Source organism: Lagopus muta, chromosome 4 (genome assembly GCF_023343835.1).
Source record: "Lagopus muta isolate bLagMut1 chromosome 4, bLagMut1 primary, whole genome shotgun sequence".
In the NCBI taxonomy this organism is placed as follows: Eukaryota; Metazoa; Chordata; class Aves; order Galliformes; family Phasianidae; genus Lagopus; species Lagopus muta.
The window spans coordinates 57,634,434-57,778,612 of NC_064436.1; the positions used below are offsets into that span (position 1 = coordinate 57,634,434).

Consider the following 144,179-nt stretch of genomic DNA (forward strand, 5'->3'; position numbering starts at 1 on the left):
TAGCTAACACGCTTTCCTTCAACAGTGAGAAAAAAATGTTTACCACACTGCAAATGTGGTGTGGCTTTACTAGCAAATTCGGCTAATGGAAAGACCAGAGAACTTGTTTGTGAATTCACACAACCAGAGAGCAAATTTCCAATGTGGGTTTTTCATGTTAGCTGTGGCCAGAATTTCTGTTAGTGTCTTAAATACTGTCTGGGTGATATTTAGCTATTTTCCTTTTCACAATGTAGGGAAAATTTAGCACCTTACACAAATAAAAGAAAAAAAAAGAAAAAAAAAAAAAAGCTACTATTTACTTCACTCCTTTCCTTGGCACAGACAGGGCAGAAGAAGATGTGTTATTTAGTACCAAACGCCTTTGCCACTTTTGTGGGAGGGTGGATGAGGTTAGCCATCTCTTAAACATTTAGCTTGGCCTCCATAGTCCCATGCTTGGTGAACCTCACTGGTCCCATTTTAGTGGGTAGTTTGTGGAGAACAGCTGGCTAGTGGTTATTCCCCTTTTTATTATGCAATGTAGTTCATAAAAGTGGCGGCCTTCAGTTTAACCATATTCCTCTGTGGAAAGTCTTGTTCACTGCAGAGTCTGGGCCAGAGACATTTACATCACTGTAATCACCAAGCACTTAAGACAGTTATTCCTTAAATGACCTTGGGTTAGCAAGAAGCAAAATGGAAGAATGCTCTTCCAAAAGCAAGTATTTCTAACTTGAGTAGGAACTGTTTTTCACGTGTATTAAAAACAAATGATTATTTACCATTTCCATTCAGTTGCCAGTCTAGTCATCTGCAATAATCATTCAGTCTGACTCAAGGCACAGTAATCAAACAGCACATAAGAAAGATGACCTGGCAAAGATGTTAGAGATGATACCAATGAAGAAGAAACTTAATAAAAAATATTTTTAAATCTCTACTACATTGAAAAGTAATAGCTATTTTCTATTCTGCTCCACAGCATAGTAGCAAGATCAACATAACAGATTTGCTATTGTTATTTTTTACTGATGCACCTTCTACCTTTTGCTGCAACACTTTTTCTTTTCAAGGACGTCCTCCTCATTCAATTAGCAATTATAGCAATTTCCATCTTGAAGATTAGGAGAGTCCATGGATCTCAACTGCAAGGATTTGAAACAGAAAACCTGACATGAATGAAATACAGTAAGAAATCTGTGTGTATGTGCGTAAGCACAAGAAGAAATAGCAGAACAAAAAGGAATATCTTGTATTGGTAACAGAGGACATGGCCCCCAGACAATCAAACAGAGAAATGTGTTGTTCCCTCAAGTGCTGAAGACACAGTGCAGATGAGAATAGCAGAAAGGTTGCAGGATCTCACACATGCTGTTCCTTTTTCCATCAGTCCATATTTCCACCTCATTCAGGTTGACCCACCCCTAGTGCCAGTATTTAGGAGGAGTAAACCCAGCTCTGACGCAGGGAAGGATTACACAATTTATTAATTTTTGCTATAACTATTTACCAAGGATGTAGTGATTTTAGCTTATTTTGCAGTGAAAAATAAATAACCAGATTAAATGAAGATTTTTTTCTTTTTTTAAATTCACTCTGTGCTGATAAAGGCGGGAGATGAAGTAGCAATCTCCAGCAGCTGCAGTAGCAATAATCAGACTTCACTTACAGACACCTGAAAGTCTCAGCTGAAAGTGAAATCCCACTTTGACTACACGTAAACCTTCTGACATCTGGCTTGTTTTTCTCAGTAACCTCTCAGGGAATCCTGAAAGGTGTTTCACATACCCAAGAGTCCACTGACTGAGATCTATCAGGTAAGGGAATTGAAATTCTCTCCTTTTATTTGAAGTATAAAGATAGGAAACTCTCCATACAGTTTGGTTTCATATACAGAAGTGAATTTAATTCAATAGAAAATGCTCAGCCTGAGTAATACACCAAAATGTGACTGAGAATGGGATTACAATCAGCTTCATATTTAGAAATTAAATTTAATTTGGAGATTTTCAAATTACTTCCACTTTATCACTGAAAGTATGATCAGGACTATTAGTGATGTTTCTTCATAATGGAATAAGATATAATATGCAGAGAGTATAATTAATATCAAAAGAGAAAGTATCTAAATAGTGATTATTTACTGAATATCATACATTTAATTTCCACATTGTTGGATGACTAAGGTACTCTTACAAGAAAGAGTATTCCAAAGCAATGCTCAAACATTCTTAGCATCCAAACAAATGCTGAAGAAAAAATTCAAATTATGAACATACTTCTATCCTGAATAAAAGGGTCTGCAGTGTGTTCAGTCTGTTAATCCCAAGACTTCTCAACCATTGCTCATATGTTTCCTTAGGTTTAGAGCATCAGGTAGCCCAAGACCAGCTTTTTTTCAGCTATAAAGATCTGTTGAGGCTTAGAAAATAATTAGTTAAGAATGCAATTTCAGAAATATATAATTCAGTCTCATACACAGATTTTTAACATAGTGAAAAAGGAGTTTAGTTGACCACTTAACACTTGCAATACAAGTAACTCATACACTTAACAAATGCAAAAAGGCTTCTGGGCTGAGGTGTCTGATTGTGTGTTTTTACCTGTGTCATTTTTTCATTTTTATTTACAAAATTATTCTTTAATTTCTAAGCACTCATTTAAATAGATAAGCAATGCAGCCTCAGGACAAACAAGGTCATGAATGCTACAACAGAGATGGAATAGCTCCTCCTATACTGTTCACTCATTTAAGTTGACAAAGCTAAAAAAAAAAAAAAAAGGAGTTTTTCTAGAGGAAAAATGAATGTGTACTGGGATGAACTTAACTCTGGGGACACGTATTACAACACAGACATTTCTTTGTCATATTGCAAAGGAGAATACACTGGGCATGGAACACATTCCTCTGACTGTCCCACTTTTGCACACTCAGCCCCGAACCCCTCTAAAACTCTCTCACACACAAAAGCACTGGGCAAATCTTATTTCTCTTGTATTTAAGGGTGACACCAGCTCCCTCCTGCCTTGCCCTCAGTCACAGCCTTCCATCGTGAGGTGAACTGCACCTGCCCAAAATGGCCGTAACACCCTCGTGCCTCCTGACACACGCCTTAAAGGTGCTGTGTGCTCTGTCAGTGCAGGGCGACCATTTTGGTACGCAGCCCAGCTCTCCCCTCTGGGCTGGAGCCTTGGCTTACCCAGCAAAAGTTCTGTAAGGGCTGAGGCAGCAGCAAGGCTGTGGCACCTGCATGCAAAGGTGTTCCATGACTGAACTGTGGTCCTCAATGTGGGAAAACATAAAGCTGAGCTCCTGGTGGAAAAACCGTAATAAAAATGAGGAGCCTGGCTTGTGTTTTACTTGCTAACCTGTGCTATGAGAGCATGGGTATTAACATCTCTTCTGGAGAAAGGAGAGAAAAAAGTCCTTTTTCTTCATGAGTTGTAGGTAGCTTAATTGAAAATCCTTAAATTCATATTTTTCTATTCACTTTCAAGGAGACTGCAGCAGAATCAGCTGGAGTGGGGATCGTTCCACCAGTATTCCCGTTGGCTTATAAGTGGTCGGTCCTGATAAAAGTATAGAGCTTTTAAAAGCCTTGTGGTAAGTGCACAACAGCCCTGTATGTGATGAGTCTTCAAGGAAAATTCCACATTCATCCCCAGTGCCCTTCCTCCTGATAAATGCCACTTGGCTGTACCCTGATGCTGATCCTATGACATTCCTACTTAGGACAACTTGCAGTAAAATTACGCTCAAAATGATTCAAAGTGGAAAATACTTGATGAGTAACATGCTTAATTTGTTTTTTTAAGCATGAGAAAGTGACATAGACGTGTGTCTGTCTGGTTTTCCATTAGAAATTTGGGCCTTTTCTCCACTTTTTTAAACAATGTCACTGGGAAAGCTTTTGGCCTCAATTCTGCATACAGATGAACACATGAGTAATTTTCTTTGCATAAGGAATCATGATCCCACTGAGGAGTCAGTAAGACTGTGTACTTGTAAGATTGGAAACTTCTCACAAACATTCCAAGCAGAAAACCCGAGACAGACTGAAAGAGGAATGATTTTCATCCAGGTGTTATACACTGTTGTTTTAAATACTCTTAGTTTGGAATTGCATCAGGTAAATATAATTTACATGGTTTATGTTATCACATTTGTTCAAGTTGTTTAAAGCATACACAAAGAATTGTTACTGGCATATTGGAAGCATGTGAGTGTCACATATGGGTGTGCAGTGATCTGGCATTATTGCATGCATGAAGAGTCTGGAATAAAGAACATGATTCTTAAGGTAGCAGATATAATGGGATAGCATGCATTTTGGAGGACAAGTTTATGAATAAAGTTATAATGACAAATTGCTTGAGCAGCCTGAAAAATATAGGATGATATTACATGGGGACATGTAGAATTTAAATATTTATTTATTTAAAATAAATAATTTTAATTTTTTTTATTAACTATATTTAAATACTTCAATAATTCAAACCTTAAAGTGAATGACATTTTTATAACAGAAGGGGATTCAGAACTTTTTTTTTTTTTTTTTTTTTTTTTTTTTAGTAAATCAGAAACAGTATGAGTCAGTAATGTCATACTGTGAAGAAAGCAAACCTCATACTGGGATATGTAAACAGGAGTCTGGTATACAAGACACATGAAGTAACACTTCCACTCAGCACTCATAGGGACTCAACCAAAGTACTGTATCCAGGTTTTGGCACAACGCTTCAAGTAAGTGGAGAGGGGCCAAAGGAAAGCAACTTGAATAATCAGAAGTCCAGTAAAGACAACCCAGGGAACGATGGGAAGAGGGGGAGTTGTTTAGTCTACAAAAAACAAGGCTGAAGACAATTTTCAAATACTGCTGCTGTCAGGTAGAGGTTATAAACTGCTGGTCATCATGCATAACAACATAGTGGTTTAAAATTTGATTAGGGCTAAAGTTTTATTACTGTTTACCTATATGGATAGCAAAGTTTTGAGTAGATAGAGACATCACAGTTTTTGATGACTATCTGGAGGCTCTTGGAAGTTAGACAAACAGCTGTAAAAGATGGCTGAACTGCAGCTTGGAGAAAATAGGCCAGACAAGGTGTGATGCTTGCTGTCGTACTTGTTTTTTATGCCAGGACAATATTTCTTTATAAATATTACATATCTTATTAATCTGTGAAAACCCAACCAAACAACTTAATGGGCCTTAGCCACGCAAGTAGATTCAGCTAGTTCTATTAAGACTTGCTAAATTTCCTAGACCTGTTAAAATGGGTCACAGATCACAGCTTTAATGTATGCAAAGGCAATCTCCCAAGGACTTGCTTATTTCATAGAATCATAGAATTATAGAATCACAAGGTTGGAAATGACCTATAAGGTCATCTAATCCAACCGTCTCCTCATCACCATTGCCACTACTAGCACTAAACCATATCACGCAGATTTGTAATCATCCTTTCCTAGTTCTCAAGGTGGCTGGTTCAGAGCTGCCCTTTGCTGGAGGTTAATGGTTAATGGAAGGCTGCAGGATGAAGGGTGGGCACCCCCTCAGCACAAGGAGCCTGGGCTAACATGGTCAGTGATGGCATACTGGTGGAGCTTCTGTCTGCAGTGTTTCAAGCTGCAAAGGGAGAGCAAAGCTCTGAGTTAGCCTTAGTGCAGTGGTTTTCACGTAACTTTCTTGGAAGTCTGTTGCTCCTTACAAATAAAAAAGGAAGCTAGCAATAATTTTTCAAGGCTGTGCCTGAAACTGGGCAGAATTAAGGCTGTGAGAAAGGAGCACAGTGCTATTAACTCAGAGCTCTGTGACACCTGATGCACCGCCGGACCGAGATCTCTCGGGCCGGGCGCCGGCAGCTCTGACCGCCAGCAGACCCGCGGCATAACACGCCACGTCCCTCAGCACGGGGACAGCTCAGCGCCGGGGGAGCAGCCGGGAGCCGGAGCCAACCCCAGCCCCACGCAGCCCCCCTCGCCGGTTCCGTCCCGCCGCCCCCGACCCCGCACCAATCCCGCAGGCGGGGCCGCCAGGGCCCCCATCCCCGTCCTCCGAGGCAGCCCTGGCTCCGCCCTGCGCCCTCTGACCCGTGCTCCTTAGTTACCGCGCGGGGCGTCACTCCGGGCCCAACCACTGCCGTTCTGAGCGCGGCGCCGGGCTGTGCCACTGGCCCTCCTGCTGGGGGGGGGGGGGGGTGAAAGTGAAGGCATCGCGGCTGCCCCCTGCGTGTGCACGCAGCGGCTGCCGGTCTCTTATCCACTCCCCCTTCCCTCCTGTCTCTCGTTGGTTTCGTCCGGTGCAGCCCATAGCGACGGCGGCCGCGCTGGGGGAAGATGGCGGCTCCAGTCTGGGCGCCGCGGGCGGCTCCGTGATCGTCCCACGCTCCTTCTTCTTCCCGCGGCGAGCATGTCTGACTCGGAGGAGGAGGAGAGTCCAGACCGCCAGCTCAAGCTCGTGGTGCTGGGGGACGGCACCGCAGGGAAGGTCAGTGCCACGCCCGCCTCCCCGCCTTCCTCCCCCCGGCTACCCTCCGGTCGCCCCCTGCTCGCCCCCTGCTCAGGCCGCTCTCCGGGTGCAGCTCCGCGTCCGCTCTGCGCTCGGCGGCGGCGAAACGCGCCGTGAGGTTTCGGTACCGTCGGCTCTCCTGGCGAGGCTCGCCAACGAGCGGGCGTGCGCGGCTGTAATCTTCTTCTCTTGAGCTTTAATAAACACAGCGGCTCAGAGCTGCTTTCCCGTTTGCCGGGGAACTGCGCGTTCGGAGCTCTCGGTTCGGCCCGGAGCTCTGTGCCGAGCTCCGTTCTAAGCTCCGTGCCTACGGGGCACCCGCAGCGCTTTGCGTCGCTCTGAAACGCAGCTCCAGGGCTCTTTCCGAGCCGCCTGCAGATTTCGGTTCTTTTTTTTTTTTTTTTTTTTTTTTTTTCTCCTTTCTGTAGCCGTCATAAGCGTTGTTTAGGAGCAGTCTGTGAATGAAAGCTGTATGCCAGTGTTTATGCGACAACGTGATCAGTTGTGATTGCAACTATTGTAATAGGGAGACTGAGGCCTCTTGTGAGATGCGCCCATAAGTACTTGTTTGATTGTGTATTTTAAGAACACAGGTTTACCTTTGCTGTTGATTTTTGATAAGGAAGGGATGTGGGGAGTTTGCCTTGTGCAGTTTAGATGGAAAGCAGGATTACTTGAGGTGATTTAAATGAGCTGCACGTCCTTAACAGAAATAAGCTGTGAGAGTGTGATTGTCTTACTTCACCAGAGCTTTATGAAGCAATAACAGCTTTTTTTTTTTTTTTTTCTTTAGTCATTTGAAATGCAGTTTGAGGTAGTGTTGTGTTTGTATGATGCAGTAGGTGGAATGTGTGATGAGAGAATAATAAATGCATGGGAGTGATGGCTGGAGTGTTGTTTCATGAATGGCTTTCCGCAGGAGTTTTCCATTCAAATGGAAGAATCCTTTCACTGCTCCCACTCAGCATACTGTGGCATGACCTCTTGCCAAACAGGGATTTTCCAGCATTCTTGAGTTTTGATGCTGATTTGCGCTGGTTCCTACCCTTCAGTTTGGAGCTGCCACTCACTGAATCTCTGCTGGCTCCAGGAATCCTGCACATCAAGTGCAACTTATTTTCCATGAGCAGCAGCTGTGTTGTGGTGGGCTGCTTTTCCTCCTGTTCCCCCTAGATGATGCTGTAATAGAGGCTTCTTCTAGTCATCTTTATGGCCTAGCAGCAAACATGCAATAATGGATTCATTGTAAGATCTTGTAAAATAAAGAAGTGATTGGGTTTTGAAGTGGAAGGATAAAACATGCCTAGTAGTATTTCAGGCACCTTGGAAGACTAAATTGTTGAGGTTCCTTTCCTTTGTTGGCTACTCATTTGGCTGAAATATTGAAACATGCATATTTCTATATGTTTTCGACTAGCCTGTTTCTCACATCTGTTTTACAGCTGGTCTTTGCACACATACATACCTAGCCTCTCATTTGCTATGCAAGACATTGCTTTTTCTCTTCTGTCATTGGGATCATTGGAGAAGAGAGGTGTAGGAAATAATGGAATACATCTTTGAGATATCACATATTGTGTGTTTAGTGTGAGATTTTTCAGATTTGACTTCTTTCCGTTGCTTGCTTCCCCTCTGCCTCTTTTAAAAAATATTTTATTTCTTCCCTTTTGGCCATCTGGGGCTGTCTGGGCTTCAGTTCTCCAGGGAAAAAAATAGAAAGACGTCTTTGTGCATCAGCAAGCTGAAGGTGAAAAACTTTTCTTCTTCACATCAATTAGAAGCAGTATGATTAAAGTTCTGCAGAAGTGTTGGTGGCAGTTTTAAAACAAATCAGAATCAGTCCTGAGCTAAGGGTAATATTTATGTTTGCTCTAGCTAGGAATTTCTCCCTCCACAAGGTGAGGGATGGATGTTGTTATTTGTTAATTTTGTGGTGGCTTGAATAATTATAGAATGCTTAAAGTTTTAAAACAAGGAGTAAGCACTGCTGGAACAAGCTTGAAGGAGGCAAGGTTGTAAGGAGAGGAAGAAATGAAAGAAGTGCGAGACGGTAAAACCTGAAAAAGCATTAGAATAAAATGAAGATAAGAAGAAAATGTTGAGTTGTCAAAAGGAAAAACAGAGGAAGGTAATGATTGGTTAGTGAGATATTAATAAGAGAACACTTTTTGGTGTGTGTATGAAACAGACAAACTAGGAAAGCAAAAGAAATCTGTAATCAGAAGCAGTGATAGCGCCAAAGAATCCAAGAATTATCAATAGCAATTAGTTCCTTGCTTCTGATGGTGGGAAGGATCATAGATTACTAAAGCTGTGTATAGAAGCCCTTAGTTCACTCTCTCCAAGCCAAAATGATTTTTCCATTAAAATAAACCAGTTCAAGTATGGATTGGAGGAGAAAAAGAGGACATTATCACACACATGTTCCTACTCTCGCTATGCACAGGCTGGCTTTTATTGGAATAGGTAACAGTTCTGGTTACTACTGCTGAAAAAAGTTTTGGGCCTCTGGAATGAAATCTGGGAGCTATTCATGGGCAGAGAGGGTCCTGAAACCAGGGCTGTGGGAGGAGGGGAGAGGCTGAGGTTCCATCTGTTTACCATCCTTTGGAAATGGAGGCTGAAACACCTTATGTCTTCCATTAGTGGATGGTGAAAATGAAGGAGATAACACTCAACCTGTTGTAGGTATTCACATGTAGTGAAACGTAGGCTGGGATATGGAATGATGTCCCTAATCGCTTTTGGATTTGTTAGGATACCTTCTCGAAGTGTTGTGCTAATTCTGGATCTTGTCATCTTGTCATGCTCAAAATATTGGTAAATGTTGACTAAAAATTTTCACTGTACCATTTTGAAAATGGAAAACTTCATCAAGTGTCCTTTGTGGATGGAGCTGTCTTAATAGATAAATGCCTGACCTTAGAAGTCCTGGTAGTCTCTATGTCAGTGAACAAAGGTTCATCAGTAGTTAGCAGTGACTTTACCTTCAGATGACAGGACTGCTTCCTTTGCTTGTAAAAGGCTTCTTGTGCCCCAACCCACAGAGCTAGGCCGATCTCAGTCAGAAATTCTGTGTGGGACAATTACTTGCTTTTGAATTAGTTTAAACATTTTTCTATTTAGACTAAGATTTTCATTTTGCCTATCTTAAGATTCTTAAGATTCTACATGAATATTGCTGTGCTTGGAGATCAACAGCTTGGTCTTTGAGAAGGGAGGATGGAAAGGGATGGATAAATGTTGCTTTTTGGTTCTCAACTGGTTGGTGAAGTTGTTATGTGAATGGAGATTTGTGGCTCCAGCACTACGTGCTTGCATCCCATTCAATTTTGGCTTTGGTTTTAATTACTTATGACAGTGATGCAATCCTTTGGTTTCACTTCCTGAAAGCATTCCTCTATGGGATTTCATTCAAAGGATTGCCTTTGTCAGGCTGATAGTAAGTGTCAGAACTGCCTATCACTGCTTGTTGTCTTCTACTGCTCTGCTGCTATTTTGTTAATACTTCTCTTTTCTATTCCTATTTCTGAGTCAGTAGGTGTTTAGGAATGGCATGTCAGCACAGTTCCTAGAGTCTGTTGATGACATGGAAAAATATAAACAAGAAATTCTTATCTCGCCTGTACCTTCCTTGTATCTTCATTTCCCAAACTCCTCAAATATCCTGTTGTATTTACCCTCAGAATGGTGTAATTTTTTGTGTGTATATATTTACTGTTGTCTTGGTTACTGCATGTCAGAAGTCAAAGAAGTTTAGTTGTCGATGGGGGGATGGTGGTTGTAAGACCAGGTTCAATGCTGCATTGCTATTCAGAACAGCATATGAAGGTGGTTTTTTTTTTTTTTTTTTTTTTTTTTCTTCCATACTTCAGGCAAATGTGTGAACATATCAAACTGGGCTAAAGTCACATTGACTTGGAGAGGTGATGTCTTGCTTGGCTTAGTAGTGATGTGGTGGACCAAGGCCTTCTTGGTATCATGTTATCTTCTGATCTCTGGATTAATGGCTGAGAGTTCCTGTATTGAACCTAATCTTATTTAAAAAGTTTTCTCACCATCTCATTTGTTTTTAAAGCTGCAGTTCTGCTGAACCATTCTTTAATTTGTTTTACACAGATGATAACAATCACATCTTTACAGGCAAAACTGTTATGTAGTCTTTCATGAGAAGCATGGTAAAGAACAGTTTTAGGATGATGGGATTACTTGCATTGCATTACATATTAATTGTACCTGAATGTGCCGTGAGATGATTTGCTGTTTGCTGTTGTGAAGGAGTTGGAGCTGTTGCCTGCAGTGTTGATAACTTGCTGCTCTTATTGGTTGACTGTTAATTGAATGTATGTTGTTTATTTTTACTAAGACCCTTAGAAGCTCACAGGGGATATTGAGTGTCACAGAGTGATAAAGCTAATATTTACTGAGCCCTTAAAACAAGAAGGGAGTGGCTGCTTATTAAATGGGGATCCAAATTAGCATCTTGGAGAAAATGGAACACTGATACAGCCAGATGATATTTTAATCTGCACTCTGGATACTGATATTCTTTTATGGGAAGGAAGAATGTGCTCTGGATATGGTGTATTTATTTTTCTGTGGTGTTCTTATTCTTATATTTAAGGTCATGACAGATAAGAATAATGTCTTTATAATACTGCAGTGCTAATTGTTGACATTAAGAAAAATCTAAGAAATAAACACTACTGATTTTATTGAATATTACAGAATAAATTTGTCTTGAATTTTTTTTTTTTTTTTTTTGTCTGTAATGTCAGTATTACTGTCACATAGCTGTAGGCAGAACGATCTTCTCATGATTCATCCTCTGTGGTCGTCTTCCTTTCCAGAGTGATATAAATATACAACCATAGCCATACAAGTTCATGTTTACTTCTCCCCACTCCCATTTACTTATTTTTAATTCTCTTTAGGCTTGAATTCAATGAAGTAAATAAAATGCTGACATAATCTTTAATTTATTTTTATTTTTTTAATTACTTCCTAAACGTATCTTCTCATCTCAAAATACCACTTATTGTATGTGGACAGTGCTAGGAATGTGAATGTGATTGAAAACAGCGTATCTCCTGTTATTTACTTCTCAGGTAATTGTGTAGTTGAATACATGTTTGCCTGTTAATACTTGAGCTTTAATGCCCTAGCTCTTCTGGTCATGTTTTCATGCCAAAAAGAGTCAGTTATCTTTTCTCCCTGTGTGTGTTTGACACATTAATAGCGTAATTCCGATCTTTGTTACAAGAGGTCCATTAACAGAACTCGCCTATTCTCGCTATTTTAGAACTGTTGGTGCTATTTTACTATTGCATTCTTAGCTAAATGTACTCTAACAGCAATCTCTAATAACAGCTGACGTGACTCCCATCTTCAGGTCTTGATGGACTGAAATCTGGCAGGAGTTCCTTTTTGTCCATCTAGAGGTTTGTTTGTTTGTTTTGTTTTTTTTTCAGGTAGCATAAGGATTTTGTGAAGCTCTCAAGCTTCTCTGTATGTGCAAATACATAAAATATCTTCTATTTTTCTGCAGTTGCTTTGTTTCTTATATTTTGAATGTCATGTCAAGGAGAAATTTCAAAGTATGTGTCTTTAACTGGATGTTGGTTATGTTACCTACCTGATGTTCATATTTAATGTATTTTTCCAAGTATGAACTTTTCATTTTCTCAGTAATTGCGTTTTCTATTTTCTTAACTCTGGATTGTGTTGCTTTTATTTTTTTACACGGAGATCTTAAATTGCCAGTGGAAGAATGGAAATGCTGTGCTTTGTTAATTCATGAAATTGTGTATCCTTTTAGCAGTATGTAGTAAAAACAGATTCTTTACTATGCCTTCAGGGCATTGGTCTACTTTTGTAAATCCACATAATATAAATTGAAGGCATAAGTTTCCAAAGTTCTGTCTAGAGGAATGATTCTGCAAATGTGCATTTTAAACGTGGGTTTAGTCTTCTCTTTGTTGAAGTGTTTGCAGTTTCTTCTGTCTTAGCCATCAGTAGTAGCTGATCCTGAGTCCTCAGTGTGCAGTGGCAGGTATCCAGCCCTGCTTTGGAGCCCCTGTGGGGCTCTCCGTTGTGCAGATATCTCCTTTTCCCACAGCCTCCCCTCCAGAAAATAACTGGTCAGGGTTTGGGGTGTTCTGCATCAGAATGGACCCTTGTTTGAGAAATGGCCATTTATCAAAAGCCAGCTGTTTAAGTATAGGTAGTGAAGTAGTGTCACTTAGATTTGTGTCAAGTTGAGTGTACTGATGGCACCTCATTCGAATCTGTGTAATATTTTATGATATGGAAATTGCAGTGTATTTAAATGCCAAGGAAATATGTGTCTGCTGATTTCTGTATAATTTGGTGGCTACTGCTGCCTCCTCTTGTTGTGTTGAATCTATCTATGTAACAATACAAATCCTTGAACACTGTCAGCATGCATTGATTTAGCAAGTGCTTAACTGTATTTCATGCTTCTTGGTTTAACTTCAAACTTTATACTGTTTGAAATTTATCAAATAATTTGATATTGTTCTGTTTTAGACGTCCTTAGCCATGCGTTTTGCCCAAGAAACATTTGGAAAACAATACAAACAAACCATAGGACTGGATTTCTACTTGAAAAGGATTACACTGCCAGGTAAGAGAATGAAGATTCTATCACTGAAAGATTGGGACACAGTAAAACCTGTAGAAACAGTCTTCCAAGTAATGTATACTGAATAAGCTCAGTGCAGTGCTTTTTGTTGTAAAATAATAATAAAGAAAGGTTACTAAGTAAATTTTCTCAAAATATATTCTTGCCAGGTGGCAAAGCGTTCAGTATTTGCAACATATCTTACAGATTTGAAGTTAAACGCTGCTTGCAAGTAGGAGGAATGCTATGCTACCTGTACTCACGATTTTTCCTATCTCTACTAGAGCATACTCTCAAGCATAAGACAATGAAGTAGAAATTTAAGTATAGTCATTGGAAAAAGTATCTGTGTTTTGAAAGAAATAGTTTTAGTTTTTTTAAATGAAGTGCACAGCGTATTTGGGTTGTGTGTGAGAGGCATAATGCAGCTATGGAATCGCGGTGCTCTAATATGTGAATGCTGTTTTATGCAAGGCAGCATGAAATTGCTGGCATTTAATAGACCACTAAAATTTAGGGTCCCTCGGCACTCATAAAAATACAGTTTGAGCATTCAAGATGTTTCACTTCACGACGGCAAAGAAACTATTTAGATGCCAATTGCAGCATGCAGCATGGAAAATGCAAAGAAATAATTCAAAAAGAATAGTTACTACTAGAAGGTTGTTTCTGAACAATTGGGGTATAAAATAAGCCTTTTCATTGACTGGTGGTTGCTCAGTTTCCAAGCCTGAAAGTTTTTCATTAAAAGCAATTTCTTCTGTTTTCAGAAATCAAAGTTAGAAAAACATTAAATGATGAAAGTTGTAGTGAGAGTTGATAAATTTGATGCAAGTTATGTGTTTTTTCCTTGAGAGGTGGAGGGAGAAGCCAACTCAGAAAGTTAATATTCTACCTGTAACTTAAAGTTGTAAGAAAATACAAGATTCCTGAACTTAGTTTCTTAAAAGTTACATCTCCAATAATGTATCTTGATTATGTTTATATATTTCTTTAAAGTGAAGCAGAATGATCTTTTCAGACATTCTTATGATCACTGATTTGCTTTGGTGATTTCGCTGCTTATAGTGATACATGCAAATGGAATATGTCCACAAATCATGCTGTTTGCATGCTGAGAACTTGTATTTTGCAAGTTTTTTTTTTTTCTTCTTCCATTTGTTAAGCATGCACAAGCTATTAATACGCTACTGGGATTCTAAATGTTCTTTTTTAAGCAGAAAAACATAGAAAATTATCATCTATTGACCCATTCATATTTTACTTCTAGTTTATTTTTTAATAAAATAAGAAAGTAGGTAAAAATAGCACCAAAACAACAGCAGAGTCTTTGCATCTATTTCACTTGTTTATTGTTAACAAAATACTACAGACATAGAATGTATTCATACTTGGAAAAGGCATTTTTTCAATAGGTTGTCTTTCAGTTTTTGCCCATGCCTATATATGTATTTAGGGAGATGTAAATCTGTATGTTTTTTAAGAGCTAAGGTGGGCTGGTGGGGGGAGTGAAAGAGAGTGGGGGGTAAAATTCTAAATACCAGTGTGGAAAGCATTACTTAAGTAAATGGATTTTTCTGATTTCTTGATTAGTTCTGGGTTTGCAGAGCCGTTCTATTTACATGAAACATTAATTCATGTCGCTGCACAAGAATTATAATGTGTGTATCAGTAGGAAAAAGAGCCGTGATTTCTCGGTGGGAGAGCTGGCAGTTGACTATTTTTACAGCGTTTGAAATTTGCTCTTCTCCTTTAAGCAACGTTTCAGAAGTTGAAATTGATGATTACTGCAATTTCACAGAAGTTTATATCGTGGTGTATTCAAAATTCATTTTAACTTCTTTAATAAAATATTGGTATTATTATTTTTAATGAGAACTATTTTTTTTTACCATTTCTTTTAGTAACTAATGCAATCTTAAAGGCAAATATTTAACTTGCTAAAACAGCATGGCTTGATGCAAATACTAATCTCTTGACTATTTATTTGTTTGCCGTTTATTTCATTAGTGACTTAAATTAATCTTTGATTAGTTGTGAACAATGTCTTCTATTATTCATCTGCTGAAAAAGTTGTGCAGTTTGTTTGAATTTTATTTTTTTCAAATGCAAATCAATTTCAGTGTATTTTGTGATGCAGTGCGTTGTACCGTTTGCATTCAGCCGCTGCGTAGGTTTTACTGCTTAAATAGCTTTTATGTCAGTCAGGGGTTGTGCTGATAGAAATTCTGAAGTGCCACAGTCAAATACCTTTTAGGAAGGTTGTGGGTGCAGTCGGGTAAACAAGATTCTTCTGTGAAAAGGATTTTTTAAGTCTTCAGTGCAAGAAGTGGGCAGACTCGTGTTTTTAGTTCCATCCTGACTGCGCAGCACTTTAAGTAAGGTTAACCAGTGCACCAAGTGTACCTCTGCAGGGTCAGTGTGCAATCAGCCCAGTGGCTTCAGTTCATACCAGAAATGGCCTGGATACCTGCACTGTGCTGCTTTAGCTATTTTAGTTTTGTACTTGCATGCTTTTTCTACAAACTTAAGAAGTGCTAGCATTTTCCTGTTCTGGGATTCTTCAGTTACTTTTATTGTATGTTAACTTTGTTTCTAAGAACTGTCTTGTTTTATACACAGGTTTTTCTTGTTTTGTTTCCATTCTTCAGTGTGTTCCTATTTAGTATATTAAAAGACAAAACAACAAACAGATTTCAAACTTCTCTGCAGAAAACTCTTCTGTTGCTCTCATAGTCACTTATTTGCTAGGCAAATGGTCTGGCATTCTTTCTTCTGTCAGAATAAGCTTAACACTTTTTTTTAATTTTTTTTCTTCCCCTAGAATCAGTCTGAACATAAAACAAATATTACAAGACCTACATATACATATTTAATATTATTATTATATAACATATAATATATGTATATAAAATACATAATATATATATAATGATATTTATGTATATATTATCTTTTTTTAAGAGGAAAATAAAACATTGCATTAGGATTGATCAACATGAATTTCAGTGAGGCCTTAATTGAGAACCATTCCAACTTAAATGAACATTCCAACTTTTTTTTCTTTTTAACTCTTCAGTTTCTTTCTTTTGCTGTTGGTAAAGAGAATTTAACAATTCACAATGAGTTTTTTTAAGGTGAGGAGTAGAATGCATACAACCAATACAATACTTCAGCATGGTGGACTTTGGAGAATGTTTGTTGATTTACCTACTGAGACTGAACAGTCATTTCAGACTGCCTGTTCACCAGTTCATCCCATCCAGGTGATGGAAGACTTACCTGTATTGCTTGGAGTAAGTTCTGTTATATTATTTAAAAAGAATCAATTAATAAATGGTGGATGCACATTCAAAACAGATAAGCTTCTTGTTTTATGAAAGGTTGCCTTTGCTCAACTGAAGTTTTGTAATGTAATTACCAAGCTCCATTGGAGTTTCTGTGTCTTACTGTTGATAGAACTGTATGTACCTTAGAAGTAGTCTGAATAGATAGTTTCATGTGCATCTTTGCATATTTGACCATAGTAGCAGTTTAGAAATCTGTGCTTTTAACCAGATTAAAGCAAAATGCATTATAAAAGTGTAATGTGAAGTACTTATTAGCACAAGTAGCATATATTCAGCTATGTAGTTCTAATTTATTGTTTGTAGTCGTGGAATACTGGGATATATTTCCGTGGAGCATACTTGCACAACTAACATGTAAGGCAGTTTGGTTTAAATTGAAGGCTGAACAGCTCACGTGTGAAATAAGGTTGTTATTAACTTGAAGTAGCTGAACTCAAAGTATGTGTTAGCAGCCCAAAATACTGTATTTTTCACTCAACTCAAATGTTGTGATGGGGAATTTGTCACAATGTGTGTACTTCTTGGAATAAAGCTCATAGGTGGTTATGATTGTGAGCATGTAGAATTATTATTAATGTGTAATTATGTGGAGATGGAAAACTTTTTAGTTATAAGGGCTTAGTTATTACTTTAGTGCTGCTTAGAACTGCTTAGTACAGTTCTTACTGCAAAACAAGCCAAATTGTATTATAATAACTGTAAGCATGTTGTAACACAGGCTGCTGTGTGCACATGCATAGACTGTGGATTTGAGTTTTTGGCCTTCAGAATATGTATGACTTGTAGGGAATTAAATATGCTGCTTTTTTTTTTTTTTTTTTTTTTTTGTAACCATGTTTTGAAAGCCTGTTAACAGTTTCAACAGTCTTCAGAACTGATATTAAAACTGTTTAGAGTAGAAAGGCAGATCTGTTCTTGGTGCAGATTCTTGGAAGATGAAATTATGTAAATCATATTTAACTTGGTTGTCTGCTTTGGGGTGGTGGATAGAGGAAATTTAGTTGGCGTTGGCAGTGTAGACTTGTATCTGCATCTCTGAGTTAATGTCAACCACATAATTCTTTACAGTAATACGAAGAGCATCACTACCAAAATACATTTACTCTGCATGTTTTCCATTGTGAATTTTCCTTACAGATGTGGAGGTGGAAGGCAAAGGGGGCACAGAACATGAAACAATATGGTTAGGTTGACGTTACCTTCCACTTCCAAGTGCTTCACTGTAGAACTTTCCCTGTGAAGTTTTATGCATTCCTTGAGTAAAGTATGTTGTATAACTTCTAGTCAGGAATGATATACTTTGTGTACAATTTTGTGAAATAACTATGTTGGAATGTGAATATTTAACTATGGTTTTATGACATTGTAGTGAGTTACCTGGACACAAGTGACTTTTTTTTTTTTCCTCCAAATGATGGTTGTCTTTGTCTTTAAATTTGCGTTATGCTTGTAAAAAGCTATTGCTGTTGATATGCTAAGAGATATTACCTGCCATAATAGTGTAAATTAATTGTATCTAAGCTTTCTAGGTTACATAGTAATCTGTATAATTTTTGTTTCCAGGAAATTTGAATGTTACTCTTCAAGTGTGGGATGTAGGAGGACAAACAATAGGAGGCAAGATGCTGGATAAATATATTTATGGAGCTCAGGTACAGTATTGATTGTGATAATTGATTCTATAGTAATTACATAAAATTAATTGAAACTGTGTTTGCAATTATAAATATTTTGCAGTGTGTTGTTTTGTAGATCTTGAGTCTCTGCTGAATCTAAAAATAACTGATATTAACATGCTATTGTAGGCGATTTTTTTTTTTTAAGCTGATTTAAAAAGCAAAGGAAGAGTGTGCATTTGTAGATCTGAATAGCTCAAGAACAGATGTATGTTTCTATGCTTTTTGTCTTAAGAAAAGCAATCATAGTAAATTGTAAAGGCGATTTGGATATCCACATGGTTGATACAGGGACTGCTTTTAGAGCAGATGCCTCCTGGGGAGAAGAAGTAGAAGGAGGAAATTAAGAGCAATCCTACACCATTAAACTCATACATACAACTGAGGTTATAAGAGGGCAAACAAAAGGAGACAACCAGGTAGCTAAGTGTTTTCACAGAACTCCAATCCATGAATATTTGTTTTATTTTTATTTTATTTTTAAATCAAGTAAGCAATATAAAGTGAGTGGTGGGTTTAGGTAAAAGCTATATATTATAACGATATCTTGAGTTATGAGCTGATTTAAGAGGAAGTGCTGTATGCCAGAATTTCTAACATGATTAATTCTAAAACATACTCTCTTCTTAAACTTGGAATTGGTAATGAAAACAATAGGCATCACATGTTTTAATATTACATTTATCAGAAAACAAATTTATCTTTTTAAAATCTACAATAATTTGAAGCAGAAAGAATATGGAATTCTGAAACTTGGATAGAAGTTTTGTACTGATAAAGACAGTGCAGGAATGATTAAGGAGAGTAGATATTGTTAAATTCATAAGTTTGCCTTTATCTAATCATTTTGTCACTGTCAAAAAAGATCTAAATGTTTTCAGCTGTTGCATCTGTTTTATAGATGGGTTTTTTTCTTATTTCTTTAATAAAAAAAATTTGCTGCTTGTGAAAGATACACCAAGCAACAGACTTCCATGACAGGCAGAATTTGATTAATCACAAATTGATGCCATATGCCCCAAGTAAACTCAGTAAAAGAAATAAAAGGCAATTAACCTTTTTCCTGTATTGAATTTGGTGATAAACCTTAGGAGTTCCTTATGAATGATGGTACATCATAAAGTTAATAATGTCAGTGCCCCAAAGTAGGTGAAAAGTTATCAGTAAGTTTAAAGGCACAGTCATTTGTTTTTATAATGATTCATTAACAACAACAAAGAAATCTACATTCAATCTCTTTTTCTTTGTTCCTTCCCAACTCTTCATTGTAAACCTATTTTTTTTTTTCCGATATAAACTTCTTTATTAAATTTCTTATCATTGGAGCTGATTTTCAACACGCTTTTCTATTAAGTTTGTAACATCATTTTTTGAAGATAGATAAAGCTATCTTTATTTTCATATGTGTGCAGAACACCAAGAATAATTCTGAAAAGCACCAAGCTTGCTTTCAGGCAAAAGCCTATTTAATGTTGAGCATCTGTATCTTTGTAAAAGGAGAAAGGGAAAAGATGAAGCAGAGTAAGTAGGAGTAATTTGAAGGAAAAATATTATGTAAATAGACAGCAAAGCAGCAAGAAACTAACTGGGAGGAGCTAGCATGGAATTAGCAAGATTAAATTAGGCCCAACCGGCTCAATTGCCTTCTGTGGCACTCTGCAAAAAGGGTAGCAGTAGATGTTGTTTAGTTTGACTTCAGCAAGATTTAAAGTAATTTCTCCTGGTATTAATACACAGAAAAAAGCCCACCAACAACAGAGATGTAGGTTGAATGGACAGACCAAAAGGTGACTTGTGAAACATACAGACAGCTGGAAGTGTTCCGTAGCTTGATACCTTTCTGTTATCTGCTTATAAATTGATTTCCTTAGAGGTTGATACTATTTCATGTATTTTATTAATCAATGGAATGAAATATTGTAAGTTTCTCAAACTGGGGAGTAGTTTTGCTGACCCCCCTCAAACTGGGGGTCGATTTGCTGAACGTGAGAGCTGATCTTGAGAGAGACCATGACAGATAGCAGGAGTGGGCCTGCAGAAATGTGGTTCAGAGAAGGCAGAGTCCTCCACCCAGGACAGAATAATGTTGTGCAGCAGTAAAGGTTGGGAATCAACAGGAGAGTGACCAGCGAAAAGCCACTGGGCTGTTTAATGGATTGGAGCATCTCACATACGAGGGAAGGTTGAGAGAGCTGAGGCTATTCAGTCTGGACAAGAAAAGGCTTGCCAATGTATATAAATGTCTGAAGTGAGTGGGCTAAGAAGGCATAGCCAGACTCCTTTTATTGGTGCCCAATGATAGGCAATAGTCACAAACTGAAGCACAGTACTGTCTGAACATCAAGGAACACTATTTTTACTGGGATTAACCACGATCTGGCGCAGGCTGCTCAAAAGAGACTGGAGTCTCCCTCTGTGGAGATGCTCAAAAGTCATCTGGACACAGTTCTGCACAGGTGATGTTGTATTGGACTAGATGAGATCCAGATGTCCCCTCCATCCTCAGTCATTCTGTGAAAAATCTTTGGAAGTGGAGTTCTTGGAGGGGGGGGGGGGGGTGTTGAGGGGAGGGGAGAGGTCAGAGGAAGCAAGTCAAACAAAGTGATTATCCTGTTCTTTGACATTTTTGTGGCTGCATTGGAGCACTGTGTTCAGTTTTGGATTCCCCAGTACAAGAAAACTTTTTAAATATTGGAGAAATTCTGGCAGACTTCTATAAAAGAAGCATGTGTACCTTTGATGTGTTATACCTGGATGGCTTTTGTGGTGCGACTGGGATTTTCAACATCTTGTTTTTGAAATGCAAACAGTGTACATAAACATAAAGGAGACAGATTGGATGTACTCTAGAAAATGTGTAGAAATTGTCTAGAAATTGCATGTATTTTGCAAGTGTGAATCATTCCAACTTGAAGTATGTGTGTAGAATAGCATGTGATATGCCTCCAGTGTGCATCGTGCTTTGGTACAGTAGTTGCAGACAGCTGTAGCATGATTAATGTTGTTGCTCATCTGGATGATGAGACTCAGAAATCACAAATGGCTGAATTTTTTGGCTTTTTTGCTCAGAAATTCAACTATGTGGTAGACCTACCTAAAAAATAATAGACTAGCTGTAGGTGGAATTTTTGAGAATATACCCCAGCTGAAATCATTTACTTCACTTCAGTTGAAACATGATCAGGACACCAGGGGGAGTATGCAGAAGTTACTGGAAGTTTTCTGATTAGAACCAAATCAATTTTACAGGATAGCTTGTATAGTTAAGCCATGGTTCCATTTTTGATGGATGTCCCTCATCTCCTTGTCATCTTTTAAAGTAAGAATGCCAGATTTGGTGATGAGCATCTGCTTAATCTTCTTGCGTGGATGAAGCTGGCAAAATTGCAGTTTACTTGCTGTCTTACCACACTTGCTTTTTCCATTTTTTTCCTTTTTTTTTTTTTTTTCTCCCTATGGATCTAAAACAATACAGTTTCTGCATCCTTTTGTGGTAGTTGAATTTCGCTGTTGAATCAGAAGACTTCTACAAGCTGGAGAGAAGACTTTGATCTTTATAAATGAAAGTTCCTAAGAAACAATTTTTTTGTCAGCAACAATTAAAGCACGTTTATCTCAAAATTGAGAGAGGCCACGAGAAGTCAGATTGTTAGTTACCACAGCTGAGCTGGTAAACAGTGGTATTTCATTATATTGTTGCAACTCAGTCATATATATGTAAGTAACCATATTCTCAATGTCATTGAAGACAACAGTAGTTAATTATGAGTACATTGTGGACCTTTTTTGTCCTGTAAAAATAGTATTTCTGCAGGTTTGCAAGGTATTGCTACTCTGCTAAAATTAAGCTTTACTTTAAGGGAGCATACTAAAAATTTGCTTTAATGTTTCATAAGTATTTAATAAAAAGAAAAAAAAATCATACTGAAATCTATTGTAGAAGGAGGGTGTCTGAAGAGAATCCTGAAGAGCAAAGCAATTTTTGTAGTTACTGTTTTCTGTTGCTTTCTTTTATTTTGACAAATTCTAAAATGAACTTGACATCTCTTAAGTGTTGATTGTCTGGTATGAGTTTATTGACTGGTTGAATATTGTTACAATACTTCCATAATTGCAGTTCTATTCTATAACAGTACTGTTGTTGTATGCATGGTAAATATTTCAGAAATGATCCCATCTCTAAGCTGTAATTGCTGTCCCTGTCCACATATCCAGTTTAAAGTATCCTTAAGAGCTGGCGTGCACTACCTCATAAATTGGTTTGTTAACAGAAGAAAGAGTACTTCAGACTCTACCTTATCTAGAGACCAGGAAATCATTTCTGCAATATTCTCAGTTTCCAGTGGCTTATTTTTTAAATATATCCTATAATTTTGAAACAGAAAGTACTCATATGTATTGTACATATGAGCTGTTGTCCAAGTGTGGACAATGTATTTTTCATGTGTTCATATGTATTATTTTTCAGTAATCTTACGTATTGTCCATTGAGCACACTGTGCAAGTGTGGAGTGCCGGTCCGAAAAAGACAGGGAGCTGTTGGAGAGGGTCCAGAGGAGGGCCACAAAGATGATCAGGGGACTGGAGCACCCCCCCTGTGAAGACAGGCTGAGGGAGCTGGGCTTGTTCAGCCTGGAGAAGAGAAGGCTGCGGGGTGACCTCATTGCAGCCTTTCAGTACCTAAAGGGAGCCTATAAACAGGAGGGGAATCAACTCTTTGAAAGGGTTGATAACAGCAGGAGAAATGGTTTTAAGTTGAGGGAGGGGAGATTTAGGTTGGATGCCAGGGGGAAATTCTTTACAGAGAGAGTGGTGAGGTGCTGGAACAGGCTGCCCTGAGAGGCTGTGGATGCCCTGTCCCTGGAGGTGTTCAAGGCCAGATTGGATGGGGCCCTGGGCAGCCTGGTTTAGTACTGAATGGGGAGGTTGGTGGCCCTGCCTGTGGCAGGGGGGTTGGAGCTTCATGATCCTTGATGTCCCTTCCAACCCTGGCCATTCTGTGATTTTGTACTCATATAAGCAAAATGGCTCTATTATTAAACTGCAATTGTGCAAGCATGGTCTACTTGTGCCATCCCTTCAGATGAGAGAATTTAACATACTGTTCATATGGAGAACAATATGCCCTGTTTTGAACCTTTTTCATGGCAGGGAATGTGCTACTTATTTGAGTTATTAAAAAAAAAAAAGCCAGTGTTAATTTTCCACTTCAATTCCTCATGCATAATAGGGAAATAGCAGGTTTTACAGTATATAGAGTACAGAATGAGTAGATAGTGTAAGCTTGTGGAAAATGTATTTCTTTTGTGACAGCAATGATGGAGTTTCTATCTTCAGCTAAAAGGAAAAATGAGAGATTTTAGCTGTGGTGTTATGCCTGGTCCTTATTCACAACATATTAAGCTGCTTAGAGAGTGCTTTTGTGGCATAAATCTAGGCAGGAAGTATTCTTTATGACTTGGATGGTGCGCTGCGTTTTTCCCTGAGTCTGAGATGTTGTATTTGCCAAGTATAACAAGTATTGACAAGGTTCAAAAAGAGAATGGTTGAGAAACAAAAATGCTTTCATGGCAGTGCTTTATTTCAGAGAAGGGGGCAAAATAAAGGGAAATCAGGTGAGCTCTAGTTCCAAACTTCATTCAATTATGTCTTTCATGGTAAGTCCACCATGAACGCTCTTTTTTCTGAACATTTAGGGCAAGAGCACCTGTAGCAGTGTAGCATTTTGTGAAGAACTGGTAGAAACAGAGGTAGTCAACATTAAATGCTTAATTCTTCAGTGCTGAAGATGCTGCAGACTTGACTGCTGTTGCAAGAAGTGTGCTGTGTTCACTTGCTCATTTGCAGAGAAAGGAAATGGGGACTGAAGGAATCTCAGTGGGATCTGTTGCCCTCCTCTGAAGCCATACCTGCACGAAGGAAGCTTTTCCTTTAACTAGTCAGAAGCTCTCATTCAAACTTAGAGCCATTGTTTCACATTCCTGCCATGTGCTACTATGAAGAACCTATCTATTACCTCAGTAGCCTCCTCATGGATGTGGGAAGGCTGCACAGACTTTTCTTCTTCATGCTGAACAAGTCTGGTTCCTTCAGCTTTTCATTTACAGGACAAGTGCTCCAGCCTCTGATTGTCCTGGTGGACCACTGCTGTGATATATTAATTAATGTCTTATGGGGCCTAAAACTGGATGTGATCTGACTAATACTGGTTATGGTCTGATCTCTTGTTCGTGTGGCTATGCTCCTGTTAATGCAGCTTGGAATCCTGCTTGCCATCCTTTCTGCCAGGGATCATTGCAGACTCTGATTTGGCTTGCTGTTTACCAAGACCTGAAGGTCATTTTCAGTTCGGCTCCCCAGTCAGTTCCCAGCTTGTATTATCTATTACTCCCCCAGCTGTGGGACTTCGCTCCTTGCTGAATGTTGAAAGATTCTTGTTTGCCCATTCCTTGAACTTGCCTACATGTGGAACGCTAGCCAGGCCCTTAAGCATATCAGCTTAATCCTCCCAGTTTAAGTGTCACCTGCAAACTGTGTATGAAAGCACATAAAAAGAACTCGTTATCTTCTCTTGAAACTTTTACCCTTGTTGTCATGCTTTTTATCCATCGATGTAAAGTTTGTTAAAGCATTCTATGTTTTTAAAAATTTTCTGATGTAAGGATTTCTAAACTTTGGGTGCTGTTAAATTTATCTTCTAGCCTACCCTTTTTTTGATGTTGTGCCCAAAGCTGGATGCAGTACTTCACCTGGAATGTTTCATGCCAATATGATAATTGCTTTTGTGGCTACAAAATCAGATTCAACCACAATCTACTGTAACTCCTTGATCATTTTCTATAGAACCTGTTAGAAAGCCAGGTGTTTCCTATCCTTGTGCTGTTGATTATTGTTTCCTTTGAACTTGTCATGGTACTTATTGAACTGCATCCTATTATTTTTGGATTGTTTCTCATCTTGTAATCTAAACTTTACTCAAATACTACTGCAGTCTTTGCTAGTTTGTTATAGTCTTTGAAATTAATGCTTGCACTGTATTTTGTCATCTTGTGTAGTACTAATGAAACAGTTAAGCAAAGCCTGAGCCCAGACAAACCTCAGAAAAGCTGTGCTTGGAAAATCTTTTCTGTTGACAGTGAGCCGTTGAACCAACTAGTTTTGTGTGGATTTTTTTTCTTTTTAAGAATATTAATGAACATTGAATGTGAGGGACAGTGTGCAGTTGCAGGGATTTTTTCCAGATGTAAACTCTACAAGCACAATAAATCCAATTCTAACATTATTCTTTATGAACAAGACACTCAACAATGCTTATTTTGAGTATTTATTACTTGCAGCCTAGTCCGCAGCCTCTGAAATACTTGAGACACTCTCCCCTTCTTGACTTTTGACTACTTATTTAGTATTTCTTTGAAAGGCAAAAAGATTGCCATTACAGCAGTTAAGGGAGGCAGCTGGCCTTTCTTCCCAAAAGAGGGAAGAGATGCAGTAAGTTGGGCAGTATGTAGGAATATGTAATTGAGCATGTTTGTTGGTTTTATTCAAGGAGGGAAGAGTTAAGCTACAATTAAGATTTGCAGAAATAAGTCACTGTCCAGTGTGATTTTTACCTTGCTATATGATTCTATGATCTGTAAAAAAAACCTTTTTTTCATGATGTATATGCATTTTGGCATGTTTCTGGTATAACTCATTGTGCACCTTCCTGAATTGCCATTTTATTCAGCTTTTGTAGATCAGCAAGTGTCTGAATTTAGAACATTTGTAATGCAGGAGAAATGCTGTGATAACATGTGTTTATTATATCAGCTTGTACTGACTCTTGTTTAATTCCTTACAAGATAAAATGTGATTAGTTTTCTATTTTACTATAATAATAAATTAGATTTTGCCACATTAAAATATTTTTACAACTTGTAACATTTTAAATGTATTTTTTCTTCAGGGTATTCTTTTGGTGTATGATATTACCAACTGCCAGAGCTTTGAAAATTTAGAGGACTGGTATAATGTGGTTAAAAAAGTGACTGAAGAATCAGAAATGCAGCCACTTGTGGCCTTGGTTGGAAATAAAAGTAAGTTATTCATATTTAAATATTAATTGGAACACTCTGGATTTGCTCTCCAGTGAAGAAAAGTCAGAAGGCATATATCATTAGTAAATTGAAACAAGTATTGGCTTGTGCAATATTGCATATATATGACATATTTGGGTGTACCTCAAGGTTCTGGGCAGTTAGGTTGAGGGACGTGTTGCAGTCTCTTTGCCTGTGTTTTCTTTTCTTGGAGAGCAGCATGCAGGAGTGGAGAGATCTCTCACCCATGTTTGAATTTGATAGGGCTTCAGAATATAATCATGGCATACTTCTAGAATGGAGAACTGGGAAACATTCCTAGATCTGGTAACAGGTATATTTCATGATTCTGTATATCAAGAGACTGGTAAATTAAGCACTGGTATCTGTTAAAGTAAGCATGCTGGGCATGATGTTTATAAGTCGTTTATTAGACTTTTACATGCTATTTCTGATTTTGCACAAGGTTACTTATTACCTTTTGTTCTTTAGGATTATTACTATTTTTAACTTTTTTTTGATCGTGTAAGATATAATGTTCTGCCTACCAAAGTATATGACTTTATGCAACCATCATCTACTTAGTTCCCCAGTTAGATTCCAAATTCCTTAATTTCCAAGAATAAATCTATAAACATCCTTATTGGCATATATGAGGTCTTGATTCACTCTCACTGTTGTTCTAATAAAGAAAAGAGCAACATAAAATAGTTGCAGAAACAAAGTGAAGCAGACTGGGGAAGGAGTTTTCAGTCTAAGAAAACAGCAGCTGAAGGAGCAGTGTACTTGCTACCTATTTCCCTTTCCATCAGAAGTTGTATATAAAGAAAGAAAGCAAACTGTTGCTTTCATGTGATCCTGAGGATGCTTCTTGTTGTTACATGCATTGAGCTCCTTGATGTCACTTGAAAGAAGGCATGTGGGAGATGCTTTTTGCAGAAGTCATTCCTTTGCTTTAATTTTATTTCAGTATGATAAAAAATTAAATTTTAGAAGTGCATTGCTTTTATGACACTGATAATAGGAGAAGAATGTCCAGGAAGGTTTTCACTTCAATACTTTAATTGACTGTGAGAGGTGGTTATAATCAGGCACTGGATGGGTACAGAAAGAAGATAAATATTACACAGAAGCATGATATTACAAAAGGATGAAGCTACCAGGGAAGTTTCACCAACCTCTGCCGTGAGCAGGAGCGCCATTTGCTAGCTCAGGTTGCCGAAAGTGAATCCAGTCTAGCTTTGAACGCTTCCAGGGATGGTATGTACAAATCTTTCCTCACCACTCTGAGTAAGGAGTTTATTCCAAATATCTAAATCCATGCTCTTTTAGATTAAAACCTTTGTCCTATCAGTATGCTCCCTGACATAGAATCCCTCTCCCGCTTTCCTATAGGCCCCTTGTAGGTATTGGAAAACCATAGTAAGGTCTCTTGGAGTCTTCTCATCTCCCGGCTAAATAACTGCAGCACTTTCAGCTTGATAGGAGAGATGCCCCAGCGTTCTGATTATCTTTACAGCTTTCCTCTGGACTTGTTCTGTCAGGTCCATGCCCTTCTTATGTTAAGGATTACAGACTTAGATGCAATCCAGGATATAGTTGGCCTTCTGGGATGCAAGATCTCACTGCTGACTCATGTTGAACTTGTCATCCACCAACACTTTCAGTCCATTCTCTGTCTAACCTGTGTTGGTGCTTGGAAGTGCCTTGATCTGGATGCAGAATCAGGCACTTGGCCTCGTTGAAATTCATGAGGTTCACCCAGGCCCACCTCTTGAGACATTAATGTCCCTATGGATGGCATCCCATCCCTCCAGTGTATTGAGCACACCACACGACTTCGTGTCATCTGCACACCTGCTGAGAGTAAGCTCAATCCCACAATCCATTTTGCCAACAGAGATGCTAAACAGTGCCCAGAAGAAGCACTACTTATCACCAGTCTCCATCTGGATATCAAACTGTTGACTGCAACTCTTTGAGTGTGCCCATCTACCCAATTTCGTATCTGCTGAATGGTCCATTCCTCAAATGCATTTACCTCTAATTTCAGGACTCAGGTGTCCTGCAGAATGTGTCAAATGCTTTGAACAAGTCCAGAAAGCTGATGTCAGTTACTCTTCTGTTATCTGTCCTGTTGTAACCCAATTGTAGAAGGCCACCAAATTTGTCAGACATTATTTGACCTTTTATTAGTTTCAGCTGGGGCAGAATTGTTTTCTTTAGAATGCTATGATGCTATGTTTTGGTTCTAGGAGAACAACAGTGTTGATAACACATTGATGTTTATAGTAGCTGCCACGAGCAGTGTTGTACAGAGCCAAGGCCATTGTCAGTAAAGTGCCCAAGAAGCAGGCACCAGTCACATCCTTGTTTTCCACGTGCCTTAGCACAGTTTCCAGGAGGATCTACTCTGTGACCTTCCTGGGCATGGAGTTAATCTGACTTGCTTGCAGTTCCCTGGGTCTTCCTTTTTTTCTTTTTTTTTTCCCCTCTTTTTACAAATGGGGGTTATTACTGACACTTAAGTTTCTTTCTGATAAAAGGCTTTACTAAATTGAATGATTGAAAATAACTGCATGGTATTTGAAATGTTGGGCCAGCATTTAGATACCTAGATAAAAAATCTGGAAGCCTGGTTGAAACCATCCTTTTTGAAAGTGACCTAAATTAGTACTGCTCTTCTGAGCATATGTAGCTTGGGCTTAAGCTCTCATTTGCAACTTACCTATTTATCTCAGACAGTGTTTTTCCATTTTGAGATGAACACACCTGGGATTTCTGGTGTAGTGCTTCAGGGGGAAAAAAAAAGAAAAAGAAATATAACTAGAGTTAAAAACAAACAAACAAAAACAGCTTGGAGAAAAAAAAAAGAATTTTTTTTTTCCTTCCTAGTGCTATACAGAAAATTGTTCACTAATTCTATCAGATGAAATAGTTTCCTTGGATAATCTTGTTACTGAAAGGAGGTTACTGAAGTATGGCAGTATATGCTGTGTAATTGTGTACTAGCTATTAAACTGGCTATAAACCTTAATGATTTGTTTATTTTGTTATAGTAATTTGTAGTCACTCTGTTAAGTTTGTTTGGAATTTCTTCAGTATTACACCACAGAATATGTTCAATTGTGATTTAAATGAATCAGTGCTAGATTTGACTTTTCCATTTTTATTATCCACTGCATTAGATTAAAAGAATGAGTACATTAAGCTACTGTATGTCCATTGAAAGCATGATAATTAACCTCACTGACTGGAAAATCCTGTTGTGAGAATAAGCAATTAAGATTTACTTATGGAACACCAGGAAGATAATTTCTACATGCAAAGCTCTATTTGGTCTTCAGTCTCTCATCCATCAGAACCTGATTTGAAAATCATAGAATAATGTGAATTGAGATCTGAATTCCAGATCTCCAAACCTCCTTATCTAGCCCTTGGTTTTTGTGGTTTTTTTTTTTTTTTCTTCCATACTAGCTAAAATGAAGGACTGTCATTGCCCAATTCTGAAAATAAGCCTCAGAGATACAGTGAAAGCAGTACTTTATTAAGGTGACTATCTTCCTCCTGGGTGCTTTTTTTTAATATGTATTTCACTTCTTCCCATTTTTTACATCAACAGTTTCTATCAGAGGGAGTAGAAAGCTAATTTCAGTCAGGTCTTAGGAAAATGGAATCTTGCCAGATCTGCTTCATGCAGCTGTGTCTGGTTGGCAGTTAATCCTCTGTCCTCTACTCCTCTATTTTGTGTATTTGGTAAATGACAAATAGATTTATAAAATTTAATGTCAAATTTCTTTTTTGTATTAATTGTAAATCATGAGATCATAATCCTGAAATTTACAGTTGCTGTAGAATCTTAAATGTTACTTTCTTTGTAACTTTACTGTATTTCATTTTTATTTGATATAAAGTATATTAATCTGTTCATATTTCTGTGTTGCTCTATCCCATTTAATTTGCCCAGAAATGAATGTCTGAGCCTCACTGTAAAGATTAATGAATGCTTTTGAGCTTCAATGCAGTAACTTTTAAGATATGCTTCTGTAAAATACTTTGATTTTATATTGTATACTACATACTAATCTATGGTTATTAAGTGAATAAAGTGTATTTTTTGCACTTAAAAACTTTGTTTACAATTGGTATTAATTTGAAGTTCAGTAATTCACAATGGATCTTCTGGTCATTAGTGTGAAGTAGAGAGGTTTCATGGTGTTATGTATGACTGATGCGTTTTTTTCCTGTCTACCTTGACTACTACTTTATATATTTTCCTTTGTACTAATCTATAAGCAGACTCCTCAAGTGTCCTACCAACGTTTTCAGTGGATATATTGTAAACAGAAATTAACCCAGGTTGCATGGGAGCTACACTCACTTTGATTTATAGTTACCTAGATGGTCTTAGGTTATCTGTAGCTTATGTAGGGGCTAGGAATTATCAGGTACCATTGTATAGTGGATGGATGAATGATTTCTATCCCCAGAGATATTAACCAGATCCACTCCTCAATAAAGACTAATAACTCAGATTTTTAAACAGTCTTCATGACAGATGAGGGCACAGAGGAGAATGCATCAACACTAATTAAGAATGTTGACCGTTTGTTCGTCTTAGCCATGATTAATTGATCTTGGAGTGATATCTCTGAACAGGAAGTGATATGTTATTACATTGTGAAGTTTAAAGGTTATGTTTTAGTGTACTCTTTAACTTGCATTTACATACAATGTAAAATCTTTTTACCTATCTGAATTCAGAAAGAAACACTCTTCAGCCCTGATACCTCTGAGTGTGTAGTACTCTGTGCTAATGAGAATGTGACTTGTAACAGGACATACCCAGTCTGGGTTTGGACTTGCTTACTGCCTCAGCCACTTGGTCTCCTCGTTTGTACTCAGGACACTTCTTCATTAATATTCTTTATGAAACTCTGGCGTATTAAAGTTTAGAATTACACACTCACTCTTGTTCCTCCCAAGCTCCCTCCGCTGTTTTCTGTTCTTGTTTCCTGTGGGCTTGCACTTGTTAGGTTCTTCACCTTTAATTAAGACAAGTGTTGAACAGCAAATGCAAAGACCCCTGTTCTTCAGAGTCTTGTACCTGATTAAACTGAAGTTCCTCTATGCCTGACAGCAGGTCCCTCACATACTTATGGGATTGGAAGGTAAACTACTTACATGTAGAAACTCCCTTAAAATGAAAACCTTGTCCTGTGCTACGGTCAATTTACCAACTCATTTGAATAAATGTAGAATGCTACCCTGTTTTAAAATATGTATAGAATGTTTGTCTTGACAAACTTGTAAGATTAATAGAAAATTACAGTCATATATTTGGCTTTTTTTCAGTGGTCAGTTAATTTTTATGAAGTTGTCAGTTAACGTTTATAAAATTATTTTTATCTAGAAACTTTAATGAATGAAGAAATTACAGATGAGAATGATCTTTTTTTTCACCATAATAATATATTTCCAACCTAGTGTCTGAATGTGTTAGATATTACTTTAAGAATGGGAGCAATCCAGAAGCATACAAGATTCAGAGGGATAAAATTCTGTTGCTGAGGAAGAATCTATCTTGGGAGATTATAATCATAAACATGCTTGACATAATAGTAGTGGAGCTGGCTACCATCAGTCCAAAGTAGTCTATTGCTGTTCTACTGCCATGTGGACAAGTATAGTATATTATGATACATGTGCCATAGGTTTTGGTTCTGTTACCAAGCTCACAGAAAATCGTATTTAAAAAAAAAAAGGAAAAGGAGTGTGGGTGTGGAAGGTTTATTGCTGTTCCATAGTACTTAGATGTATTCCATTGCCTGAGAAGGGAAAGCAGCTGATGGGATATGTCCCGAGAAACTGGATGTATGTACTGCATTCTGGCTTAGATCTGTTGTGATAAGTATGTCTGTTGCATCTGGTCACAAATCAGCCCATCTTTAAATTGTACCCTTCTTTCAGAATCCTTCACGAAGTCAGCACTTAAGTGGGAAGTCACAGTGAACACAGCAGCTGCTAAGCCAGCTGTTTAAAACAAAAGACTTGCAGCTGGCGCATCTGTACATGATTTTGGTGGTGGCTCTTTAGGGATGGAGGCACATAGACAAAAAAAAGGAGAATAAAAAGGAGAAATCTGTTCTGTTGTGCTGCTCAAAAGGTAGTTGATGATCATGGTCATCATCTTCTACTCTGCTTGTCTTGAGATGACTTTCAGATATTCAGCAGATAGGGTTGGCCAATAGGGAACTTGCTCAGTTTTGTGCTACAGTGTGTGACGAGGCTAAATAACATGTATTTGTTTTACTCATAAAGATATTCTGCAGTTACGCCAGTTGTCCAAATCTGAGATTTGTACGGTTAGACGGAGTCCTGGTGGAAACAGGTGTACAAAGCTCAGCAAATTTGTACTCACTGAAACCAGGGCAGATTAGATACTGTGTAAACTGCTTGCTGGAAATAACAATTTTAACATTCTAATTGTGTGGTATCATAACAAGAAAGTGGGAGTAGTTATAAACTAGTCCAGTTAGTACACTATTCTTATGCTGTGCTTTCTTACTTCAGTGAGTGTGGATGACTTGGTTTCCTCTCTGTCCCATACTTAATCTTGAGTCTGCTCTTCCCTTCTTTTTTTTTTTTTGTTTTTTAAATATATATAAACATACATATATATTTGCTCACATGATTTTTGTGTGCTAAGACCTATGAAGAACTGAGACCAGTTTCAAAGACCTGGTAGATTGTTGTTAGTGTGGTTGGAGCTCAAATGCTAGTGTGATAGAAGTACCAGTAAATAGTATGTTCTCATTTGCTAACAGTTATGTTTAAATTCAGAAAAATCTTTAAAGATGTCATTGAAAATGGAAATAGAAATAAACTGTTTAAACACAGAGGTTAGAACAGTATATGTATCCTATTTTTATAATAATACACAAACGAAATGCTGAGAGATCTCTTGCTGTTTCCATGGATCTTGTCTACAGTTTATTTAGTGATGTAGACACACATCTAATAAAAAAGATGCTGCATAAACCATAGTCCAGGCTGAATGTGCTTCTGTTTTTGGTTTAGGTAGAAATGTTTTTTCTGGCTGCGTCCTTCATGCTTAGGTCTTCTTACAACAAATGGAAAGCCCTTAATTGTACCTAGGGGAATAGTTAATCTACAGTGGACATATGGTGGACAAAAGCTGAGTCTAGTAAATGAAAAAAGTTATAAACAGAAAATGTGTGAATGTCCGCATAGTCTGAGAGTCATGGGAGATATTGTGCTGTTAGATTATAGCTTATTTTAAGTTAATTTGCTATTCTTTGTTATTATTATGTAAATGGCAATCAGTGCAGCATAAAATACATGGTTTTGAACAATTCAATATCTGTTTTACTGAATTGAAAAAAACAAACAAACAAAAAACCAACGCAAAAACCACACAAAAACCCCCAACAAACCTGTTTTTAAGCCAAAGCAGAATTTCTTTTCTTTGCAAGTGTTCTATCTCTACCTTTGCCACATAATATAAGTGCAATTTGATTTCATTTACAGAGTGAAGTTCTCTGAGATTTTTAAAAGTTATAACTTCTGATTGGGGGCAGTTAATCAGTGTTAACCCTGAACAGCTCTTGGGCTTTATGGATTCCAGCATTATATGTGGTTGCACTGCTCCAGCAAAAGGTTAAGTATTAATGGAAAATGTTCACAGCTCTTTTACTCAAAGAAAACATGTTACTTGTAAGTTTTCTTTTGATTTTACTTTTACAGTTACATTGAATGTCTTCATTCATTTAGCCATCCATAAAGCAAATATTGTTGCACATGCAGTGGATAATAAGTCTTTTTAGGACTACTTGTGTGGTATGTCACAGATCATTAACTGCAAGTAACCACCTGACTTAAGGGAAGTCTGGAAGCATCATTACAGTGAAATAAGCTTTTATTTCTGTATCACTGCAGCACATTGATTTGTAGGAATGTCTCCATTAGCTACCGTGGAAACATATTCTCATATATTATTATTAAAGGAAGTTGATGATAGAAGATAACCAATGTTCAAGTCTAAATAGGGCATTAGTGCTAGGATTTTGGACAAAGCAGGGGAAAGAGACAAGTGCTATTGTGGCATTATTTTCTGTTTAAAACTGATAAAACTTACCTTTTTTCAACTGCTTCACAGTTTTAGAGTCAAATGTAGTAACAGTTGTACTGTGTTTATGTGTGTGCTGCAGCTTGAACTGAAATGTATGCAGTAACTGAATATGTTTACTACTCTGTAAAGCAGAAAATGTGGAAGAGAAGTTTCTTCCAAACCAGCAGGGAAAACATATGCTTTTTCTATTCAGTCCAGTGAATTATAAAAAATAATAATTAAAAAAAAAATCATTGGAAATAACCAATGATTGATTCAGATCAGGTCAGAGGATGAAGGATAGGCTATGCTAATATGGAAGATGCTAATAACAGATATTAACAAGATTAATACCAGTTTGTCATATGAAAAAATGCAGTTCTGAACCAATGTCCTGAAAATATTTTAGGTATTGATGTTCTCGCAGGCGTTGAAGTTAAGATAATAGCGCAGGAGCTTCTTGCTATGTTGCTCTTTTGTAAATTAATTTGCTGTCAGATCCCATCTTATTCATATTAGTGTTTCTAATGCTTAAGTTTTTAACTGTGTAAAATGAGCCACATTCCATTTTCTGCCTCCTCCTGCATTTCTCAGAGTGGGGAATCTCAAATCTGAAGGTAAAAAATTGCAGTTGGTTATACAGATGTCAACTTTAGAGCAGTTCTAGTGACTTCCTGTAAGCTGCTCCAAGTTTACTCTGATGTTTTTATGAGTAGCCCATAGACAGTTATACTGGTTTGGATTACTCTTCTTTTTTTTCTTTTGCTTTATTTTTCTTATAGATACCATGTGGCCTGTCTTTTGCATTAAATATTGTCCAGTAGGTTTACTTATGCAATATTACTGTACTAGAAAAAAATGTGCTGATAGAATTCATATTTTGAAATACATTTTTCACACGTATATATGTAGGTTGCTCTGAAAGTAACACCTCTTATTTATTTCCATGGAAACTACAGCAGATACAAAGAGCACTGCACCACTATTTGGTAGAGCAAATTCTCAGCTACAAAACACTTAACATGGTTACCACCATTAGCTCTGCATTTTGTTCAGTGATGAACAGGAGCCTGCATGCTACCCTGGTAATGATCTGCACCAGCAGAAGTGACCACTGTTGCCAGTGCTGAAAAGCACCACCCACCACCTCGCTGTGCTCACATCCAGTGCTTGGTGTCCATAAACATTCAGCAAGTGTTGATGAATGTCAATGTGTGCCATTTTATTACAAATGAAGGAATTCTGTTCTACCATTTGCTTCATCCACACTTCCATGTCAGATGCCATTTTGTCAGACTGCCCTTCTGCTGACTTCTGTCACACAGCAACAACATGCAATGGAATATTGTTGAGAGGTTCAGCCTCTACTGCCATACTACCACCACCATCCAAAGAGAGCAGAGCACAGGAGTTGCTGGTCAGACTGCTAAGTAGATAATTTCTAAAATTTTATGTTCTACTGTCCACGTAGAAAATTAACAATATAAAGGCTGGTTTTGTTTTCTGCTGGTTTGGTTTTCTTTTTCCTTTTATATCTTCTGTGAATGATGTATCACCAAAAAAAAAAAAAAAAAAAAAAAAATCTAGTGGGTCTGTCTGATTCTGCATTTGTCCAATTACAGAGTGTTGCAGAAGTTTTCACTTTTGATCTGTCAGTCAATTCTAAGAATACTGTTGTGGTACTTTACTTGAATAAGGCTACTCTGGTGTTTGCAGGTAATTGAAGGAAAAAAAAAAAAAAGCCTAGTCTGGTTATATTGCAAGTCTGTGAGCTTAAAAATGATTCTCGGTATTGACAGTTCTTTAGGAGCAGTATTCCATGCTGAAGATATAGATGTTTTCTAGAAAACACTGGAGTGTTTTATCAGGAGTTATAAAGAATGCAGTGGGATTTCAGGATGTAGGAAAGTTCTCTGTTTTCCTAGAACATATTTATTGAGTTCTTCACTCTCTTCTTTTTGTGCTATAGTAACTATAGCACTACTGATACCTAGCGGGAGCCATTACTGACAATGTCTGGATTTTGTGATGTTTGAACTTCAGGGTTTTTTTGTTTGTTTGTTTACATGAAAGCATTTAAGAAGTTGTCTTAAGCTACACAGAACAATTAAAGAATGTAATGAAATAATAAAGAGTGATCATTGTAGAAATCTTTGCATTGCCAGCTAATATGCTGCCAAATTGCTAATTATTAATTTTCTTGGGCTGGCTTTATAAGGAATATATATCAAGAGGTCTTCAGCTTACACAGTAACTTCTGCAGTTTTATTTTGGGAATGGTGTATCAAAAAGGTTTTTAGAGCATAGTTACTGGTGTTGTTGCATCTTTAAGTGGCTGATCACTATAGCAATAATGCTGGTTTCTGAGCACAGCCAGTACTTTTTCCAGCTGCTTTATAGTGATATCTTGAAGCTTAAAATGTAATCTATATGGGTAAGCCACAAAAGCCACTATATATTAAAGCAGACTCTGACAGTAAATCAAAATTGAACAGCTGGCAACACTACTAAAGTCATAAACTTATTTATTAAAAAAACTAAACAGAAGAATTATATTAAAAAGAGAGGAATATGTTCTACAGACCAGTGGATATAGCTTAAAACCTGGAAAGTGCTGTAGATTAAGGGCCCAATTTATGAACATCTGTTCTGGCAGTTTCTGTGAGATTCTAATGTTCTTTACAATAAAAGTGTGAAACATGTTTCCCCCCCATACTAATCACGCTTTTCTGCAGTTCATAAAACTTGCATTGGGCCTTATGTAACTGGGTCTGTCTGCTTTACACACTTGCTAGAATAATTACTATGCATGAAAGAGTAAGTACTATACCAATGTCACAGTGCCATGGTACACAGTTCTCCTGGCTTGTTCCAACCAGTCTTATTGGCTTCAGAAGTAAGGAATGAACACCAAAGTTTCCTTCATGTATTTAGACTTAAAGCATGGCAGTGAATAATAGAAGCGAGTCACTAGAGAGTAAGATGGACAGCAAAACACCTTTTATGTAGTCACAAAGTTCTCTATAATGGAAATGCACTTAGAAATTGGTTGTTTTACTGTAATATGTTTCATATCTTTGCACACGAGCAGTCACCAGAAATAACTTTAATGTTCATTATCTCTTAATTTTGAAACAACTGATAATATAAGAATATTTTAATAATATTTTGATTGTGATATTTCCATGGAATACATTTTTGTCCTACTACTCAGCTGTCTGGCAATAAGCTTTAAGATATTTTGGATTCTATTTTGAGCAGGAAATACAAAACGGTACATCCAAAACTGACTGCCTGGTTCCACTGTCAGTTGTGCTCTTTTGCCTTTGATATGAGCGTGACTAAGATTAATTTTAGAGATTTTAGCTATAAGCCCTTTTGTATATTCAGGTTTGACCTGTGCAGCACAGGTGATGATAATATTTTGCTCTCTCGTTCTTGCTTCGTGTCTGGTAGTTAGACTGAACTCAAAAAGATCATTGTGAAATGTTGACAGTTTTATTCTCACCCAGTGCATAATCTGCTAGCATGCCAAGCACTGCTGCCATCAGCAGAGAGCCAGATATTAGGAAATCAAGGAGCAAAGAAGTCACTGAGCAATAAAAACGCTTCTTTTATCCTGAACAGATTATGTTCCTTTGCTGATGAAAGTGGTTACACTTTCTTTCCATTTTAACTTGATTAGTTTTACCACATTAGCCTTTGATACTAGGTTGCATATATGCTATTATAGTTGTTTAATCTGAGGAGAGCACTTCCCGTTTACAGAAGGAAAAAGAGTAGTTCTGGTATTCTTTGGACGAAGAAATACCGTATGGGAATGAGGCATTTTCTGTTTGTGCCATCTGCTTTTGAACACTTACAGAGTAAGTACATCTCGTGATCCTGAGTGTTGGGCATATCCATTTCTCAGAAATTTTGGCCAAATTGCTTTTTTTTTTTTTTTTTTTTTAAGTTATAATGTATTAAGGAGCAGTATTTCTGCCAGATCTTTATTGGTCATTGATAGTTCCTTTTGCCTCTTTATTTAAGTGATAGTTTAATATGTGATTTATGAATATTTGTAGGGCTGAGGGCAGCACTACTAGTCAACTAAACAAAAAGTTGCTTATGTAACGACTTCATACTTACAGAACTTGAGTTTTCTTTTTGCTCTGTCTAATATGAAAAATGTTTTGTTAATTGGTTCACTATGAATCATTTTATCTGTCATAGTGTACAGTATATTAATCACCGTTCTTGGAGCACAGCTTCATTCACAGAAGGTTCAGCAACATAAATGATCTATTTGCTTTATATTTATGTTTCCCTGCGGTGAACTTTTGTTTGTGAGGTTTGCTATGTTTAAGTGCACAAATGTAATTTATATGCACCTGCATAAAATATTTCACAAGTGACCTGGGTTTCATTTTCAAATTGTCTTGGTTTCTGCGAGGAACTAACCCAATAGATATTAGGGATTTGCATCATCAAAGACAGTGTCAAGTTATGTCCCAGGGGAACATTAAGAAGGGATCCAATGTGTGGTTTCTTGTGACCTGATTAGAACCTTCTAGATTCCTGGTTCTGATTAGCTCAGATTTTCATATTTGTTGTAAATTTGTTTTATTTCTTGTCCTTGAGTTTCTTGTATGTGGGTGGACAAGGGAGGGGAAAAGACATCACTGCATCACTAACATTTTCTGCTTGCCTCCCTCTACTTGCTGCTGCTGTCCTGCCTGGATTATATCTCACTCTTCTGCACTTCTTCATTCTCTCCATTCTCTCTACACCTTGTGCTTGGTGCAAGGGAATGCTCTTCACAGTGTTGGTTTTTCATTCACAGATCATCTGCACATGCTTCTTGCACAGCCAGATGTGGACACTAGGTTTTTGTTCTTTGTGATGATATCCCAGTTTTGAGGATATGGGTTACAACACATACTTCTTTAGTATAGTAGACATCTTATAAAAATTCTAGCAGCTTCTCTGGCTGAGTAAACTTGATGGATGAACTATTAAGGTCTTCTGGTTTATATAGTATATGTACTACTGCACTGGAAAAGATTTCATCTGGAGTTGCTACAGTCAGGAGGGTATATAAATCCATGAGAATTAATGTGGCATTTCCTTCATAATCCTATGAATTTTCTGCCTTAAACTTGTGTTTATACTTTTCATAAGTGTTTGAGTAGGAAAGACCCTTTAAATACTGTGATGATATCTAGAATTATTATATTGTCATTGTGTGCTTTTTTATTTAACATGTACATGTAAAATAAAACTTGACATTTTTATTCTCCTTTAAAAATGTATGTGGTGCCATTTATTAAGTAATTAGGCTATAAGGGCAGAATTTTCATGACTATGCCAATGCTCAAAAATGTAGATAGCTGTCTGATGGGATTTTCAAATGTGGTTTAACCATTGCCTAGTTGTCCAGTGCTTAAAATTGTACCCTTAGGCATGCTTGCATCTTTTCGTATCTGAGTACATTTGCAAATCTGATTTAAAGGGTTTAATTATTCTATGAAGGGACCTAAATGCAGGGGAAGGCAAAATCATTGGCAAACCAAACCAGTAAATGTATGGCAATGCTAGTGAGCTTAGTTCTGCTAGTGTGTTACATAAGATGCATTTGGGAATAAAATTGCAAGCTGTGAACTCGCTCATTCTGGAATTAATTTCAGAATTGTTCCGAGGCAAGAACAGAGCAGGTGGCCAAATTCTATTATATTTGAGAAATGTAACTTAATTTTTGACAATGTTTCTGAAGAAACATAGGGTTAACTTGCCATTAGCTAATAAAATCTCTTAAGTGCAGCGTGCACTTAGTTTTGTGAAAGTTGCTTTGTATGTTTACTCTACCTCACTTCTTGTTCTGGAATTCTTTTCCCTAGCATCAGCACAGCTGCATCATCCATTTCCATGGTCCTTTTAACCTCCGCTTTAATTAAAAAAAAATTAAATCAGATGCTGTTTAAAGCTTCCCGTTTAGTTTTGTGAAAATAAAAGTTCACATCTAGCTTAGGAGTGTGTGAACAGCTGTTAAAAGCCACAAGCAAAACGATACTTATAAAAGTGGTGGGGGGAATTTTAAGAGCAAGCTGCCAGTCTGACTGTAGCTTTCAGTAGTTCTTCACTTTCGGCCAAATGGTTTTAACAATAATTTTCTTTGGGGAAAAAAAAAAAAAACAACTAAAAAACACAAAACCCTGTGTTTTATAGAAGCAGCAGCCCAAGCAGGTAGGTTGGTGGTAGTAGGAGGCAACTTGCCATTTCTCTTTAACTTTTTATGAAACTTTTCTTTGAATCTGGGGAAATTGCTCATTAGAGAGATTGGAAGGCCTGATGTCCACCAGCGCCCACCCACCATGCAGGTACATCTGTCTCCATCTGATTCTAATGAGGGATCTTGCTCACTGAAATTCCCAGAGTTTCAAGTCTAAGCATAGAAGGATAGTCGTTCACTGGCGCTATGTTTCACAGGTATTAGAGTCCTGTGCATGACTGCAGCATTCTAAAGTAACAGAATTTCTTCTATAGAGTTATCAAATTTGATTCTTCTGTTGGACATAAACGTGCAGGGAACTTACCAGATGTTGAATATTTGAAAGAAAGAGAGAAGGCTTAGAATGCTCCTTGCTCAGTCCTTATAGTGTATTGCAAATAGCTTTTGGAGGGGAAAAGAGAGTTCCTTCAGAAACATTTTGTCTTCACTGTTGTTGAGAGGCTATAGAGTGAAATGCTCTGTGGCCTGATAGTGGTGTATGTGTATTTCTGGAACTAGATTGGGCAGTTTTCTTATGGCCTGTTTGGGCTTTAGTTGGTATGCTTCTGAGTGAGGTCATAGAATCACCAAGGTTGGAAAAGACCTCCAAGATCATCCAGTCCAACCATCAGGGCCATCAATACAGCACCTTCCAAGACTTAGGACAGCAGTCTGTCTGAGCAGGCATGCCCAGTGCTGACAGAATACAGTGCAGGGAGAAAATAAGTTCCTGTAGCTCAAGCTTCTTGTGTCCTTGTGTACTTTGTATTCATACAGAGCATGTGCCTGGGTGTGAGAGTGTTTTCATCCAAATTGGAAAAACCCAACAGATTTTTTGACTGTTAAACTGGCCTAGACTGTGCGTGTAGAAAATGTGAGTCCAACAGAGCAGACTTTGTGCTGAGCCACTGAGGTGAGAGGTCTGAACCAGTTTCTAACCAAATCTCTTGACTTTTACTTGGGGCAGCATTAGTCTCTGCAAAGCTATGAGTTTTTTTGTCTTTTTTTTTGTGTGGGTTTTTTTTTTTTTAATTGAGGTGTCTGTTTTCTTTTGACCTCAGCAGATTGTAACCTGTGCTAAGCGGTGCTGTCACTAAACTGGCTAGGTATGTTGCTTTGTTATGTTGTTAGCTCTTACGTTGGGGTTTCCAGACTTATATTGTGCCTTCAGTATTCAGGTTGAAAGTTCAGTGTGGCTGTGATTTGACATGGCTGCTTAACCACTAGCTAAAGCCAAAGCTGTAGGAATTGTGTGTGCCAAACCCCCATGCTCTCTTAACATACTTTTAAAAGTGAAGAAGTGTGTTAAGTCACAAAGAAACTAAGAAATCATCGGGGCTATGCTAAAATTTTAATAGACAATATCTTGGGATTACCTAACTCCAAGATGTTAACTTCTTGACTCATATTCTCCTCTTCCTTTTCACACCTAGCAAGGGAAGTAGTTTGTCCTTGAGAGCTCCTAAGTACAATAAGTAGATTGGGTGTAAACAAAGAATGATTTGATGTTGTGATTAACCAAATAATATGGAAAAACACTTTCCACATCTAAATTCCCCTGTAAGTCAGACGTAGCTGATCGCTTTTTCCTAACTTCAGTAAAAATTGAATGAAGTAGAAACTCTTAAAATCCTCTTTGGCTTTAGGAGAAAAAAACAAAACAAAACAAACTTGCAAAAGAAGTCTCAGTTGAACTTTAACTTGCTTGCTTAATATTTTCAAATTCAAGTTATTATTGGTTTAAAAAAAAAATGTTGAGTGCATACATGTGTCCAAATCCAAGTGCTCTCAGTGTCTCCCTGCACTCGCACTCTGAGAAGGTGGTTTCACAATTGATCTAACCCAGTTTTGCTTTTGCCAAAAGTAGTACTTCACCGAGGGTTCAGTTCACTGGTCCAACCTCAACTGAATGAAGCAAAGGGAACAATCCTTATTTGACAAACTCATGGATTTATTTTATACTGTGATGGTGCTGTCACAAGAAAAGGTTTGCATGTGCTCAGCCAGCAGCTGAGAGAAAACCAGGGCCATCCATTTTAACTTGCAATTAAACTGCTGAAGAAATGATCACTTCTTCTAATCCTAATTTCAGGCCATCCTCTTCCACTGAACATTTCTTTAAGTGAGTTTTCTGCCGAGGAGTAGAAGAGTCTGAAGGAATTGGATTGCTTTGTACAGCCAAGTGGCCAGAGCAGCTCTGAGGGTGTAGACACTAATTTGTTAAATCTTTAACAATAGGAGTATTCTTCTTATATCTTTGAATTGTTTATGTATCACATAGTTTTTTTTTTTTTTTTTTTTAGAGTTGAACAGAGTCTCCTTCGGTCCTTTGGAGATACCTTTATGAGTTGGTTCCGCTTGCTCAGCTGAAACTGGTTAATACTGTGAAATGACAATATTAGCGTATTCTGTTTCAGTCTATCAACTAATTGATATCTTTAATTTTATGGAGAAAAAGCAGATGCAAATATAGAACAGCTTTAATATCTTTCATTAATATCTCAGTCAGTTCTCGTTTTTGGTTATGTTAATGAACTTTTGGACCAAAGAGTTCACGCCATGACGTTTCTTTTTGACAAATTTATAAGTTATGTGCTTGTTCCACTTGAGATGAGAACAGATTTCATGTACCCTGATGAATCTCTTATTGAGAGATATATTGAAAGAAATTCTTTGTTTTAACCTGATTGACTGAGTAGTGATATTAAAATATGTGAGGTGGCAAGTGGGAAAGATTTATACAGTCTTCTACCATTTGGTTTGAAACTGCTGTATTGTTGAATATAATCTGAATTCAGTTCTTGGTCAGTTTAAAAAATAGCTAATAAAGTCTTTACTGATAGTAAACTTATTTCCTCATTTTGTTGTAATCAAAGTATGTTATATTTGCTAAGCAGTCTTTTTTCTTATAAAATCTAATTTACTACAAAGTTGAGTTGTACTATTAATTTTTTAACTGCCAGTTGAAAACTGTTTGGCTTGGTAATAATTACTTACAAAAGCTTCCAAATGGAAGAAAAGCTGGGCTGCTGTCAAAGAGGATTTGATACACATGGAACAGTTAAGCAGTAATAAATTGCCTAGTAACTGAGTAATTTCACTCAAATATGTGCCAATCTTGCATCTACACTGGAAAAAGTTTGGAAGAAGAACTGAAGTGATGTCTGAAATTGCTTAATGCTGGAGTTTTATTATAATAACAATAATACTGACTTGCTTGGCCTGATCTTTGAACATTTAAGGCTTGTTTTTATATCCCGGTGAATGACTTCATGTTCACTTATAATTTTTGTTGTGGGAGAGCTCCCAAAGGGGTCTGTCTGTAGCAGAAACCCAAAGTGTCTCCAATCCATTATTTCATCTTCTAGAATCAGCAGTGAAGTCAGGCGTGGAAGGGCCCTGGAAGTGACCTGGGCTGGCTGTGTTAGGAGCAGGTAATTGAGAGCATCGGATGAAAGCGTCACACCTAAGAGGGGAGCCAGCTTTATTACATGGTTGTTTGATAAGAAATCAACGGAAGTATTCCAGTAGAAATGGTGTGTATAGATTGATTGAGAATATTAGAGTGGATCCTGTGAGGAGGTATTATTTATTAAGTAAATGCTTTTTATAGGAACAAGAAGATTTTTATGGCTCATTTCCATGGCTTTGTGAGTTACATTATTTTGAGATATGTTCCTATGCATTCTTTAGAGATAACTGTTCCAGGAACTGCTATATAAAGGATAAAGCTCTTTGCTTGATGTTGTAGTATGTCAGGATTTCCTATTTTTGGAAGAAATGACTTGTCCAACTATACCTAGTTTACAAGATGCTGTAGCATGATTAAGCATAGACACAACTACAAATGTATCAGACATTTCAGTGTAATGCAAGAAAACCCAACCATATAATTATAAACTGCATCTAATCTCCTTAATAAGAAGAACATGCATCTTCAATAACTTTGTTATAATAAAATTGTTATAATTTTATTTTTATATGATTTACTTTTCCATATTCAGAAGTGAGACTGACTCTAATTTGTCTTCCCTTCTGAATGCTGACAGGGATTCAGCCCCCCGGTGCTCCCAGAGGCTGTAGTTTCATGATGGTAGGTTTTGTGATGAAGCCAGTTTACAGCTTGAAGTTACCACTCTTACCCTGTGGGAAATCAGATTGGTGGTTTGAGCTGAGTTAAAAAGAATGTAGCAAAAAGGAAGCAGCTATTTTTATCGTGGATCAGCTTACTGAGCTTTGTAATCTCATATGAGCTGCATGGCCTCCTAAGCAGGTGAGGAGCAAATAGTGCCTTGTGGCATGAAGGTGGGAATGAACAACCAGGAATGAGATAGCAATAGTTTTTGAGCTTTGGTGCTGGCATTGGTATGCCTTGAAGCTATGGCAAGAAGCTCTTGTTGCTGCCTGTAAAAGATAGATGAAAATGACTGCAGCTGGGATTTAAGCAACATATGAGTCTTCTTAAAATCCTCTATGTATGAAATGACAAATTTATTTTATATATGTCAATCCACTAAATCTTTTGAATTTTAGACTGTGAAGCGATTTGCTCTTAGCATTTAAGTAAAGGTGACTGTACCTTTTCCTCACATGGGTAAATTCTTTGATGAGGTGGTAGGTGCATCAGAATTGGTTAAAATTTTTGAGAGATGAAGAGAGGCTGATCCATCTGTGGCTTGCAGATATATTGGACTAGCACCATCTTCTGAATGTTTGCTACATTACAGCTTCATGTCTTAGTTAAGGTATTGAAGAACATGTAAAAAGAGATCACTCAGATTTGAATTTCAGTAATCATAGTGCAGTGATAGATTTTCTACGTTCTGTTGTTAATGGAAATGTTAAATTAAACCAGGACGTAGAACATCTCTATCTGATCTAATAAAAAAATCAGATTTTTAAAATGCTTTTATATTTATATTACAAAAAAAGGACAGTAGTTTCTGGAAAAAAATTGAAATCCATTAATTTCTCATAAATAAATTCATTTATTTCTGTTGTATCAGTAATTCTGAATCAAAAATTTTCTTGGAATTGGAAGAAGAGTCTGTTATTATTTTTCTACCAGTAACTCTTGTTTCATAATGCTTGCGTCAGTTATTAAAGTTCAGTATAGGAAGGTTTGGAAACTATTACCAAAATGTTATCTGAAGAGCAACATGCTTTTCTTGACACAACACAATGAAATTAATTTGCTCAGAGTTCATATGAACACTTTAAAAATGCATATTGCAGTTGTCATAATGTTAACATTTTCTTACAAAACTATGATCAAATAGCATACTTACTGTATGTTGTTCTGTAAAGGGCAGTGTTACGTTTGTGAGAGAAAATATAGATTCTAAATGGCATAACCTTTTCCTCATAATATTGCTGAAACACTAGCGATTAGAAAAATGAAGTACCATTGGCAGCTTGATTTTTGAGTGTTTACCCTTAGTTACTGTTGTTATGAAGGATGCTGGTACAAAACAAATGAAATGTATTCATTACTTGTAGAAACTTCCTAAGAAGGAAGTGAGAAGCGAGAAGAAATGCTGCAGCTGGAGTTTCACAAATACAAAATGATTATTACACTTTTTTATCTGTGTTTTAGTTGAGTTTCAGTGCTTAATTAACAGCATTGCCATGTCTCTGAGATGGTCTCCATAATGCTTTACTGTGTCACTGCTAATTGTATTTGCTATTTCACTGTCTAGTGCCACTGTATCAGGGTGGGCTGGAGGCAACTTGCACACCCAGTATTGTTGCTGGGCATCCTCAGTTGTGGTATGTTTGGCTATAAGTTGATTTGTTTTGCTTTCTCAGCTTTATTTAGTAAATAGGTCATTCCCAGCTGCATTTGAGTACAATGCTGATCGTTGTGATTGCCCAGTGGTTATATCACCCGGTTGATACAGTAAGGAAAATCAGTTGGAGGTGTTCTCCTGGTATGGCTCCTCTCTTATCTTAAGGATATAGCAATTTGTAAAGACACTTGAGTCCAAATTAACAGCATTAACTTAAAAAGGAAGAAAACCTAATTGCTGTTACAGTCTTCATTGGCACAAGGGTTAGGAAGCCTGAACGCATGTGTTAAAGAAGATGAAAGTCAGTTCAGTGTGTAAAGCAGTAAAATTGCTTCTGTGAAGTCAAATGCTTCAGTGAAACTTCATGTGATCTTAGGCAAGGCTTTATGTTTATTTTTTCATTCATGTTTCATTTTTCATTTGTAAAAATAAGAACAGTGTTTGCCTAATTTACTCGGAAAAGAATTAGGCAGCAAACTATCTGTAATTGCAAAGTACTTATAAATGATAAGGGCTGGGCCAGAATCTGACTGGCTAGATAAAAAGCAGTAGTGAGCAAGCAGTCTTACTTCAGGAGTAATTTATAATCTCAGCACACGTTTCTTTGCAGAAGGTAAAATCTTGATTAACCCAAAGTGTGAAGTTAAACAGCATTAAAGCCCTGTGAGATGATGCTTTTGAGAGAGAAAGGCATTCATCTGCACACACCAGGCTGATCAAACTCCATAACACTGTGCAGAAAAAGCATTTCGTCTTCTTTCATTCACGTTCCCACTTGAAGTGTGAAGCTTACCCTAAAGGCATGTTTATATAGATATGTATACTGCAGACAGTAAATAGAGATACATGGTAAGTTAATCTGCACAGAGGTCTGTGCTGCAACATCTATGCTTCTTGTGCCCGGATTAATGCATTTAAAGTTAATTGGCTCCTCTCTTTGTGATAGCTCTGTCTGCAGTACAGATGTATCTTCAGGGTGCATAGTCACTTGAGTTGCAGGGTAAGCAGATGGCTTCAAAACACACTTCTCCTCCTCCTCTCTTGCTTTTTATGCTGTAGTGATATCCTTTCATAAAGAAAGGAAAATAAAGCAAAAAAAGAGTTGTTATAAGTATGTTTTATTTGCAAGATAAATTAAGTTACCTTATAGTATTGTTTGTTTTTTTCATAGTATACTGTTTTTGCTATTTTCCTTGTTTCCAAAAGCATATACATTAGGGCTAAGGATAAGGATGATAAGTGCTTAACAGAGGGGATCACGTAGTGGCTATCAGTGCAATCTTATTCTGTTCAATCAAATGATAAATGGTGGCAAAAATTTCTGCCAAGAATTTATTGAAAAATGAAAATGGGAAATGTCTAGCTGAGAAAAAAATATTATTTTATTCTATTTAACTGTCCCTTCAAGCTGTGTAAATCATTCATCTATCATCTTAGCTTTGAAAAGAAACTTGGGTGTTTAATTTTTTTTTTCTTCCCCCTCTCCTTCAAAAAAATTTTTACTTTGGTATGAAAAGATGCCTGCTGTTTGCATTTGCAAAGGTTAACATATCTTCTTTAAAAATGATCTGTCATCTACCAAACGCTATAGATGCTTATTGTTAGGTGAGGATCCTGTCCCATTGTCTCAGTGTGCTGCAATCTGTTTTAAATCTTGGAGATGTTAATCCAATTAACCTTTTTGAGCCTTAGGAAAAAATGCTGTTGTCCTTTATTGTTTACCAGTGTTCTAAAGTCTCAATTAATATAGCATATTTTTATGTAGGAATCTTAATATAAAGACAAGGGCTTCCACTTTAAATATAAATCAAAGAGAACTTATAATGCTAAATGCATTCTTTCCTATTACTTACTAATTAGAAAAGATGTTAGAATTGTTGACCTGATTTTACTGTGTGATTTGCCCTTATGCTAAGAAGCTCATTACAGATCTTTAGTCTTTGTTGTTCTTTGAGAGGAAAGAGAATTCCAAATAGGTTCTGTAGAAATAAATGGAGGCCCATAGGAGGCATATGTGAAAACAGGCAAACCTCACTTCAAGGGCAAGATGCTGTTGTGCTTTTAACTGAGGAGACTTGGAAGTTGTCCACGTTATTTTCCCCATGTCGAGCATATATTCTTTATCTTGTCTCTGTAGAAATTTCTGTTTTGGTTTTGCAAGAGCTCTGGACATGTCTTTGGCGCTTATAAGGTTATATTTTTCTTCAGTAATTTACAAACATATTTGTTGATAATTTTAGTTTTTTAGAGGAGGAAGCATTAAGATGCTTTGTGTAAATCACAAGTTTTTAAGCTTTTTTTTTTTTCTGCTTTCTGGAACCAGCGATTTCCTGTTATAGCTGGAAATGTTAAGTATAGTGTTTTAAGTATTAAAGTGCAGCACCAGCTATTATTATTCTCCCTTAGCAAGTCTTCTAATATAACATGTGATTTGTTACTACATCCTCATAGGGAAGAATCAGCAGCAGAGTGTACATGACAGTGAGAAAGTAAACACATGCTTGCAATCAAATTAATGTATTTCATCTGTCTTCAACTAATAACAATCTGTCATGCTATCTATCTGAGAAGGGGCATAAACAGTTTATTTTGTGTTTGGAATAACTTCCTGGAGGTAGTTAATGTGACATGTAGTTTGTCTGACATGAGTATAACCAGAACAACACTCTAGATGTTTTCTTGATAACCTAAAAAAATTACTGAGAAAATCTGTACTTGGAACTATATTTATATTTCGTTGAGCTTCCTTAAATCAGAGTTGTGGTATAGTTTTCAGGACTTCCATGAAAGAGTTTTCTTTTTTTGGCAGCTATACAATTTTAGTGTGAGAAAAAGCTTGGAAGTACTAAAAAAATTTAGCTACAAAAAGTTGCAGTTTGCACTCTGGCATTTATGGCTTGAATTTCTTGAAAACTGTGTGCAAAATTAATTGGAAAGTAGCAAGTCAAAACTGATTTTTAATAAAACTAGATCTTAAACTGTTTATGTTTGATAGTACTGCAGACTCATTGCAATTTGTCATGAATTGAATTTATTATAATTTCTGCATAATTCTAGTTCTTATAGTATTGTATCAGTTATGAAATTAGTCATTATTAGTAATAAGATCAGAAATATTATATCAGATAATTTTATTATTTATACAGAAAGAGCTTTTGTGTCTAATTAGAAAATGAAAGTGCCCTTGCTTGAAGTTCTAAGTAATCCATTTAAATAAGCATTCATGGAAAATGAAGGCTCAATTAACTAGCTCCATCCTTCAATGGGAGAGCAGTAGGTTACTGTAGGTAAGCTGTGCAATAAAAAGCCGGGGAGGGTTTTTGTTGCTTTTTTCCCTATTTTCTTTGGAATGATGGCAGTACTAGAAGAGAAGCTGGGTAATATTGCTTATGGCAGAGGAGGCCTGAGAGGGGCTCTTCATGGCCAGAGCTGCTCGCAGTATGAATCAGGATTTCTGTTTTATTCTTTGGAATAAAATCTTACAGAAATCTCCTTTCTATTCCCCTATTCAGACAGTTCTGCTTTTGCACAGGTGAAGCAGGCTTCACACTGCAGTTAAACTGACAGCTTGTTGAGCAGAGGTGCTGCATGAAGACAATAAATGTTGTCTTCATGGCTGCGTTAGGATTTCAGGTGCTCAAAATAGGTTTGTTCTTAAAAAAGTGAGGCTGAAATTATAACAAAAATAGGATGAAAAATTCACCATATACAGTCCCCTTTTTTATGACCCTGGAGTATTGTCAGAAGGGAAAGTATGTACATAATTTTAAGCACATGTAAATCAAATTAATAAATTATTAAAGCATTTTACTTGTCATGTCTGTGTGGGCTAATCGTGATAGCTCATTATTTAAACATTATGTAATTGTATACCTTGTGTGAACAGCTGCAAATACTTTGCAGAAAGATTTGTATTTCGTTTTTCACAGCATACTGTAAAAGAATATGTTTTTGTGCACTACCATAGATTAGTATAGATGTTTACTCATAACTTTCAAACTACCTTTAATTATCTTAAAATATAAAAGTTATAATACGTGTGATAATTATGAAGCAAGGCAGTTCTGAATTCATTTATGTTAATACAGAGTTTAGTATAAATGCAGTAAATATCAACCAGTAATTTCAGCCTCAGTGAAGAACTGGCCCTTTAGAACAGGTTGCCTTGTTACGCTTGGAAGTTTTGGAAGACTCAATTTTGGGTGGAGAGGCATCCTTTTACTGAATCACTCAGCTATATCTTCAAAGTTTCTTTTCATACTGATGCTTTAGCAAATGGCTAGATTAGTTATCATTGGAATAGTAAAATAACCTTATAGTGCATTACAGTTTTTAAATGTAATCTTACAATCCGGGAGAAAAGCCAGCAAACTACTGCAGTCAGACTTGCTTAGCATGCATTATGCATGCCACTTAGCTGTTTGTAACATTCTGAACAAGTACTGTCACTATTTTTTCAGCTGCTTGTTAGTATCTGTTCTAGTTATGTATTTGTGTTTCTTCCAAAATTACCTGAAAGAAAGATTATTGCAAAAATCAATGCTTTCTGACTTTAAAAACACTTTATTTACATGAAACTATTCTCTAATGATGTTATGAAGGAAGACAGTGGCAGTCCTGTGGGAAAGGCACACACATAGCACAAGTGGCAGCCTTTACATTCTGCATAAATGATGTTCTGGTGTCTTTTAGAGTATGTGCGATTATTTGTTTAGGTAACATTCAAATCAAAGTGAATGACTGTTAGATTTCTGCCATTTTGAAAGGTGATGAAACCAGAACATTCATCATTTCACTGATTAATGATACTTTAAAGTACTTAGTGGCTTCTTGTCTGTCCCAGTTGAGTTATAACTATTGTTACACATATTTATTCTTACCATAATTTAAAGGCAAAACAGCTCTGGGATTTGGTATCACACTTTATTACATGAAGTGATTCTAGTGAATTAATTGTATTTGTGGTAGTTCACTTAATGGAAAGGGTGAAATAAACCAGTACTTACATTGCCTGGCTACTGGTTTTTCACCTGTGTGTTGTATTGAAATGGAAATCATGGAAACATAGTATGCCAAACTATTATGGATCCACTGGCAGAGACTTTTTGCAAGCCTCTGTTATTTTAGAGGAATGATACATATGGTTAAACAGCATAAGATAAGTAAATTTGGTGTTAATTTATTTAGCATTAATAGTTTGAGAATCCCAAGACAAAAATAGCAGAACATTTCGACTGAGACTGAACTGCTGTTGAATGGCTATGTGTAGTGGAGACTGTAAATCACCCACTTCCTAGTGTCCTTGCATTCCCTCCCTGCTAACCAAAAGCTAAAATGTCTGTGGCTTACTCCTAATTTCTCATGTAAAGTTATACAGGAATGTGACTTACAGTTGATCACTTATACTGTCTCAAGAGCTTGCTCAGAATTTTTACCAGTCAGATAGCCTAGCCTTGCAGACCATTGTTTAAAATACTCATCTACTGTTTTCTTTCCTCTTTAATGCAGCACTATCAGCTTTTCACTGCAATTAAGCAATGTACATCAGTAGTTCGAAGAATCATGAAAAAATACTTTTGCAGTCACATGAAGATGTGAGCCAATCCAATCTCTCTAGTCCCAGTTTAAGCCCACGATTTTGTCCTTGTCATCTTTGAATTGTCACTAGCTAAACAGAGGTGACTGTGATATTCTTTGACTTTCTTCCTGATATAGATTCTGCAGTTTTCTTCTTACCTCCTTCTTTTCATGCCTTCAGCAATGCTTTGGACGGAGCATTTGGGACTTCTAAGAGTGGGAGATCCAGACTCTCCTTTTTTCACCTTTCTCAATCTATGCTTAGTCTCCTACAGATCAAGATGGAACTCTCCAGAGTTTGTGAAAAGCAAGTCGTATAGCAAGCCTCATCACTTGCTGCAGCAGACACTGATCTGTTCTAGTTTCTTCTTGAGGGGAGAGTTTCATTTGCATCTCCCAGGCTAGGTGGAAGTAATTCATGAATTTCCAGTCTATTTTTGTTGTGCAGGTATATTCATATAATATATATATTATGTACGTATCTGTACATACTACACATGTAGATCTGTTACTTGAGAAGCCACAATTATTTTGTTAGCCTCAGTTGAAGTGACTCTTCCCACCAGACAAGCTTGAAGACCAAATAAATATTCTTGCTATATACTGTAAAACTTATCCATTTGGGTCTTGCTTTAGCTTTTAAAGAGCAGAAAAGCATTATTTATTAATAAAGATAGCACAATTTGTAGGCAAGCACTTGAACCTAAGTAACAATTTGTAATGTTTGTGTATTTTAGGATCTCACTATTTATGATTAGTTCAAGTTGTTTTTCCTTTGCAAACAAAATCCTTGTGTCTCCTTTTGACGTCTCTTTGTGGCTTCTAGTCATCAACTTAAATTATCCTTGGTAAAAACAGAGCTATTAATTTCCTCCTGCTATTGTCATCTTCCTAATTTGCTTCAGATGAGTAGGGTGACTGAACAGTCTGGTGTGGAAATGTCTGTCTCTTCTGGTCTTTCTCTAAATGTTTGTGTTTGATACAAGTCCAAATCTTTTTTTGTGACCTTCATTAGGTATGGCCTATCATAATCATTACCATGGTTAAAATGCTCATCTTTTGCATCGTAATTGCTGAAATTCCTTTTTATTGGCAAGCACAATGTTATCTAGTCATTTAGACTATTCAGCAAAATCATTTTCCTGGTTTGTAAAATCATACTGTATTTATGTATCGTTCTCTTCTTTCTAGCCAAAAGTTATTTGTCTTTGCCTTTAAGCTTTTCATGGCTTAAGTACATCCTTGTATCATCCTTCATCCCAAAGACACCTATTCCTGCTGCTGAGTGATTCATCGTACCAGCCCACGTTGGCCAGCTATGAGTTTTTTTTCTTCCTTACAGTTCTTATAAACACCTATTTAGAAAATAAGTTTTCTCCTCAAGATCCTTCCTAAAGTCTTTTCTCTAACATGTCTAAATAAAAGCTAGACAAGAGTTATGTCCTGTTAGCTATGAGTTCTGCATATTCTACTGACCAATATCAGATGTTCAAAGAAATAAAAATAAAGTAATTGAAAAAGAACTAGAGGGTTATTTGCTGCATTTTAGCTGATCTTCAGTAGCTGCCTATTATTGTGCCCTGAAACTTTTTGTGATTAAATATTTATTAACACTTGAAATCTTTTTCTTGCACTAAAACTGTGCCCTCTTTCATTGAGGGCTAATGCTTGTAACATGAATTGCCTTGTGTTTATTGTGAGCTGAGTGCACGCATGAGGACATTTACCTGGCAGTTATCTTCTGGAACAGTATCTGCACAGTTTGCTGCACACTGCCCAGAATTCAGAAGCCATGGGATGAAACACTCCTAAATGGGAAGAGGAACTAAGAGTTGTACAAATTTCGGAAACACAGTTTTACCCTGATTTTTTACTAGATTCTGGGATCTTGCATGCTTTTGATTTCTCCACTGACCATATTTTATTCTTAATATTTCCTCAAATAGAAAATAAGAAGCATTTTGGGATATGATTTCTTACAAGGCAGAACGTTTTCTTCTTGAAAATTCATTTAACTTTTGTATGCTTGTGTGTTCCTATGACCTCTGTTCTTTTCTTCTTGGGAATGAGAGATTTGGAGAAATTGTTACTTGTGAGCTTGTGTTTAGGGGCTTACGTAAGTATGTGTGTTAACAGAGATGTGGTGTAAATATGATCAGTGGTTGACTTTTTAATTGTAATCGTGTGTAGACTTGAAGTTTCAATACAGAGGTATAGTTAAGGTTCCTTTAAAACATTGTTAAATAAAAATAAAGGAAATATTTAGATTTCTTTTTTTCCCCCAAAGAGTAATCACAGTAATGTTGTGTTTTCCAGGCTGCACTTACAGCTAATATATGAAGAGTAAAATTAATAGCTAATAGTCATATCGGTTGGAGAGTATGCTGTTTTTTTATTCTTAAAAGCATTTCAACAGAGGCTCTCTCCTGGTAGTTATTTTTAAGAGAAAGAAGTCAAACAACTGTTATATAGACTGTATGAGGCTTTTTATCGACTTAGGGATTTATCCTAATAAATGCATTTGTTCTTCCTATTTTTTGTAAAACTGTATATTCTACATTTAATATGATGCACTGTACTACAAATGTTAGCGTTAATAGCTTAGTATTTTAGTCCTTCACAAATTAATGCCTGTGGTAACTGGATGATTTTAGGCCTGTTCTTATAAACAAGGCCTTACTGATGTGTGAGGAACAGTAATATGTGGCAAAAACTCCACATTAACCAAAGTAAGCAGTATAAATGGGGTGTAGGAATCCCCTGTTAGACTAAAAATCTCCAAGAGAAAATCTCCAGAGCCTAAAAATTAAAGACCTCCAATATCATTTTAAAATAAAGCCTTTTATGTAGTATGAGAGCTTTTTTTTCAGCTGATAATCAAATGACACTATTATGCAGGCTTACTAGATTTGCAAATTTACAAGTTTTTACAAGTCAGTTGGGTCCCTTCCTCAGGAAATCAGTTTAAGTTTTTTTTTCCTGTATTGACTCAAAGAGCCTGGTTGTCCTTAAATCCTTCTGAATATATTTGCCTTATAATTTGACGGCAGAGAGTCAACACCCTTATAGGAACTGTAATGCAATAAAAAGAGAAACTTTTCAATATAGTTTCCAGTTACCATACGATCAGATTTGGAAAAACTGGAATGTGCACAATAAAACCTGTGCAAGACTTGAGCTCCATGTTGTGTTGTAGGCAACGAGTGCTTTCTAACATAAAATACCATTTGAAAGCTTTGCTTTGCTTCCAGTGGTTATAAAATGCTAAAAATGAAAATGCGCTGGCACGTGGAATTGAAGACTTCATATAAAATAACTGACCATTAATGTTTTTATTCAGTTCATTTTTTTTATTATAGTGAATGTTTTTGCTCTACTGTGTTCTGCAGTAAAGTTATTTCCAACTCATTTCAGATGTACTTTGTGAACTCTGTCTCTCTAGTTTATGCTGGACTATCATTATACATCATACTTGTTAAAAGCAAAACAAATTAACTAACAAAAAAAAACTCCACAAAATTTAATTCTTAGATTGTTTTTCTGCATGTAGTTAGTGGGAAAGTTGTTACCAATTGCCTGTGTGAGTCCAGAAATATGCACAATGTATTTTTCACATACGATTATAAAAAGAAACTGGCATTTGCATACCTCTGCAAAGAATAAGATGACATCTGATGCGTTTCCAGTGAATGAGTTTTCTAAGACAGATAACTACATAAGGATACTCTATACTCTCTATGTTACTCTGTAGTAATCTTTTTTTCCCACTTGTTTCTAGTTGACTTGGAGCATATGCGCACAGTGAAAGTTGATAAACATCAGCGATTTTGTCAGGAAAACAATTTCAGTAGCCATTTTGTGTCAGCCAAGACAGGAGATTCTGTAAGTAAGAAAAATAAACTCTGTATTGATCTTTCTGTGAATGTATATGTTCTTTATTAATTACAGTGTCTTCTCATTTGCTTTGGGTTGAGGTATAAATCTTAGTGTAGAGGTACTCCGGTTTATACATCATGAGAAATGAGGCCTGTTGGATCTCCGCTGTCACCCTTTTTTCCAAGTGAAGTCTCATCTACAGAGCATCAACACAAACTTTTAACAGTTGATAAATTCACAAGATCCTGTTACAATTAAAGTTTTTAGTGTGGGTTCTGAGCCAGAAGATGTTCTCTCTGCGGGTCCTTTTAAACTTGAACTTTCTGGTATTTGTAATGCTTTGCCGAGCATATTTTAGAATGATCATTTATTTCAGACCTAATTTAGATACTTGTTTTAGTTGGAAGTGTGTGGAAAAAAAGGTTCTCTTTTAGTTGACTGATTCAGATGAAATCACATTGTATTGTTTTTCTTGATTTCTATCACATACTTAATGACTGTGTTATTCCTGTTAAAAACATAAGTCTGTCTTTGTCTTACACGGGCAACATAGCTTACTTTATTTGAGTATTACTGAACAGTAAGGCCGTGTCCAATTATATGGAAGCATAATTCTGTAACACAAATGGCATCACTGGTTGTTTAAAGATATTTGATGAAAGCTCAATTACTTTTACAGTGGACTGCCAGATTTTATAATTTGTGTAATTATTGTGTTATACTGCTGATACAAATGCAGTGAATCCTGATTCTCCTTAGAGTTTGTGTTAAATCTTTGGCAGGAATTTTTGTTTAAAGTCTGAAAATGTTTTTCTTATGTTAGAAAGAGAAGACAAATTTTATAATACTTCATGCAGTGAAGTTTGCATGTAATGAAATGCGTTCCTTTCTCAAGGAGACAAACATTTTGTGGTAAAGTAGTAGTTTTTATAAGATGGATGTAGTTAACATTACAAATTAAGAAGGAATCTTTATGATGTCTTTTTAATTGGTGATGTAATTCATGAATTACAGCAGCATCCCACTGTATAGGCTAATTGTACTTTTTTTAACTTACTGTTTAAAAACAAAAGTAAATCAGAACGAACCTAAAAGCATTAACCAGAACTTTCTGTTTAAAAACCTACTGACAAAAGAAGGTATGAAGAATAGTTTACAGTAGTTCATTTTTAGTTTCAGTATAGGTTTGAATTAACTCTTTCCACTGTTACTGCAGTTCATGAATTTGGGTAGTTGTGCAGGGTAGACAGGGTGTTTATTCTGGACAGTGATTTAGAGAGAGGCCTTCCATGGCTGCTGTGAGTATAGATTAGAGGAGTCTTACATGCTCAATTAAGGTGGATGAAGTGATTTGTTTTGTTTACCTCAGATCTTTCATTTGCAAAAGATAATTTTATATACATAGAAAAATCTGAATGTCTCCTTAGAGGAGCATTAAACTTCATGAAAGATTTACTGTAGCGTAACTGTCGCACTCTCCATTGAGCTGCATAACTAGAGCACTGAGCTCCCACCTGGTGCTTTGTGCACAGAACTTCAACACCGCAGGTGATCGGTTCATTACAGCACAGAGCTTGGTTGGGCAGGTCTCTGAAAAAGGTCTGCCCATTTGCTTGCTGTATGGGTGTTAGTACAGTAGGCTGATAGTAGACCAAGTAGATTAGAGGAAGTAAGGTGATTTTGGAAGTGACGGTGGCTTGTTGGTTTTGTCACTCACTTGTTTTCAGCTTCCAGCTGAGCTGGAAGAAAAAAATGTGTGAATGTTTTCATTTATTTATTTTATTTTAATTTTTCCTTGAAAATGATTGATGCTTCCACAGGCCTTACCTTCTGGAGTGGCAGCTGTATGGTGAAAAGCACTTAGGCTGGCAGGCTAGCCTTTGTGCTCAGTTGCACAGCCACTCAGAGCATAAGATGCAGCTTGTCAGTATGCTGTATTCAGCAGCAGTAGAGTCTTAAACTGTTCCTGTTTAGTATCATTTGTGTCCTTTAATCAGATTTAAAATGCAGCTCCCTAAACACTAAGATTGGTGGACTGTATTCAGATGAAGTAAAGGATTATTTTAGATAGCCTTCCCACTCAGTGTTATCTGTCAAACCACATCTGAAGTTTAATGGCTAGGCTGCTCCATGCCATACCACGTTTTGCTTACTTAGACATTTCTGTTCAATAACAGAACACAATCATTCATAAGACTTCTGAACAAATACATAATTGCTTCGATTTGATGTTCATAGTGTTTTTGAAGCATATGCAGCAGAGATTTTGGTGGTGCTGGTGCACAATTCAGTTGTTCTGAATTTCAGAAATTTATATCTTTATTGCACAATACACTGGTAAAATATTTTTGTGCTAAACATTAGTGAATAAGGGTATTATTCATATTTTACAGCACTGAGAGCAGTATTTGAGAGGTGGGTTGTGTAAAAGCTTGTTTAAACTTAAGCCTCTGGAGGCAGAGTCGAAGTGTTGCCTAAAAATCTAGCATACTGTTCATTCCTCATAGCATTGTTATTTTCCCCGATTTTTAAACAAAATTGAATATACCAGATGAGATTGTTCTCAGATCTGTTTCGCACAGGTCACAGTTCTCTATATCTCATTGTTTACAGTTCAAGAATGGCTTGATATATTTGAAAGGACTTTTAGGATGTCTGTTTTTAATCATTCAAATATGATGTAATTTTTTTTTCCATAGGTCTTCCTGTGTTTTCAAAGAATTGCTGCTGACATTCTTGGCATCAAATTAAACAAAGCAGAAATGGAACAATCACAGGTGATTTTCCACAAATACTTGTTTTGCTTAAAATTTTATTTAGTATTTAGGAAAAAAGAAGCAAAAATAATGTTGCAAATTAATATCTATCCTTTTAAGTGAACTGCACCCATTCTACTAGAGAGTTAATTACTATCACAAGAGCTTCTTAAAAATATAATAATCTTTATCCATTGTGATAAACTTTATAAAAATTCTCTTAGAAATTAATATCTCTTTATATTTTTGCATTCGCAGGTAGCATGAAAGAGGCTGTTATCTATACATAAATTACTGTGCACTGATATACTCAGTGTTTATGATAACTGCTTTAGAATTCTTTACATACTAAAGTAAAATCATTTTATAACACTAGAAGCTTAAGAGATAGAAGGCGTAAGTTTCTGCAAGGGTAACTGTTCTAAATTTATGTTCAGTATAGACATGTACTGAACTGAATAGGAAAAAAGTACTGTTTCATAGAATCATAGAATGGCCTGCATTGAAAAGGATCACAGTGATCACCTAGTTTCAACCCCCATGCTGTGTGCAGGGTTTTCAGCCATTAGACCAGGCTGCCCTGTTTGTCAGTTACAGAGTCAAAAATTAACTACGTGATGTCCTTTGGTTGGTTAATCTCAGAGTTTAGTTTTCATTGTGTGCCTTCATAATGCAGGATGATGATGATGCTTTCCTCAGTAAGGTCTGTTTGCCTCAGTGTAAGAGCACTATTTCCTACTTGTACATTATCATGTACAAATGAGAAACAGATCTTTTTCTGATTGAGCATACCCATTCTTGACAGACCTGTGGTATCAGGTGTTTGGGTAGCTAATATGGCTTCCTGCCATCTGAAATTATTTTTCTTACTATGCCTTTCCCAAATAATCTCCTCTTAAAGGAACTCCTTGGTCTTTTGCTTTTGGACTTTGTGTCTTTTTTGTCTGTGTTGAGTTGGAGGATTTTCTGTCATCTCCTCTGCAGCAAGAAAGGACTGAGAGGACAGTGTTTCCCAGCAATAGGTGGGAAGTCATCAAGAAGCATGTCACCTATCCTCTTATATTGGCTAATAGTGAGTTAGTGGAGTGAACACAGCAAATGCACGTCAAAACCTTGTTGCATATCTTCCTTTGAACTGTAACAGAGCTTCTAATTGTTTCTGAGAAGAATATTTCATGTGATCATTGCATGCAAAATAGTTCTAACGAGAGTAGTTTTATGGCATTTTTTAATTAATGGGAAATATTTTTTTTGTTTTTTCTTTAATTTGAACTGTAATTTTTTTAACTGTAGTTACTAGAGTTGGATGTTATTTATTTAAATCAGTGGATATTAGGTGATCTATAATGTGTTAATTGTTCAAATAAGCAAACAAGTAAGAGCTTTTCCAGTATAGCCCCTTTACCGCCTTCTCCTGCCAGGTTCCTGCTTCTAAATATAATTTTCCTGCCAGGAAGACTGTGAGCACATAGGTTTAAACCAAAGGATTTTACACAAAACTGTTTCAGAAACCTCAAAAGCAAAGATGATACTATTGAGGCAACCTTTACCATGTAATGATATTTAGGATTACAATTATTAAACCAAAAAGTGGCTAAGATGGTGACACGGTGTCCTAGAATTGCTAGATGCTGTTAACATTAAATGAATACCTCCAAAATAAGTCAAAACGTTTAATAAAAGAAGCCAAACCAATGACACAGAATGCATCTTGTGTACAGGTTGGTCTCCTGCTTTTTGAAATATATAATAAATATGTAATTTCTGAAAGTGTTTCACCACTTCAGTGTTTACAATGTGTTGAAGTGGTCGACTACACAACTGTATTGCAAATAGTAAAACAGCAAAATATATTTAAGAATGAATTCCTAACAAGCAAAGGAGAAGAGTTTCAAAAAGGTAAATAAATATTGAGTGTTTTTTCAAAATTTGTTTACTACTGGGGAACCATTCACCTATTGTTCTGAACTATATAATGATTTGTATGTGAATAATGAATCCCATAAAGAGCTCCTTAATTTTTCTTGAACTGATTAGCTTGCGCTGAAGCAGCAGTCTTACATCTGTGTTGTTGTGTCCTGCAAACTCAGATATAAACTTGTAGGCAGATATGCAAATACCTTATTACATTAAATACCTTATTAAAATAAGAATATGAGAAAGGAGATTACGTATTGTAGCATTATAAAGGAAGTGTCTGTTTTTAAAGTAAGAACCTCTGTGTAGACTTGTCTGAAGAATGCACTGCTATCTAGTTTGAACTGGTGCTGGCTTTAAGTGGGCTTTTTCCCTACCTTATTATAAGTAGTCACTATTTTTAATGATGCTGAACGTATCAATGGAATGTACAATATGTGGATAGGACAGAGTTGATATTATGCAAATTAGGGTAGCAATAACTAAGTTAATATGCACAGTCTAAATACTCACTGTGGCCCACGTGTTACTGTTAATGTGAATCTAAGCTGTAGTGATTTAAAGAAAATAATCCAAATTAAAAAAAAAAAAAAGAAAAAAGGAAATAAATCCAGACACAAGCAACAACAAAAGAAAAAGCAAAACCTGTCAGTGGAGGTGGTTAGAAAAGAAATTTCGTTGCCTCCTCACTCAGGTCCAGCAGAAGTCTCTCCAGGGTGTGTGTAGCAAAACAGAGAAACAGCCTGACTTTGCAAGATTCTTCTAATGAAGCACAATTTTAATGTGTTCTGAATAAGCAATAATACTTTGCTAACAGTGTATGGTTTGCTTTGAACAAACTTCAAGCACTTTGAGAGTGCTATTTTGAGCAGGCATTAAGAATCGTTCAAAATTAAGTCAGTGAGAAACCAAAGGGAATTGTATTTCAGTGTTTGTCTTGTTAGCTGTAGCTTTCGGTTCATTGTATTTGGTTCCACACCTTGGGTAGTTCTTAAGATTGGATGCGGAAAGTGTGCATAAAATTGGAGAAAGAAAAATTTTAACCTTCATAGCCTCAGAGAGACAAACAGAAGGACATTTCTTGAGAGAAATTCATTAGTCTGCAGTGGAGAAGCTGCACTGAAGTAATGTGTAGATGCTGTTGCTCAAAAGCATAGAAGCGGGTCTTTTGGCTGAATGGAGGTGGTTTTAGATGATTCCTGGTATACTACAAATAGTTTGTGTGATAGAGAGTCCCATGTGTGTATATGGGGAAAGGGAAGATGTTTGTTTTTCAAACTTCTCTGCAATCAGCGTTAGATTTCCTTAAATTATAGAATGGCTCTGTGAACATGCTCCTTAACATTTCCAGGTGTTTAATACTCTACCAACTGGACTATAAAAACAGATAAAGAGGTGCTATAAAAGGAACAAAACAAAACACAAGAATAAGTGCAACTTAGTTAATTTGCAAGCATTGTATTTGATTTCTTCTTTGAGCAAAGAGTAAAACACATGTTAGTTTTACAAATGTGTGCTGTTTTCTTCCAGGATCTTGTTTTTGAATTTTCAGTATTTTGTGTAACGCGAGGTTTCTTTGTTTTGAAAAATGAGATTTATACTTGAGTATATTTTAGTGTAATGGCATGAAGCTGCATCGGGGTGGGTCAAGTTGGGTACTAGGAAAAAGTTTTTCACCAGAGAGTGGTGGGCATAGAACAGGTTCCCCAGGGCAGTGGTCACCTGCAGCTGCCAGAATTCAAGGAGCATTTGGACAATGCTCTCAGAGACATATGGTCTGATTTTTGGGTGGTTCTTTGTGGAGTCAGGAGGTGATCCTTACGATCCTTTCCAGCTCGAGATATTCTATGATTTTATGTTTGTCAGAGAACATCTGAGTGTGAAGTGTTTTCTTTTGGTTTAGGTGGTAACAAACAATAACATGAAATACCGAATTTGTGTAAGGCACCAACAGTGAAATGATTTATCAGTTATGATTTATTGTATATTTCTTCATAGTTACTGATTGTCTAATGCTGAGAATACTCTTCATAAATTATTTCTTGCACTTGTGATTTTATGGCTGAAGATCATATTTTTTTTTCTTTAAAAAACGATTCCAATTGTCACAGTCATTAGGAGAATCATAGTAATCACTGTCACTCACCTGTGGTTAGTAATAAGAATCCTAAGCACACTACTTCAACTTGTATGAATTTGTGGGGCTTGACTTGTGGCTTCTGTGCTTTGATGACTGGCAGAACTACAGAAATTCTTTTGAAAAGTAGGTGGTGTCTTGGTTCCCCTTCAAATTGACTGCTAAACTGTTAATTAAGTGCAAGAACAAGCCTTAGAAATTATTTGCCATGCATTGTGTTAGAAAACAGCTGCAGCAGTTTAAGATGTTAATGCAACCCAAGATATTTGTTACTGCCCTTTTGCTGGAATTTATTGCTCCCCCAGCACAATCAGAAAATAGAAGGTGATCGTGTGCCTTGGCTGCATCAGGGTGAAGTTCAACAGCTTAGCTTAAACTGCTGATGAAAGTTGTTTTTAAGTGAAGTTGCCAGACTTTGTGCTGAAGCGGATGAGGTGCAAGTACATGTTACATTCCACCAGCTCTCCTTTGGCAGCAGTGATCTCCAGCAGAGGAATAGAACAGGCATTTGGGGGTGGTAAGTTTTTAAACTATCTCAGCAAGAGCTCCTAAATCTTGTCTGTTAACATGCTGAGATGACTGTTAATCAAACCTTTATTTAGTCAAAACTGTGGTGAAACAAAGGAATAGATTACTGTTTGTGTGTGACTGGAACGTGTTTTTGAAATGGAACCATTCCAAAGTCAGAAAAAAAAATTGCAGATTCTGACTTATTTTCAGTCCTCGAATTCCTCTCCTTTAAATCACAAGGGTCTGATGAAATTTGAGGAAATAGCTCCTCTACTAATCAAATGTTTTTCTTTCTGTATTTTTTACTTTCAACCATAGTATAGAAACCTCATGGGGTGCAGCTTTGTTCCTTGGCATTGGCAAGAGGTAGCGTTTTTGTAAGTGATTTGTAGTTTTGTCTTTAGCTGTATGCCAGCTCAAGAAATGAGGGTGTGCATGTGCCAGTTTTGTATAGTAAAATGTTTGGCAGATAAGTCAGATTAGGAATTCAGAGCACCTGCACAAAGTAAGTTTTTTGTCATTACTAACAGTGGTTTGAACCTTGGCAATTATAGATGTGTCTTGTATAGATACAGATACAAAGAAGCTCAAAGCTTTTAATCACCTTGAAGTTAATAAGATAAATACTGCAATTTATTTTTTAAAAACATGTGAAATTCCTTTAGAAAATCCTTGTCATTTATGTTAGTCAGCTTTTTGCTACAGTGTGCCTAAACACAGATCACTAACCTAGCCTTGTTTACATGATGGGATTTGGACCAATGTTTTGACGACCAATTAATTACCTATTGATTGCAAGATTTTTTTTCCTTGGCTTTAGTCAGAAGATTGGTATGACAAAATTAGGTCCTGTGAGGTCAGATAGTACTGTTTAGTGCTAAAACCCCTACTACCCCTTCACATGGATTTAGCAACCTTCCCTTTGATAACATCAGGCCAGGAGTCTAGTAAATCACAGATGTTGTCTACTAGATAAGATAATACAAATGTGATCAATTAAACTCAAGAGGAGTACATCAGCAGCTAATAAATTCAGATCCTTTACCAGACAATTCAATTACTAGTATTTGTTTGACATAAAGGTTTTATTTACAGAGGTAATCTTTAACATGTGCTGCTCATACATTCACGTAATCCAGTTTACGTACTGTTTCCTTCAAAATAGTGACATACATTCATTTAGCCATTCATTTTAACTTTAAAAATGCTTTGATTAAAAGTTGGAGTTTTAAAGAAAAAGATTATTTTATCTTTCACAGCAGACCTCTGCAATTTTTGTGCTTAAGTTGTATGATTTTTTTTTTTCCCCTTTACATAAGCATTTTGTTAATAGAAAGCTTTTAACAGATTTGTTTTCACTTTAGGGAAAAAAGGAGTGATTTTTTCTTTCTTTTCTGTGAAGTAAAATCAAAGCTGGCAGTGCTTTGATGTGAGGTTTTAATCTGTCACTAGTTTTTGGTTAATATCCAACTGTAATGTAAGAGCTATGTAATAGAAAAGATACTCACACGTTGCTAACGCACTTGTTACAGTTGCTGATAGGAAAGCTGCCTACTGTAAGATTTATTTACCTCAGGCTTAAAGGAAGAGGCTGTTGTCACCTTCCACTGAATTATCTTCCCTTTTTTTTCCCTTCTATTTCTGTCCCTTCTCCTCCTCTAGTAAGTTTTTGTTGATTGCATGCATGAATATTTCACTTTGATGCTTTGAAAGTGCATGTCCTTGAAGAAGCCTGAGAATGAAAACAGATGCTGATCGTGATGCTTTCTGCTAGATAAGTTCCTGTTCTGCATAGGGCCTGAAAAGAAACGCGCTTTGTTCTAGCTTCTGTGCTGACATTTTGTATCATTCATTCTTCCTTTTCAACTACTGATCAATCTTTCCATTTTTTCTTCCCTTTCCTTTTTTCTTTCTTTCTTCTCCTTCATCTCTGTCCATTGTGTTGATACATGATTGAACAGCATGTTGTCAGGGCAGAAATAGTGAACTACCCTGAAGAAGATAACCAACATCACAACACTTCCAGCTGCCAGAGCAAAGTCTGCTCAATGCAGTAGTTCAGGTATTGATGTAGAAGTTTGTTTTTTTTTTTTTTTCTTCTTCAATCTGCATTGGTTTTACATGAAATAACAGCTATAGTAGATTCTCTTAGAAATGAGGTACTGATATAAATCAGTAAGCAGAAATAATATATATGGTATATTAATTTGAAGTCTAATGTTCAATTATGAGGCATTTCTAATAACCCCTTAGTTCATAGAAACTTGGTAATACTTCATGTTATAGTATTAAGAGGAGCTTTCAGTGCTGTAAAGTTCAAAATATTACATTGCTGCCTCAAATGAAAATGGACAGAGAACTGGTATCTCTTATTTCTCTCCCCATGTAGGAGAAACCAATAGTTCCATTAAATGCTTGATAAATAGAATGTGTAATATCTGTTAGATTTTTATGTTTTTGTATTTGTAGTACACAGAAGTTCTTTTTATGTTAATTCAGACTTTGTCTGGATGCCTAGTTAAGCCCTGCAATTTCTGGTTAAGATAGGCAGTTATTCTGAAAGAATGCATACCACAGTGTTTGTAAAATTCTGTTTTATAATTTACATGCAGAACAATTCTTGAGGAGAAAAAAAATGCATTTACTGATTTTTTTTTTTTTTTTTTGCATTGCTGCTTTTTATTAGCTCTGTAAAATTGTCAAGAAAACTTACCAAGGCACTTCCCTCTGCTTAGTATGAGTCAACTTATTTAGACTGAGAAAATAACACCTGATCAGACTTACTGTAAAATGCTGAAGAAAACTGAACTGTGTCTGTTTTGCACAATCTCTTTATTTTTCCCTCTATGTTTCATAGTAAATTATCTGTTGAGTTGTTTGCCAGCATCAGTATTGTATTTTGATTCTGATTATTGCTGTGTTTTTTCTTTTATGACAGAGAGTGGTGAAAGCAGATATTGTCAACTACAGTCAGGAGCCTGTGACAAGAAGCGTTAATCCTCCTAGAAGCTCAATGTGTGCAGTTCAATGACTGTATTATTCTTCTCTGTTTTGATACTTTTGGCTGTCCTCCTACTTTGACACAGACTCTAGGATTGCCAGGAGCTTTTAACAGTCACCATCGCTACAATGCAATTACAAGTTTCAAAAACGTGTTGCACCATTGAGAAGCAGCAAGCAGTTATTTTTGACTGGCTGAAAATGAAATGTTAAGACCACACACTTTGAAAAATAAAAATCTACGTTCTTCTAAATTATATTTCAGTAAATCAGTAGAACTGTGTTTGTTTTTTCCTATCTATTTGACTGATGCTGGAATGAAAATGAATGAAGAAGTATGATTATGGAAGTTTTGCCAAAGCATTTCTTTTTCCTTTTTTTTTTTTTTTTTTTTTTTTCCTCCTGTGATCTAAACTAGCATTCAACAACTTGTAACTTGGGGAAACTATTGCTGGAATACTTTTAGACAACTAATATATTTTACTTAGGGATAACTTGAAAAGTATTCCATAAATGTATATAGATAATGCAAAATGTATAAATTGTATCCAGGAAGAATCAGTGGTTGAAATAAAGCTGTAATATAAAAGTAATTACTTTTCTGAAGTCTCAAGTTGAAGTTGCCTTCATGGATGCTCTGAAAAAAAGCTCACGTTTTGTGTATTTTTATTCCCACGTCAGTATTACTTCTTGTAGTAGTAGATATGCTCATAACTCTACATGAATATGGATGAACCTCACTTGGCTGTTTGGGCTGTAAATGTTGAGTGATATATTCAACGTGCATTAGAAACTGTTGATAGATCAATTAGGATCACTCATTTTTATTAACTGAGTGACTTATTTTTGGACTGACACTATCTTATTTCTACTTAAGAGTTTAAAAAAAAAAACAAAAACAAATAAAAAGCAGTGTCCTCTGTGATCATCATATTTCTCCTCTGTTCCTTTTCTAGCAGTCTCTTACAGACATACAGTTCTCTTCTGCCACATCTAAGGTAAGGTGAGGAAAAAAATTATGCCAACCTAATTCCAAGTTAGAAGGCTTTTCCTTTTTTAACTCTACAGTGCATTTTCTTATGAAGTACGACAAAACATTTGGAGATTTAGAAAATTAATGAGGTTGAGCAAAGGAAGCTTGTAATTTCAAATGGAAAAATTGACAAGGTCTTTCAATTACGGTATTCCTATAGAGCTGCTGAAGAAAGAGTTTAAAATTTAAAACAAATATGTTCAAGAAATTCCAAGTGGCGAGAATCATAAAATGGTTTGTGTTGGAAGGGACCTTTAAGATCATCTAGTTCCATGGTATAGGCAGGGACACCTCACTCTAGACCAGGTTGCTCAAGCCCCATCCAGCCTGGCCTTCAATACCTTCAAGGAGGGGGCATCCACAACCTCTCTAGGTTAGATATTAGGAGGAAGTGAAGTTTTTCACACAGAGGGTGGTGATGCAGTGGAACAGGTTGCCCAAGGAAGTTGTGGATGCCCCATCCTTGGAGGCATTCAAGGCCAGGCTGGATGTGGCTCTGGGCAGCCTGGTCTGTTGGTTGGTGACCCTGCACATAGCAGGAGGGTTGAAACTCAATGATCATTGTGATCCTTTTCAACCCAGGCCATTCTATGATTCTGTGGCAACCTGTTCCGTTGTTTCACTGCCCTCACTGTAAATAATTTCTTTCTAATATCTAGTCTAAATCTACGCTCTTCTATTGCAGAGCTATTTCCCTTCATCTTGTTGCTATATGCCTTTATAAAAAATCCCTCCCCAGCTTTCCTGTAGGCCCTTTCAGGTAATGAAAAGGTACTATAAGGTCCACCCCCACCCGAGTCTTCTCATAGAATGTGCTATTTGATATTATTTTAGTATATTTAAAGTTAATTGGAAAGTTAAGTTTATTTTTGAACTGTTCTGTGGGCAATCTGATGTGTAGTTGTATAACTTAATGACTTAGCATTGTGATATTTTAGCATTGGAATGTGGGAAATTTTCTGAAACAAGCTGAATTGCTGAGAAAGATTCAACAGTAGGTGTAGATGTGAATTTCCAGTGAATTATTTATTCTAGGGTTACCATCTGCATTCTTCCTTCTATCCTATGGAGCTCATGTTCCACTGCACGGTGCTTAACTGTAAGGTAAGAGGCAAACTGAAAGGTGAACTTGTCTTTTACTTATCAATGGATGAGTACATCTGCCTCACAGTCATTCTGAAGTAGCTGATGAATCATACTCATACTCTCCAAAGCATCTGGTAAGGTGGTTTTGTTTTTTTGTTTTTTGTTTTTTTGGGTTTTTTTTGAATCCTTGGATATTTTTCTTCTTGGTGTGCCTGTGTCCGTACCTCTGCCCATATACTCAATTATCAAACATGTAAATTCACCCTCTCTCTGAGATCTCGCTGGAACGTCAAGATCTCAACATTTCTCCAGGACTTACATGTCAACCTCATAGTCCTGCTTCCCAACAAACATGTTGTATGGTCGTAAAATGTGAATATTTCTGGCATTTCAAAAAAATTTCCCCACACTTCATAATAAGTTTAAGTCCAATTTTGTGAAAAATGACAGAAATAAGGTGCCCATCAGTTTGTATTGAAGGCCTATCTTCCTAAAGACGTTTGGTACTTAGCTGGCAATGATCCTCCATTCTTTTCACTTTGTTGGTGTTGATGTTGAGGAATTTCTGTCTGCAAGAGCAAAAGAAGCAAATGTGAAAGAAGTTGTTTGCTCCCAGGATGCTTTTGGCATGCAGGTTTAGATGGTGGGAAGATTCACATCTCTAAACTTATGCCTTCTGATGAAAGCTGCCTGTTGTGTAAGTGGTAGCATTTACCTGAGATAACTAATTACATTAAAAGTAATGTGGCAAGCCTGTAACAAGAAATAATGGAAGAATCACACACAGAATCACAGAATCACACAGAATCACAGAATCACCCGGGTTGGAAGGGACCCCAAGGATCATGTAGATCCAACCCCCCTGCCTAGCAGGGCCACCAAACATACACATTCAGATCAGGTTGCCCAGGACCCCGTCCAACCTGGCCTTAAACACGTCCAAGGACGGGGCATCCACAACCTCCCTGGGCAGCCCGTTCCAGGGCCTAACCACTCTCCTAGTAAAGAACTTCCCCCTAAATAGAATATAGGTCTACTGAAAATTTTTGCAATGTAAACCGAGCCATTCAAACTTTTGAGGTGCAGAAAAGGAACGTGACAAACCCCTAGCAATATTGATTTTAAAAAAAAGTGTGCTTCTCTTAAAAACTTTTCATAGTTCAGCTTTTCAGAAGAGAATGCTTTCTTATGACTTGTTAGGGAAAGCTCATTATTACCTGAACAATCAAAAACTTCTGATTTTATTTATGTTTGGAGTAACCTGCTTTGTGAAAGGTATGATGCGTCCTTGTCCAAGCTATTTTACCAGTGGATTTTTCTGTCTATTTGTGAGCTTTTATTCTCAGTGTATTTTTCTAGGTGTCTTTGACTTGCACATCCGTCTGTGTTTTCTTCCCATTGATCTCTTCACCATTCTTTATATTTCAGTCCTACCTCCTCTGAATGTGCTTGTTTACATTTACGAGACTTTCTCATTCTTCCTCCCTAACATCTATGTATATTATTTAGGCTAACCACGACTCTTGTGTCTTCTCTGCCCCCAGCCCCTCCTTTTGCTGCCCCTCTTAACCTCTTCTAAATTTCTGTTTTGTATACTGACTTCCACTCTCCCTGCCTTTTCCCTACCTTAGCCATCCCATTTAGATCCATTACCTGTCCACATTTTAATCCTTACAAATGAGCTTTGCTCTTTTTGTTCAGCCCTTGGGACCCCACCCAAGCCGTTGGATTCCAGCTGCAGTGTAAATCCCGGGGCTGTGGTAGCTGCCTTTGAAGTCTTGCAGCAGCTGTTGGTGGAGATTCGGGGTGCTTTTGCCATCTGTATGGTCTGTGTTCCACTGGGCTGACCAGAAAGGTCAGAGATAATTCCGGAGGATTAAGTGATGTGGAGAGAGGGAGTCGCCTGTTTGGCAGAGAAGGCAAGGGCTATCTGTAGTCTGATAGGGAGGAACAGACTGAATGGGAAAGGTGTGCAGCAGAGAAGCAGGCAGCCAGCACCCTATATCCAGTCTCTTGCAAGTAACACTGCACTGCTGGCCCCCAAAGTGCTCGCACACCTGGCTTAACTGTGTACCATATTAATGAGCTTAAAAATTGCTTGGAAGGTGAGAATTGGTTGAGAGTAATTCAACAAACAGCAGCAATGAGGTTAAATAATGTAGCACTCTCCCCAAGTGAGGTGACATGTGCTTAATGTCCACTGACATAAGGGGGTGGGGGGCAAGCATGCTCTCTCCTGGAGATGAGGCCAGATGAAGGGAAGAAACTTGTTCAGGCCCTGATCTTACACAGACGCACACTGATGAAGTGATCTGCCTGCTCAGAGCTGTTGTAAGGAATCAGTGCAGTAACAGCTGTATAGCTAAAAGCTGTGTTTGAATTGAACTCACTGCTATGGTCAGCATCATCTTTTGTGTGATTGTGCGCTCGATTATCAGCACTTTCAAAACTTGCATTTGAAATGTTATTTGTATGCAACTTTCTTTTGTGGTTCTAAGATTTGGTGGGGCCAACTCTAGTCTTCTTCATAAAGAGCAGCACAATGCTGTTTTCCCTTATGACCAACTTGTGATTGTCGGAACCTGAGATGAGTCTATGAGCTCCTCCCAGTGTTTGGTTCTTTTGACAGTTCATACGAGATATGAAAACACATGGGTTTCTTCGTAATTGAGCTTTCTTTTTTAAAGCCTTAAAGAAAAAATACAAGGTCAAAATGACATGAAATGTGTTCTTTTGAGTAATTTGGAAATTGTTGATGCTATGAAGTATATAAAATCATGTTTTTTTCTATTAATCTCTACATTACGTTAGAAAAATGGTTGTTTTTTCACAAACGAGCTTTGTAACCTTTGTTTTAAGATGAATGTGACCTGTTCATAGAAGTTGTAGTACAGAGTACTCGTCAGAAGGTGCCCCTATTGCATGTGTTGACCTGAGACCCAGCACAGGGTTGCTGAACAAGGGGAACAAGTGACATTGACTGAGTCACCATGTACTTTGTCTTGGGCAGGTCACTAACCTGAGCTGGTGCAGCAGCTGCAGCTGACTGGAAACAGGAAAATCTCCCATAATTTGGTGTCTTTAACTCTTTGGAAGTGCATCTTGGTATATCTGTCTGGAACTGTGCTGTTCTATTTATCTTTTGTCATTGACAGAGGACTAAATTGCTGTTCCTTAACATAATTTACAGTTATGTAGTAATGGGAAATTTTCTGTGAGGGGAATTTAATTTCTTAGAGCACTTGTATTTATTTCTGATGGTAGATAAAGAATTGGTACGATGGTCAGGATGGAGAAGTACTTAAAGCAGCAGTGACTTTCATAGAAATGATGTTTACAATGCTGACATCTGGAATTTTAGCATTATTTCCCAAGCAAAGATGGTATTCTACAGTGCTATACTTGCATTCTTTCTCTTAGTTCAAGTACTGCTGCTTAACATATCCATCTGATTTCTTTAGGCCGTCTTTATTTAAAAACAACTCATAACCACTTAAAATGTCAAAGCAGCTGAATGCTGCTGAAAAGAAGCAGCCAAAACTTATCTGTGTTTGTGTAGGGGTAATGGCATACATCTGAGATTGAAACACCAGGCCAGATAATTATCTGTAGGAAACAAATTTATTCTCTGATTTCAGTTACTATGAATAGAATGTGATTAGAATTTAATGTGCTGCAGTTTTATTTGCAAAATACACAGGTCCTGTATAAAACCTCTTTTTATAATGTACTCTCCAGAAGCCTTGGGGATCCCTGTTTAACTTGCAAATGCAGAAGTTTGATCTTCCCCAAATAGAAGATAGTGAAGCTCCTGAGTTCCACGAACTGATTTCTATTTTCAGCTCCCCATAGAGAGCTGACTGTTCAGCCAATTTAAACTTTTTTCTACTCCACTTCATCTTCGTTCATTTTGGCACTGACTGAGCTTTTGAACTGGAAAATTTCCAGTTAGCTAATTGGCCTTTTGCCTTGTTTTATGTGGGGGTGATGTCAAGTGCTGAAATAACCAATTGACTGAAAGCAATCTTGTTTCAAAGGTTGGTTAGAACCAAACCTAAGAAGGTACCAATTTCAGGTTTGTTTTGTATCTAACCACTACACTGAATTCCTTATTCTGGTGGACAGGCCTCTGAGAAGAATATAGATTTGAGGTCAAGAGCTGGTGTTTGCTCAGAGACCACATTTAGAGCCCTGAATTCTAGGGGAAATAGCTTAGGAAGCCAGATCTTTTTTTAATTTCACTTTTAAGACTTTTCTCTATATCTATGCTCTACTATCATGTTGACAGCCAACATTGCTATAAAGATAGGACTTAAGACCCTGCTTAAAATGCAAATTGTGTTAATTGTACATTTTTCAAGATTCTTTTTTCTTTTGAAGATGATTTGACTGAACAGCTTATGTTGTGTGACACCTTCACCTGGCATAGGTGAAGGTGTCTGGTGCTTACTAATGGTCAACTGTGTTAATTGCAATCTGCTGAGTATCCTATACTCAGCTTTCTACTTTCTGCTTTATTTTTTAAAAAAGAATGATTATAAATAGCAAATAAGATCTCAGATGGATTTTAACTAGTTTCTCCCTCGGAAAAATGGATCATGCAAACTGCTTTAGGCAAACATTTTTTCTTTGCCAGCTAAACTCCATTTCTGTCTGTTCCGGGGCTGATCCATGCCAGGTAGCTTGCAAGATCATGACCTACTAATCCTTTTTGATTTCTGGTGAGCTTTTAAAAACAAAGTAGACCAAGAAACATCAAAGGAGGATTTGAAAGACACACACTGTGCCCTGAGAAGTAAATGTTGCTTTGGAAAGCATTCTCTCCTTCACAGAGAGCTGAAGGCTGTGGTTCAGTACTATTCACCAAAAGCACTTAAGCATATGCTCAAAATTAAGCACATATTTAAGTTCCCTTGAAGTCTACAACATTTAAGTACGCACTTGAAGTTAAATACATTCTGGCATACTTTGCTGACACAGAAATTCTGACTCCATTAAGTGCCATTCATTGAAGTGAATGCCTTTGAAACTAAGGTTCATTCACGAATTTCAGTGTTGTTTCTGAAATTTGCTATCCATTGTGAAGAGTGTAAACGAAAGCCACACCCAAGTTCAAAAGAAAGCAAAAATAAAAAAAGATATTTTTAGATACTCATTTGCCTTTCTGATGCTTCCTCCTATCATGAATGGTACAGAATGTTGAGAGGGGGAAAGAGGAAAAAATATGAATTGTGGTGTAGTTCAGCTGTATGACCAAAGTGTTTACTTGTTACTGGGTGAGTTGCCATTTTTGGAACAACCATTCTTCAGATCCATAACGAATCAAAGAGAGAAGAGAATCTGGAGATGCTGGGTTAGGCGTGTCCCACTAAAATCGGAGTACTGGACCCGTAGTGCAGCAAAACTTATCAAGCTCCCCTTTGTAGCATCTGACATGGAAATAAAGAAGAACCAGCACTTCTTGCTCAGATTTCGGGAGGTATTTGATCATCTTGGAAAAAATGAAGTGTGATTTCTGGATATATTCCAGAATTTGTCGGCGAATGGTGAGGCAATGTTTAACTGCATAATGGAAACTAGAAAGAAATTTTGACATCCCACTCATCAATCCAATTGCTTTTTTATCTCCCCACTGTCTTGGAAAGACAGCAAAGTGTAAACCAACATTTGGCACAAATGGGCTGCCTGTGCCATTTAGCAGCAATTTGCATGTAATTGGTAACAATTATAACAGACAACTCATTTATAACAGCAAGTGAGCTCACAACCTAGCATAAACTGCAAGAAAATGAATCGTATCCCACCAGTAATCACACACTGATGTAAGAAAGGAAATGGAAGTCCTTCGGTTTAACCTCTTTTCTGGTTTTATCATACAAAAATGGATAAGAAAGCCACAGCAGTTCTGATTTGATAACTGCTGACTTTGGCTGGTTCTGGAGATGTGGAAATTCCAGGTGAGTGTTCTCATTTGAAGTGCAAATCCAGTTCCTTAAAGCAGTTATATATACTTATATGACACCTGTGATGTTATATAATTCGTAACAGTCTGCTTTTTGCTGCTATCTGTGCATGTACTACAAAAGAATGCATTTGAGTTCATACAATTTGGCCCCATTAGGAGAGTTTAGTTAAAATAGAAGTAGGGGAAAAAGTCAAAGTGATGGACTCAAGGAAAATGCAACAGTTTCAAAATAAGGTGTTTTTGTGCACTTTTGCTCATTTCTGTACTGTGTGTACAAATCACACACATGAAAGGTTGAGTTCAGGGTCTGTGCAGAGCCTTTTGCATCATGCACATCCTACATAGATAAGAGGAGAGGGCATGAGGAAAGGCAGAAAGATGTGACAGGATCTGCACAAGAGCTGGCTGTTGGCTCTGCATTTCTTTATGGGATAAAGTCCTATAACTGGTTTTGTACACATTTTCTGATACATCAAAGTGATAAATTATTATGCTCGTGAGCCTCCATTTTTCAGTAAATATTGTTAGGGCAAATTTTATGGCTTTTCTGAATGAAACTTTGGGTTTATACATCAGGTGTAGAAAAACTGTCTCCTGTGTATTTGGCAATTTCAGTCATCCTAAACACACCATGCTTCTGCATTGCTCTATTGAAGGCATGTAATTGCAGAAGAGTTGTTAGCAATAACTTATATTTACAGAGTCATCTTTGCTTGTTTGTTTTTATTTTCTTAAAGCAAGTGTTTAGTCTGAAATCTTTGGCTTTATTTTGAACTACTGGTCATCTCAGCTACTATTTGTTGGTTTGGGGTTTTTTTTTTTTTGAATGAACACAAGTGAGATTCATTTTCTTTTGAGTTTGATTTTTCTACTCAGTTCTATTAAGCAGGTAACGTATAACTGAATATTTTTGCATCCTTATCTTCCACTTAACCATGAGAGCTCCAATACGCACCCCTTAGTGGAAAGATAGGTTTCAGGTCTGACACATCCCTGTCTTGACTTACACTTGCAAGTTCATGAATACCTCCCAAAGTTCCTTCTAAACATGACTGACTTTTCTTGCTGTGGATTCCAGTGGGACATTATGTTGCTTACACACATCCACGTGGCTGTGTGTATAAGTATACATATAAACATGCATCCACTTGTACTCATACCTGTGCCTTGGTGTTAGCAGATTTTTAGAGGGATGTGTTTTAACCCCAGTATTTCAGTACTGCTAAAAGCATGTATTAGATTAGATTATGTATTAGGCTAAAACTTGGAAATACCTACAATTATTATTATATTAAAAAAGTGTTTTATTAAATATGGCTGACTCTATGCTATGTTGACTCTATCAATACAATAACTTATGCACCACCAAGGAATGCTTCTGAGCAATGGTGCAGTGTTGCTTTCACTGTTGTGATGTAGAAATGGCATGCTTGCTTACAGCTCATCTAATTACACAGTGCAATAAGAGCTGCAGTGAAAAGTGTAGAAATAGGAAGATAGCTGGAGAATCTTGTTGTCATTTCTCCAAAACACTTCTTTCCCTCAGCTCCACTGGCACAGTAAGGCAGCACAGTTATTTGACCATGCTCTAACCTGGACTAGAAAAATGGCCCTGCCAAAACGACATGGAAGAGGAGCATAAGAGGACATTGCATACATCCCTTAAGCACAGCTGAGGGAGCAGGGAGCTGTGTCACAGATACATCCTCAATATTTCTGTGAAGAAATATTCTCATGGACTTGTGCTCCTGGGAAATTGTATAACTCTTTATGACCTGTGTTCCTTAATCTGCACAAATGTTGTGAGGGAGAAGTGACCTTTTTTCTCCTCCTTTTGAGTGCTCTCTGACCTCTTCACATCTATTCACCTGCAGAAAGTCAGTTTGCAAGCACATCATTTCCTGGACTCCCAGAGGCTCCCAGATATTCAGCACATGGTGTTCAAAAAGACAACCTTGCTGTGTTCTGCAAAAGGGATGTTTCTATGTGAGTGCGGCTGCACAGATGGAAATATCTGAAGTAAGGCACTGAGCATGTGACAGTAGGGCTTGGGTTATACCAAGTTTTAGAAACTGATCTCTCACTTCTTTGTTGTGCATTTTCTTTTTGTTCAGAAAGGAATGGTTTTTACCTTTCTTCTTGTCCTCATGGTTTCTAGAAACAGCGAAGTAGAGAGAAATGCACTGGGATACCCTTCTGTCTTCTGCAAAGAAATACTTCACACTACACTCTGGTTTTGCTGGCATGTTTTTCTTTTCATGAAGGTGCAATTGCTGTTCTTAACTGGCTTTTCTTCTATATGATGGTAAATATGACTTGAGGAAGAGAGTGTAACATAATGACGGTGATGTCTCTGTATGGTTACAATTTTTCCTATGCAGTTCCACTCCTGGATCAAAAACTTTTGTTTTAGGAATGCATATTCTGATGACCTCACCTCAATGGGCTGCCATAGTAGGCAGGAGTCAAGGGCCTAATGTGGACATGGGAAGATGGTAATGTGGGGTATGGTGCAACTTTAGGGTGGAAATGAGAAGGGACATTGATTTTGCTAATTAAAATTACTCATTGGACTCTTGTAAATATTGGGTAGTGTTTCTGTTTAACATGTCTTCCACCTTCTCCAGATGGAAACCAAATGAGGCTTCCTACATTCTCACAAGAAACTACAAAGAGGCTGTCTTCAAGTTCCTGCTGTTCTGGATGCTGTGTCCATACATAAGTGATGATGTGGCAGAGTCACAGAATTGTAGGGGATAGAAGGGACTTCTAGAGATCTTGTAGTCCAACCCCCCTGCCAGTGTGGCTCCCTAGACCATGGTGCATAGGTAGGCATCCAGGCAGGTCTTGAATGTCTCCAGAGAAGGAGACTCCATTACCTTACTGGGTAGGCCTGTTTCAGTGCTCCTTCATCCTTACTGTGAAGAAGTTCTTATGCACATCTGTGTGTAACTTCCTGTGCTTCACTTTGTGGCCGTTTCCCCTTTTGCCTATTGTCACGCACCACTGAGAAGAGTCTGGCCTCATCCTTTTGCCTCCCGCACCTTAGATATTTATAGACATTGATCAGATCCCCTCTGAGTCTTCTTTTCTCAAGGCTGAACAGACCCAAGTTGCTCAACCTTTCCTCATGGGAGAGGTGCTTCAGGCTCTTTATCACCTTTGTGGCCCACTGCTGGACTCTTTCCAGGAAATCCCTTTTTTCTACTGGGAGGCCCAGAACTGGGCACAGTACTCCAGGTGAGGCCTCAACATCAAATATTCACCATCAACATTAGATGTCCATTGTGAAAGTAATCATGACTGCCCAACACCGAAAAGCTAACTGGTGGTGTTACAAACATCTTCCATGTGGGGGCCCAGAGCTGAGTCGCATGGCTTTCTGTTTTACTGGCACTGCCTGGACCATCCCTGCTGAATGCAGAGAACATGTTAGCTACACAGGTCTATCTGTGCCCCTGACGAGAAAATGTCCCTTCCTATGATTAACAGTGGCATCTAGTCAGGTACTGTATCTGTTGTATATTGAGATTATGAGGTTTCTGTTCCTTCAAACCCAGATTAATACTTCACAATCCAAGGAGACAACTGGAAATAGTATGAAGTGGGTTTGCATTATTCACTAGGAGAATGCCCATTTTAGAAAGCGCTAAGACTATGAGCGGTACGATGAATTATGGCAGAAGGGGAAGGCTCCTTGACTCAAGGGTGTTTCCACTCTAAGGCTTCAGAACATTTGCTAAATTTTAATAAAAAATAGATTCATAAAGGACTGAAGGTTTATCCACACAGCTATGCAGTACTTAGTCTGCTACCCAAATGGAGTCAGGAGATGGGTTTCATATAGTTGGACTTTTGCCCTTATTGACTAATTGGTTGCCATTTACACTCATAGGGTCATTGACCTTTCAATTTGTAATTTATGAGAGAGTCTTAAATCTGATGATACTTCAAAATATTTTAGATCTTATTCTTTATCCAGAACAGCTGAATAAATGTTGTAAAAAGTCACTGGGATTTGATAAAGCTGAAATAAACCCCAGCATATTATTTTTGTCATTGTGCTGCCGATTTTAATTTTTATTTAACTTCAGACATTTCACTTGGTCTTAAAGTTGCAAGTAGGAAAAATGTATCCAGATTGAAAAGGTATCTGCACTGCACTATGCAGATATGTTTGGTTGATGAGAATCTGCAGAGGGAGACGCAGAGATGCCCAAATCTTGAAAGGAGCATCTATCATTCTGCTTCTGACCAACCACTCCATCAAAACCAGTTGTTCCTCAGCATACAGGCTTGCGCTGATCTGACTACCAAATGTCAGTGTATGGAAAGTTACAATAACTTTTTTTTCGGTTGCAGCCCTGAATGCATTGCCCCTTCCTCTTGCTGCTGCCCTTATGCAGTGGGAGTTGGACAAAGTGGCTTTTATTGGCGTTTTCCAACTCAAATTATTCCATGATTCTATGAAATTTAATTTTAAGTTTGTTTAAATCTAAGTTCAATCTGTAAGTGTAATTTCTTGTAACTGTTATTTTTACAAAAGCTCACAAAAGTTTATGAAGACAGCAAGAGTTAACTCAGAGTGGGTAATGTGTTTTGCTTTTGTTTCTTGCATCTTTCTTTCTTCAGCAAATATTGCTGGGAAATGGACCTTTAGTGGTGCAGAGTGAGGGCCGCTTACACTGTAGGTGGACTTTGCAAGTGAATTTTTCTTGCTCCTCCAGGAGACAATTTTACCACCATGTAAGAGTGTGTATATATATATAAATATATGTAGAATATAAGAATATATATATATATTTAATGAGTTCCTGTTCCCTACAAATTGTTTTTTTTTTTTTGTAAAAAATGTCAGCAGAGCTGCTGCAATTTCTTCAGTAATCTGTCGTGTTATATTACCCCTTCCAGTTCCCTACTTTCAGTTCAAAAAAGCTTTGCAGGAACATGAGAGGAATTTTGTCAGCAGGGGTTCAAGGCAGTTGGGAGAAAAATTTGAAGTTCTTGTCTGGCCAGAGTTACATCTTGGATGGAAACCTTGCTGTCTAGGTGTGGCTCCAACCAAGAGTAGATGAGGAATTGGGTGGCTGAGGGTGTGAGAAATGGGAAGGCGGCCGCCAGCCAAAGGGATGGGGACCAAGAAGAGGATAGAGATGGGGTGCAGTGAGGGTGTGTGTGGTGAGCACTTGGTTACCAGAGCAATGTACAACACCAAACAGCCCGCCAGGAAATGAGTTCTGCCCTCACAGTAAGGTTTTCATTTGGGTGTAGTAAATAGAGGAATGTGCCGCGCCTTTCTCAGAGCAATATCTGAGGGAGGGTATCATGTGTGTGCAAGCAGACAGCACTATGGGGAACAAGAGGCCCTGGCATTTTGCTGACTCCTTGGTGTTTTCCTTTGGAGCCTTAATGTTCTTCCATATGGCTTTTTTGAATATAATGTATATGGAATATAATATGCATGTACAAATAATTATACTGGGGTGGAGCCAAGGCTGCAAGGCAACATTTAATAGAGTTTAAAGCCAATTGTCTTGCATCTTAATTAAGTTTTCGGATAGATTGAACTAGCAATGTTGTAAAAAGGGACATTTTCAGTTTCTTAAGTATATCACAGAATCACATCCCTCAAGACTATTCCAAGTTACCGCAAATGGACTTTATTGAGGGTTTGTTCGTGTTCTTAATGTTCAATCAGTAATCTGTGAAAATTCATTTTAGTCTGTGGGATTTTTCTTATACTGGTTGCTACAAATTATCCATGTTATATGATCATTCCTTGGTTTTGCACATTATTCTTTTTGTTTCCTTATGGAAAGCTTAAGACTGAAAAATGTGCTATCTTGTTCTCTGCTTCCAAGTTGCTTAAGGAATTGTAACAGTTATTTCTATATTGTGAAATAAGGCTTTATTTTTCCTGTAAATGCAAAACTTGTATCCATGCTGTGCAAGGGATGGCTCTCAATTCTTCTGTAGTCCCACTGTCTGGCTCCTTGAGAGCAAGTCTGAGCTCAAGTGTGATCCAAGGCCTAAGGAGCAAGCAGGGCACAAATACCAGTGCAGTGAATCACCAGAAGACATAATCCACGTGGGAACAGTATTTGCAAGTAAAGTTTGGTGTGTGAGACTAGGACTATGAGACATAGTTTCATAGGACTATGAAATAAAAGATGTGGAAATGTTCTGTGATTATCTGACGAGTGAGTAAAATTGCCAATAGTCACTACCAGTTAAGCTTGGAATTAGTTAGTCATAGCAGGCTGAGGGGTAAAAAAAAACAACACTCAAGTACCAATACGAAATGCCAAAAATAACTGCAGATAAAACAGAATGTTTCTTTTCTTTTTTTTTTTTTTTTTTAGCCTCTCTGGCCTCCTTGCCCCTTCCCATCTGGTACTAATTTTGATTTTATTTTATTTTAAATAATCTTTAAGACATCAAGAGCATTAGGACTTTGCAGTTTTTGGAGCTCTGCTTTTCACATTCAAGTGAAAAGAGCCAAAAGAGCATACCTCTGGAGTATGTTCATGGTTCAGTAAGGAAGGGTTTTAGAAAAGTGTGAACCTTAGAATGTTTTCAATATTGACTTGATAAATGAAGTTGGAAAATGTTTGGGGGCAGTTTTGTTCCCTCTTGAGTTTTTTATCAGCCTTGAGGGTGATACTGCTGCCTCTGAGATGGATGGAGAGATGTATTTAGCAAACAAAGAATTCTTATATTGATGGAGAGATGCAAGTTTTATGCTTTCCTATTGCTGAAGTGACATCAACTTGTCTATGGAAAGATGTCATTAGTGAGCAGCAGCATCTCTCTGTACCAGGAAGAAGCTCTGGTTACCCCTACATATCATGCAAGAGCTCATCTGGGGCAGGAGCTCCTTCTGTGTGAGACCAATGGTTTGCCAGGTGCCTGCTGCCTGGGGGAGGATGGCAGGGGCTCCTCAGTATGTAGTGCTGCTGGGAACAAGAAGGTGATCACATTCAGACCTGCTGTAGACTGCAGCACTGCATCTGCTGCCTGTTCTGATGATCAGAGGAAGGAAACAAGTTTACCTGTTCTTCCTGGGAGGTCCAGGCTACTCCAGAATGAAGGGTGTTCAGACTGTGTACCCAAAATACTTCTTGGAGAGCTGACTGTAGATGTGCTGAGTACTGGTACCATGCCTACTGTGGTCATAAGTCTACCGGAGTCTTCCCCAAAACAATGCCATCTCCCCAGGTAAGATTTTGCTTCCATATCACAGTATTTGCACTTCTTAGTTTTAAGGGAAGGTGTGAAATCACAGGAGTGTCTCTGCTTTGAAAGCATGCTGTGACATCAGATGATGATAGTGGCCATCTGCTTTTCTGGAAATTTCACTACATGAATTAAGTTGCAGTGGTGCAGGCTATGGACTTCTTTATATTAATAAAAGAAAATGTTTGAACAAGAGTAGTGTATGTATACATATATGTTTAACCTATTCTTTCTTTGCCATGGTTAAGAATGCTGCATCATTAATATTCTGTGTAGTAGATAGTTTTATGAGGAAGGGAGCTATTAGAAGTGTAAGATTTACAATTCCTTTGTCTAACTTTGTGAAACAATATTAATTTCTCAAGCTACTGCCTAAAAGAAAACATGTCAGTGTTGATTTATACTCTTTGGTCAAATACTCACATAGAGTTTGATCCATCTGTTGGATTGTACAAATTTTTAGAAAGATTAATTGAAGCATGTAAATTATGTCTTGTTGAGGTTTCTCCTTGTCTAACTTTGTGTCTGTCAAATAGATAATTACGCTGATTAAGTTTGTCAAAGAAAAGGAATTCTAACCAGATGTATGGATAAATGTTTTGTGCTGTTACAGCAATTAAAATGTAACAACTTCAGGAAGCATTGAATTTATTAGACTTTATAAAAAGGGGATATTTCAATGAAACCACCCATGAGATTTTAAGGAACCGAAAATATTTAAGCTATTTGTTATGTTTCATTATGATAGTTTTGTGTTTTTTCTAGTTTTGTGTTTCTGTGAATTCATAAAGAAATACAGCGTTTTGAACAAAAATTGTTCACCTGTTTTTAGTAATTGTGTTCATTTGGGTAATGTCATACCTACTACAGGCCTGCGTGGAGTACTGCACTCAATATGTTATACAATTATGGTTTGAATTCTGTTTACTGAGGTAGCAATAGACTCATAGAATCATAGAATGACTTGGGTTGGAAGGGACCTTGAAGATGATCTAGTTCCACCCTCTGCCATAGGCAGGGCTGCCACCCACCTGCTCAGGTTGCCCAAAGGCCATCTATCTTGGGCATGAATATCTCCAGGGATAAGGTGCTCACAGCTTCTCTGGGCAGCTGTATCAGTGCCTCACCAACCCCCCCCCCCCCCTCCCCACCTTGGGTGAAGAATTCACAGAATCACACAGAATGGCCTGGGTTGGAAGGGACCTCAACGATCATGAAGCTCCAACCCCCCTGCCACATACAGGGCCACCAACCTCCACATTTAATACTAGACCAGGCTGCCCATCCAATCTGGCCTTGAACACCTCCAGTGACAGGGCATCCACAGTCTCTCTGGGCAGCCTGTTCCAGCACCCCACCACTCTCATAGTAAAGAACTTCTCCCTTACAACCAACCTAAATCTTCCTTCCTTCAACTTAAAATCATTTCCCCCTATTCTGTTATTATCTATCTTTCGAAGAGTTGACTCCCCTCTTGTTTATAGGCTCCCTTTAGGTACTGAAAGGCTGCCATGAGGTCACCCCACAGCCTTCTTTTCTCCAGGCTGAACAAGCCCAGCTCCCTCAGCCTGTCTTCGTAGGGGAGGTGCTCCAATCTCCTGATCATCTTTGAGGCTCTCCTCTGGACCCTTTCCAACAGCTCACTGTCTTTCTTGTACTGGGGACTCCACACCTGGACACAGTATTCCAGATGGGGCCTCACAAGAGCAGAATAGAGGGGGACAATCACGTCCCTGTCCCTGCTGGCCACCCCTCTTCTGATGGAGCTCAGGATACCATTTGCTTTCTGAGCTGCAAGAACACACTGCTGGCTCATGTTATGTTTTTCATCCATCAGGACCCCCAGTTCCTTCTCCACAGTGCTGCTCTCAAGGGCTGTTCCTTCTAGTCTGCATGGATGCCTGGGATTCCTCTGGCCCAAGTGCAAAACCTTGCACTTTGCTGTGTTGAACCTCATTAGATTTACCGGGGCCCACCTTTCCAGTCTGTTGAGGTCTCTTTGGTTGGCATCCCTTCCTTCCACACTTCACTCCCAACATCTAACCTACATCTTTCCTCTAGTCCTTAACTAATAGCAGAATAGGAAACAATGAGACTCTCACAGGCTATGGAAAGCAGGTGGGCCTGAGAGATACTTTGCACAAAGACCAATCTGTAAAGACCAATCTCAACAAACATTTGCTGCAGAATGAAATCTGTTGCTATGAGGTAATTTTCTTATCAGACAAATATGAAAGAGTTTTGGAGTAATCTGTGAGTTACAAAAACTGGAAACTTTTGTGCATAATTTTGCCATCTACAGAGTTGTGCTGTGCAATTATAGCACAGATGCATTAAAGTATAGGAATGTAGTAGGCATGTGGAGACTGAGAACAAGGAATTTAATGTATAGGCTCTTGGAGATAAATCCATTGTGAGAAATCCATTACTGCTGTGTGAGTTTTGCTTTTGGCTTCAGTGAGAGAAAATATCCTAAGCCCATTATCACATCTTGTTGCACTCAGTGATCATTAATTGAGCAGCGTAGGGTAGGAGTTGGGATTGCTCGTTTAAATGTTATTTTTTTGTGATAACTGGGAGCAGACCTTTCCCTTTTGCTTACTAATGGCAAGAATATACCTACGAAAGGATATTTAGTTCAAATATAAATGTAATAAAAAAGAAAAAAAGGTCACTGATGAATAGCAAAAAGGTGGGAGAATAAAATATACAGTGGTGATCCACCGCCGTCACATGCTCATAAATTCTTCATACTTTAATGTGAATAGTAACTCCACCTGTAACAATCTAATGATTAGTTGTAATCTATTTCCATCTTTTGTGTGCAGTTCATGTTTATTGAAACTTCGTGTCAGGGATATATCTCATCCAATATTTATCTTATGTTTGTGTATGTGGGATAATCATAATTCCTAACTATTATTTTATTATTACATATAATTTAGGACCCTGCACTCCACTTGATTGTAATTTGTGGTGTGCTGAAATTTAGTCTTGCTAAATAACCTCTCCATGATGAATTGCACAGTGCTGTTTCTGGATAGAAGAACAGAAGAATTGGAGTCAATTGGATTTTTACAGTAAACTTGAGAAAAGCTCAGCTTCTAGTAGAAGAGTAACTATGACTGGATTATTTCAATGTGGCAAACAGTACATTTAAGACAAATTAGTTATTTTTAGTCCTGTCTATCACAAGGAATTCAACATGACAGCTGGCTGATGAGGCATAAATTGGCATTCTTTGGTGTAACTGAGACGGCCCTTCCCTTATTCCAGTCTTTGCAGTCCCTCTGCTAATCTGACAGCTCAACAAAGGTGACTGGTGTCTTTGGTTTTGAAAAAGAGTTCAGGTGATCTAAGCCCAACAGCTGTGTGTTTTCTCCCACGAACATCTGGCACTCATCATGGTATGTATTGTTGGATGTTTTGTTTTACATGTGCCAGTATTGCCTTAAAGCTACTAGAAGGCCAAAGTTTATTTTGGCTGAGTAGTCAACTATTTAGTATACACAACAATTTTAAATCGCTCATTTCCCTCCAAGCTCCTACAGCTGTTTTGATAAGTTGTAAAACAAAGGAAAAAAAACCTAGACAAGACTGCAACTGTAAGATGGATTCTCTGGTGCATCTGCACTGGGCTTGCAGCTTGGGTGGCTGCAGGTCAGCTATAGAAAAGAAAAGGGATCATTTCGTGCTGGTATTCATCATTACTAGTAACTTAGGACAAATATTAATATTAGTGAAATCAAAGATCCTTGAGTCCTAAATGGGCTATAGTTACTTGTAATAAACTACTTAAAACATGATGAATAGCTTTAAGACTGTAGCCTCTTCAGCAATTATATGTCCATTAAATACATTTTTGGATCTTTTTGATCACCAGCATGGATTTTTTAAAGTTCAGTATATCAAGATATATCCACTACAAGAGAACCTGTCAACTTTACCACTGGTTAAAACGTGGATGTTTTTCCTGAGAGTGCATATATATAAAAAAAAAAAGATGACTTGGAGGTAATCTTTTATTATAATAGTTTCTAGTCTGTGTTTGACTACAGTAACTTCTCTAGTGGGGCTACCAAAAGAAAAATCATGAAAATTGTGAAAACAAATAAGAATCTTCACAGAGATTTAATTCAGTCTAAATATGATTCCCAGGAGAAAAAAGATCAAATCACAGAAATTCTACTGGTGGGTCATCTAGGAGAAAGATTCCAGTCTGTTCCACAGAAGTTCACATTTAATGTCTTGGTAAGAATGTATTCAGTAGCTTGTAGTGGAAAATTCAGGTGGTATGTTCTCTTGTTTGCTTTCTCACATTTATCACAAATCGCAGAGCTGCTCGATTCTGTGTGAGACACAAAATGGAAACAGTCCCTTGCTCACTGAGCTTAGTGCTCAAAGATGGAAAGAGAATATGCTTCAGGAAACTCACTGAAAGGATTAGTTTTCAAGTTGTATTTTTAGACAGAAGAAGATGGAATTAATTCAGAAATGAGTATGGCATCATATTTATCATAAACTCCAGTTGTGTTTCTCTGCTACAAAGTGTGCCAAGCTGTCCACTGGACCAAACATTTCAAAGGCCCTACAGGACGTGCTGTCTTCATGTACAGTAAAGGACATAAAAGGTAATTCAGTGTAGTACAGAAGCCTGCTAGCAGTTAGATGTAGCAGGGAGAAATTAAAGTCGTTTTTTATGGGAATCCTGCCCTTTCTGAGTGGATGTTCCATTAACTTTATGGCAATGTGGAAAAAGACACAGTCAGAAATAAACAAGTGGTGGGACAGCCTGGAGATACTGCTGTCTGGGAGAAGGCACAAGACAACTGCTAAGTGGTGCCTCGAAGGTAAAGACAAGCTTTGCTTTGCTTGGAAATGCTTCCCATAAGGGTGTTAGGAGAAAACAGTAGTGGGTGTTTGTGTAATAAAGGTTGGAAAGGAGAGGCATGGGAAAATTGGGTGTGTTTTAAGTGTTTCTACATCGTACTTATACTTTCAAAGCTGTTATCCTGCCTCTTGGGTAAATAATATTTAGAAAATATTTATAACATATACAGTACACTTGATGTTTAGGTCTTACAGAGCCTAGAAAAAAAAAGGAAGTAGCAGTAGTGTTAACATAGTTCAATCCTTGTGTACTTAAATTGTAAACTCATGGAGGAAGAATTGTACAGGGATATGTTTGTGTAGTGCCTGATGCAGTGGGTGCCTGGCTTCTGTGTCCTATTATACTTCACATAGCAGACGAGAAACATAACTACATTACAACCACTGCATTTTAAAATTATAGTTCAGACACTAGTGATCAAACTGGTGGTAAAATGGGCTTTCAATCTGTATTTTCACATGTATAATTTGAAATTAAATCCTCAAATAGGGCAGGAGAAGCATAACTGTAGGGAGAGCAGATGTTTGGAGATGAGAGGCCAGAAAATTAGTGGGAGGAAGAATGGGCTCTGGGGTTTCCTTTGTTTCACCCATATATTTCTGTAACCCATACAGCTGCAAAATTACCTCAGTTTGGCCAGCCACTGCCTCCCTCTTCTCCCCTCCACATGTGGCCTCTTCCTATCATAGAATTATGGGATGGCTTAGGTTGGGAGAGACCTTAAAGATCATTCCAGCTCATACCCTCTGCAGCTGCAGTGTTGGTAGCATGCCTTAGTCATTTTAAGTGCTTTTAGATGCTGTTCTTAACACATACCTCAAATGTTCTCTTGGAAGACGCAGCATAGTATCTTTCCTTACCCAGTAAAATATACATATATTTTTCTAATGATGGTGTGAGCTGATAAAATATTGGTGTGACAGCACAATCAAACCATTTATATGAAATTTGTTCACAAGCTTTTCCTGTTCTCCCACATATATGGCCGGGTCAGGAGTACTTGCATTTTTGATGCAGTGACAGCTTCCATGCTGGTCTTCTTGGGCAGCCCTGTTAAAATCCAGCCTCTTCCCCTCTGGATTGGCAGAGAATATCCTCATTCTGTTGTGCTGCCCACTCTGCACAAATATGAACCCTACTGGCTCTGCCCACAGGAGGAGAGCAAGCAGGTGAAGCCCAGTTGCATGTGCAAGGGGAATGTTGCTTAAGGCAGCCCAAGCATTGTGGGAGGCTTAAGATAAAAGTTGTTTTTGTGTTAGGAGTGCAGCTGTGGAATATCTGACCTAAGGCTCAATGGCTACCAGAGACTTTTACCTCCATCATTTGATGGTATAAAGTTTCAAGAGTGCTGATTCTGCCCTCCTAATGTGTTAGGTGCAGTGGATGCTGCCTTGAGCTCTTCAGCCACCTTTGCTGGAGGGCATGAACTCAAGAATTTCTCTCTTCATTTCATTGGATAAGAGAGATTGACACATTAGCTTTATCAGTGCGATGAGACTGCATTACTGCATTAGTTTTGTTTTGTTTTTGTTATTATTACTTTTTTTTTTTTTTCAGAAGAGCAGAGGAAGATTTCCCTGTCTCAGGGGGCCTAATTCTGCCTGATCAAGTCAAACTGCAGAAATGATTTTGTCTGCGGTCTCATTTTGTCGTTTTGTAACCATACTGAAGAGGTTATATTAGCTGGTAAGCCTATATATTAAAAAATGCCTATACTCACTAAAGGTCCAATGCCATTTTAATTCAGTTGGCTACATAAGCTCTCTCAACTCTGTTCCAATTTGTGCATATAGTATCTATTTTTCCCTATATTTCTTTTTCCCTATCCCTTTCTCACTGCATAATGGCAATTCCGATGCTAGTTGTTAAATTTCCGTGGTAAAAAATATTTTGCAGGTATGTTTGCTTACTTGTAACAAGTTGCTTATATTCCTTACTTGCTAACAGTATGTCAAGACTTGTTGCTTGCATTGTCTACAGTTTAGCCAAAGGGCTGACTGGGAATAACTGAAAGTGGGAGAATTTGTTTTGCTTTCAACTTTTTTTTTTTTTTAATCTCAGTATTGTTTTACCTTACCTTTTGAGACACCTGCTTTCTTTGGTTGCAGTCAGGAAAATGTAGAGCAAGGAAACTCTTGTAAAGATGATTAGAAAATCAAGGGGACAATATTTAAATTTATGAATACGTGGACCACGGACTCGGTTCTCTCAAAATAGTTCCCATTTCTGGATGTTTGTAATTTCTCTGTTTTGTAAACAAGGTTAATTGGCAAGATTTTAATTTTGTGTCTGTGTCACTGATCCTGCGCTTGTGTCAACCTGTCAGGAGAGCTGACAATATCCAGTATCAAAATTTAACAAGGTTCATTAATTATTTCATCTCATAACCCTAGACTTTACTTCATTCTGTATTTGGACTGACTTGTACTATACCAGCACCCCTCTCCGTATGGACCCTGATACTGTAATCCACTAACTGTATTTAGGGGCAATGGTGTTCTGATTAGCTTCCGATGGTGATTAATCCTTTTCTTTTTTTCCCCAGATGGCAGTTGTTTATATCATTGGTAGCACTCTTAGTCCTGACCAGCCTTTTCTTATCAGCCAAGTCCTTTTTCAACACCTGGACATGGCAGTGGATTTCGTGCATCAATGCCTAAGAGCTATTTTAAAGCCATTAGCCACACCAATGATTACAAATGTAAATGCTGCACTCTTGAAGCACCATCCTGCTTCCCAGTCTCCATACTCTTCTTCCTTCCCCTCCCTCTCCTTGTTCCCTAAATAATTTTAGAGAAATGCCAAGAGTCAGGCTTGCCTGGGACTTTTGACAGCCTACCCTGCCTTTCTATGATCCTTACATTGCCTTCCAGTAGGAGGATTAAAAACAAACAAAAAATGAAAGAGGAAAGGATCTTGATTTTTCTGCTTTGACTCAATTTGAACATCTTCCTGTTGTCATCATCTCAACATGGAAATCTAACAATGCTGTGCTCTGAGTTGGCCAGTAGGTGTCAAAATAACCTGTCATTTGAACAACGGCAGTGTTACTGATGGGAAGCTGATAGTCTTTAGTCTCCTTGATGTTTTATGAGGAGCTGAGGTCAGTGAGTATCCTTGCGTCCTTACCCAAGAACAGAGGTGATGCTGAGGCAACTTATGGAGAGTTTGGAGCTGTTGTAATGAGTAGTTTTGCAGACTCTTTCAAATTTGGCTCTGTAGGTATTGAACATTTGCCCAGGGTAGGAATGCTGTGGAAAGCCATATGCTTCTCTGCTTTACTTTCTCATCCACTTAGCAAGGTTGATATACGTTTTCTAATCTATGTGTTGTGCTCCTGTAAATTTAGATGAGCATTCCTCTTTGCTGGTGATGTTGATTTTGCTTTCATCCCTTTTGTTCAGTCATGTTGACCTTAACCTGATTTTCCTAGCTTTCTGTGCCTGAGAGGAGACAACAGGAGATGGACTTTCCCTTCAGGGGGCAAGGTGACCCTAAAAAATGAAATAGTTTAGTTGGATTCTGTCCCTCATTGAAAAGATTTACGGAGCCCATTTACATTCTTGATGCATTTGGATTAGTAACTACCCTCATTTGAACCCATTGGTTTAGAAAAAAGGAAAATAATGGATGGTTTTCATACTGTCTTCAAAATCAGCAGCTGACCTAACATTCAGGCATTTGTCTATTCATTTCATTCTGAAGTGTTCCTGATTAGTAATTCATAGGGATATATTTTGCAGTCTCAGTTTGAGAGTAAGAAGGTAGGCACAGGCCTGCTGTCCTTAAACTTCACATGATTGTGCATGCTTGTTCAATTCTGCCTTAGTATTGTGAAAGGAAATGCTTATCTGCATCTATAACTGTAGATCTCCTAAACCAGTTTTTGTGTTACTGTTTGCTGAACAGAGTGAAATACACAAGCAGTGAGGCTTAATCTGTTTCTTTTGGGGATAGATTTCTATTGGATTTCCTAGATTTCTCAATAAATTGTGAGTCTGTATAAGGTTGACCTGACCTTTGCAAAGATGCTGTTACTATTATTTCCACTTTATTTCAAGTTTTGTCACCTACATGTGACAAAAGAGGCATTGAAGTCTTTTGGCTTCAGTGAAGATTCCAGGCAGAGGTCTGGCTGGAAGACTGCTCTCCTGGAAATCAGCCTCTCTTCTCTGCTTATAACGGTGATGGACAAAATTAGCTACAGTGGGAGAAGAGCAGTAATGACTTAGCATATGTTTCTTCACTGCTTTCACTTTTATTTGGAGTTTTCACTGAAAGAGAGAACAAAACAGAGAACAACAGTGACATAAAAAACAGATCGATATAAACTTTTTGTTTTGATAAATGCAGCTGGGCTGGAAATGAGAATATTGCTACTTTCCAGAGCTGTAAATTTCTGAAACAGTCTTCTAACATAATGAATGAAAGAAAAAAAAAACCATGAAAAACAAACAAACCAGGTAATATATGTGATGAATTGCATGAAAGCAATTACCTGAACTTGTGAAAGCCAGAGCTGATGACCTGAGGAGTCCTTCCAGGCTGCTTCTATTGAAAATAACGTGCAAATTCTTTGTGCTTCCTTTTTTGTCACAGGAAAAGTCAGTAGAAAATATTAAAGTACAAAGGAAAAAAGTAAACCTACAAGAGCCCAAGAAGTGACTCTAATCATTTCTTGGAGGAGGTGTGCAAAAGTGCAAAGGCCAAAGTGACTCCCTTCAATGAACACAGTGATCAGTCAGGATTTGGTCTGAACCAGAAAACTCCAACTGATGAGATCTTGGTCACATGTCTGGGAGGTCTGTTGGTACCTTGGCTTGGAGAGCAAGATGTAATTACTTCAGTGAGATTTAAAATTGAAATACAATGCTTTGCTATGGTGTAGAGCCCTGTCCCTTCAGCTTTTACTTTTTCTCAGATGAGTTTCTGATCCTTAATGCCACACTACAGCAACAATAAAAAAAAATGTATTTTTAATACCTTAAAGTAGCTGCCAGTAATAACACTGGTTTATAATGAAGCCAACAAATACTGAAATTTGAACAATTTGTGAAGTCAGTAGAAAATGTGTAACCACATACTCAGGCAAATAGGCTTTTCTTATATAATAATCACCCTACTCTTATAAGAAGCAGATGCAATTTCAAAGCAGTAGAAAATATGGGGGCTGCATATTGGAACACACTTATTTAAGAAATCAACTCTTCAGAAGCTCACGGCTTCATGTTTACTGTCTCTGTCTCCTCCTTTTTCTCAGCAAAGTTGTGCTGCATTCCCCCAGCCACCCATCGAAGGTGTGCACCACCCACCTTGCTCATGCTCCATTAAGCTCTTGTGCTAAACAAAAAAATTCTACTGAGCTTTCATTTATCAACCTTCCCCCTGAAGTGCTTTACGCATTTCATCAGGGATTTGCAAAGCTATTCTCGGCTTCGGAAGCACAGAGCTGGAGGAGCATGATCGATGGGGGAGGAATTTGGTAACTACCCGATGCTGCCGAGTGGCCCCGGAGAGTGGTTTGGGACAGGAAGTGAAGGAGCAGGAGATAATGCATGGAGGGGGTTGATAGGGCTGTTGTTTAATATTGGGTGGGATTTTTGAGTGCTCAGTCATTAGAGACTCGCTTTTAAATCTCGTTCAAATGGTGTTTGTGTTTGAGAAAGCCATAATTTAACACACGGCTGGGTGTTGGTCTGGACCTGTCCTGAGGAGATATTTTAGAGAGATGAAGTGCAAAAATATTTCATCTCTTCAAAATATTTCCTGCACTTATATACAGTGATCTTACAGATACGATATTCAAGTGACGGATGGTGATAAATACACATGTAAAACCCTGCAGACCATGCATAGCACTGCTTCAAGGTAGAATGGTGCCCTGTAAGCACAAACTTTTAACATTTTTATTACCTTGATGTACCTCAGTGCTCCTACCAACTGCTGTCACAGCTTAATGCTGCTTATCCTATTAATTAAAATAGATATGCCTTCCTAGGCACATTTTCTCCTCTCCTTCTGGGCCATGACTGGTGTAATGTGGTGTGATCTTTCCGTGCTGCAGTGAGAGGGTTTGCTCTTGCAAAGAGCTTCAGAGAGTGTCTGTCTGAGCCCCTCTATTCTGCCTGGAAAAGTGCCGTGTCTCCTCAGCTGGGTATTCTCATTGCTTAGCACATTCCCCACAGCCCCTGACAAGAACGTTACTGTGGGAACAGGGGAATGTCCAAAGCACACTATGTTCTGGCAAATCCCAGCTGGCAGGCAGCCCTCTGGGGTCAGTGCTAGCCAGATGTGACGTGGGCTGCTCTAAATCAGACCACTGGCAAGCTTGAAGGACCAAGAAATTTTTTGCTGCAGCCACTTACCCCCAGCAGATACTGGGGCAGCTGAGGTTAGAGGCTAACACAGTGCTTCTTAGCAATTTTGAGGTGGAACATCGATCACTGGTTTCCATGAGGAATTAAATGGTACATTGAGTTTATTGACATGAGAGGCTATATAAAAACATTTTCTCTCGTATGTGAGAGAGAGAATTATGATGCTTAAATCATTCATTCAATCCAGAGTTCCTATCATAAAAACAAGGGACTGACAGCAATGTTGTTTACAATTTTAGTTAATGCGGAATTAAATGGGACTGTTCTTGTGGCTGGCCATAAATAATGCTGATGGCCCTAAAATTAGAAGCTAAATTATTTCTGGAAGCACCTGAATGCCATAGCCAGGACTGGGGTCCTGCTGTGCTCGGCTATTTATAAGCATGGAATAGAAAAATCTTTCTGAGAAGTTACTGGCAAAAACATGCATGGCATGGCACGGACAAGTAAATAAACAAACAAAAAGTGAAATAACTAAATAAAAGTGAACATATGAATGAATTATGTGGTTATCACAGCCCTATGTTAATGCTACTTTTGATTATAGGTGAAATTATACTTACTACAAAAAATACATATTTTGTTTTAATCCACTTTATTTAAAAAATTGCTACTGGAATGAAGACAGCAGCATTTTATTAAAGTTGTGTCATTATTATTTTTTTTAATTCTTATGCAAATAATATTTGTCTTATAAGTTGTTATTGCCATCCATAATTTCATTAAAACAGCAATGTTTTTTAATAAGTATTTTAACTTTCTCTGACATGTTTAGTTTAGTTGTGTTGTAATCACAACACTACTGAAGTGGTGAAGAATAAATAATAGATAACAATGATGAATGAAGTCAAGTATCTCAGAAAATAGTTGTCTGATTCACCTTCTGCTGAAATTAATAAATAGATTCCTATTGACTTTGGTGAAAATAAATGGAAAATAGATCTGTCAATACAAGTTGCAGACTTTACGAAAAGTTAACTTGGAGAGTTAAACCATGTAGACCTTCACCTCTAGGGGAGTGGTAATACTGTACTTTTTAAGCGTGAAAGGGGTTATTAATAGAAATCCAGTTTATTTTTCTGACAGTAAGTGGGTTGTCCTTTTGCACTACTGATTATGGGTAACTTTAGAAGATCTGGGTGATCTTATGAAGGTCAGAATAAATTATGGTAAAAGTAGTATAGAAGCATGAGAAGTTGAGGTAGCGTACCGGGTAACAGGTGCTATATGACAGTGAAATATGTATTGCTATTTAAAATCACCTAAAAATAATGCAACATTTCTCAGTCAAGAACTTTATATGATCAGTGAACAGGAGCAAAAAAAAACCCCAAGAACCTACAAACAATGGTTCTGTGTCTTTCAGTACATTCAAGAGTGCTGCAAGAGTGCTACAAGAATGTGGAACTGTAGTAGTAACTGAAGAATAAAAACTCCTCTGACATAGGGCATTTGCCTCTTTCATGCATAAATGTTAGCATCATTCTGCTCAAGAACTTCTTCTGGGTTGCCAATTGAACTGCAGTTGTGTTCTGTTTCCTGAAGGAGCTATAATGTAATGGTGAATCGTTCTTTTTCTGTCAAGCCTCTCTAAAACTTCTTCATTTCTATTTGAGAGACAGAGCATTTACATGCTTCCACCTATTGGGTCTACCTAATGCTTGAAGGTCAGTTTGCAAAACGCAGAATTTCCATATAAATGACTTATTCAAATTTTCGTGCTGAAGCCTGCAACGACTCCAGGAGAGGAATGGTTTGAGGTAAGAGTTGAACAAAAGCTCTTTAAGAAATGGCAGAAAATTAGGGGAAACTACAACAACATGAAGTAATGAGCACTTGATGAAAGATCTTGTTGATTAATAATTAAAAAAAATCCACACAGACATTTTGATAATGTTTTGATGTATTTTGATGAAGAAAGAAAGAGGAAGACTTTAGATGTAAACAAGATGTACAACTTGGCCACAGTGAATGCTACTCCTAAAAATAACTGGAGAATGAGATATCTTGATGGGATGATAGATTATGGAATGCGTACAGTTCTTTACACAGTGGAAGACCATCCAATACTTGTTTTTTTTTTTTCTTGTGAGCAGCTCTGTAATTGAGTTGTAGACTGGAGAGGCAGGGGAGATAGAAATGACAGCCAGTTTACATAGATGTGGAAGCATACAGAGAAAAGGCAGAGGTAGAGCATGAAATATTTGGATCCTTTGTTGGAACTGGGAAAGAAAAGGAAAGAGATTATTGTCTAACACATTGAATGTATAGCTAAAATACAAGAAGAAAAGAAAGATTAGATATGAAGAGGAGAAGCAAAGCGAAGAGTTTGTAAAAGCAGGTGAAAATAGAAAGACCATGAAAGTAGAGCAGGACAACTTGGACAGGAACACCAGGTAGGAGATGTGCTTCACTGTACCTGGAAGGATATAACTTCAAGGGAGAAGCCATACTGAACTGAATGAAGAATGAGGTCAGTGCGGAAGAATTCAATACAGGTTTTCGTGATAACTGTACAAAAGGCAGGAGAAAAGAATGGAAGCCAGGGTTTTTTTGTGTCTTTTTCACACAGCGCTGGAGAGTAAGACATGTTTCTGTCAAAAGCATGAAGAAAGTAATGAGAGTGAGAACTTAAGGAAAGGCAGTGGGAAAAACAGAACAGCAGGGAGGATGGACTGGGTCACTGTCTGATGGTGGGAATTGGAGTGATCCTGACAAGTCACACAGTTGCTGTGACAGAATGAAGGAGGAATAAAGTTAATATTAATAGCCTTCCCTTCAGGCGTGCTCGTTTCCCTAATGGCTTTACTTTATGACACTGCTGATAGCCTTCTGACTCCCCACAATGTCACAGCCAAAAATATGTGCAGCCCACGGGCTGTTCTCCTGTTATGTGTACAATGCAGACTGTGTTCCAGTGTGGTGTCCAAGACTAATGTTAAAGGAAGGCTCTGCTTTTTATTTTCAAGGACTCAGGCTTTCAAAGCTTTAGACTGAGTGCCAAAAACAATTCATCAGGACCGCTTTACAACTCAGCAATACAAAACCTGTTAGGACACAGATCACCCGCAAGACAGAGTTTGGGGAGGAAATATGTAAAGCACTGGTTGACCTCAGCATGATTAATGGTTTTTAACACATTGAGTTCTGTTGCTTATGATGTGAATTTTTACACTGGCTCACCCATGGTTGTTTATTTTTATTTTCTGAAGGAGGGAGAACCTCCATTAATTTGTGAAACTTCCATTCGTATTGAAGTTAATGACAGTCCATGTATAATAGCAAAATATTTATACTGAGACACAAATGTTCCAGCAGATTTTACTATTCCTCAGCAGTTTGTTCTCCTAACAAGCAGCCTCTAACAATTCTAAGTCTTGCAAAGTTTGTGTCATGTCTCTCCTGAAACGATCATGTACTGGATGAGGGCAGTGAACGAGATCTCTTCTATAACTGTGAAGCAACTCAGTCCTTTCTCCTTGGGTTAAACCACTTAAAGAAAGGATGAAGTCATTTTGATCTGCCCTAGCTCAGACCAAGAAATGGTCATTAGGCCTTTATGACTTTTTAAACCCAAAGACCTAACAAAGTGAAAGAGTGCTTCTGAACACGAAATAAGAATTACATTTTGTGCCCTAACGTACCTGTAAAGCACCTGTTTCTAGGTGCTTGTAGACATGGGCATAATGGATTTGTTCATTTTGACTGAATTCACCCTCCCTGCTGAACCTGCTTACACTCAGCTGCCCAATCCTGTCACCTCTTCTGTTCATAAGGCCTGCCGGAGGTCCCCAAATATGAAGAGACTTCACATCTTGCTTAATTATACTCTTCTATGTGCTCCTCGTCACTGGGTGATATCTATGCATTGGTCATCATTTCTGATCCTATCTCAGCTATTTGTGCTGTGCACATAAAGCCTGGGTACACTGGATGGTGGTGGAGAGGCACTAACTATGCCTTCTAAGCTGACCCATCACCTTTTTGACAGGACCAGTGAACATTCAAAGAACTATCTCTACCTTATCCTTAAAGCATGGAGGCCAAAGAAATTACTGTTTGTTCTGAGTTTAGCTGCAGAAGGGGAATGTTCTTGTTGGCAATGCTGGGAAGGGAGAATAAGAGAAGGGGACTTGTTATCCATGAGTCATACATGCAGTCATCTGGAGACCTGGGTCTCTTCTATGAATTTCTGCACCAGGGTAAGAAATTAGAGCTTGATCCTTTTTGAAGTCACTTGAAAACCAGCAGCAGACAAAAAACTTCTGCGTGAGAAATGCTTTTGTGCTAGCTGACAAGGGGGAAGGCAGCACCTGTTTCATGTGTTTGTACCTTTAACCTAGAATTACAGCTTTCCTCTGGTTGACCCCTTACATAAGCAAAAAATCCAGACCTGTTTCCATAAGCTCATACTATACATTTATCTCCCAACAAGGCAGTCTCCAAATTTCAGTCTCCTTCCTTTGACTGATGATACTGGTTAATCCTGCGCTAAGATTAGAAGAGTGAACATATTACACAAGGTTAATACCAGTTAGTTCAAGTCTTCTAGTAGTTGGTACCTTTGTCTCTTCAAATAATGAATGTGACTCCCTTCCATTTTTTCTTTTTTCACGTGTTAGTCCCTATCTCTTTACTACTTCGTATATATAACACGTATATATAACACTATTGCTTAATTGCAAATTCAAAAGTTACAAGTTTAAGCTCCTTAGGCACAAAGATGTTTTTTAGAAACATTACCTAAGATTTTGGTGGGTTATTCCTTGCTCTTTTTGTTAGGGAAATCATGCAGTAGGAATTTTAGAGAAAAGCAGTTATGCACAGGAGTATCTGTTTGCTTTTTTGAAGTGGTAATTCAGAGCTATGCCATTATGATATGCTGTTGAAAAATGTTAATGTAGAAAAAGTTACTTATACTTTTTCAAATAGTTAATGATACTGTCATCATTGTAATCTTTCATACTTATTTCCTACACAGCTCATTATAACCGTGTGATCTGTATCTTAAATATCAGGCATAATCTTGGATGAAATGATACTATGTGTAATTATTTATATGCTCTTAGTTGGCTAAAGCTAAAGAATGATATTGTCACATCAGACCTACAGCAAATTGTTTTCCCTAGCAGCAAGATGGAGCACATTAGAGCCCCTAACGTCCTGAGTTTAAGTATGTCTTCTTCCTTTCATTCTGAAGGATTCTGTGAACTGTATGGTCAAGTGTAATCATCAGGTTAATGTCTAAAGAAAACATGGAACCTACCCATGGACTCAAGGGAAACTGGTTGCGAAGTGAGAACATAATGAAGATCCTGAAATGAAATTACATTTTGGATGAGGTAATCACCTTGCATTATCAAAGTGCAATGGGATAGCTTAGGGGAGGGTAGGCAAGAGGAAGGGATCGTAGGGCAGGGGTGATGTCAGGCTTGTGCCAGGACAGATAGGAGTTTGTTAAGCCAAGTCACTGCTCTGTTGAGCTCTGACATCAATCAGCTACCTACCAGCTACCAGTTCTGGAACTGACATTTGCAGCTGGCTAAATATAGTCTGATTATGCATTTATTGTTAAAGAACAATGAAATAGAATGGAAAGAAGATGAGTTTATCTAAATAATAAGGCTATCTTGAGTATTGTATTTCTTTTAATGCTTTTTCCCTCTGTTTAACCATTTTCCAAGTGTTTTATGTGTTTTGCCTTTCTTAATTATTATTTTTAGTGGACTGAACATATGGCACATGAGAAGATTTTATCAAGAGGTATTTCTGGGACAGATATTGCCTGGATGGGTGCAAGATCAATGACATGGGAGGGTAAGGTCCTAGTTTCCAATGCAAAGCAAGATTGTTTTGTAACTTTAGTGGAGCTGTGAGAGAAAAAGTTGACATATATAGCGGATCAAAAAGCAAGTGTTTCAGCATGAACTATTCAGTTTGCCAGAACACTAATGTTTATTAACATTTTTGATGCCTTGACTTTTCACCCTATTTTGGGCTAGCTAGCTACATTGTTGTCAATGTGGAGTGCTTTTAGAAGATCAAAGGCTATTCAGAGGTGATCTGTTCCGTTTGTACTTAAAACTAGCTTTGTACATATTTGCTTCAGAAAGTTAAAACTTCTTCCTTTGGTTTACCTGCTGTGAAGTGGGATAGATGTACAACAGATATTACTGGCAAACGGTCATCTTGAATTCTAAAATAACTTTAATTTTTTGTACCAGGCATCAGAATAACTAAGATTACAATTTGCTTTCTGATGTCCATTTGTAAATTGATGGTGGATACAGAAGCACAATAAAGATAACATAGACTTGATTCAATATAACGATGTGGTGACACGCCTGATAAAAGTCCTGTCTAGTTCTGATTCAAACATGGCACTGACACAAGAGCAGTAGCTTTCATCCTGCCACAGTTTTCGTAGTCTGAATTCACTCACGTTCAGGGTCCGAGTGCTGCTGGGCCCTTGACAAAGATGTAGGCTGCTGGCTGATGCAAGACTCATGTGTGTTTTTGTAAAACTTGTTTCGGACAGGAATCTGATCGTACCCATGAAAACCTGTGTGGGTTTCAGTTCTGCTGTAGCTATAATTTCTTCAAAGTACTGGGCTTTCTTTCCTGGTAAGTCTCCCATTTTAATATTTATCACTTCAACTATTAATTCAAAATGAAGCTCTGGCCCACTCTGACTACTTTTAGGAAAGGGAAGGAAAAATGAAAATAAATAAAACCTCAAATAGAAGATTCACTTCCATTATTGAATTTTATAAGGTGATATATGGCATATAAAAGCTCTGTACTGGTAGCTTGGGATCACATGCTTGCCTTTCTGTTCTTTCTCATCTGGAGTGAGCTTGGACTATCTGTGTCATGGTTTGGACTGGAGATGGTTTTTCCCCTTCTGTTAACTGATGACTACAGGATGTGGTGATGCTGATTATACTGAAAATTGCTGTAATTCTTATCAGGCAATAAACATTCAATATATTTTTCTTAGATTTAGAGCTTAGTGGAAGTTTTCCAATATTTGAGAAGTATAACTGGAAGAAAAATGGTAAGGGTACAAATTGAATTTGGACTTTAAATACTGAGAAAATTGGCCTGTTTTATTCTGCTACAAAACAGGATTACCATAATACTCACGGCAAAGCAAGATGTGTTCTCAGCTAAGAATGAATATGAATGTTTTTTTTCATATAAAAGCACATTGTAAGCAGTGCAGGAATGCATACTTGTCATAAGCATAACTGCTGTACAGAAAACAGAACAGGAATGTGAATTAAATGTTCTTACAAAGGGCATAATTTTCCTCCTTGGTTCTCTCATAGGCCATATATGGGCAACTTCTATCTAAAAACTCTGCAATAAAAACTCTCAATTCTATGTTCACCTTTAAAGCAACCAAAAGATAATGCTTGTATAATTTAAGTGAGAGCTCTTATTTATTACTCTGAAATCATAGTACTTTTTAAAGTACCCCATATGTGTAGGTGGGAGTGAAGATTCTTAAGTTGTTAACATTTGATCTCCTGTTATAATTAATCAGATTCAGAATGTGGCTTAAATAATGTGTTTATATAGTGTTGTCTAAGAGTTTTACTTTACAGTCTTGCTTTGAAACTGTCTATATTGAATGGGACTAAATATAGGAGCACTCTTTTTCGTTTTGATAAAACACATTTCCACCGGATATTCCTCTTACTTTATTTTAAGAATTGATGATTTTAGAAAAGGTAAAGCTAATTCAGAAATCCTGTAAGTATTTTATCGGCCTAGTGAGGCTCATAACTCACTTACTTGAAACATTGCAGGATGGGAAATTAGGTTCTTGGATTAAAAAGCTCCCTTTTAAAATAAACAGGAGGAAACATAGGCGAGAGACAGAAGAGTGTAACTTGTTTAACATTTAACAAGCCTCTTGATCCATTTTCTGGACCAGTTGCTATGCTTTTGAAGATAAAAGCAATTATGTTAGATACATGGCTGTTTTTTGTGCACTGAGGATACCCTCAGTTGAGAGAATTTGAGTTCTTTACAGAAGGAGGACTGTGAATACCTGGCTTTGCCTCTAGGGTGAAATCAGCAAGACTTTGCTTGCTGCCTTAAGCAGGGCCAGCAGTTTGTCCGTGGATGTTTTTGTTTTAAGTCACTGGCCAGCTCTGGCAGAGTTACATTTTTCTATTTTACTACCACAAGTTACTTAATTCTGGCTCCAGTCTGAAAGATGACTAAGAATATTTCTTTCTGAAAAGTGCATTGCTGATGTACTTAGCATGGACTATTAGCTACAGTGCCCCAATCCGTGAAAGAGTAGGAGCTCAGTAATAAAGTCTAAATGTTTGCTAGTACTAGGTCCATGTGCTGCCTTGTAAATGCTGGAGGAATGGTGGGAAACTTCTGCATGGGATCTTATTGTTAAACAGAAAGCCTTTGTCCATGATGAGATCTCTGTCCAAGATGTAATGCAACTAGCAGTGATAACGGAGTGTGCAGGACAGCAGATCTGAAATCTGTGGGTAGAAGAGGGATGCTTTTATTTTTACTACCTCTGCAGAGAGAGGCACACACAGAACTAATGCAAACTCATTTACCTTTGCCTTCTGATCTGTGCCTGTCTCTAAATTAATTTAAAGGAAACAATTTGCAGAAGTCAACTCAGAGACTTAGGAACTTCAGGCATGTTTTTTGAAGGTTCATGCGTTTAGGACTAACTTTACTGCAGACCAATGGATCTTGAAATCCTTGATGAATAACTTATGTCTGAAAAAATGGACCTGGTCTCCAAAGTCATTTATTGACTAAGCAGAGATGAAGAGGTGTTTCAGTGCTTCTGTGCATTGCCTATGGCTGACTCAAGGCCTCTGCATTTGGGACAGAAATTTTCATACTCAAAGCAGGTGCCAGAAGTCACCCCAGACACTGAATAAGGAGTATCATGTACAAATGATTAGATTTGCAGAAGATAAAAGAGTCTATTTCCCTACCAGGCTGCTGACACGTGGTTTTGGATATCTGTTTTGTTGTACATAGGAGAATGGTGCTGCAGAAACTCTGTGAAGCCAAGGTGACCTGAGCAGGTGAGGCTGTGTCCTACCCATGCAGTACTCATGACAAAGTGCTGTTTTTTGTTCACATTGGTTTCCCTCTGTTCACTTTTGGGTTGCCATGTTTTAGAACTGACCTGGACTTTGTGGATCGTTTTCTGGATTCTGTTTCTGTTGCAGAGAGAAAATTAGAAAGGCAAAAGCCCAGCTAGATCTTAATCTGATTACCATTATAAAAATAACAAAAATATTTTAACAAATACATTAACAACAAAAGGAGAACCAGGGAGAATCTCTATCCTTTATTAAGTGCAGTAGGGAACATCACTGCCAAGGATGAGGAAATGGCTGAGGAACTCAGTGCCTTCTTTGCTTCTATCTTGAATAGTCAGGTCACTTTCCCTCAGGGTATCCTCAAGCTGCACCAGAGGTTCTTCTCGGAAAGAGTGGTGATGTATTGGAGCAGGCTGCTCAGGGAGGTGGTGGCCAAGAAACTTGGAGATGTAGCACTGAGGGACATGATTAGTAGACATGATGGGGGTGGACTGACAGTTGGACTTGATGATCTTAGAGGTCTTTTCCAACATTAATAATTCCATGATTCTTGGATTCTATGAAAAATCAGAGATGAATTAAAACTGAGTTCCATAAAGCCTTCCCCTGAGTATCTTCGGTGACAGAGTAAGCTGTCTTCCAACATAACTCAAAAACCATTGGTCATCTCAATGGTTATATTCCAATTTCAAATTACCCTCCTAATAGTTCGTTGCAAAGTTGTTTGATGGTTGGACATTAATCTTTCCTGTTTTCCAGTGGTCACTGTATGTTCTGTGATTTTGCAGAGTTAAAATTGTGATTGTGCCCTCATTTTGTTAGTTTGCATAGTTACTTGAGAACATAAGAAAATGGATGGTGATATCAGTCTTTCTGGTAACATGGGAGAGTAATTTAAGTTGCAGTGAGTACCAAAGGAGGTGCCTAAGCCCTACTGGCTTTCTCTCAATATTGGTAATGTATTTGGGGTTAAAAACTTAGAAAAAATGTTAGGTGCCTGCTAAAACTATTCCAGTCCTCTCTATAAGTTGTCAGTTTGCCACTTTGCCATTCAAGTTTTGATTCTGATGCAGTAATTAGAAATGTTATTTTTACTTTCCTTACTCTCTGTGTAGCTTAATAGCCTGCTGTGTGCTAGCCACACAAAAAAGTCTGTGGCAGGTCAAAAGGAAAGTTAGCAGTTTCACACCAGAATTCCTCGCTTCCAAGTGTTTAGGCTATACTCATCTCTTTCCTAGATGGCACTGGAGTCCCTGGCTCCCTGTGACTCCAGAGCATTTCTCTCCTCTGTTGAGCCTTGGGACTTCTTGTTTCCTTTAAGAAACAGCTAATGGAAGGGCAGGACTATGAGGGAAGGCAAAGAACTGCTGGAGAGTGGATAGTGTATTTCAGATAAAGAAGTGGAGGTCGTGAAGTGGCTCAACATATTACTCCAGGAGGGGGTTGCAGGAGCCAGGAAAATCCAGCTCGTCCAGACTGGCTCTCTTTCCCTTCACCCCCTCCTGTGAGTAATGCAAGTTGTTTGTTTCTTCATCCCTGCCTGCACAGAGAACAACAAGGCGTTCATCTGTTTTCCACCCCCCTTCTCTCCTTGGACCCAATTCATTCCTTGAAGAAGCAGAAAGGGACAGGGGAAGAGAAAATACTGTAAGGAAGCACAGTTTTGCTTCTTTTGCTTGCTGGATCACAATATGTATGTGTTTGAGCATGGGCAAGAACAAGGAATTGGTAGAATTTAGAGCCAGTGTTTCCCTCACTGGGGAAACAGTGACACCCCACCCCAGGCCTGTCCTCCCACACCCAGCACAGTGAAAGCCCCCTAACTGCTATATGGACTTTCTGTGCTGGTGTCTGCATGTTCATTTTCACACAACACCCTACCGGACATTTCAGTTAGGACAGGCACCAAGATGAATCTGAACCTCAACTTCCTTTTCCTCTAACAGTTCTCTCTAGCATTTTCATCCCTCTGTTTTTAAAGTTGTCTGTAATTACTGAAATAGATGTTTAAGTGATAATTTACAATTTAATGAGGAGTTTGATAATAAATTAATCTCATTAAGTGGGAAGACAGTATGTAATATCCTCAGGCATTCCAAGTTTCCTCTTAATAATATAAAGTCTTTTTACTATTTACTTTGTATCTCTTTTCTCAAAAGTGTTTATTTTGGGTGGTCAAAACAAAATTCTCTCTATGTCTCTCATCAGCTGTAAGATGGATGCTTACAGTTGGAGCAAGTTCCGTTGAAACTCTCATACAGAGTAAACAAAGTCCTGACCGAAGACTTGACTCATGATAGATCTTTAATGACTATTGTCATGAAAAAGTAGTTAACATGTTCTCCACCAGAAAAAAATAAAGGGTGTAGCTTCACTGTGGAGTCAGCAACACACCAAATGGGGGAAACCAAGAGGGAGAGATTCAGAGGGCAAGGCTGATACGGCGCTGATGGGCATTAGAAAGAGCATTAGCAGCTGTGTGCTCATTAATGAAGGCAGTGTAAGTGTGCTGGAGAGGCCAAGTGTGTCATGGGAAATTCCAATGTTACAGGGTCAAGCTCTTCAGATGGGAGCAGGCTGCAGAGATGGGTATTACAGTGGACTGCTGTAACTGTGTAGTCACTCAGGCTTTTGTAGACTGCATCATACTGCCTTGTGGTAAAACAATTTTGCCTCAAATATTCCCTTACTCTGTGGGCAATCTGACATGGGGATTATTTTGGGAAGGGAGGTTTGCTGTTTCTGCAGATGGAGCTAGAGAGCGGGGAGATGCCTATGAAATCACTGCACATCCTTAAACAAAGCAGATCTGTTTCCACGGCCTTTCCTACTGGTGTGACAGCCAGCGCAACGCCTGGCAATCAACAAACTCTGCGTGTTGCTCTTGTCATCATGCAGCGGGGTAGGAAAACTGCTGACATGGAAAAGTGCAGACAAAATCAAGCAAAATGATTCATGGCTTGCAAGGCGCTGTGTCCTGGGGAAACATTAATCAGAACTGGCCCAGAAAGCTCAAGGATAGTAATATACATGTGTGTTATAGTTACTGGGTAATAAAAAAAATATCCCTGGATGGGCTGGGCCAGGTCCACAGATGCTATTTTAAGAGGTACGTTATTGTTGCTTTTTTTGCTGTTAGTAAAGGCCGCACTTGTAAAACTCTAATCTCTCTGTGAGTAGGGGTCTAGGAAACCTGCCCTGTGTAACTTGCAGATCAACAGTGCTTATAATCAGTCCTAAGGCAGGACTGGGTGGAAAGTCCTAGAAAATTACACTTTCAGACCATTGCTTATTGAAGAAAAGATGCCATGAGAGCTGTGGGACAAGCTTATCAACAGGAAATAAAACACTTTGGTCCTTGAAGAGTTCAGTGATCTGAGAGTAGTTCAGATTGTGATCTCACTCTCCATGGCAGTGAGAGATTAAAATTCTCAGTTTAATTTTAGTGCTATATGATAATATGTGCATTTTGGTAGGGATAGGTTTATCTTTCTGTAGCCCTAACTACGCCTGCAATGAAGGACTGAGGGAGACAATGACTGGAATGGTCTCAAAGATTTTCTGCTAGAAAGAGAGAAAAAAATCCTTGTAACTAATGGAAAGATGTACACAGATGATCTGAGAGCAGGAAATTTTTTAGACTGAATTTCTAAGGGAATAAATCTAGTAAAATCATACTTTGAGTTTTATTAGGGAAAGAAAAAAAAAGTTCCAAAATTAAAAAACAAAACAAAACAAAATATTTTATTTTATTTTCTGGCCAATTTTGACAAAATGTCCCACTTTTTTTTTTTTTTTTTAAGAATAATTATATTCCTGCATACTGTGAAATAAATTAAGGATAGGAAGGACTTGAGTGTACCGATAGAAGGAAAAAAAATCAATATAGAATATAGACCAGAAACCAGTAAGCTTGCACATCCTGGCCAGCTCAGCAACACACAGAGCATTCAGAAACAAGCAGGGTGTGTGCTGCCTCCTGCTTGACCTGCAGCTGATAGATGGAGGAGAGTTGGGGGCAGTGGGTTGCAGGGAGGGGAATTTATCAAAGGAATATGGAAAAGGGGCTTGTGTTGTTTCGGGTGGAGGGGAGAATCATGCAAGCCACAAATCTGTAGGAAACCAGGCTTTATTAGTTCCACTGCTTTTGGTACAACTTGTTTAAACTTCCCTTGCAGGTAATTAACTTTCTAATGGCACCATGAGATAGGCCACCTGCAGAACCCTTGGGCAGGGGGATTCACAAGCATGTATGGTTCAAAATAGGGCCTCACGGAAAACTAGGCAGAAGTGTGTTAGAATAATATTTACATTCAGTAGCATTAAGTACATCTGTTTGTTATTAGTGGGAGGCTGAACTGGCTAAAAATCTTCCACAAGAGAGTGACCCAGCAGCAGAAGGCCAGGTACCTCTGACGGCTTTTCCACAGCTACCAATAGAGCTGTTTGCAAACACATGACAAGACTTCCCTCTCAGTGTCAATTTGAATATAAAGAGTGATCAATTTTTGTTACTGGACTATGTAGATATTTCAGCTTTACCCCTTACATATGTGTGTGTATATATATATGTTCTATATACACATTTTAAATAAGTTCAAACTTCTCTAGAATATTATTCAATAGAAAATATTATTATATATTGGAGCGAGACACAATTTGTGTAATTTTAGTTTAGTACTCTTAAGTGTAAATTTGATGTCTGAAGATTGTACACAACATTGCTAACAAGAATCACTATTTAAAGTGTGCATGTGGTGATTCAAGCATCTGGAAACAGTGCTTATCTTCAAGTGGAAATACTTTGGCATACCTGAGAATAGTCTCTATCTTCTAGTCATGTCTCTTAGATGGGTGTCATGTATGTGTGTACACAGTATTAGAGAGATGGGCTGCTCTTGTATAGGAATGCCACTGATGTGGATTTCAGGTTTTTGGGTTAAATTTCCTGTTTCATCATGGCTTTGTTCAGTGCAAAATTTGGTACCCTATCTTATAACTGTTATACTGTGCAGGTGCTTTTCTCTTTGGATTTTAGCTTTCACTTGAAGGACAAGTAAGAAAAAACAGTCTTTGTATGTGTTGGTGTGTTTAGGTAACACACAGAACATAAGACCATGGAGATTCTGCATTTTTGCTAAGCAACTTCTTCAAATCTTAAATATCCACCAGTTACAGGAAGGTTCTGACTGAAAGCTGTTGTTGCTGACTCATTTTAGCCACAGTTTCTGCTGTCTTTCCTCAGAAGTATCAAAAATCTCTCAATCTAGTCACTGTATATACTTTCTTTCCATTTAGGTTCACTCTCACTGTCAAGAAACAGCCTTGCTCTTTGGTCCGATGTCTGTTGTCTCAAACTGCTCCATCCTCAGTGGTCTTGCAGGTGTAGGTTTGCCCAGATGATATGTTACTCCTTTGTCTTGCATCTATTGAGTCTTGTCCTAATTTACTCTTTGGGATGAAGGATCCTCAGGCTATTTTGTTTGCACTGTCTTATGTGAATAATACAGATCAATCCTCATGCTATTTGAATTAACTCAGGTGTCTGAAACAGCTGTGTGGGACTGATAGGTATCATGCAGGAGCTTAGAAAGACTTGTGTGCCCTTGAAAAGAGGTGTCCTTCCTGCTGGTGGACACCTTGGATACCCAATGGCATCACTGGTGGTGTGTGGGACCCTTATTTATTTACCTCAAATCATACAAATAGGCATTTATTGTTTACGTGGCATTCTGCAGTGAAAAGTTGCCTCACAGAAATCATTCCTGAAGAGAGGAAAGAGAAAAACTTCCTTTTGATTTGACCAAATATGGAAGATATCTGTCCCAGTTATGCCCATAGTGAAATGAGCATTGAGATGAGAAGAAAAAAGAATTAACACAATAGCAACAGGTGTAAAGCACTCTGTGTCTGGAGCTTAGCAGCAGAACTAACCACCTTATTGAGAGACTCAAAGTGTTGTTTTGTGGTTTAGCAAAAGCAAGTAGGTATGACCAAAATGTCTGTCCTTTGGGAAGGTGGAGTCAAAGGGCACATGCTTGAGAGCCACAAATATGAGCTACTCAGAAAACAAACAAAGACCTCAAAACTAAAATGTGCAGGTGACTGAAAAGGTCACCCGGTGAAAAGCACAAGGAATGAAGCAAAGCAAGGTGATGAGGTGTGTTTGAAACAGCAGCCTCATCTCCTGTGTGAGAGCACCAGATGAGGAGCAATGTGGGTCAGTAGATCCCACACTGCAGTTCGGATCCTCCCAACCCCTCTGCTCTGCAGGAGGCCGGCACACAGCTGCTGGTTAATGACTGGTAGTCTGGGTGGGTAATGTGTTCAAAATGTGTTGGCTTCTAGAGCTGTGCTATTTAAACAGTGCAGAATGGCAACGCTTGGAAACAAACCCTAACCTTTTATAAGCTGTGTAGCTGCCTGAGAAAAGGAAGCAAATATTCATTCAAAAAGGAGAGACCACCTACTTAAAATGTAACCCTGCAAGTAAGACAAGCATTTCTTAAATAAACTCAATATGCAAGTACTGAGTCAACCTTTTGCTTCTATAAATTTTTGAGTGCTGTGTTTCTATTGAAAACCATTTGGTTTCAGAAAGGTGTGGGCCTTATTTCGTACTTTCTATTACTAACTGGTATTTGTATAAAGTGTGTAGGTTTCTCATTCAAGGACTTATCCCCCTCTGTCCCTGCCATCCGAAAGCTCTGGTGTGCAGACACCAGCTCTGTGCAATGCTCCCATGTGTGTCCTATTAACTCTTTTCATGCTCAGTAAAAGCTGAAGGTTCTGTCCTTCATACACCCTTTTTCAAATTGCATTTTATACAAGATAAATTCAGCTACACTCAGGTCCACCAGGCCTGTATGGGGATGCCTGCTGCTCAGCATGCTCATTTTTTTTTTTTTTTTACTCCAACTTTTTGTTTGTTTGTTTGTTTTGGTTTGGTGTGTTTTGCTTTGCTTTGGGTCTCAGTTACAACTATTCCGATGAGTCTCATTTTGTCTTGTGTGGTCACTTATCTCTTGTGACCCACTTAGTGGCTTCCACATGTTGCTAAAATGTGCCTGGAAGAGGGGATTAAGTTACTGTTTCTAACTGAGAGTTTGTTTGCTCACTTGGACACGTTTTGGGGATGTGAGCTCCTAGGGCCCTTGTAGGACCTTGCAGTGTGATGGTGCACAAATTTGTCCTTTCTAGCTTGTTTCAAATAAACTTCCAATACATGATTCCTAACTCAGCAGTTTCCGAAGAACTCTAGTAATAGAATTATGAAATTAAAAAGCCAAGAGGCATTACTGCTTTCTTTACAAACACTGTATATGATGCAGCAATGAATGGATGCTGATGCAATGGAAACCAGTGAATTCAGTCTCTACTTGAGTGGTAAAGTATCTGACTACTTACAGTAGTATTTTATCTGAAGAGCTGGGTATTATTTGATGGAATATGCGGCGGCTTCCTGAAACCACTGGGCACCCAAATAACTGAACAAGTATGTTGTGAATTTGAATGTAACTTTCACATTTAGGGCTGTATATGTACAGGCAATTTTTTATGTAAATGCACAGAGGAAAACAGAATGTAATGTCTGCTAGGCAGCCAATAAACTTGAATTATATCTTTCTGTTTCCCTCAGCCAGGAAGTCACTCAGCTATTTTTAAATCTGTATCCATGAATGTAGTCAGACATAAGGCTAATTCTTGAGGGGGGAAAAAAAAAAAAAAAAAAAAAAAAAAAAAAAAAAAAAGGACAGGAAAAGATTTAAAATATCCTGAAATTCCCTACCCCTGTTTATCTCTTGCTACCTCTCTCCTTTCCTCAGAGGGATTATGGGTTGCATTTTTTCTTTTTTTTTCCCAGCTTAAAAACAAGAGTCCAAGTTCTTCCCAGAAACCCTGCATTTTAAAGGTGGCTCTAAGAACATGTAGGCAGTCAGTGAATCTTTCACTCTGGTGTGTTTTCCTCTAGAATGTGATCCATCTCTTGGAAAGCTCCTGGGACATTTGATAGTGGTTAGATGCTGGAGGAGAGCAATGACAGCAGGTGACGCAGCTTGTTGCTGGAGTGTTCTTTGGAGTTCAAATGTGGGTGTATGAACTGATGTCTGTCTGCTGCCTTTTGCAAAGGGAAAAATGAAGATGTAAAGAATTGAACTTTTATAAGGTTTCACGTGGAATCCACTTCTGATTCCCAGAGTAGAAGGCAACCTATCCTGCGCTTTGTGTGGTCAGGATGCCACTGTTTTGTTCTGTGCACTGATTTACATTCCCATCGCTGCAAATTCATTTCTGAGAAGGATCATAATATTACCCTTGTTGAGTTCATGATACATTCAAATTTACTTTAAACATTTACATTAAGTGTTTACTAATAGTTGGGGAAGGATAAATCACAGTTTTTTTAAGGATCATTGTCTAGGCATGTTCTAGCTTAAAAATTTGCACTAACAGAGCAATCATAGTTTAACAGCAATTCATTTTTATACTAGAGGTAAAACTCCTTAAAATCTTGCAAACAACTTGGGCAAGTAATGGGAAATGTGCTGTCACAGGACTCTGTCTGTCATAGAGTTTCTGTTTCAGTCAGGACTTGGAACCTATCATATTTTATCATATTTTAGACATATGGAAAAACTTTTTCTCTCAGTGGTCAGGCACTGGAATGGCTGCCCAGGGAGGTGGAGGAGTCACCGTCCCTGGCAGTGTTCAAAAGGTGTCTGGATGAGGAGCTACAAGATATGGTTTAGTGCTTGTGGTAGCAATAGTAATGGGAGGATGGTTGGACTAGATGATCCTGTAGGTCCTTTCCAACCTTGTGATTCTATGATTCTTTGATTCTGTGATATAGGACTAGTTTAGTAACTCAGGAAATGCAGATTAGAAATATTCGTGGTATTATGCATCCCTGCCTAGATGTAACTGAAAAATATCTATTTATTGGGGAAACTAATTAATTAGCTATTATTGTGAAAAGCATATTGCTTAAGTAGTTACTTATTGCATGTATTATTATTATTGATAGAGAGGATCATTCATGTATTTCTTTTTTTGTGTGTGTGTTTTATATTAAATAGAAATTACTTCTTTTCCTTCCCACGTGATGAAGGCCAGCCCAGTATTGGAAAACTGGTTGATACTTCTGTTTAAGAAGTAAAGTAAATAAAGTAAAATCCTTGAGGTGGATGCCTTTGCCGTGTGCTCTGAAAGGCTCTGATGGGACAGAGCTGCCCTCTGTCCATGCACAGGTCCTGCAATGAAACCCACATGGGGCATTAATTCCTGCAGACTTTATAGCCACCTCTGCACAATAACAGTGTATAATGAAATAAATGCTGAGCACTTTGGCTGGTTGGTTCTAAAGTGCTCTACAGACCACTCACACAGTAGTGCATTGATTTTTTTTTCACCCTTGAAATACAGCAATCTTGTGTCAGAACATGACTGCCATTTAACAGCACATAGCAAAATTACAAAGCATTTAGGACAGAATTAAAACTCACTGTAAAAACCGTAGGGAATTTTTAAATTTTCAAAATATAAGAATTATCAAATAAGGAATATGTCTGTCTTTTCTGATCTACGTCTATCCTTGCTAATTGACTTCAGAGCCAGAAAAGAGATATGTAGAAAATGGCTATATTATCAATGCTGACTCAGTTTGCCAAGTGTCTTTCCCTTCTGTGAGTATCTTCCTTTTTTTTTTTTTTTTCCTATTACCAAACCTCTTACAAAGTGTTTATCTGCACAGTGATTCCAATAGCTGAACCTGACCAAAGCAGGAGATGTGATCCTTGTGTTGTTGGCCATGTTGGTCAGTTTTACCAATCCAGTTGGGTACCAAGAGCAGAAGAACAGAAGTACCTAAGTCAGACTGGCCAATATACCTCTGTACTGTGACAGTGCTCTCCTCTCTTGTGGGAATTTTCAAATTGTCACATGGTACTGAACTCCCTTACAGATGTTAAGCTGTCAGCCCTTCTCTAGTTATCTTGGAGCTACCATTTAATGAACTTATTCAGTATGTTGTCTTTGATTATAATGTATTTGTTTGCATTTGCTAAGATCAGATGCAGATGTTTTTGGTTTTACTTTGAAGTCCTGGTATCTTTTGGTTGTTCCATGTTTATCTTAGTATTTCTTTTCACTGAGATCAAGCGTATCTATTCCAGTTATCTAACTTATAGTAGAATGTCCCAGGTTGTTTTTCTAAACTTTCTTGCTAATATTAAAGATCTGTTCTTCCCAGGTTCTCTTAAATTCTGTATTAAAAATTTGAATTTCAGTACTTCAGGGCTTTTAATACTGAGCTGCCTCACACCACTCTTTGTCTTTTGTTTACTTATGAGAAGTGAATGGAGAACATTTAATGAACTTTACCATGCTTTTATTTTTTAAGAAATAATAAGAAAATGGTGTCAAAATCTGAGCAGCTCTTTTCTGATTTCTCCCCACTCATATTTTCCCTGAGCCCCAGCATATCCTTGACAACAAATTCTCTATAACTGAAATTTAACAATAATTTTTTAAACTCTTAGATAATCATTGCAAGACATTTATTTATTTCCATTCACAGCAGTTTAAAGATGCATTTTTATTTTTTTAATAGTGAGCACTGTTAGAGGAACCACTGTGTGTTCAGTAGTGAGGAAAGTATGGAAGTTTGGAAAAGTTCAGATGCCTCAAAATGCTTGGATTCCTCTCAGTTTTTTTTTTTCTTAGCTGTATAAATCTACCACCCAGCTGTCATCCTCTGAGGAATTAGCAGAAAAGCATATTTATAAGACAAATCTTTTGGCTGATGGAAAGAAATATTTTAGCAATATTTTTTGATTCCCATTTGAAAGTAGACTGTTTCTTCCATTGCAGGCAGAAGTCAGTGCTGTGAGGAGGTTCTTTTCAGCTGACTTACAAAAGCCTTTTTCTTTCTGCAGGCATTCAGCCACACCACCATGGGCTGTGATCTTGTCAGTTCTCATAAGCTGCTAACACCAATGGTAACAAAATACTTTCCCTAGTTAGAGGATGTACATTTCCATGAATTAGTTTGGTTCATCTCATGTATGAAGTGTCAAATCTTTTTTTTTTTAAATCATGATTTTTAAGTTTTTTTTTTATTATTTTTTTATTTTTTAAAGCATGAAGGGCTCTGAAGGACTTTTGAGTGGTTTCCTCACTATTAAAGCAAATCACACAAGGAGAAGCAGTTCCTTATAACTGTCTCAATAACAGTGCAAACGTATAGGACTTGGGAGGTGGGTAGCTCCTTTCTCTATGGCCATGCTGGTAAGGCGAGCTGATTGAGCTGGGCAGGAGCAGGTCCAAAGCAGGAAAATGAGCTGGCAGTTCATTGGATGAGATCATGCATCTTCTGTAAACAAAAAAGAAAACAAAAAAACAACAACAAAAAAATCCAGTTTAGGGCAATAACCCTGGGAGGGCAGTTGAAGCACAGGCTCACCCTCTTTGGCTATAGAATCAATTATCATACAGGTGGATTCAAAAGGGCTTTACAGCCAAGCTCATTTATACAGTCTGTTAATTTGTTCTTCTGCTACCACTGAGAGCTGGCCACTTAACAACCGAATCATGGCATCAGTTCAAGACACATAGCAGTGAAGGGTGGCGTGGAAGGCAACAAGTGCAGGCACACGTAGAGCTCAACACCTGAGTTCTGACATCAGCTCTATACTCATTCTGTAAATGTCTCCATTTGTCAGAGGTCTTTGAATAGGGAGATTCTTAGAGAGATGTGTTAGCTGTTCACAGCAATAGGCCCGTCTAACCTGTGAAAGCAACACATTGTAAATGCAAAAGACTTTTCTTGCTAACACCGTTGAGAGGATGGAAGTTCTGGTGGGAATTCTTCCAAGTGAAACTTTGGCTTCACTTGGCTGGAGGGGCACAGTCTCCATACTAACAGCACGTTTTTTTCTTTCTCTCTCTCTCTCTCTCTCTCTCTTTTTTTTTTTTTTTTTTTTTTTTTAAACCACAAACTTCCCCGTGTCACAGCTCTGTGCAAATATTTCCCATATGTCAGTTGGCTGATCCAGTAATCACTTAGAGCTGGAGTGTAAATTACACAAGGAGCAGCACGCTCACAAATATCTGACTTGTAGGGCTCTGTAATTCGGATAGATCTTACTATGGTGGATTGAACTGATCTTAAAGTATTTCTTTTCGTAGCTATACTATGAATCAGTGCTATAAGGGCTATTATCCTGCCTTCCACTTTACAGCTGGCCAATGCACAATGTCACACTTATATTTTAATGGTGGCTCTCTCACTGTTTGCTTTCTCCATTTGCTTTCATTATTATCCAGTGTGCTGTCATTACACTGTGAACTGCATTCTTTGGGTGGGAACTGTCTTTTTTTGAACACCTAGAATGTGCATGGCATTTTCTAAACAAATTAATAGCGTATGCTATTGCTTATTTTATTTCTGTAATACTGCTCATGAGAAGTTGACTGTAATGTTTCAGACATGGTAATAGCCAGAGAGTATTTTGATTGTAGGGAATTCTGGGAGGCTTTAAATTAATCTTTTCCTTCAAGGTGGTAGGAATGCATTTCTCAGCCCAACACTGCCTGAGTATATGCTGGCATTCATGGGAGGCAGAAGAAATATAATGGTGTGGGAGGCTTGAGTTTCAGAGAATTTTTAAAATGAAAAGACTGTTTAGAAAAGAATGCTTTGAAGAGCCAGAGCTGCGGGCTTTGCTCTCCATGTGCACGCAGTGCCATGAGTGCAGCACTCCTCTTAACTCCAGCAGAGGCTGCTTAACAGAGGGATGGGGCAGGCAGTGAGTGGGACTGCTGCAGGGCTGAGAGAGTCACTCTGGCTGTTTTTCATTTGGGGTGCAGGAACCCTCTCACCCGGTTTCACAGCTGTTTGCAGCAGCAAAACTTGTTGATCTTGTCTTCTTCCACATCTCCACTACTTTTAGTGTTGTCACCCTCTCTGCACCTGCGGAGATTTACAGACTAGTCTTTAGCTCTAGTTGGAACTGTTCTCATGCAGGTAGAAGTACTCCCCCTTTTCCACTTAACTCCCTTTTCTCAGATTCCAATTTTTCTTTACTTTCTGCAGTTTTTCTTTGAAGTTTCTCTTTCTCCTGCCTTCTTTTATTCCCCAGCCTCTTTTCTTACCAGTAGTGTTGCAAGCATGGATGTTGAATGCTGTGGGAAAATACAATAAAAATGGTTATGCATTGGAGAATTATTAGACTTATTTGACCTTTCTCCCCAGCTCATGTTACTTCTTTCTTTCACAGTTGTTTTTATCATAAAAGCATATATTTTGCACAGAGCAGTTCTGTGAATGAATGTGGCCCTCAGGATGTTGTGAGCAGACTGAAACTCTTCTTAGTACAGCTGACACTAAAAAGGTTATAAATGTGAAATTTTAAATACATTGATTAGGTATCCTTTTTCACTTCCATCTTTCCATTTGTTTTTCCTTCCTTCAGTCTGTCCTTCCACGACCTTCTTTCCTGTCCTCCATTCTTCTTTCCTTTTTCTCTTTCTCTATTTCTTTCTCTTTTCCTCCCTTCCCTTCCTGTCTTCCTCTTTTCCTCCTTCCCTTATTTCTGAAAGTGGAACAGATGCAAGCTCTCTTCCAAGGTTTTCGACAACATTTTTTGCTGATTGTATAAAAGAATCAGTCACTTACAGATGGGCTCTAGCATCATCAAGCAGAAACTTTTCAAGAAACATTTCAAGAGGAAACTAGGAATTAGAAGGAAAAAAGCTCAAGGCCAAGGAGTTATTTGGTAGATACCATCGGTTGCATTTAATATAAAGTAATGGAGCACAACTTCAAAAAGAATGCCCGTCAACATGAACAGCTTCATTCAGTGCATTTTTGAGTAAGTACCTAGGTGACTGCAACCTCTGGAGGCTGCCACAACCCAAAGACGTGGTTGAATCAACTTTGCAGAAACCATGTAGGAAAACGCAACTCTTGTTGCCTTCTCTTGCGAAGGGAAGAAGAGGAATGTTTTCTGAGGTTTTGTAATTGAGGATTATTTGCTATAGCAATTGTTTCTGAGAGATCAAATTATTATATATTTTTCTGGTAAAACAAGCAGAGATAAAAATTGCTCTTACTGCACTGGCACAGTGGCAACCACTGCAAAGCAAAGTGTTCCCCCGAGATGTGAAACTCAGCAGTTTCCCACTGAGTGCTGGACCAGCTGTGGAAGGAGGGGGAATAAAAGGTGATATGATTTAGATTTATGCTGATGTATGAGGTGAGCGTAGACTTTTTGCTTAGAAGTTGCTAGAAGGTCATGGTATTTTACCAACTGAGATTTATACATTTGAAAATGAACCTCCAAATGGGAATGTATCCAAAGTCTAATAAAGCAGAGCTATGCTCATACACTGACCTTGGCAAGCCTGCAGGTAAGTTCCACAACTCCTACCACCTTATAAACACTAAGATGGGTTATATAGAAAAAACTATAGAGGCTCTATTTAGAGACTTATGGTAGCAAGTAGGCAGAAAAACTTCAAAACCACCAATTTAATTTATTGAAGGTCTCAACAGGAACATATAGGAAAAAATTCTGTCTTCCACAGCGAATATTCCCCCAGCAATCCAATCTACCGACCAAGAGTATCCAGAATTGAAGGGGGGAAAGATTACTTATTCAGTAATATCACTAAACAAAACTCAAAAGATGAACATGAGTTTGGTTTTATGTCTTATCTGCTTAGCTCAAAAGGGAAGTAATTCTGAGAAGAGCTGAGAAGTTCTCCAAGCTTTATTTTACCACTGTTGCAATTGTATGCCGCACTTGCTGTACACAACACAAGAGAACATGCACTATGATTTAGGCATAACTTTTTAGAAATTCTTCAGCCTGTCTCTGGATTTCAGGAATGTTCTTAAAAGTTAATTGTAGAATCAAGTCAGGAAAACACAGGTGAGAGCAATAACTAAGTTTTTTCTAGTGTCAAGTAAAATGCATGTAATGGCCTTTTGGGGTTCAAAAACTCTTCTAGAGAGGCAGAGCATGCCAGAAAAAAATGCAGGCTAGAAGAAGAGCCTGGACTAGAAGTAGCAGCTAGACTAGAGAGTAAGCTAGAAGAAGCAGCCGCTCCCTACAGCATCTTCCCAGCCTGTCGGTGTGGCAGGGCTCCATGACTCTGCCTGTGCTGGCTCCCAGCCACTCTGAATTCTAGGAATTTCTGGAAACCAATTTATGCTGCCTCCGCCATACTGGAGCTGCACAGAGAGGCCATAGTGAGTGATAGGAGTATTTGCATGTATAATTTCTGAAAGTGACAAGAATCACAATATTCACACTCATTTGTAATCATTTTGTATTAAATCATTATTAGATTCTTCACTGAATTGTTTTCAAGAATTTATTTTTTTCTGACATTGTCTAGTCAGGATCAGAGGAATTGTACAGTAATCAGGAAGAAAAGTTATTTTGAATTTCAGTATCTCTTTTGATATGTTGAGCTTTTAGATTTTTTTAATCCTGAGAAGAACCTCTGGTATATCTCAAGGTGAAAAGCACCAAAAGGGGTGCTTCTCAACAGTCGAGAGCTGGTAGTGGGTCTGTTGTGTTTGTATGCAGCTTTTGCTGTAAGAAAGCTGGAAAGTCACCCCACTCATGGCCGTGAAGTTATATTTGCTCCATAGATGTGTAATACTTCAGTATGAGTAAAAGGTAGAGTGAAAAATATGGTATGAATAATTAACATGCTTGATTTTTGTGGCTGATGGCATGTTCCGCGGTGGTGGTTCTTGCAGAAAGGATGAGATTATGATATTCCCAGCTGCTGGAATATTTTCTACATTAAATACTATGATTTTTACCTATTCTTTCCTTGCAGTATTTCTAAAAGTTATGTTTCATTATGTCTTTATCTTAATTTAATGTACAAGAGATTGCTGTTCTGTTTAGAAGTTTATCTTGGGTAGGTCAGAGAAACTGGCTGGGTTTAGTTTGCAGGAGTACCTTTCACTATGCAAAACTGATTTGAGTTGTGGAATCTTGCCAGTACTACTCATAAAGTGGACTCTCACCTAACATAAAGTTTTTAAGGCTTATCCTACATCTGCAGTTTGTGATTTGTGGAACACACAGGCCATGAACTGGGGGATGTATGGAACTCCCAGCTGGTTTCATTAATACAGGCTTCCAGTTGTGCATTTGGGACCTACCTTTGCCCATGCTGAACAATGTTTTTTGCAACAATTTTTGCTCTTCTAGCAGCAAGCCATTGAAATGGTGTGATTCATCTTTTATTATATAAGCAGAAAAAAAAAAAGTGCATATTTTTTCCCAAGATTCATATTATTGTTCTTATAAAGGAAGCATCATTCACCCCATATTGATCTCTCCCCTCTGGTTAGAAAGACTAAAGTTCCATTAAATTGTTTTGGGCATAACGTCTGGGAACTTTTTTCACTGAAATGCAATTGCTCTGTAATGAAAGCAGAGAGTAGTACTACAGAGCTGTGTCTGAATTCCATATCTATTTAACAGAAAAGACTGAACCTTGCTGCCATGTTTTTCCTTTTTTGTTTTCTTTTTTATTAAGTCATTTTTACTCTGTCCAGCCTTGAGTAGATCCTTCCTTGCTACAATGCTAGCTCCTCCTAATTACATCTACATTGGCCTTCTGTCCAATACATATGAATGTAAGCCCATAAATTGCTGTGGCCTTAACTAAGCAACAGTGCATGCTAGGTAAAGTATTTTGGGACTACAACATGTTTTAGCATAAATATAGGTTTGTCCCTCTCTGACGAGAGAATTTGCTAGGTGCATTGCAATCACAGTTCCCCTGCGTTGCTGTCATAGAGTTTGTGCCAGGCAGAAAAAGTGAATGCAGTATCCTCCTCGAAGAATAACAGGGAGGTAGATGGGATGTTTTAGCAATGTCTGACCTTTACTACTGAGAAGCGGAGTTGGACTAGACCATCTTTAAAGGTCCCTTCCAACTCAAACAATGCTATGATTCTATGTGTTGAGCTGAACAACAGCTTGGCAATTTGGGATTTTAAAACCAGATAAGATTAAAATTAGACTTCAGTAAACTACTAGAGATGTGCCTTTCTAAACTGCAACACAAGCAAAACCTATTTAAACAGCAGGACTGTTCCATGAAATGCACTCTAGAGGGACCTGAAGGCTATAATTCTATGTTGGTCTCACTTGTTCTGAGTTATTTAATTTATACTTCCTCTTTGCTATTCCTTTTTTTTTTTTTTTTTTTTTTTTTTTTTTTAATTTAATTTTTTTTCCCAACTGAATTAGATAATATAAATGGTCAGTTTTCATCATTCCTTATATTGTAATAATGAAATAGCATACCTTTTTTCAAATTCATATTATCACCTCATTCTTACTATGAAAACATATTTGCACATTATTATTTCATCTCAATTGCACAAAATCCATTATGGTTCAATTTTCTGTAACTGTTCTTATATTCTCATCTTAATGTATTTAAAGCAGTGAGACCTATTGTAACGTCAACAACCACTTTTGTATTTGAATCTATTTTTATAATATCTTTGCAAAGGCAGCAGAAGTTTTGGGTTGTGGCTTACTAGATTGTGTTCAATGTAACTGCATATATCAGCATTTCTGGAGATACTTCTTTTGTGGACATCTATTGTGCTTTACAATTCATTGACTGTACAGAATCCATGTCATTAAGCTGGACATTTTGAAGGAGAAGAAAGCAACCCCACAGGTGTCACACTTCATGTCAGTTTCCATGCTTGTCATTGTGATAACATACGGAAGACTTTAGACATATTTGAATATACCGTATACAAAAAATCAGTTTTGCCTTGGGAGATAGATGTTCTAAAACAAATTGCTCACATGTTTAGTGGCCAGGGAAATAGCTCTATCTGCTCCTGAAGGGTGTATTTACATTAGTAATTTAGTGTCCTTGAGGACAGTATTTTTGGTCTATAGAACCACTTTCCTAAAGGTAACGTGTGGAGATATTTGTGCTGCGAACTCAAACTCTTCAAGTCTGTGGTGAGTACCATTTATATTCCTTGTATTGTATCTACAGAACAGTTGTATCTGGAGCAAACTTTTAAATGCAGTTTATAAGGTTTAGTGAGAACCAACTAATTCAGAGCTAATAAGCAATTACAATAACTGAGAGAGAGGTCTTTTGTCAACACCTGTAAACAAAGTTTAGGATATCTTGGCAGAGTCATCTGACAATCTTCAATGGTCCTTTCTTGGGAGAAAAAAAGGATTCTCATATATTGGAATTGTCACATCTAACTGCCTTAATCTTTTTGACAAAATCATTGGATTGAGAGATTAGTAAGAAGATGTATGAGGTTGGTATGAAGCGCTTTATAGAGGAAAAGTCATGTGGTAGGTTGAAGCTGTGGATCTGTCAGAAAGTTATGACCCCTGACTGAGGAGTTGCTACTCAAACTTTATAAAGAAGAACTTTTTCCTTGTCCTGACCCCTGTCCCCCAGTCTGACATGTGGCTCTATAGCATGTTGGTCAGTTCTTTGGTCAATATATCCTTGAACCTTTATAGGTCTGCTTTAAAGGTGGAATTCTCATCCTGAAGATGATAATCCTTCACCATGTAAAATGACCATGGTGTAATAAGATCTTCTTGCAGGGTGCAAATGTGTTATTAGGTGTCAGTCTGCAGGCTCAGGTCATCCACCAGCTGTTATACTGCACAGGTTGTATTTTTTTGCAACATTTGGTGGAACATTTCAGGACTGTGGGATTATCTGAACCAGATGTGAAAAGCCATCTCCCTGACACAAGTGTGCAATTAGTCATAAGTGATTATCCATGACCCCTTGTGTGCAACGGGAGGGAAACCTAGGGTTAACTGCTGTCTGCACCTTAACTGAAGAGGGCTATAAAGTTACTTTTTTTTCTCTTCTCAGTCTTCAGTCAGTTTTCTGCTTGTTCTTGCTTTTGAGATTTTCAGGGCCATGTAAACCAGGAGAAACCTAGAAATCTGAGCCCTGCTTGGAAAACTGTAGCAAAATATTATTGGGAAATAAAATCCCAGTTGTTCTGCATGTTTCTTTGTCCTTTGCAGTTGCAAAGTCAGAGTAATTCTGTGTCTTCTCATCAATGCAAGGCTGGATCTGCTTACTGGCCCAAGGGTAAGAAACAGAAGGACCTTGCTCTTTCTAGATAAGGCTTCTCTCCTGGATGAAGCACCAATAGCTCTGCTAACATAACGAAAGGAGAGAGATGAGACTTTCATGAGGCTTTACCTTTTAGTGTCAACACCTTGTCTCTGTCAACTGATAAGCACTCAGGGGGTTTTTAGAGGACTGCTGAAATACCATTTCTCACAGCCAATATACTGCTTAAAAGTAGCCAAGATCAGTTTCTGGATAGCTCTAAGGAGTTGCTCTATCTCTATGTATAGAGCTCCTGATGCAGTGGTCTTCCTGTATCTGCTGAGCTGTATGCCTGTTGACACTGCAGCAACCCAATTACATGGTTGTATTGGCAGTGGGAACTGTATAAAGCCTTTCACTATTTGGGGCCAAATGGCCCCTGAGTACCTTTGGCAACCTGTGTGTTAACTTTTGCTCTTTAGCCAATTAATGATTTTTCTTTGTACCACTAGGGTTCATCTTTACCTCTGCAGTGTGATTAGTTTCTGTTAATTAATGGCTGTGGTCTATCAGCTGTTTGGGTGTCTACATTTGTCTACAGCTCAGCCACAGCAAAAGGAAAAAAGGGTATCTGGTGCTACATAGACTTTGAACAACAGGTGGAGATATAAGCCGCCAGGGGTGCAAACTTGTCATAGGAGATAGATGTAGTTAGTCACAGATCACCAATTCAAGTTGTTTGCTGGATATTTTTCTCTTCAGCCAAAGCTGCATCAGATTTATCAGCACTGACCTTTTCCTCTTAGTTCTTGTCTGTGCCTAATGCAGACCGTCAACAGCTTTCTCAGGTCAGAGGGTGTGGATGAACTGAGCTGGATGAACTACCTTCTGAAAACCTGAGAGGAAAGTAGAGCTCTCTCTGACTTTACCAGGGGACATATTTTCAGGGAAAAAAGCACATCTCATGTGGAGCTTCAACATTAAGCATAACATCTTCCTGTGTCTGGTTTTGGGAAAGATCTTTGTGATTTTGCTGTGGTTGGTAACCCAGCTAATAGCAGTACAGTACTTCACCATTGCCATGAGGACATGTGCCAGCAGACCTTGTCACAGTTCCTGCCCTGTTCAGATATAGAGGGTCAATAACACATGGAGAATTAGGTTCTGTGAGAGATGGCTCTTCACAGCTTCTTTTGTGGACAGTGGACATTTGGATTGTCAGCGTAAAATGATGGTTTCTTTATCATAGTGCCTTTATGGGAAACTCAAAGCCTTGAGATATTTAAAGGACTGACCAGCCTAATTCTTCTACTCTGTCATCCATCAGAGTGGGCTACAAACCACAGCTTGGCCAGAGAAACCTTCCAAGCAGTTTTGTGTTCCCAGGACTTACCAGCCTCATACAAAGAAGCTTTGGCATTTGTCCTCTGGAGAAATTTTCTTCCCTTAACACTGGTCAGTTATTTATAAAATTTTAAGATTTTAAATAAGAAGAATCGTGTTCAGATCATCCTTCCTGAAGGCTTTTTTCCACCTCAAGAGCTTACCTCCAATGCTAAGCTGTACGAAACACTTTTACTTCTGAGTTTTTAAGCACTGCCTGCACTATAAAATTTAATGGACATCAAGGGAAGAATATTTGTTGGTCAAACAACAATTTTTCAAGATTTATAGTTTTGATCACTCCTGGTTATGACCTTACCCTCTATTCCAGCCATCTCTCTCAGCATGCAGCTGAATTTTTCCAGTTTCATGGTACACTTGAAGTTCTTCAGAATTCAGTATTCATACAGAGTCCTGACAAAGCACTGAGTGTTCCCCCAAATGTTCAGATGAATATCAAACCCTCGTGTTGCCCTCCGTATGGAGACAAGAATCAAAACAAAGCAGAACAACCTTTGGAGGTAAGCCTGACTGCATCCAGAGCTTCCTTGTCAGCAGAGACAGTTCTGACCTGACAGTGAGGAGCCCCTTATCCAAATGGCTCCAGCAACCTGAGCAGAGCATGGGGAAGGGATGGCGACATCTGCATTAGGCCCTCTCACCAGGCAGAAAGCAAGGTGTTATTCCAGAAATAAGGGATTAACATGAGTGAAAGAGAGCTCTGGCTGTAATTTCCCTTTGGCAGCTTGGATGCATGTTTAGCTTTGAATGTGTGAGCAGATCTATGGCAGCAAAGCAGCCCGTTCACCTTCATGGAGCGTGATACATGCTGGAGCTTTGTGGGATCTGCGCTCTTGTTTGGATTTCTGAACTCCTGCCAGATCAGGGCATTTAGTTTGGACCATAAGAGAAATAGAAGCTGTTCACAAGGCTGGGGTCCAGATTTCCACACCATTTGCTGTGTTTGGAGCAGTGTGGAAGTTTGATACTCATAAAAGTAGAAGGGAAAGAAAGGAGAGTTTAATAAAGAAATGAAATCTGAGCAGGAAGCATCGGGAATGAACGCAAAGGGTGTCTGCCCATGTTCTTGGGAACTCCGGTTCTTTAGTAACAGTCACAGAGAAAAAGATAGATAGGGGACAATGGAAGAATGAAAACAAAGGTAAAGTCAAATTTCAGTGGTACAGGGGAGGTGACCAAGCCTTGATTGATTATTCTTCTGAAGTTAAAAATTAACACTGACTTCTTTTTTGGCAAATTTCTGAATGTAGTTGATAGAGACTGAAATAGGGAGGGTGAATGTGCCAGTGCTGAGAGGTGGTCCTGCACTGACACAAGGGGAGCAGCCAAAGTCTCATCTGTAGGAGCGCTCTGATGTTCCAAGTTTGTCTGATTCAGGAAAATAAGAATATGGCTGATGTGAAGAACATTATACTTAGGTGATGGGGCTGGTTTAGATAAACATGAGACATTGATAACAAACATTTTCACAATAAATTAAAATTGGAAATTGGAGTATTAGCAAGAAATACAATAGAATATTGTTTAATTGGATGAAGTATTATCTCTGTTAGGCCTTTGAATATAGTTGCAGCAAACTGCCATCAGGTAGAATTAAATTACCATGTCCATTCATTTAATTGGAAAATAAGAAGAAAGATTTGAAGGTTTATAAGAAAGATGTTGCAAATTTTACAGTAGTTCTTCTCAGCCAAAAAAACCCAGTACCAAAACAATTAATGGAAACATCAATATTTCATTGCATAGAAGCAGAATCAGGAGCTCAGTCACAGATTGCCTTCTGAACAGCATTTCCTTTCTTAGAGTGATTTTCACTGTCATTCCAAAAATCTAGGAATGTACTTCAAAAGTTTAAGTTACTATTGTAGCAGCAAGAAGTTTAAATATCATTAAAGCCCTGTTAATTCAAAAGAACAAGTAAATTATGTGCTGTCAAACCACAGAAAGTAAATGATGGCTGAATCACCTGGCACTGTATCTTTAAAACAAGACCTTCTACATCTAAATGTGTGTGGTAGTTTTATTTTCGTGTTTTGGTGGTGCTGCTCCCTGTTGCCCTCTTCTCCATGTGAGTTTATTTTCCATTCTGATTTTGTTGTTGTTTAGGTAGGTGCAGTAATGGCATTCCCAGGATAAAGCTGGGAAGCACTGGCTTCCTTTCTGGAGTTGGAAAGCAAGAACTATTCCAAAGCTGAAGGCTGATTTTGCAGAGCACCTTGCATTTGGGAAAAAAAATTTAATGAAACTAAATGTAATACAATACCACGTGCATTTCTTCCAGTGGCCAAGAAGGCATATAAATTAAACAACCTGATCATTAATCATTGGCATTAGATTATTTATTTGTTTTAGGCAGTGAGGGTTGTTACTTGATCTTTTTCTCACTGACACTTGTCTTCCAGTCTCCTCTGCAGATGCACTGGGAAAAGATTATGTTCCTTCATCTCCCAAATCAGCTTTTTGTTTGTTTGTCATGGCTTTTGTACAGCTTTCAAGCCTGAATTTCTGTGTGGGATTAGATAAACTTCTGTTTCCCTGGAACTTAAACAGTACAGTAACTTGCTTAAAGGAATCAAGCTATGACAACACCACCTTTTCTTGTGCACCGGTTAATCCAGAGATACTTGGGAGTGTGGGAGCCGAGTGGATATACTTTTAGGAGATTGTAAAAATAATATAATAAGAGGTTAAATTAATATAAATTAATGTGAAATACTGAAACGACTTTAAAAGAGTTCTTTGAAACCTCGCAATACAGGGGAAATATGTCTGGCTCTCTCAAAGTTGTAGGTCTTGAAAAATAATGTTTCCCTTCTCTGCTGAAAGATTTTTGTTTTCTCTTACCATTTCATCTTTAACTCATTAATCCTTGCTATGTTTCCCAGAGGAAGGACAATATCACTACTATTTTATATCTATGGAGGGAAGGCTGAGAAATATTATGTGCTGGGCTCAAAAGGGAATGTCAAGGCGTAAATCCTCTAATTATGCTGATTTTGGTGGGGCTAGGATGCCTGCATGCCTGAGGACCTTTGTGATATGAACTGAAAATTTTTGGCCAAGAAATCACTGGGAGCCTTGGTCAGGCAGGAAATTGAATCTGGGATTGCACAGAGAAGCTGGGTTAGTACTTCAGCCATTGGGTAGCATTTACTTCTGCCTCTCTCTTCTTTTGCTGCCCCCCTACCAGTCCTTGTGGACGTTTGCTCATATAATGCCTACACAATCACGTTGTGTAATGTCATTTGGCTCCAGCTTAGCTCTAGTGCAGTGTCTAGACTTTGTAAACAAGCACTGTTAGCAGGCACCTGACATGCAAATTGTGCCAAAAGCTAAGGTAAGAGACTAAGAGCAATACACAGCATAAGTGGTGTTACAAGTTCCAACGCTGGCTGTTGCTAAGCTACAGATACTTGCCAAGTAGCTCTGTGTGTACTCAGTCTTCTTGCTGTCCACGATATATAAGCCATGTAGTACAGTTAAATGTCAAAAAACAATTTTTTTTTAAACTACCTTTTCAGTTTTCCTTCATCTTCACATGCTGTAGGTGAAAGCTGCCAGTTGCATTAGAAGATTTTATTCTTTCTCTTTGACACGTTGTCATCTTAAAAATTACATATGTTCTACAATTCCTTGACTCTTTGCAAGGGAAGCATAGGAAACGTGATAATTTGCATTAGAAATCCCAACTGAAGGATCACCATTTCATTGTTTACTTAGATTAAGTTAAAAACATTTGTCATTAGGAACGCAAGAGGTAATTTTCTGCCAGAACACCCAAACCTTTGACATTTTTCCTTCAAAAATTCTTAAATGCGTACTAGAGTATCAAAGCTTTTTCCCTACCATCATCAGCAAAGGTCAACAGTTTCTGACAGATGCATATTAGGCCTGACTTAATTATGACTGAGTGCCACACTGTTTTATACCATCTGTTATCCAGTGACTAAAAAAGTGTCTATAATTCTATTTTTTTAAGAGACTAGCAGATGAAAATGACAATTTCAATTGGGAAATCTGAACTGACAGAAGGAAAAAAAAGAAAGTCTTTTTTTTTTCCTTTTTTTTTTTTTTTCCCCTGGAATATTTCTAGTAATTGCTATAATTTTGAAGCAACTCAAACTTTAAAAATTCCCACACGTGGCCTTGACAAGGTCAGCAAGGCCTCAGTAACTTTTATGTTTCCTGCATGATCCCTGAAGGTTAAAGAGGGTCTCACTGAAAGAAGGGTAACCTGCAAAATAAAAGCTTCCCTTTAGTTCTGATTAGCAGCTGCCACGATCATGCTCCAACAATCCCATTTTCACAACTCAAGCAAAAATCTACCTGCTAGATCATTAATATGTCAGATAGCTCAGGTCATGTCAACAGTTTCATGAATAAATAACTTTGCTTAAGCTACAGCATTCAGGAGCAGAGCTTGGGTATATCTGTCTTGCTTGGGTGGTTTGTTGTGGTGCGTCAGTTATAGGTTACTGTTCACAATAGCAGTACTTGAGCATCTTTCCTATAAAATAGAGGAACTACCAAGGCCATAACAATCTTCACAGAGTCCTTGCCACTGTTTGTGTCAAATTTGTGGTGTATTTATTTGTTCAGTTATATTTGGTAGATTTTACTCATGACTCTTAGGAGAGCTTCAGTTTCAAATGAAGACATTGCAAATATGGGCCACATTAGAGCCAAAGTCCCATCCATTCAGCAGGTTTTTCATGGTCAGAGTAAATCAGGCAGTTTATATTTCAAACACAATGTTATAAAAGCACTCTAAAGTCTGAGAACTTCTGCTCAGTATTCAAGTCAGGCTGCAGGATGGTATCTGCAAGCTGGGACTTCCCAGAACTTGGTCTAAGGAACCAATTTTATTCACTGGTCTTCTAGGGAAATTTGTCTCAGCTTCCTCTCTCTGCATGTCTGAATTACTGCAAAAATTTGTGACTGTTAAGTAACATACACAGAATCCAATCTAGAAGAAATAATGGGATCTGAGGCTTTGCACATGTTTCAAGATTTGGGAGATGGAAACTTTTCCATTGAATATAAATGTATATTTATTGCTCAGCAAATCACAAGTAATCTTTCTATGTGGCAAGTTCAGGAGCTAACAACTAATGGAGTGACATGTGAGGGAAATTGCAAACTATTTTAAAACTGCTGGACAATTCATCAGCTCTTGCTTCATTTGTCATATACATATAAATGCTGCCATACATTATTATGCCTATTCTGTATTGCACTAACATAGCCTATATGGAGATAGCTTTGATTATTTCCTTTTCCTGATAGGTAAGTTCTGAGCTGCTACTCAGCTTGAACAGATTTCTTATTCATACAGATCACTCAGTGGCCCTAGCTGGTTTTTGATAGCTTAATAGTAAGTAAAAAGGAATGGGCTTTACTGAAGTAGCTAAATGGAATGAAAACATTAAGATTCACTATTATCTAGAGGGTTATTTTCAGTTTTCTGATGATCTTTAAGCATCCAAGAAACAATAGCTCATTTGTTTATTAATGCATGATTTGATTATTAGCAGTATATTCTAAGCATTAACTTCTATTGCTGTTGATAGTTGCAATTTACAAAAACAAAATTAGTATTTGGTTTTTGAAGCTTCGTTTTAGCTGTTTGATAACATTACAAGGAGCAACCAGTATGTCAGGTACTAATTGGTTTTGCCCATACCTGAGCAGAGCAACTGTCAAAGGATTGCAGATTGTGGGTCTTCTTTCTGTATCTGTTAATGTGATTGTTTATTGGAACAACACCAGCTGAGATTGGTTCTAACTGGAAAGATTGAACCAATAACCTCTGCTGTTTGGACTGGGATGTATAATATTTTTTGGCGGGGGAGAAGGGAGTTACAGGTATTTTGGATGATGATAGAAATCATTTTTCATGTTTTTTTTTTTTCTTTTCATTTTAATCATTATGCAATTTGTCTCTGGTATTTTTTCGTGTATATATGGTATATGGTATGTAGTATATATATATACATATATATATAACATTTATCCACTGTATGTATTGAAGTAAAAAGCTATTATGTTTATGAATGAATGGAATGGCTTTTAATTTGTTTGTTTTTCCTCTTGTTTCAGAAGGGCTGAAGGTTATACATGTGGCAGAAGCCTCCAACCCTGCCTGCAGGAGCTGCTGGTAAAAGCATTCAGGCAGGGTGAAGTGCAGAGCTGAGCTGCCACTGGATGTTGGTGAGTAAGGGCCAGCTTGAAGCCCGTGACAAAATATTTCCCCACTTAAATGGAGTCAGAGATTTAGAAGTGGGCTGCTGTTAATGACTTCTTTCATCCATTCTTTTCTCTTGCTTTCACTTCTGTACATTTTTGTTTCTACCGGCAGTGTTGAATAGCCAATTTTCAGCCTGACCCTTTTTGTCCAGGAAACTCATATCTATGAGTGGGACAAGAGTGAAAGAATACATTATGTTACAGGTGACAAGGGTTGTGTACGTCAGGCCTCTATTCTTAGGACCAGGGTTATAAGTGAGGTTGTAGATTAATTGTGTAACAAGGTGTCAGAAAATATTCTACAAATAAACAGAGCATGGTTAACTCAACACTTTGAATTTACAGAAAGTCTAAATTAGATCCTTAAAATAACATGATTATTGCTAAGTTCTAGCCTGAAGCTAAACTGGGGTTCTCCTTTCAGTGAGGGACTCTCAACTGGCAGGAACTTAAAAGGTAACTTAATATGCTGCACTACCAGAAATATAACAGACTGCTTATTGGGACATGTTTAAAAAAGAGAATGTATAATAGCTTTCTGATCTCACTGATACGTATTTCTACAAATAACACCAGAGACAACCGAAATCTGTTTTATGGTTCGCAAGAAATCAACTGGACGAAACCTGAGTTTCAGTTTGAGCAGTTCTACATATACAGAGGACTCCCAGCAGAATCTGTAAAAATAAGCATATGTTCCCCTAATGACATCATATTTTTGTCATCTGCATTGTACCATAGTCTTTTTTTTTTCTTTTTCAAATAAGAGACAAAGAAAGCTACAGAAAATTTAGAGACCATAACATTTCAGTTTGGTTCTGTTTATTCCTACTACTACATTTTAAATATTTTGATTAAGTAATGATGTAATTAAAAAGCAGGGGTGGAAAGTACTCCCATGTCTGAAAAACATGTAAAGCAGTGCAGAAATTGGACTTAGTCCTTATCTTCCCTGAGGATTATAAAAAAGACATCTATGCGCTAGCTTACTAGAGTATTTCAGGGAAGGTAACAGAGATTAATCTGTTAGTTTAGTTTTTTTAATTCAGTTAAATCTTTAGTTTTATCTTCATTTCTCTTGTTGGAATGCTGAGGTTGTTTCTGTTAATCTTGCATGCTACATGGGATAAGAATAATATACAACTATACAAGAATAGTATACAAGAATAAAGAAACTAGTAACTTTAGTGGCAAATATGTAATTCTAAGTTTTAAAGCTCATATCTGATTTTAGAGTCTGTGTATCTGTGTATAATTTATCATCACTGAGGATTTATTTCTATAATGTCTGCAGATGTATTAGGAATATCCATGCTAAGCATTGTGAAATGGAAAGGTTTCTCTAGAATGAGCAGATTCTGACCTGTGGCTGACTGGAAGAAAAAGCTCCTCTCATTTAAAAAGCATGCTGTTTCTAATAAAAATCTGTGTGAAAATCTGTGAATGAAATTTGGTATCAGTCTCTAAACCATAGCTTCTCATCTGTTTTACCTTCACTTTCCCAATTGCCGAAAGGACGCACTGGATTATTCAACTGCAAAATTTAATTAGAAAATGAAAACTGTTAGACATATGAATACAAAAGTGCTGGGAGTTATTTCTTCTGGCAGGGAGCATGGACTGCCTTTTATAGCTGTTTTTAAAAGGACAAGGGATGGATATAATGGTACTAAATACACTTAAGAAGAGAGGCACCATGAAACCTTGCTGTGAGGTTCTCTGAGAGTATGCTGGTATATAGACTTATACAGAAGTGCTGCCTGGAGCACTACAGACTTGTGTGTGACACCTCTGACTATGACATTCACAAGTGTAAACTTAATAGCTGGTGAAGTGGTACTGCAGAAAACATCAGTACTCAGTCCTGGATCCTTTTCTTTGCATGACTACTCAGCAGCTTCACCTTAGATAACATCAGCAAATCAGTACAGTGTCACCATTTCTAACGCGGTTGTACTGACCCTTGTCACCTAAGAACCTAGCAGACGAATAGTACAGAAATTTACAAGTAATGATTACATTGGGCTAATTTCATCCTCTGTGTATGTTAACTATTACTAGTGCACTCTTGTGCATTAGGTTATTTTAAATAAATTATTAATTCTAGCGTATAAAAATGATAATTTTTTTGCCTTGTCCAAGGCAGAACTTATGCAAATTTCAGCATCCTTTCTAGTAAATCAGATTGAAGAGAATGTTTTGAAAATACAGTAGTCATTTCCAAAAGCAGATCTGCATCTGTGGGTTCAAAGGATTTAGAAGGTACTTGCAAGCACTGCATGGATGAGCAGTGCATAAGGTTTGAGAACATTGCTCTTGACTTCAGTACTTCTTTGCTTTTTTATCAACTTATGCAAAAGGAATATCTGAGCAAATTCAACAAGAACTCCAAGTGTGATTTAATATCAGAGTTTTCCTGGTGAGAGCTCAGCTCATGGTGTTATGGAGGTAACAAGGAAAAACAGAGACACAGAGAGACAGAGCAAACCTTAAACCAATGGTCACGGCTGTCTTCATGATTCAGTCCAGGCCATAGAACAGCATAATTCTGTGTTTCCATCCTCTGCTTTCACTGGAAGTTATGCTTGGCATGACTCTTAAGAGCATTTGGACAAATAAATAACATTTATCGATGTTATTTATTTGCCTTCAAACTTTAATCGGTATTTGTATAATCAGTAATAATTTACTACATTCCTATTCAGATAAATTGGCACAGCATTTATATATAATCACCCTATGTAGCTGTTTTATTTAAGCACTGGGTTCTAAATACACATAAATTCAGCAATTATCACTGGCACAAATTTTAGACCTTGAAGTGAATTATACCAGGAAGAGTTTTCTGTAGTAGAAATTGGAAAAGCAAACAAAACAAAGTTTCACCTGCTCAGCTGAGGAGTCAGGTGGTGATCTTTATGCCATGTACTAGGTATTTTATTTTTGGGTACAAAGAGTATAAAGCCTTGAGAAACAAAATGCAGGGCTTCCTTCAGCCACATGCCAGTGCACAGTTCGGTTTGTGAGGTCGCAAAATCTGCTTTTCCCTTTGACTGGTTTTGCTTCCATGTAAAACAGCTAAGTCAAATACTGAATAAAGTACCAATAGTACTTTAGCCTTGTTTTCTTCTTCGGGCTTAGCAGATGTGGGCACCTGTGCCCATGGGGTCTGAGGCTGCTAAATGGACCTAAGCCTTTTCGCCAGGGTAGGGCTATCAACCTGAGCTGGAGCGGATGTGAATGAGTTCCCCACCACTCCACACTGGAGCAGCTTAGGGATATGTCTTCAAACTGTGGTTGGTTAGAGCTGGGAATAAAGTGCCAAAGTCAGCAGCTGAAATAAGTAGAGTAAATCAAGTTAAGAGGAACAGAACAACATTTTGGAAAAGGAGGGAATATGGGTTAAAACCATTACCTAGAAGTACAGGGTTAAGATGATGAGATATAAATTGATTGGTATTTCCTGGGTTTATAAGGGTAGGCCCTTATGGATAACATCATCAGCCCCTGGCTTTTCGTATTACTGAGTGCCTACTTGGGCTGCCAGGATGCTGTAGATCCTGCTCTCATTTTGAAAGCCACAGAAATTTTATCTGTACAATCTATGTAGGGTTAGACCCATTAACACACTTTTAAAAATCTTCTGATGCTCCTAAGACATCCATGCTGGCAGTCATGAGTTATACTCATGTGGACACCTACTGTATGAATGTAACTCTTCTGATTTTGCAGGTACAAGGGCTTACAACAATTTAACTACCTCCATTTAATGCAGATTCTTAAGTTGGCATTTACATTTCTGATTGAGTGACATATTAGTGGTTAGCCAAAGTTAAACACTGTGTTCCCAGCTTGCTCAAGGTTGCCTAGAAATGAGACCATTTATTCTAAATTATCCTATTTAAAATGTTGCCTTCATGTGAAGTCATGCCGTCTGTAAAACGTTGAAGTGATGAATATTTCACAGATCTGGAAAGTATTCTTCCCAATGAGAATTTTAAGGCTGCAGGAAATAAAGACAGAACATTCAAAAAGAGATTGATGTGGTCGTAGCATAACTGTGATGGCTGTAGAATTGCACCATATTATGTAAAACAAGGTACTAAAGTCCAATCTTGAGGACAATTCCTTCTTTTACTGCACCAACCTGATTTCTGAGATGTGTGTTCCTTGGGGTTTTGTTCAGTAGTGCTGTGATATTACGGAAACAAGAGATAAAGGGCAGCTTACAAAAGAGCTCAATGATCCAGATGAGCCAGAGCCCAGTGAGAGGATGTAGAAGGTTGCTGATAGTAAAGAAAAAGAATTTTACAGCTTTCAGGAGTTTCTAAGTCTAGTAGATTGAAAATTCAAGATTGGAAATGATGAGTTATGTGAAATGTCTTTCTGCATTTTTGCACTGAAGTTTACCGAGAACTCTGGAAACTCAGGCCGGGAATGAACTAGTGGTTGGATGGTGTGATTCAGTGCTTTTGAAAGGGCCTAAAAACTTTGACTAGTTTGGTTTTATTCTCTTCAAGAAAGGCTGATGTAAAGTTAGAGGAACTATATCCAGTTATAGGGTTGCATTTTCTGAATGCCTTCACAGGCAATAACAGTGATATTCCCAAATATGCTTGTGCTAGCTTTGGGGAAATAAACCATTGCATCCCATCAGATGACAGCTATGACATAGTCAAAGAAAGAGACTGGAAATTCTAAATATGCATCTGAATTGCTGTACAATCAATAGTGCACATTGAAATTATCAAAACCTCTTCATACGATGTGTTTCATGTCACTGGAATGATGGTAATGGCTCCTAAGTGCTGCAATAGGATTTACAATATTGTATATTATTAAAATAGGGGATTGTGCTAAGAAATGGGTATGTATTTTCAAAATTATTAGGCACAGTTGGAAACATAGCTGAAAGCAAGACTACCTTCAAATAACATGCTGCCAGACCTAACTGCTTTGATTTCTTAAGATTAGATGATGATTGTTTGATCATTTTATTAAAAAAAAAAAAAAAAAGGTCTAGGTGTCAAAGAGTTTCCTTATGTCTAAACAAGTGTTATTAACTTCAATTATGGCTGCCAGGTGGAGAACTGTGCAGTTCTTTTACCATGTTTCAAAATATTTCATTTAGACATTTTGGAAAAACATACATCCCTATTCATAACCCCTGTTACTGTTCTGATTTATAAGTTCTGCTCTGCTGTAAATCATTCAAAATGAAAAAATTAAATTTTATGGCATCAAACTTATGTGGCATCGTGCCTGAGCAAAGGGCAGAAGGAATGTGATTCTTATACTGCCAATTACCATTGAACTTTTTTTTTATTTTTTTATTTTTAAACAGATGGCTGTGATATGCATATAGAGAAAGATGAAATATACTTATTCTTTATTTGGACTTTAAATTAAAAATAAAACACTCGCTTTGATCATTTTTTCTAGTTGTTTATAAAACTTTAACTCCTAAGTATTTTTTTTTAATTATACAAATATTTGCATCTAAACCAGAAAATTTTGGTTTCAGGCCATGCACTTTAATTGCTGTGGATGGTTAAATGTATCATTTGTTTACTTGGACAGGCTTCTGGGGAAAAATGTGTCACTGTAAGAGAAGTAACACTGAGAAAAGTATGGAATCTTATCACTTTAAAGTGGAGACCGAATCCTGAAATATATTAAAAATGTGTCCTCTATTTTCTAGTCAGAAAGAGATTCTGGATAAGGGGGTATGAAATTATGATTTTAAAAAATTCTATACTCTTTCTCTTTTTTATTCCCTAGTACACTTTATAATTGGCAGCAAACATCAGTGACCTGGCATGATTCCTGGCTATGAAGTGGCTCTTTTTTGGCAGAAGAAATTTCTGCTCCAGTTCTTGAGTGTTTCCTGGAAGGCAAGATAGCATTTATAGGCTTTGATATGAGTTTAACTCATGTGACAACGCAGGAACTGATTTTAACTGTCTGGTAGAGGAAACTCTTGAAGTCAGTCTAGAAGCATCTGTCTCAAAACCTGCCAAAGACACATGCAGATGTAAGAAGATATGATTTAAAAACTTCATGTGATAGAAAGTAGTCTTAGAAATGTGGATACGTGTACCTGGCCCTATCTCAGCTCTCTTTCCTGCCACAACATTTCTTGTTTAGTGATGTTCCCATTGCTTTACCTAGGAAATTCTTCATCAACTCATCTTGTACTTTTCAGCCCTGCCAACAATTACACTCTGCCTTTCCATATGGGCATTCTGTCAGTGCTGATGACTATTTATTTTGTCTTTAATAGAAAACAAGATAAGAAAATAGCAAAATATTTTAGGTGCTATTTTCTGGTCTTGTGTAAGTCCCTGTATTACTTATGCTGTGTTAGTAGAGAATTTTGGAATCATTTTTTAAAATAACATGTACGATTTTTTCTCAGTTTAGTTATCTGATGGCTTCTTTGAAATCTCTGTTAAGATCTGATCTATAAAATAAAATGAATATTGAAATATCTGATCTCTATGATGTAGGTAATAAAAACAATGTAAAGGTTAAAAACATTCTCTTTAAATACAGAATCAAGCATAGTAAGTACCTCTAAATTAAGATTGTAGCTTTATTAGATTTATTGTAAGAATTAAAATATCCTCTCTTGTTACGTTTATAAAGATAGAGCTCGTTAGGTGAAGGAAATTTCTTTTATCATTAATCGGTCACATAAATGTGATAAAAATGTCTACAGTCTTCAGAAATTTTATTCTTATTTTAAGCAGTTGCCACATATAGAGTTTATCCTTCAAAACTTTCAATAGCATTTTTATATCCTCCAATTGATATAATAAAAGGCAAAGAATGAAATGAAGCAAATTAATCCTCCCCTGGGAAACAGGGAGACTAGCACTGCCAGATTTTGAATTGTTGCATTGCTTTGCAAAGCTTAAACATTTTCCTCTCTCTTTCCATGATGTAAATGGGAAAATGAGTTTCTGTTCTGAAGGACCTTGAAATTAAAATTGCCTTCTAAGCAACAAGCTTGTATAGAGGACATGATAGTTCCTTCTGCACTGCATTGTTTTTTGGCTTGAACAGGTGACTCTGGAAGATGAAGCAGGGTAATTTCAGAGATATGGACTACTTTAACAATGTAGAAGGGAGGAAAGGCAAATCTAGATCAGGCTCAGCGACCATGTAGCCTCTTTTCTGATTCTGATAGCAACGACTCACAGCCGTGATTCAAAAGCTCTGTTTTTATGAAAACTTGGCTATATTACATTACTTTATTGATTCCTGGTCCAGTTTCATTTGGAGTCACTGCCAAGCTTCCTACTGGATGTAAATAAAAGAAGAGTCAAACCCAGGGTTGTCTGGGCAGCAATTCACAAGGTCTAAATCCAGAACACTCACAAATTGAGATAGAATTTGTTGGTGGTCTGCAGAAAGCAGACTGGTCAATCTGTGTGGGATTTATTTCTGGTTTCTAGCCTCTGTTGCATGTTTTCAGTCTATTTGCTGTGAAATGAAAAAGTTTGGCAGAGTTATAAAGTTATCTGGAAACAAGGGGCCAATGGCACGTAAGATAAGGACTATGAAGACAATAACCAGACCTACAGTAAGAACTAGAAGTGCTGTGGAAAAGCAATTTTGTTCAGAGAAGTGAATAAAACAAAGGAATAAAACTATAATTTCAGGAGATTCAGCTGAAACAGTGTGGAGGCTGAATGGGTGAAGAAAGGGGATGAAGATGGCTGTGATCTCTGAGAGTGAGTGAACACATGTACCTGCATGGGTGTGCAAGAGAACACAAGAGATGGAGAAAATAAGAGATGAGGAAATGATTGTATGACTTTTTTTTTTTTTCTTTTTTCTTTTTCCCCAAAGTTAAAAGAGTCCTACCCTTATTGCATTTGAAATCTCTGTGTGTTATTTTCAGTTCTTTATCAGAAAACATTGATTTTGGTGAACAATATATGTTGGTGGGGAAATAAAGCTGTCAATGGCATTGTATTTTGAAAAAGTGCAAATGAAGTGCTGGATCAGGAAGGTATTTCATTTCTATTTAAAATGGTGCTTCTGGCTTTGTACTTAATGCAGTAGTTAAGCTTGAAACAAGGTTTTTTGCCTGGGCAAATTGACAGTATTTGATTGACAGAGGTTTTTAAAATCTGACTTCTTATTATAGTTGAAATTTTTCAAAAATACTGGAATTTTGTAACAGAAAACAAGGGTTTTAAAAATCTGTATTACTGATAATTTTATCACTTCAGTGACTGCTATGTCATCTGCAGAATAACTGCTGATATGAAGGGCGAGAGACCTCCTGCCTACCCCTAGTGTCTCTGCAGTAGGAAATGCTGTAGCAAAGCCATCTGTCTCCTCAGATGTCTGGATGAATGGAGCTAAATGTAAGACTGATCTTCCTTCATGACTATGTTCATTCATGTATACTGAAGGGAAGCTGCACTTAAATTCTAATTTATCTCTCAGTGTAATAACTCTTTGTAAAAAGACTTAGAATCTGGGAATGCACAGCATTAACAAATTGAAAAAATAACTTATCACTGAGCCACAGTACATCTGAATGTACTGTGTATCCGAATGATAAAACTTATCATTGAAATAACTGTCATTTCTCTAGTGCTGTTCAGGCTACATTATATCATAGCATAAATTCAGCTTTTAATATGTAGCTTATTGGCTTCATAAAATGCTTTGCATACTATTGTGCTTCTGCAGGATAGAATCTGGAGAAAATCTTTCTTGTGCTTGACTAGCCTGTATTGTCTGACATAGGATAAATTATCCATGCCTTGAAAAGATAAAGCGAGCAGAGGTTTATTACAAACCTTTTTTCTTGGGAGCATTGTCTAAACCATTTACTCTCACAAGAGGCTTAATGAGCCTGGCCTTCTCCACACTCTTATGTGTGTTTTTAAAATGTTACGGAAAGTGTAAGGCAGTAAAATAGTTTTCTCCTCAGTTTGTAGGATTAAAGCATGATATGAGAAGTAATCCCTCATTAATCACCGTTGTCTTAAATGTCTGGACTGATAGAAGTTAAGCACAACCCAAAGCCAGGGTTGACAGCCTTATCAAAAGGACTCTGGACAGCTAGTCCAGAAAAGGCCCTTTGGGCTGTGTCTGGTGGAAACAGTTACTGAAGGTTTGTACAGTAATTAACATAGAAATACTTTGTTAAGGGGTATGTGCTCTGCGTGAATCTTGAACCAGAATCTACCTATGCTCATTTGGATTCTCTGTGAGTGGATGTGAGGAGGAAAGAGGTGTCAATGAAAAGTAGCAGAGCACTTAGAACAATTCCCTCCAGCATCATTTGCTCTACCATTGGCTTTGGGATGCTGTTATCTCCATCAAAACCCTCTCCACATCTGTTGTTGAGCAGCCATTGGAGAAATCAGGCAATAGTAGCATGTTGGCAATGGTTGGGAGAGTGTGTTTGGGAGCAAGATGTTGACAAGTTAGATTACATTTTAATGTGCTGTTATATTTTTTTAATTTTCTTTGAGACAAAAGCATGTAATATGGATCATAAGAAACACTGCAATAGCAGGAGACCAGATTTGGAATTAGAAACAAGAATATTTTTTATTAGGAAAATAATTCTTACAGGGATAAATAAACATTTAGGAAAGATCTTGGATAGCAGATAGATCCATTTTGGAGTGGTCCCTTTAATAAAGATGGAAGAATTACCTGCACAAAATAGTAACCACACTCCCAGTCTGTAGCCAGGAGAATGATTCGTTATTATTGAGTTTGGAAGAATAAGAATCTTTGGCACTATAGTAGTGAAAAAATACACTCTAAAATACAACAGAATACATGGAAAGCATTTTTTTTTTTTTTTATCAAGGGAACTAGAAATAATACACCTGCAAGTATAATGAATGGCATAATACTGGCACTGCATGAGGCACTGAACAATTTGTACCACATTTATAGATTCTTTCATGCTATTAATTTGAAATAAAATAAACATTTTTTCCAAATCTTTGTTATATATCTGGCTCTCATTTATTGTTCGCCAGCTCCTACCCTTTGTGTTTTTTCTTTGCCAGCTCTTTCAGTTTCTCTTGTGTTTCTTGTCCATTCTCTTAGCTGTTTCCCTGGCTTTGCTCCATCTCCTTAAGTTACCTCCAAAAAAAAAAAAAAAAGAAAAAAAAAAGAGTGGGCTTCATGTCCTGAGCTACAAAAGCACTCAAGCATGTGCCTTAGTTTGGGATAGATACTTCCCAGATGGGTTTTCTTTAAAAGCACACTAAGTTGTAAATATGGGCTTGTAAGAGACTTGGGTGATATGAGGAGCACAAGGGAATTCAGTAATGTATTTTATATAATAAATGGTTACGTTAAAAAAAGTCTGATTTAAGAGCCAATGTAAAGGGAGAAAATACATCCACTATTTGAAATTTGTATGTTAGACTCATTTTCTTGCTCTGAGCCCTTATCCACTGTTAAGAATATTGCTTTAATTACTTGTCTCTTCTGTTTTAACACAGGTTGCACTTTTAACTTCTAATTCCCACTGCAGCAAAGAAGCTCATTGCCTCAGTCCTGAATTCCTGTTACTGATGGAGATCCATTTGAATATTTCTCCATGCTTGCTGTATTTCCATGGTCCCACATCCTGCTGGCAAGTCTGTGGAAGCATTGTTACGATACACAATGAGTATGATAAGAGGTAATGGTTTAGTTGTACTAGGGGAGGTTCAGATTGGATATTAGGAAAAATTTATTCTCAGAAAGAGTGGTGAGGAGTTGGAACAGGCTGCTGAGGGAGGTGGTAGAGGTATTCATGAAAAAGGTGCATATCACAATGAGTGACATGGTTTAGTGGTACAGTGCTGATGGGTTGCTGGTTGGACTAGTTGGTTGGACTCATCTTGGTGGTACTTCCAATCTTAGTGATTGTACAGATTCTGCTGTAAATGCATCTCCTCTCACTGTACTACTGTTCATCAGGTAATGTGAAAAAATTGCCAATGTCCATCTAACCTGAGTCTTGCTAGCCCTGGAATTGAGCTAGCAAAGAGAAAGCCAGGCCAGGTACACCATAGGATGAGTTTCTAACACATTGCTGACACACAGCTTGTAAGTACCCATCAAAATCAAAAAGCATTACCTTGTCTCCATTAGGCAGATGCAAATGTGGGATAACACACTCTTCAGCTCTCCTGAGACCTTAAAAGACGAGGCCTGAATCTGCATTGCTTCTTTTCCAGATGACCATATTAACCACAGGTTACAAGAAGGGAGATCAAAGCGCATGTGTTTTATTTTAAAATGTACTTATTTATTTTTTTTTAATGACACAAATGTAGACAAACTACTTTGCTTTACAGAATATTGCAAAAAACATCTTTTGGGCAGAATTTTTAATAATATATATATATTTTTTTTTTTTGGCTGGTATTTTTCAGTTTGGTCACCCAGGCCAAGAAAAAGCCCCCTGTAGGGACTTAGTCCTCAACCTTGAGAATTACATACAATACAGCTGACAGCAACATCTGTGTAGGCTGGAGCTGGTCAGACCACAGACATCTTCCATTTTCTGAAACCTGAGGCTGTGCCGTCAGCAAGTACAGTCATCATAGAAGTGGCTCCTAATCAATTGCTTTGTGCATATACACCCCATGAGGACAGCCTTAAGTGCTTTCTATCTAGAGCATATCATATTACTGAGGCAAAACATCCCCACGTTTCTAGTTTTGTGGTTGCATAGCATAGTTATTTCAGTCAATAAATAGGAAAATATGATTTTCAGAATGAGAGTCCTACTGTATTAGTCTGGTAAATCCCAGTGTTATGATACAAAAGAAAAACAATGTTCTTGTTATTTCTGGAGGTTTAAGGAGATTACCCTACCCTGGGATACAATGGTACTTTTCAGCTATTAATGATTCTAAAACTCATTGAAAGTAGTATTCAAATCCAAGAAAGATTACATTGTATTCTGTGTGTATTAAACTATGTTGTGGGAGTAAATTCAAGGATACGTGTTCTTTCACTCTTAATTAAAAACAACAAAAGTAAAAAAATATTAGTTTAGGACCTGTATAATATTTACTTGAGTAAATCAAGTGAAGAAGGATGAAATGCTGAACAGAAAATAAAAACACTCATCTGTTTTTTGACTTAAAACACAAAGTTCAGGCAGCTGCAAATTAGCAGTAAGCACTAGATTAGCAATAGGTAGGTACATCTAAAGAATTTTATTTCTGCCACCATCAAAGATAAAATTAAAAACTCGAAACAGATTCCTCGAGGGAAAAAGAGAGAAACCAGATCTGGCATGAAATCAGAATCCTAGGGCCATCAGCATGGGCTGCAGTCTCTGTTGCGCTGGCATGTGGGGTTCCAGCATGTCATGTGGAGGATATGGGGAGGAAAATTAGCAAGTCATTAAGGAAATGACTGGTGAGCAGTTTCATGATATACTGCCAACATTAGCTTATTTGCATTGCTGAAGGTTGAAACAGGATGCTACCTGCAGTCTGCAGAGAGGGAAAGGGTCTGTGCTAATTATTAATGCATTCATACCTGTAGACAGTTGAGTCACTCTGCCCACTGTTAATAGAGAGTAGTGATAAATAAAGGGGATAAAACATATACATGACAGAAAATGACAATCAACAGCAAACTGGACTTTTGATCCAGTAAAATATGGGAAAGGTTAAAAGTTACTGTAGTAGTAGCTTCTCACAAGAAGCTTTAGCAGGAGTTGGAAAAGTAAACATTGAGATGACACTAACTCTCTTGTTTGAGTATATCTGTTTTGTAATGGTTTCTTTGCTTTCTTTTTTACTCAAACAGAAAAGCATACATGGAGCACTGCACAGCAGAACATGGGAAGAACTTGATGGGCACTGTGTTGAAGACAGGAACTGGAACAGCAAAGAGTAAAAGGAGCTTTGATTATTTTTTAAAATTGGAATGCCTTCTTCTGCAATAACAAAGTAAAGGGCTTCACCTTGCTGTTGCAAGTGCTACTGCAAGGTATGTGGGGTGACTGTACGATGTGAATAAGGAATTAGCTGCAGTTACTCCACACGTGACAATATCTTTTTGCTTAGCAAATACACTTGAAAGCACCTGTGCTGATTAGTAGTTTGTTAAGCACTTTCAAATATTTGGATGTGAAGGACATTGTATGAATAAACGTAGCATATCCTTCTTCATATTTCTCATAGTATTTGCTGTAGGGTTTGAACTGCGAAAGATGTGATGCCCCATCCCTGGAGACATCATCCAGGTTGGATGGAGCCCTGGGCAGCCTGATCTGGTGGGGGGCAGCCAGCCCATGGGAGGGGTTTTGAACTAGTGATCTTTGAGATCTCTTCCAACCCAAGCCATTCTGTGACTCTATGCATTCTCTCACACAGCTGGAGTCTTCAGGCTGTAGTATAAGTGTCTAAACATAGGTAAGGACCTACTGGGAGTATTACATACTTAGTAGAAAAATCTATTTAATAGAACTTCTGTTTTTTCCAGGAATGGATGACTTTCTTCCACTTGCTTTTATACAAGATGCTTGTAATGATCTTTAATTTTTGGCGCATGACATTTTTACTTTTTAAGCAAAGTGAGGGCTATCTCTAGGATCTCGAGCATGCCACTATCCACCAATATTACCTCACTTAAAAGATAACCGATAATTAAGTGGCCTTTCAATCCCTTATTGCAGCTTGCTGAACCTGTCCTCTGAAGAATCATTTTGTGACCTGTCACCAGTTCCTGAGGGGCTGTAAGTTTCTTATGATTGTTTCACAGTGTCAGCTGCTTTTTCTGTAGCAGCCCAATCAGCTGCAGCACTTATTTTCCTGGAGTTAGCACACTTCCGCACCCATATAGCTGTTTCCCCTGTGTCCAATTCAGTCTTTTCTATTAACTACACCTTAGAATTTTAATGTTCAAGCCTGTTTCCTGATTTAGGTAGGTCTCAGTTAACCAATTATATCATATTTCTCCTTACACACATGTGGTGCAATTGCTGGTCTCTGTTTCATATTGCTTTTAAATCTACCTAGATTTCTCCTGTGAGATAGGAGAGTTCCTCCCCAGTTTCTGAAAACCTTTCGTATTCAGATCTGTTTGCAGTGTCTTCATTATTTGAACCCTTCTGGAGCATCAAGAGAGCACAGGGGTCCGCAGTGAATATCCCTGTAAGATGCTGTGTTCCCTGGCCAAAAGGATCATAAAAAGCACTTGAACATTTGAATCCAGCCAGATGTCTCTGAGTGAGCTCCAAGCACAGTCAAAGGGTTACTGGCAGGAGCACAGACATATTTAACAGGGAAAACAAAACAAAACAAAAACCAAAAACCCAACCCAACAACTTTTAAAAGGCCCCGTGGGAAATCACTGCAAATTACTTTCAGTGAGGGTCAAGGCCACCAAGGAGATAGGAGTGTGTCAGCGCAGTTCAGCTCTGGGCTTCATGGGTGCAGGTATTATTCCTGTTCAACTGGTATCACAGGAGTGCCTACATGTGGTCATTTGCCACATGGCTCTGGAATCCCTGGGATGGAGAGCAGAATGGCTGTATGACACTAGACTTGGTCATGTAGGGAGTGGAATTTTAAACTCACCTTCATCACACAGTTTTGGTGTGATCTGTGGCCTCCTGAGAATATCTCTGGCAAAAGGAAAATGGATCAGAGCACTTTGTTTTGTTTTGGTTTGTTTTTTTTCTCTCCTTGAGAAATGGTGCCAAGGTGCTAAGGAGAGCTGTGGCAGCTGTGCTTTCTTCCCATGTCCGTCCTCCCTGCTGAGCTGCCCTGATGCAGGAGGTGGGCAACACTCTGGGCTGTTTCCCACCAGGAAGTGCTGCTGTTCAGGAGAGTGGGATCTTCTCTCATCTGTTATGAAAAGTATCAAGGGAATATCCACAACTGCACCAAGAACATCTTCAAATTCCTCTACTCTCTCTTCCTCTGTGTTTCTCATAAATCAGAGAAACAGCTGCTTTGGTCAAAGCTTTCCATCCTGACTGAGCATCCTTGGTGTTCAATTTGGGATTCTGGAGCATAATTTTTGAAAAAGCCTCATAAGAATCCTGTAGAATAACTCATGTATTTTAATTTTCAGGTATCAGTGGATAAAACAAAGTGTGGTAAGACAAAATTTCAATATTTTATGCTTATCAGTCTAATTGGATATTGGCAGGCATGTACTTCACCACCATGGTTAAACTTTTATATAAATATATATATATACACATATATATAAAATGTACAGTCTAATTGTGGAAACTGCAAATGCCTCTCATTATGCTCTATTAGAAAGGCAAGTATTTCACAGCTAAGCAGTTTTGCACTTGCCTTGAAAAGAAAGGTGTAGGTGCTTAGATTTTTCAGAGAAAATCCAGTACAAAACAATATGCATCTCTCTTTTAATTGCTGTTATTCTATGTAACTATCCAACTGCCTCTCAGTGTCAGAGAGAGAGTGGCAAATGGAAGTAATACTATTTAAGGTTATAACTTGCGTCACGATGAATTCCACTTGTCATTACCTAAGGACTCATTTATGTCAGAGGATGGATCAGACCTGCAGG

At 37.8% G+C, this 144,179-nt stretch overlaps 1 protein-coding gene across 3 annotated transcripts; it reads left to right on the top strand.

Annotated features, from left to right (window-relative positions):
- The first annotated feature begins 4,707 nt into the window (after positions 1–4,707).
- RAB28 (RAB28, member RAS oncogene family) lies at positions 4,708–67,106 on the top strand. Of its 3 annotated transcripts, XM_048942129.1 has the most exons (10): positions 4,708–4,726; positions 6,292–6,473; positions 13,044–13,140; positions 18,051–18,139; positions 26,109–26,238; positions 55,764–55,867; positions 58,561–58,638; positions 63,500–63,547; positions 65,143–65,243; positions 66,120–66,224. In XM_048942129.1, the coding sequence occupies exons 2-9, from the start codon at positions 6,396–6,398 to the stop codon at positions 65,236–65,238; spliced, it is 720 nt and encodes a 239-aa protein (XP_048798086.1). In that variant the 5' UTR covers positions 4,708–4,726; positions 6,292–6,395; the 3' UTR covers positions 65,239–65,243; positions 66,120–66,224. The 3 variants fall into 3 exon arrangements, with proteins under 3 accessions (XP_048798086.1, XP_048798087.1, XP_048798088.1); XM_048942130.1 differs by lacking the exons at positions 4,708–4,726; positions 63,500–63,547; XM_048942131.1 differs by lacking the exons at positions 4,708–4,726; positions 63,500–63,547; positions 65,143–65,243 and having other exon boundaries at positions 66,120–67,106.
- Positions 67,107–144,179: the final 77,073 nt, after the last annotated feature.

Excerpts from the sequence above, each read along its gene's own strand:
- RAB28 (XM_048942129.1), top strand. The coding sequence starts at position 6,396 with ATGTCTGACTCGGAGGAGGAGGAGAGTCCAGACCGCCAGCTCAAGCTC. Across the intron at positions 18,140-26,108 it reads AATATATTTATGGAGCTCAG|GGTATTCTTTTGGTGTATGA; the intron begins GTACAGTATTGA and ends TTTTTTCTTCAG. Across the intron at positions 63,548-65,142 it reads TTCCTTGGCATTGGCAAGAG|CATGTTGTCAGGGCAGAAAT; the intron begins GTAGCGTTTTTG and ends ATGATTGAACAG.